The sequence below is a fragment of the Puntigrus tetrazona genome, chromosome 21 (assembly GCF_018831695.1).
Source record: "Puntigrus tetrazona isolate hp1 chromosome 21, ASM1883169v1, whole genome shotgun sequence".
NCBI classification, from domain to species: domain Eukaryota; kingdom Metazoa; phylum Chordata; class Actinopteri; order Cypriniformes; family Cyprinidae; genus Puntigrus; species Puntigrus tetrazona.
This window is the reverse complement of record NC_056719.1, coordinates 4,672,361-4,816,539: the sequence shown is the minus strand read 5'-3', so window position 1 is coordinate 4,816,539 and position 144,179 is coordinate 4,672,361. Positions and strand designations below refer to the sequence as shown.

The window sequence follows — 144,179 nt, the reverse complement described above, 5'->3', positions numbered from 1 at the left end:
ATTACTTGTGTGGTTGGGATTTCCCACGGGAGCTATAAACGGGCACCGTAACCACAGAGAGCACACATGCGCACACACACACACACTTCTGAAGAGTGCCATCCATGTGGCCAGAGCCGGCAACATGTCATTTAAATTCACACATTGCACATGTTCATGTACACCAGTGAGTCATTTTACAACTACATTTGAGCTGCAAAGCAGGAGGTAACTGAAAAAACTGATGTTCTGATAAACATGTAGTCATATAGATTATAAATCTGTGATCAGATATCATGTGAAAATGATTACATTACTAGTAAGGCTGCACGATTTATCGCTGTGTCAAAATGTTTTGTTTGCGGTGGTTGGACATTATGACCCATCACAGACATGTTTATTATGTACATGAATGTAATGACAAAACACCAACAAAAACTAGCCGTAGTGAGTAAGAATACTTCAGAGTTCAGTTCATAGTGGCCCCAAGAATGTTGCTGATGCTCAAAAAGTATTGGAAGTAACAAAGGAAAATGCATTAAGGGTAATTTTTTGTTAGAATTTACTAAATGTAATTTCTAATTAAAAGTAATAATAATAATAATTATAATAATATTTTGGCTCAGCTTGTATGCAGAAGTCTCACATAATTGATTTATTTTAAGTTTATGTTTGATAGCATTAGCAAATATTAGGGACATTTTGGCATTATCATGCCCTACTCCCTAGCATCAGTTGATTGTTTTCCATTTTGTCTCAGCAGACATGCTGAGAGCTGCTTGCAGTTATCTTGTTATTGTTCCTGATGAAAGATTTAATGTCACACCAGGCCCTGTAAGTCATAACAACAATGCAGCGCAACGCTGCCCAGCAGGCTGTGTCCATCCACGCTGGTTTTTGAGAAACGCTTGACAGAACAGACGTATTCATCTTTCTTTCTCATTAAAATCAAAACAACTTTTATAAAAGGTAAACCGACAGAAGCTGATGAACACAGGAGGATAGACAAGTTATGTACATTAACGTTCGTTCAGCAAACAAAAGCAAGGGTTTGTTTGTTTGTTATATAGTTGATAAGATTCAGCCTAAAGCATACAAAGAAAAGCAACACCTGAAATAATGAAATAACACCCGAGTCATTTATATTCACTCATGAAGAAAAACAGTCTTCAAGTATGTCACTCTGACCAAAGCTAATGGAGTTTGGCCTGGAAACACCTCATTAGACCTGCAATAATCTGTATTCTTAATTGAGCCCTATTAGATTAAACTGATCTCAAATGGAGTGAGAGATGTATAATGACCGCTGGCCTGACCCTTGTTTGATCTGCTGCCCAAGAGCTGACACGAAGATTGGAAAGACCCCTGCACTTTAGACCTTACGATTCAACCAGTAGTTGAACTCTGATCGGACAAATCCTCTCAATCAGAGCTGTCAAAGACTAATGATCCTCATTAACAATTTCCTCTGGCCATGCCAGCACCAGAGGTCTACGCGCTCGTGTTGCCGATACTGACATTTTCATCAGTGCCGTGTGATAAACACAAAACAATTGGGCAGAAGAAAGAGAAGGCAAACAAGATCAAAACAGGAAAAGAAAGATTAAACTCGGGCAGGTCCGTGTGAGAGCTTTTGCATCACAGTGAGCTTGTTGTTAGGCTCACTCAATACACAGAGGACAGCTCCGAGTTCCAGCACGGGGTGCCGTTTCCAAAAATGTCTTGGGGGAGACACAATGTGACAAAAGTGATACTGAGCTGATGGATTCTGAAAGGAAATCAAACAATATGGGTGGGATAGGATTTCAAGCTGCACATAGACAGGTCTTTTGTGGACTTGAAAACTAAAGAAGGCTGGACTTGAGAACTCAAACATGGACAAAGAGACTCTCTGACTGGGAGTTTGAATCTGGGAAATGTAACAATCTATCATACTTAGGCTCTCTGCAAATATTTTTCCACATCAAATATGCAAAACAAATATTGGCCCACTCATAAAATACGGGCTTTTGATTTACTGCAAGTGTTTATGGGGGTGTAAATGTAAATTTTGCATCAAGATGTGACATTTTATATGTGCATTTCTGGTAAGTAAGCTACATTAATGTCTCATTAAAATAAAATACGTAAATTCTTCTACTTTATGCTTTTCCACAACTATATTCTGTAACTCACCCAAAACTACTGACTTTGAGTTCATTCGACTGTTTGATTTCAACATAATGCAAATGAGCTTTTCATAAAAATTGGAAGTTAAAGATATAGTTTTAAAACTGAGTTTGACAGCTCAGATCTGTGCACAGTCTTTTCCCTCTTGATAAAATTCAGCTCTATTCAAACACAGGATCTTCAAACGCAAATATAATTGTCGACATGACGTCAGTCAATATACAATGACACGCCATGCCGTTCATGGGAATATTGCTTTTGTTAACTCGAGAGAAATATTATACCGCATAGGGACTGGTTCCTTTTAAAATGCCAGTGGCTCCAACTGGAGTAAAATCATTTGAGGATGTTTTGATGTTTCAAGTACATGATGATACATAACATAGCAAGCCACTCATTTCTGCCCTTTTTTACTGGCATTTGCGGCAACAACAATGGTCTCTGATTACAGAATAAATCAAGCAAACACGCTTGTCGTAAACGTCGCACACTAACATTTCACCGTGCCGCTGTTTTAAAGCGAGGGTTCGCAGGGAGCACTGCTGCTACCTTGTGGGCACCAGAGGCCTTTCAAATTCAATTATAGCGCCCGCAAAAAAGCGCAGGGAAAGAGGAGGGATGGCAGAGGTCCAATCTGTTTTGGAGAAATGATCCATTCACCAACAAGTGGTTCCCCTTTGCTATGCCTCCCGCAGACATTCCAGGCCATATCCACACTTTAGATATATCAGCACTGAAACAAGAAGTGAATCCCCGCTGAAACTCAGTGCATCTGGCCGGAACATTATTACCAGTATGCTTCATGCCTTACGGGTCATTGTGGGAGCTAACAAGGACAGTGCAATGTTTTACATGTGGTAAGCGAGTGGCGGGAATCTTTTAACATGTACATAGTACACTGGCATAGGGACAAGTACAAAAACATGGAATACGATGTGTATGTGTTTTAATTTACATGAATGTATCATTTAATTTAAATGTATTTAATTTATTTGTTTCCAAACAAGCACTAATAAATATAAATGTAAACATTTAACGTCTGCAACGGTGTCCAGCTTTCTGGACAAACTCTTTGATGGTAGTTAAAAGCCTTCCAGAACTCTTCAAGCCTGGTCTTGGATTTATTAAGAGCCTTTCTGTGCAGCACATTTAAAAGGCAGTTCAGCTAATTGAAATACCCACAGCCATGTCTTGCGGAGTTCCAGCACACCCTAGTCTAAAAAAGCAGAACAGCACGCACATGGGACCCATATGTCAAAGCCTTTTTTATTAGCGGCAATGTGTGTGCAACCTACTAACGAAAAAGCGCAGAGGGAGAATTGGGAGTGTGGTGGCCAGGTGCTTTGAGCTCCCTGCCGGGTGTCTGGACATGCCACGAACTGTAAAATTAAAATTCTTCTGATTATTCGTAAATGAACATGATAACAACAGAAAAAAAGAACCAACAGACATGCGCTTGAAATTAATAAAAGTAGGGCGTTTGACAAGGGAGTCACGGCAGCAGTAATAAAGATAAGTGATGGGATGTTCGGGAGTAACTTCCAACGATCTGCGCATTTTACAGAAAGGAAAGGCTCCCCTGGTAATTTCAAATTGGTTCCAGGAAACCTGCTCCGAATAAATCTACATTCTGAAACCTAAGGACCAACATTAGAGCCGACTACCTCTTTAGAGCAACGCGTGCAAAGCCCAACTCCATGCACAGCAGCTCGCGCCCACCAACATCAGGTAAGGTTTATATTATCTGCTGGATGTTTGACTGCGAAATCAAAGGAGGCAGGAAATAAGCAGTGCCATTTCTTCTATGGGACCCACATGTGAAAGGAAAGAGGGAAAAAAACGTGTGTTACTCACTGTACGGATCGTCCTTGCTTTTGGTGCCGTTGACTTTTCCGTTCTTATCGATCCTGAGAAAGAACTTCTGGTAGGAGAAGAGTTTCCTCTTGCGCACGTCCCCCGTGAGGTGGTTGTAGCTGCGCACATGCCGCCCCACCACGGCAGACGACGAGGAGTTGGCGCCCCTCGGGGCACGTACGGCCCTGTGGGTGTCATGGCAGGCCACAGGCAGAGCCGAACACAGGAGCAGGAGCAGCAGTGGCAGGGAAAGGCAGGACAGACGGAACCAGGCTGAGGCACCCTTAGTCACTTTCCATTTGCACATTGTCCTGGAGCTCGGAAGACTAGGAAGAGCCTCACAGAAAGGTACATGCTGAAGAGCTGGCCGGGAGAAAGGGTGATACCAGGAGGTGAAGCCCAGTGAAGCGGTAGCGTCTGCTTATGCTGCTCAGGCTGGATCCGGTTCTCCTCGTGTCCAGAAGGAATGTGTCAACATCCATAACTCAAAACACCTCCGCGGGGAACCGCTTCACCTCCTCCTGCTCTCTCCCACGTACAATCCAGCCAAGAACCCCTGCTCTGTTGGACGAGGGGGAAAACGAGGACAGCAAGAGGAAAGGAAAATGTTCTGGAGAATAACAGCAAAATGACCCGAATGCAACAGGCCAGCGAATCTGTTCTCGATGAAACGAGAGGAATCCACAGTAGGAAAAAAAAACTGTAATCCCTGCTGTGACCAGCTCTCTCAGTGTCCCTCTGATTAAGAGTGGGTTTCCTTTCTGCTCACCACTGAAGTGCTGAGAGGATCCTGAGGTGGAGCAGACTGAGCTCTGACACTCCTCTCACCTTATTTATTTGGTTCAGGGCCCCAGATGTAATCTCTTTAGCTAATAGGGAGACTATGAAAAGCAGTCGGCTTTGAAGATCCGCGTGTGCGCGTGCATGTTTTGCTTGCATGTGTGCGTCAGAATGAGAGGCGACGAGGGGCATTTTTCCTCGCCCCTCTCCTATCTGTCTCACTCCGTTTCTCCCAATTGCCTCACCCACTCTCAGTGTCTCCCTCTCTCACTGCCCCTCCCACCCCGATCCCTCCCATCTGGGCTGGGAGCCCCATGCGTCGGCCCGTACAGGTCTCCTCCGGCTAACTGCTGCAGCCCCCCCGTGGCATGTGAGCCTTATCAGAGACACCTGGAGCTGATTGCCGCTTTTCCCCTCATTTACCACCGTCCTCATCAGTCTTCCGTCCTACAGTAGGAACAACAAGACTCAGATATACCTGAACTGTTTGTACCTTCAATACACATTCGGAATCAGTTTATAGCAGCCTAATAAAGTCTTCTAGCCGTTAAACTACATTTAATGGGCATTTACGACGAAGAGACGTCAGTGCTGTCGTGGGACAGAGCTCACCCTGAAAACAATCTTTATCTCAAGACTGGTTAATTTCCTTTTCATATTGTCCAACAGAATCCGTATCTCCGCTTTTCTCCTCTTGTTCGACATCCCTCTGTTTTTTGGTGGAAAAACCCAGCCAAATTCAACTTCTGCCAAGTGAATATCATTCATATCATATTGGGCACATCTTCATTCCTGAATTCCACCCTGTTGTGCAGCCGAGAGCCAAGTCGGTTAGTATTTTAAACAAGGTGTGAGAAGCACATTAAAGTGAATTATGTGAGGCGTGTCCAGAAGGAAAAAGTTTATTTATTGAAATTCTCTGGTCATCTTGTGTAACAGACTGACAGACTTAGCTTACGTCAAAAGAGCTGTTGGCATCGCGAAGAAACGAGGAAGCTGATCACTGACCGGGGGAGACGTTTACTCATTACGGGTGGGGGGAAGGGCTGCAAAAAAAGAGGGAAAAGAAACATGTGTTAGCGCAACAAACTGCGCTCTCGGTGTTTAAATGCCAATATGAAACAATATGTTAATATAATGTCAAGAAGTGTAGGAAGTCTCTTAGAAGTTTTGTTAACAAACATTTCCAATGTGCTCTGAGAAACAATTAAACTTTTGCCAACTTCATTTATAGTTTACTTAGTACATCGTATTGTTTAGCACAAAGAATTGCTTGGCAAATCATTGTCATCATTTTCTATAGCCCACAAGTTCAAAGTACGATTTCTCACATTTTCATCACTGCAAAGATGTGGGATGCTGTGTCTGGGGTTAAAACAAAACTTCACTGGCACTGGTTCCCTCTAGTGAGACAAAGTTTAACAACAGGAGAAAACCCGAAACCCTAGACTAATCCTCTCAAAAGCTCACGGTTGAAGACAAATGGCTGTTTTCAATCTAAGGTGTTCTCTCCCCATAACCCTCATGAGCTCCATCTACCTAGTGCTGGTCTAACCCGGTGCCCGGGATCCTCAGAAGTGTTGGTTCAGCACTTAATCTCACGTCTCCTTGCAAACACCTTGGTCTTATCACACACTTACTCTGTCAGACATTTCCGGCCAACACTAGGGACAAGGAACCAATCAAGAGAATGAGATCTCTGGGAACTCTGATTATTACAACACACTTAATTGAATCTTAAAGAGGACCTCAGTGTTCTTATAGTTTCTAGTGAATGTCGGACCACCCTGGAACAGTTGATAGATGATGAATGTGTTTTTGCTTAAAAGTATCTTTTATATGTTTGTATATATGTTTTTAATAAAAGTATGTTTCAATATCTGCTTATCTACCTGTTAAAACATATGAATGCCTGTGAAATATATCTCAAATTATTATCAGCATTGTTTTTCGATTTTGTAATACACTATTGTCTAATAATCTTTTATTATTTTACAGTTATTGCAGCAATAACTTAATTAAATGTTGCAAATAATGTTTTAATGCTTTTTAATGTTAAATATTTTCGCATGGAAAAATACATTTAACAAAAACAAAAGCAAGAAAACATACATAACCAACACACTTTTGGATGAATCATAGATATTTCACAGCAAGGTAGAGCAACAACTGCGGGTACAGTTTGAAAGCGTTACTATAAAATCACCACGCTGTATGCATTTTTAATTGAGTCATAGATTATATTTTGATTTTACATTTTGGGGAAAAAATGTCAATAAAAATCTGCTGACCAAGTTTTCCTTTTTTGTCTTCTCAAATAATCATTATCATATTAAAGCAGAGACTCTGGGGCTACAGACTGCCATTCACGGAGATAACCTATCTATGGAGGGATTTGTGAAAGGAGCGAATATGAGACAGCCAGAGGATTTTTCCCAGCCAGCCTCTGCCACTGAATGTCCTGCAGTGTTTCTCATTGTTTGCTGCCTCATAAGAGATAGCCAAGAGAGCCTGAGAAAACTAAAAAACAGCACTATTTAACGGAATTCAATCTGTCCCAATAGATTTGAATCGCTAACTTACATGTCTGAGTGTAGATTCTATCTGGCTAATGAGGGGCCTGAATCCTTCTCTGTTACTTCAAAGGGGGTGAAATTCTACCTTTCTTGCAGTGAGGACCTTTGCCTGGTCTCTCTCTCTCTCTCTCTCTCTCTCTCTCTCTCAGGTGTGTCACTGTGCAAGCTAAAAGAGAGGGTTTCAGGCAGAAAACTTCCAAAGGACTGTTTGTTCCTAAGTTCTATGTTGAAAGCTAAATATGGGTAAATATACTGGCCAGTTTCAAAGCCTACATTTATCTTGCTCTCATTTAATCCAAGATTTTCTTAATGATTAATTTACAAGCCAACCACAATATTTAAGAGGAAACTCCAATACCGCTCCAGCATTTCTATGCAGGAATGGCATTGGGCCCCTGAGCTTGCAACCAATAAGGCAATTCGGTATCTTGCTTCTAAACAGTATGCACTACAAAAATGCTGTGCAATTCACATCTGCTACAAGCGGCGCACCGCAAAGGGAAGTGTTTAACACCTTCAATGTGAGAGAAATTTCCCTTTATTTAAAATAAAATTAAAGAGAAGAATTTTTGCTACACCACTGAATGCGCATCAACTTCATATTTGACTAAAGTAGTGATTTTATTAACACACTGCATTTGATTTGGCACTTTTCTGAATCAGTGAGCATTTAAGTTTCTGCAAGGACGGATCAAGACCCTTAATTGTCATTGTGCTTATAGGTGTGTGTGACATTGACCTCTGGGCATTTGAACCTGTGACCTGCCACAATCTCCAAGCTCATTCAATAGCACTAAGTGATCAGCACCTCCAAGACAAAGACTCCAGCTGCCTGGTGTTGAAATATGCATCAGGTAAGTGTTCACTAATGGTAAATAATGCATTGGTTAGATTAGTTCTAGTTTCAGGGAAAGCGACGCGAGATGAATTAATGATAACACAATCTATCTGAATCGCTCTAGCGGCAGCTCACGGGTGTAAGGTCCTCAGCTCTGGACAATGCAATGTTTAAGAAAATGCTATGGTGAGGGGAAAAAAGTAAAAAAAAAAACAGGGCATGGGTTGATTTGATTAAATAGGGTCATACAAAACTTTTTTTGAATAAATGTTGTACATATTGCAAATAGTACAAATGATCATCTTTCTTAAAGTAATGAGTTAAACTCTCATAAAGCCTCTCAGGGGTTTTTCATTCAGAAATGAATCTTTTGGTTGGCCTAAGGTGTCTGTAGGGCGTTTTATCAGGTGTTTTAACTGTCAGTGAAAGATATGAAGTGTATGGAAAGGAAGTGAGGAAATGAGGCCCAGGTGGTCATAAGTAGGAGAAGACTATACACCGAAATATTCCCAGGCCCTTTAGGACAAAGCAAATTCAGCTAAAACTGACAAACTGAAAAAAGTGAATTTAGATTCCTTATCTTCTTTTTAAAGTCTCACTAAAGGGTTTTTGCTTCTAAGCGTGCGTAACGAATGTATAACCAATATTTCAGAAATAGTGTTGTTGGAGGAGGGTGAGCGATCCACAGTCATCCAGAGGTCACAAAAAGTAGAGCCAAGTAATGACACGGGCGGTTAATCGACGGGATGACACCAGAAGTACCTTTGCCCTCCCCAAGCAGGAGGTGGAGGTTGAATGTCACACTTGAACTGGTGTCAGTGTGTGCAGGATCACTCTATCAATGACTGCCTCAGGTTACTGAGCATTACTACAGACAGAAACATATGTTCTTACCTTTGTACTAAACCAAACACACACACACACATACACACAAAAACTTTATGAATCAGGCATTAAAAAGGCCAATGATTAATAATAATAAAACATATAAACCAAATTTTCAATATAACAATATATACCTATAATAAAATAAAGATTGTTGTTCATAATTAAAATAATAATTGATAATATTTAATATATAACGTTGCATATGTATTGTATTAAATATTTAAAAATAATAATTGATAATATACAATATTGTATTACATTTGTAAATTGTAGATTTGTATTACATTTGTAATTATTATTTTTACTATAATTATTGATTAAATAAAAAATAAAATAAAACATGCAGCAAGAGTAAGGTTTTGAAATTAATTGTGAACAATTTATATTTGTGTAATGTAATACATATTAAATATATATTTTAGTTTTATGACATACTATTATTATAATTATTAAATCTAAAAAAAACCCAACAATAATAAAACTAAGATCGAAATGATCACAACACTAGCACCATCGGTGGAGTACATCAGTAAGCACTGCTCCACAATGACAGACTGAAGAATCTGGAGTCAATGCTATCCATATGTAGTCCCTGATAAACACTCTCATTAACAGGGACCAGAGCAGCTGCAAGAGACACTGTTGGTCAGTTTGCTTTCACGTCATGGTGTGAGTCTTCTAAGAAAATAAAGCAGTCGAAGCTTGAAAGTAATAAAGTTCACACTGCACTTCTCGTTCCTGTTCTGCTTGTTATTCTAACTATCTGTAAATGTCAAAAATATAAACAATGTATACAGAGGAGTTTAATGAGGGTGAGGGTTCCTTCTTTTCCCTAAAACAAATAATTTCCTGCAGCTTTGATTAATCCACTTCAACAAACATCATAATAAAGTTACTCGCTGTATAATAATCAAACCATCGATTTTCAACTCCTAATCACTAAATAAATGCACTGGAAATAGCAACGGGTTCCATTCCAAGGGAACAACACGTCTGGCTCGAAAACACTTTAAGTTACCAAATACATACATTTCAGTCAATGTTATTATGGAGTAATAGTTGGAACAGCCGTATGGAACACGGCTTGACCCAAAAACATTGATCGCTCTAGTGTCTAACTCCAAAACCTCCTGATGAAACCACATACGAAATATCAGACATTCCACTGTTTTCATACCAGACATGTCCAACAAACATCTCCTGTCCAGTACACATATTGATGTGCATATATATATACTCTGAGTGCCTTCCATCTGTTGCTGCAGTTTGAACTCTGAGCCCTCTCTAGTTCAACAATTACACTGCAGTGAGGCAAAGCTAGCAGACCACACGTCCCTCAATGGATTCTCTGCCCATTGAGGCAAACAGAAAGATGCTCTAGAACATTGTAATCATGCAGAGAGCACAACAGAGGGAAAACGTGTGTCCAGTTTACCCTCGGGCCGCTGTGAAACACAATACTCTGTATATTCCATTACAACGGCATTCTTTTTCAGTTACTCTTAAATGCTAAGACCAGGTGACAGTGTGCTTACACTGCTTCAGACCATGTTGCTAGTGTTGTTACTGTTAACTAAAACTGTAACAGTTATTTATTCATTAGTTAATTGGATTGGATGCACTTTATTTGTCCCCAATAGGGAAAATTGTATGTCACAGCACATATCATACAAAATATATAATATAATAATAAAAATTGAGGTGAAATAAAATTAAATATAAATATATATATTAGAAGAAAGTCAAGGGTTTTAAAATATTCATTATTACAGTTCATTATTAATACTAACATTTTAACTAAATTGTTAAATCTAAATAGAATAACAAACATACAAAAATAAAATAAAAACTTTTTATGTTAAATTGTTTTTATTTTAATTTGAAAGTTTTACCAATTTTGCTGTTTTTTTCTTTAGTTTTTTATTATTTTTATTTTTGTTTTAGTTATTAGTTATTTTAGTACATCAGATATAAATGAATAAAAATATGAAAAAGAAATGCTGAAAAAATAAATAAATCTGTTTATATATAAATATATCAAGTAACAAAAATATTTTTAGATTTAGTCAACTACAAATCTTAAAACTTGGAAATAAAATGTTTTAAGAACTGGCCACAGTTTCATGTGCTGCCATTAACGTTTTTTTGCTCAGATCTCAGACACCTACTAAAAGCATTCTTTCTTTTTTTCCCAAGGACAAAATTCTGCCATATAGAATTTTCTAGACAACATAATATTTCCACCTGTTCATCAAATCTGTGCTATACAATAAATTTGTAAGAAAATCCTCAAAACCGTGCAGCTATAACCAAGGAAGTTATAAATTGCCATCGAAACAACTGTATCCCCAGCATATAAATACGTCTTCATTTTCCCAGTCTGCTTGGACCTCAGTGATCGTGGCCTGCAGCTATATTTTGATACTGATTTAGACCATATACACATATCATCCACTAAATATATCTTCTCGTGATGAGCGAGATAAGAGGACTAAGTTCTCCATATGGCGCAAATATCCTTTGATGGTCATGCGTATGCCACATGTCACTCCTCGATGGAATGAACCCACAGATACGAGCCACGCAGGACTGAAGCTGAGAGACGCTTCCATTAAACCATAATGAGCATAAGAAGGCATCAACACATGTTAATTACTAAAGCAAGTTCCTCATCTCTAATGTGGGAAGGGGGTTGATCCTACTAAACCACCAAAAAAACAATAAGGCCAAGTCATAAAGTTGATAACTTCCTTATTAATTCTGCATTAAGCTGAAGTTCCTCGTGAGATGAATTATGAGTCAAGAACATCTGATATCATTGATAAAGATAATTGTAACAAAGCTTGAGTCAGAAGGTCCCCTGCGGCGTTCTCACCCAAAACTTCCTGTTAACCTACGAGACAAGATGCTTGACAAACACACTCACTATTCTGCTAATGAACTGTAATTAACCTGTTTGCTCATGTCTTGGTTTGGTCCGTCTTAGTCATACGTTCTCATCCAGGTACTACGGTCTCAAATGAGCCTCTACTGGTCACCAGAATCAAAGCGCGCCTGACTCTTAAAGAATGTGAACGAAGATGAAAGCAGCAGTAAAGTTTTATGATTCTCACCAAGCGCATGCACGTTTTCAACACCATGTGACACGGGGCCGCTGCTGGCCAAATGGATGCCCTTAAAGGAATAGCATAGTTACGCCCCCTTTTTATTAATAATGGAATAATAGGGTCAACGTAGAACTTTAATAAAATATATAAGTAAATACATTGTAATAAAGTTGTATCTATAAATGACAATTGTAGCTCCATGGTTATGCTTTTCTTAATAGCCTATTTTGTGGTAAAAAAAAAAAAAAAACAACAACAACAGATTTTAGTAAGGGTTTGTGATATCCACGTTTTTGTTGAAAATAATAATAATAATAATAATAATAATAATAATAGGCTGTAGCATTTCTATTGCAGGTGACCAAAATTGTATATTTCAATTAAATGTTTGGTCAATATTAAACTAAATGTTTGATAGTCCTGTAAGTGTAACAACAGCATTTTTCAGCCCTTTGCAGGTATTTGTAAATTATTTATTTTGTATTACATTGTGTATTTTAACCATCTTCAATGAAACCATAATTAAACCATAGCATATACCATATATTGTGTTGTTTTTACATAATGCATTTTAAGTCATAGGAACTGGAATATTGCGTTGTTGGTGGCGGTGAAATTATTACCGACAGTAACTCCCATTAGCCTACTAGCGTATATGTATATGTATATGTACATTTTATTATTAATATAGTAGTTGTTTTTTTCAAGCGGGATGGTGTCCCCCTGGGAGTAGGTGCCCTACGCAGAGTGAAGCAAAAGTTACAGAAATAATAAAAAAATACAGAAATAGAGAAACTGAAAGGATAACTTGAAATTCCAGATCCAAAAAGAAAATTATGTCTTCGTTAATTCAGCTGTAGTGTATTTTGTAATTCTTTTAAAAGGAAAATGTTGTCTGCTAATTGTAACTGAATGGAAAAGTGCAACCAGAAAATCAGAACGAGTGAATCGTCAATTTTGTGTGAAATGATGTGTGTAATGAATTACGCACCGGTTACAACAGTCAGCAGAAGTAAAGGAAATCATCTCAGGCATGTCTGCAGGCTTTGGTCACACTATTCGTTTCAAAATATTGTTCTGGATTCCTCTCATGCCTCTTGTATTTCTTCTACAGTGCATTCAGGAGATATGGTTTTGTCTGGAATAATGAAAACAAAACAAACTTTAATGGTCAGCAACTTTAACAATAGTTTGATTAATTTCCATTCCAGTTGCACTTTCAACACATTCTACAGTTATGAGGAATATATGCTGCAATATAGGAAAATAGTATTGTGTAATATGTCCGTCCTTCCAAAACCAAAATATTGTTTAAAAATATTTGTGAAAATAGCATCGTGGTCCTGCGAGACACAGCATTTCATTTGGCTATTTGTCCACACATGTAGCAGAAATGACAATAAAACTTGACTTGAGTTGACTTGATAAAATGTGTGAGTGTGCAGATATTTCTGACCTCAAAAATAAAGGTTATAAAATAACTATAACAATAAAATGAATATGCAAAAATTTTATATAAGTAAATAAAATGGAATTCATACCTGTGATGGAAATGCTGGATTTTCTGCATCATTACTCCAGTCTTCAGTGTCACATGGTCCTACAGAAATCATTTTAATTAGTTAATTTGGTGCGCCAAAATTAATCATTTTGATTAGTTGAAAACTAAAGTTGAAAACTTTTGAAAGTCGAAAACAGATGTAATGATTAATTTTAAGGTATAAACTGTGATCCACAGGATTCTTTTACTGGAATTTTTTTTTTGATATGCATGTTCTTAAAAATAAAGGTTCCTCATGATGCCATAGAAGAACGTTTTTGTCTGAATGAATTCATAAAGAACCTTTAACATCTGAAGCAACTTTCCTATCCACAAAATGTGATAAAAATTGATTAAAGAAAGAGATGCTACTTTAAAGAACCTTTGACTGAACCAAAAATGGTTCTTCCATGGTATCGCTGTGATGAATCTTTTGAAGCATCTTTATTTTTAACAGTTTATATACCTTTACTGTAATTTTTGCTAAATTTAACGCATCGTTTTTAAATAAAATTATTACATATATGTCTAATGTCTTCACACACTGAGCTAATAAATGAGACAGTGGCCTCTCCGGTTGAGAATAACTCATATTTTATAGACAATAAATGTTAACTCATTTGGAGTGCATGATCTAAAGCTTTGGGAAAGAACTGACGCTGAAGCAGAGAAGGTCTGATGTTATGACATACTATTACAACACACTAGTAAGACTCAGTAATCATAACCACGAGCAGAGATGCTTTCATACCTATAAATGGTGAGAGTGCCAGCTACTTTCACCTTCACAGAAACCGTAAAGCACAGACCTCTATTTCTGGAGGAAAACAGCATTCTGGCTGTTGATAGAGGGGCTGCTGGACTGTCTCAGACAGACAGGATTGTTACTCATCCAGACAGGCCTTTACTCCCCGGGCTCTGTGAACATTACTCTAGAGAGGCTCCCTCAATCTCATCCCGCCCCGGTGTTGACATTCTCTGCCTGGTACTGTCAAAGAAGAGCCTTCAGCGCATCCAGCCACTCGCACGCTTAAATATAATGAACCGCCATCTGTGAGAACTTCACGAGAGCTTCAGGAGATGGAAGCTGTAGCTAGATTTCCATCGCTCTGTGCATCTGTGACTCCCTTTCGTGACCTTCACCTCCTCGCTGTGCGTTTGTTCTGTCACTGCTGAGGGTTTATGGCTCCTGTGACCTATGCTCATCATGTCGATAAATCCACACAGATTCACTGGTGGCCGACCACACCGGTGTTATCGGTTACAAGCGTCTAATTCGTTAGCGTTGGTTATTAACTAACATGTACAGGCAATAGGCAATATATAGTTTTACAGCATGCAGTAATCTTTGTTAATAAAAATACGTTTGTTCATTGTTTGTTCACAGGACATTAATGACAATAGCTAAAATAATAAAAAAATGCTGTATAAGAATGTTTACATTAATAGTTCCATTATACGTTAATTAATGGAGTTATATAATGGTAGAAGCTGATACATGATTGGAAAGTTATAACACTGAACTAAAACACTTAAAAATGTATTTTGTTCACTTAAAGCTGAAATATAATCAACAAAGCTATATATATATATATATATATATATATATATATATATATATATATATATAATAATAATAAAAAAAGCACATAAATGTACTAAAACTTAAAATAACTAAAAAAGAAAGAAATAAAAAGCTTCAAAATATAAATAAACATTATAATATATATATATATATATATATATATATATATATATATATATATATATATATATATATATATATATATACATACATATATATATATATATATATATATATATATATATATTTTTTTTTTTTTTTTTTGCTTCTACATCAAGGTGGTTGAAATGGTTAAAATAAACTCAGTAGCAAATATTAATGGGATATTTCACCCAAAGACCTGTCATCACCATCATGATGTTCCAAAATTGACTTCCTTACTTCCTTCCGTCACGATTTTCAGTAAAAGGCTTAAATTTCAAACTGTGCCTCTGGCATAACATTATTGTAAATAAGTAATGACAGAATTGTGGGTGAACTATTTTTGGGTAAACTATTCCTAACGTTAAAATAGCAATATGATGAATCCAACCATTTGCTTTCATTTAAACTATGATTTCCCACACAACAAACATGTAACAAACTATCCCTATATAAGTGAGGTTAGAGTTTTGAGTGCTGCAAGAAACATAAACAAAAAAACTGCAAACCTCAATACCACTTAAAGTGAAGAATAAACCAAGATTATTGTAATTTAGAAATTAGTGTTTGGTTGGACGCCTGATTGTGGATTTAAACTGCGGGAAAAACTGACCAGCCGATAGTACAGCCTAACAGGATTATTACAAGCTCAGAAATGCCCAAAAGTCCAAAAGAGTGATGATCTGCCTCATTATCTTAAAAATTAATGGGCTATTCACTAAGGGAAATTGGAACAAGATGAACAAAGCATGGCATACTTACAGAGTGGAAAGACACTGAGCATCGGCATGAATATTTCAGAGCCATAAAGGTTGGATTTCATCAGTCTGGAAGTGCTGTGAGAAAACATTAACTGAGCACAGCCTCTGAGACACAACACTGCAATAAATAACAACCAATGGATCATATTATATATCATCTACACTGTCAGTCAGCTTTGTGAAGATTTGTATTTAAAAAAAAAAAAAAAAAAAAAAAAAATATATATATATATATATATATATATATATATATATATATATATATATATATATATATATATATATATATATATATATATATATTATTATTATTATTATTATTATTTTTTTTTTTTTTATGACAGCTATTGTTTCGGAAGGTATCTATTAAAGACGGAATAGAATAGAATAGAATAGAATAGAATAAAATAGAATAGAATAGAATAGAATGCTCAGCTAATAGACTGATATAATGCTAACCTAGCAGTCATAATTAAAAGAATACAAACTAATGATAAAAGCAAGGCAACATGGTGACTTGAGGTTAATTTAACCTTTTCTTGCCCTATGACTATGCCCTATAATATCTTTTAAGATATTTGCACCACTACAGTTGAATTTTGAAAAATGAATAAAATCTGCTCAATAAATAAAATATAAATATAAATAAATGAAGCTATGTGATATAATATCCTTTTCTTGTTTCACTGCTTAAAAGCTGCGTCCATGACATCTTATTGTGAGCAGACGCCACAGAAGGTTATTTATTAGGCACTGATGAGATCTTTATCTCCAGCTTTCAAATTCTCAGAAGCATTATCTTCTTCCCCCCCGGTAGTTTGGCCGTATACCCATTTACTATGACATAGTGGGCACGTGGTGCTTTGAAGTGTTCGGTGGTTTGTATTCTTCCCTCCGGCTTATCTCACCTCCCATAACCTCCGAAGAAACGTCAATGGCACCCAGTGTCATCCAAGAACAGCATACTGGGGGAAACTTCCTCAAGAATGTGTCTAAATGTTTGAAGCTCACTGCGGCTTGGTGTGAGTCGATCACGATCGTGAGACTCCAATGCTGTGGAATGGAAGAGCGTGAAATATGCAGGAAGGGTTAGGAGAGTCATCAGTATCAGTTTTCTGAGAGAGATATGTTGTCAGGTTAAGGTATAAGTCATGGATGAGCTCTGGGAAAGCTCAAACACGTTCTTGTTTTAATCAAAGTTCTCTTTGTCAACTTGTCAACATGCTAGACACCTCTAGACTTAAGCAAATAGACTCTGCGAATGAGAAAGACCTAATGGACAAACCTCACAGTGGAATTGAAGTTGTCCAATGCTGAGCTTTGTCTAAATTCTAATGGGAAAAACACACGGAGAAGCTAAAAGCATTAGGAAATGTCATTAAAACATCATCTTACATTTAGGCCTGTCTATCTTTGGTCCGTTTCTATCCAGACGCCGGTGGGAGGTCTTCACCTCCCTGACGGATCCTAAGGTGAAGCCTGACCACTTGTAGGAAACTCCACCACAGGGCTCTCAAGTGCAATAAAGGCTCAGGATGATCCGTTTACATGAGCAGCTGTGTAAATGATGTCAAGATTTTCCAGGAAACCGCTCCGGGTCGTATTTGCAAAATATTCGACCTGATTCATCATTTACTAACGAGACTTGACGTTGCTTCACTTGATTTATCTTTGCACAAAAACATCCAGGGCCCACAGATTAGTCATCTTGCTTTGACTTTTCTTCTTCTTGAGTTTCTACAACAGACATCACATCCAAGATCCATTTCTGCTTGCGGTCTCAGCTGCACAAGATCTCAGACGTTCTGGGTTGTTAGACTGTTTTTTGTGATGTCTCACATGTTCAATTATGAGCACCGTCCAATGGACCTGATAATTCCCTGTTTATTTCTCCTGTGTGGTATCATCTGCTCGTATTTAATTGCACTGGATATTTTAAACTCCTTTTTTTTTTTCTTGACCCTAAATGCATTCATCTAAAGCCTGTGAGGCTCATCTAACAGGTAATAAACAGGACTTTTTGTAAGAAATGGCATGCCAAGTAAATAAAGGTGGAACTTTTATATGAAAAAGAGGGAGTCATAAATCAGCTGTAAAACTCGCAAGAGACTGCCCATGAAATTACTAATAATAACATGCTAAATGCGAATTTGAAATATAATGTGGTGTCATAAACTACACTTTTCAAAGACATACAATAAATCCTCATTCCACCCCCCTTTTCTAAAAGAAAACACAAAAACATATTTAAATATATGCTTAATATAGATGTTGTAAACAGTTACACTGGAAAAAAGCTTCATATTTCAAGCTTCATATACCATAATATGTTTCAAAATGTATTTCAGGTAAAACATTTCCAGTGTTACAGAAGTGAGGTTTAAATGTAACACAGTATGTCTTGAAATATATGACACACACACACAAACATATATATATATATATACATATATATATATATATATATATATATATATATATATATATATATATATATATATATATATATATATATATATATATATATATATATATATATATATATATATATATATATATATATAAAAAAACTTTAAAAATACAAATACAACAGACAGACAAAAAGACACTTGCACTTGTGAGAGAATAAACAATTCCATGGAAAGTGATGAAAATGATATCTTGTATTTAAAAGTTTCCAAACTACCATCAAAAAAGTACGTTTGTGGCATTAGTAATTTGTACAGATGGTATCTGGATCACTCCAGCGAGAGATAAAAGGAATGCAAGACAAACTGCAGCTGAAAGGACTGAGATTCCTGATTCAAAATAACACATTCACGCTCATGAGAAACACATGGGTCTGGCGTGGCATGATGGATCCAGCCTTATTACTTAGATTTACAAAATAAATAAATAAATATCCTGAAATAAGACAAAATTCGCTAGTTCAAAAACATGACTTCACATTTGGCAAGACAGCAAAGGCGTATCGGTTTGGTGACGTTGCTGTTGAAATCTGAGCAAAGCAGTAAATAATTTTTTATATTAGCCATAAAAATATCATGAGTGAGATATTTGCAACGAAAAATTAATGACATGCATTGTACACATTTGTAATGTTTATATAACGTGTTATTTGGTCAGCTATTAAGTGTCAGAGCCTACAGAGAAAACTGAAACTTGCATGCTAAAAAGAACCATTCATTTTCTCTCTAATCATTGTCAGATCCCTGTCAAAGAGTCAAAAGCTGAAAGACCTCAATTAATAAAAAATAAAAGGCCTTCAGATGTTGAATAAGTAGCCAGACTTGGCCACTAGAGAAAAAGCCTACGGAGTAATAAGACTTGGCTATGATAAGGTGCTAAGTGACAATTTGTTATCAATCTCTGAAGATCTGACTGAGGAGCACGAGCAATTCTAGAGGGTTATTAATGCTCCAAGAAATTTTATAACTAAAAACAGTTTCTGCCCTTGGTTTGCTGTTTCATGGGGGAATCACCTCGTTTCTTTTAAAAAACAGTCGACAGTAACCACTTAAAATACTAAAAACAAAAAATACTATGGAAATCAATGGCTACGGTCAACTGTTATGTCATCAACATTCTTCAAAATGTATTTTTTATGCGTTCAACAGAAGAATGAAGATCATACAGATTCAGAACAGTTTGAGAGTGAGTAAATGAAGGGACATTAATATTAGGGTACTTGTTACAAATATGTTATATATTTTTGTTCGTGCAATAAAAGTCAGTGAGGTCTAAGAACATCAGGGTTCTCGGAATTAAATTTAGAATTGTCCTGTTTGGGTGAACTATCCCTTTAAGGGTTTTCTGTATTCAGTGTCCCATGATAAACCACATCTGGAGTAGTTGGAATTAATTCAGTAGAGACCATAATTTTGATATCACGGCTTAATCTAGTTTTTTTTTAGTAAAACCCCTGATACTTGTCTCTTTACTTTTATAATCCTCCAAGGGACCATTTGTAAGCCACTGAATCTACATCACCATTTTATAATACCATGAATAAACTCGCAGAGAACATCTAATCCCCGCTGCAATGGAGAACCAGCAAGGGAAGGAAGCTTGGTTGTTTGCCAGCTTCTGCAGAACAGACCTCGCAGCATTTTCTGCTGTAATAACGAAACTGTATATTACCCTGAAATCAAGAACAAACGGCTGGTAATAGCCCAAAACATTACTATTCTCTCTAGTGCATATTGTAATTATTATCCATAGATATTACACAGCAAACCATTTAATACAACTTTTCACAGTGTGGTATTCTGGATGCAACCAGGCAGGTTGCAGTTGGGAACTTCAACTAAAACACGCGATAAAAACATCTGAGAAAAAGTGAGCGAGAAAAAGCTTACAAGGTAGTCGTGTTTGCTGGTTAGCCGCATAATCGTGACTAGCGAACGTATTGAGTGATTTACAGGCAGGTCATAACCGACCCTATTGCGCCATATTAGCACGTTTGACGGAACGTAACAGCAGGGAGACAAATGTGGTTTCATGAAAAGATGGACAAGAGGACAGTCGGACATATGGTGTCTGCCGTTCCTCCGCCCCAGACGGTTTGATCCACCACATGCCGATCGAGCGGCGGACCCTCGTGAGCCATTTCCTTCACATGTTGCTAACGGTTTTCCACCGACACGACTGGGCTTTTGAAGTCCCTTTTAAGAGCACAATTACTCCCCCTTCCAGACAGTACACTCACTTCTCACCTTTTTAATAAGCCACTCATAGACAAGTGTTTGCCTCTTTCGCTCGCTCTCTTTCTTACTTATTTTCCTAGAAGGCTAAGTGCTCTCATAAATTCCCTGTCACTTGGCTGCCCCCCCTCTTCACCAGGTTGATTCTCCTGCTAGTTCTGAGTCACTAGAAGGGGCCTCCACACTTTGATTTTCAATGAGTCAGGTGTGACTGAATATAAAAGAAGCCATTAGAGGGAACGGGTCTTAAGAGCCCCGAAAGTCCCAAAGTTGCATTAAGAGAGTCGAATATAGTGAACTCACCAGCTCATGTTCTTCTATTTACAGTCTGCTCAATAAAGAGAATGACAGCAGATCTAGGAATGAAGTCATTAATATTATTATCCTGTCTGTTTTGATACGCAATCACTACATCTGGTTTCATTTAGGCATTTCAGATTTTGATGGAGCTGAAGGTTTGGAGAATGCATGCAGACTGCCGTCATGCAATTCGAGTTATTACATGTCATATTCGTCATCATTGTCATTCAGTTCACAAAATGCATTGCATTTATTACATATATAGGCCCATTGCATGGCCACTTCTGGTATTTAAGGCATTTCTAAACAAACATATCAAACGTTTCATTCCTTGTACAGCATGAAAATCACAGGATAAAATACAACCTAGTAGAATTTTATTGTTAATTCAAATAATATTAGAATTTCGTTGATTTGAAGTGCCTTCTGAAATTGTCTTCTAAGGCTTCTCAGGCTCCTGTGTTTCTGTTCAGTTATTTTACTTTAATAGCAATTAAATAAACCTATTCAGTGGCAATAGCGTGAAATTACTAAACCTACACACAGGAGCCAGATAAAAATGCTCATTTTAGAAGAAAAAGTCAAACAGCACTTAGCTTACTTTTGACTTACTTTTCTCAAGAACTTTTAAGGAATATTGGTCAACAGCACCATCTAGCTGAGACAACAGTAAGGGTCCAGATCAGAGGTAGGATGCATTATTCAAACTCATTTCTTGGGACAGGCAAAGAATAACAGTTGAAAGTCATAAACTTAATCTGCATCAAACTGAACAGTTTTTCCCCCACAGAGTTCTAAACCTATAAAACCGCTACTGGTATTTCTGCCAGGGCAGGCACTTCAGTGTTTAATGCTCTAATGTGGCGTCTATTCGGTTGAATTAGATGGTATTCTCTAGGAACAAAGTTAGAAAGTGACATTTTACAGGGGTCATCCCACAGGGTAAAGCGGTGACGTTACCCAGAATTCAGTTGGCATGACATCTAAGAGCATTCTGTTGCTGTGTGCTCAGAGTAAGGCGGACTATTGTCTCTGGATCGGCCTTCGGGCCAAAATGGCATCTAGAAACATTGACAGCAGCCTTCTTCATCAAAGTAGCAATTTTATGAAATTACTTACAGGAAATGGAACTCACATGTGGCTTGTGTTGTTTTTGTGTTTGTTTTCTCTGAGAGAACTATAAAATGGAGAAATATGTAACTCTTCAATTTGTACAGCATTACTTTTCTTCAGGAAACAGCTTCAGGAAATGTTTTCAAATAGTTTTACAAAGCACAACTTGCAACAAAAAATGATAAAAAAAAAAATCATACAGCGCTATTAAAATTTTTTATTGGTTGACACAATAATACCTCATTCATAGACATTAGTTAATGCATTAGCAAACACTACCTTTTTAATATTTGTTAATAATAATTGGTACAAATATAATAGTTTGTTTTTTCAATACTACTTACTGTAAAAATTTATTAGCAGAGTTCATGTAACTAAAGAAATTCTATTTTAAACCACAGAACTGTTAGTCATAAGGTTTAAGGGATAATTTGGATTCACGCTAAGTTTATTGATGACGCACAAGAAACTTGCGATTCAAGGTACAGTGATCCAGCAGATTATAAAATAAAATAATAATCAAAAGTCAATATAAAAATCACCATTTGCCATGAAATTGAATCCAGGGCTGAGCTCTTCCTGCCTTTGGGAAGCTGTATTCACATTTCTAGAATACAAATTATGAATCAATAGCTGGAAAGCTTTTTGTTGCACAGTATGTTCTTCCAGAAGCCTAGAGCAACCAATAATATTTCTACATTATTTAAACTAAACCAAGAACACATAACTCACTCCTAATCGCAATACAATTTAGACTTTTTTTGTGCTTCAGTGAAGACAAATAAATACCAATTCATAAGTTTATTAACTATGCAAAAAATACAACAGCCAACAGCATGTTGTCTGACTCAATAACATACAAAATACATTACGAAAAACAATTCAATTGACTATGAACCGATCATAAAATATATAACAAGAGCTCATTAACAATGTCACGGGCATTCAACAGGGCAGTTATTTTTGCATTTCAAATTTTCGATTCAGAAATTTATTGAACATTTTCTGATGCAATTCTGGCTATATGACAAATGCGTTTTGTATTTTTTGAACCCGTTTAGTAATGCAATGGCACTCAGAAAGCAACTGTAACGGATAAGAAACAAAAAGCAAACATGGCACACAATAGTGTTATTTCTATTTAATGGACACTCAATACTTGGAGCTCAGCTATATTTTCTATAAAAGCAATTACTCCTTATAAACAAGTTTATATCGAATGCGTCCCTCAAATCACATTCAAAAGCTACAAAACGGTACTAAACCAGGCAACGAGCTAGGCTTTAGTGCATGGACAAAATGACATCTACACCATGCTCTACAGGTAAATAGCATGTTTTCAAGTGCTACTATATATTTCTGAACACTTACAACTGTTTAGGTGTCAAAAATCTTTCGTATAGCCCACATTTCAGAAACTCCTAAAACGGGGAAGTGTGTTTATCACTACACTGATGTAGTACATGTACACTGAATGTTTAACAATTCCATCTCATCCTTTCCAATCCTTATTTGTTGTAAAAACCACAACTACACTGAAGTGCTAGGGCTAACTCACCCCTCACTGTGTGACTGTGTCTTTAATACTAACTACAGTAATTGTTTAACATGCATCGACTTTATCACTATTAAAGACAACATATTTAAGATGCACAACTCCAAAACTAAAATGTTTAAGTGCAGAAAACTGGTTGGACCAAGCATAATGCAAAAGAAATGTAGTGCAGCTTCATATGTTATGGCCTCCAAAATATCACCAGGGGTTTTAAAAACGAGCAGAGGCACATGGACGCAAACCATCAGGTGTCCTAGAAAGTTAATGCTGGCATCAAAGAAAGACCGACTACTGACTTTAAGAAAAGTGCATTTGCGCATGGACGTTTTGTCAAAGCACCTACCCTGAAAAAGTGGAGAATTCAACACTACTGAAAAAGTCGCAATGCCCCAGAACAAACATCGAGCCACTTCACTTTTCATAGCATGCAGTTACTTCAGGTGGCTTCACTACACTACAACTGAAAAAGACAGAACACGGTTGTAAAAGGTGCATTGCGATGGACTGCTATGCAGGCAAACGCACAATGCACTTTGTTTTTGCATTCTTCCCCAATGCAAACTGACATAATAATTATAATAGCCTTACAACAGGATCAAATACTGATTGTGTTTTATCAATGTACAAAAATAGGACAATTTATAAAACGGAAGGTCATTGACTGTAGATTGTGTTTCTTTGTCTGGCACTGCGTGAGGTGAGAGATTGTGCGCACATCAATAGTTTTCCTCTTTTCGTAAATTACTCAAGTTCGCTATACATTTCCAAAATATCAGGGGTAAACCAATGGTGATTTCGATTGCACCGCTTGACTACATGTGTCATTCTGATTGATGGATACTGGACTTTAGTTCTCAGATGAATATCCTTTGATCACTGTTTTTTGGCAGTTCATGAGCAACTGCAATACTGGCTCGTTCACTTGGCATCAGATGGCATTTTGCACATAACAAGTATCTGCTTCAAAGCCTTTTGAACATCTTCATCCATCTGGCCCTAAAAAGAACGTTTAGAGAGTTTAAAACAGCTATGAGAACAGTTTAATAAGTTGACAGTATATATGCAAGCAAACTTAAATAACTTGTTGATATGTGTACACTATAACACGAACTGATGGAAAATAAACACAAACCTGAACAGCATAAAGAAGGTGCATCCGGTAGACTGAGACAATTTCATGATGTCGTTTCTTTGACTCCTATTGTGAAAAAAAGAAAGCATCTAGTTTGAATATATTTGGGTAGCTATTTTAAATGTACGTATGGTGCCTATGGCATGCTCTTACAATACAGATTTTTATTTTCTCTGTTTATTACAAAATACTGTTAAAATATTTTGGGTCTGTAACATTCTTTTGAAAGAAATTAATACTTTTATTCAGCACAAGAAACAAAATGATCAAAGGTAACAGTGAAGACATTTATGTTTGAACTTGAGAAAGAATCCTAAAAAATGTGTCATGACTTTCATAGAAATCTGTTATAACCATTGGTTAAGAAGGAATATTACAATTACATGATATTACTAGTACTTTTACTGTAACAGATTTTTAACAGATGAGGCCTTGCTGAGCATAAGTCTTCAAAACAATTATAACAAAGCTGTAACATCCCAAAACTTTTGAACAGTTAATTTCTTATAAAGAAACAGAATATTAGATGCCTTTATAATTTAAAGCAGAACAAGGGTTGTAACATACAGCAAGTTGATATTGGAGTTGTTTGATCTGCTGTTGGAGCGAGTCCACCTGCTGGCTTTGCTGTCTCTTAGGGGTGCTAGTGGTGTATGACAGCTGTGAAAGGCTGTTCAGAGCATCCTTTAACTTCATAACTTCCTTTGAGAGCTCATCAATCTGTAAATAATTAAAAAACATGACTTATTAGTTGTTAATATTACAAATTCTCATCATTTAGACAGAAACATGAGTGGGAGAATCAGAATCACCTTTTTATTCTTCTCTCGCTCAGATATCACATGGTTTTCCACCTGCTTCTTCAGCTGGACAATGACCTCCTGAGCCTCCCTGGACTTTGCATTCAATGCACTACACTCCTGCTCCCTGCTCACTGCCAGCTCCTGTGCTGCTTCCCGCTCATTCCTGGCATCCTTCACCTCCTGCCAAGCAGCGGTCACCTCTAGAGCCATCTCATCCTGCTTCCTGAGAGCATCCTTCAGCAGGTGGTTCAGGTGACTTATCTCACCCTCCAGAGTCTCCTTCATCTGCTCATATTCAAGTCGGGGGAATGAATCATCTGGAGTTACATCCTTCTTAACTCTATTCTGCAAAGCGTCCACCTGCAAGGACCTCTGGTCAAGCTGCTCTTTTAGAACTTCAACTTCTGACTCCAGGTTCTTGATGGCGTTCCCCAAGGACGCCACAACCTGGGTGTGGTCTGCAATAGCTACAGATGATTGAGCCTGGTTTTCGGCATCTTGTTTAACCTGGGCTATTTCTTTAAGTGTTGCTTGATGCTTAGCCTCAGTGTCCTTTAATTCCTTCTGCATGTCCTTCATCTTGAACGCCAGCTCTTGAATTTTCTGCTCATGCTCCTCCTTGGTGACAGAGGCCACATCTGCTTTGTCCTTCGGCTCTGAAGCTTTGGACTGCAGCTGGTTGCGGGCGACGCTAAGCTCATTTTTGGCCTCGCTGTATGATTTCGAGAGCTCCAAAAGCCGCCGCTGCAGTCCATCAATAATCTCGCCAAGCTCAGCCTTCATCTCCTCAAAGTCTTTGGCAGCAGCCTCCACCGGCACAGTGCCTCGAAGAGCCTCCTGGAGCATCCTGATCTCCTCTTGAGACTCCTTGTATTTCTCGATCAACAGTGCCTTCTCCTGGTTGATATTCTCCACCAATGTGTTATAGGTGTTCTTCAGTTCTTGACGCCCTTCATCAGATAAATGGCCACTTTTGAGCTGAGCCTGAAGATCCCTTATCAAACAAGCATCTCGCTTTTGCTCCTCGTGCAATACGGCCAACTTTCCCCGCAGTTCTTTGACCTCCTGCTCCAGGCAGCTCTTCAAATACTGGAACTTCTGCACCACATTGTCCTCTTGTGTACTCACAGAATCTCCCCTCATCTGTAACTCTTGCAAAGCTTCCTGGCATTTTTGGGTATCTTCACCCATGCTTTTAGATGCAACCTCAATTTTCTCAAAGTCAGTGTTGAGTTTGGCCTGAAGGGTGCAGTTCTCCATTCTGGACTCTAGAAGTTTGGCCTGCAAATTCTCCAGCGCGTCCCGTAGCAATCCAATTTCTTTATCTGCACTCAGCCTTGTGTCCTCCTCACTCTCACTTTTGTTTGAGGAACCACTAATGTCCAGAACAGAAAACTCTGAAAGATCTTCATCACCAGTATGGATATGTACGTCACTGGAGTGTTCGAAATCAGCACGGGTGGAGTGGTACGAGGCATTAGACTCGATGCTGTTTGGACGGGAACTTCCCTGGCCTTCCTCTCCTTGTGGAGCTGGACGTTTCTGCTCGGTGAGAAAAGATAATGACTTGCAATACACTTATTTACAAATGCTCTTTGCTTAAAAGTGCTGTTTGCCATTTCCACCAACCAAACAAATTAGTAAAAATTTCCAAACAGGTTTGCCAGTGTTTACACAGGCCATCTTAACTCAGAACACTCACTGTTTGAATAACCTGACATAGCATTATTTTCTCCAAAAGAAGTCATCCTACAAAGATTTTATTTAACTGAAAAAATTACATAATCTCTAAGGCAATGACAAACTTTACAGTAAGTTACCTTTATTATTTGGGCAAGTTGCTGGTTTTCCAGAGAGAGAGAGGCTATCTTTGCTTGCAGTGCTGCAATCAATGTTGAATCTAAGTTCTCAGAGTGCTCCATCTGTCTCAAAACAGGATGACAACAAGATATTATTTTACAACATTCACTTTTTATTGGGCCCTGGACACCAAAAATTCTACAAATCTGATACTATGCTAGAAAAGTCATGCAGACCACTACAAAATGTCCCTAACAAAAGTAGCTGCTTTGAAGAACACAAAACACAGTGTCTTTGGGCTTCAATGCTTACTCAGGACTCTGTAAGGTCACATTAAAAAGTCCCAAAGTTTTGCGTCGCCAGTTAAAATTCAAACATTATGCGCAAACTGAAACAAAACTCATACACAAGTTTAAGTCCAAAACCGGTGGTGTGGAAGAGAGGTCTGCTTTTATGTCCCCTTAAGCAAGGTCCTTCACCTGACCAGGGCCAGTAAAAATGCAGCTGTTAAAATGGGTTCCAGAGAGCAAAAGTGGCTGAAGATCAAAGCAGCTGCCACATGAAGGAATATTAAAGGGCTGTGCGGTACTCGCCTTGGGCTCAGTCTGCTCCACAATCTGCTTCAGATCTTCAATGGTCTCGAGTAGCATGCTTTTTTCCTCATGCAATTTTTCGATCTCTTCCTTCAGTACAGCACTTTTCAGCTCCTCCTCCCCCTCAACAAACAGGAAGCAAAGAACACCCAGTTAATCATGTCATTGAATAATGAACAAAAAAATAACAGCGGCACGTATATGTATGTATTTTTACATCCCATTACAATTATTTATTAATTAATGCTTAATAAATAATAATTTTAGCTTTTTAAAATGTTTTAGCTGTTAAGCATATTTTTAGAGAAAATAATTATATTTTTATTTATAAATTTCTATTGTTATTATTTACCTTAATATATCAATCCATATTATACTTAATGATAATAATAAACATACTTAATACACTCAATATGACATTTTTTTATTTATATTTATTTTTTTAGCACATTTTTCTAATACTAATACACCTTAACACTTCCTCACTATTTTACCTTGTAATTGAATCTTTTGGATGAATCGCTTTTGCTGGACAAAGGAGTTTCAGTTGGAGTAAAATATGGTGGTGAGATGAAACCAGTTGACTAAAAAAAAAAAGGAAAGCTTCAAAGTAAGGCAAAGCTTAAGGACAGACTGGACACAGAAAAGTGGTTAATTATCAGCTGTACATTCAGAAGTCATCAAATTAATAACTGCATCTAAATCGTACAGAAAGTGCAGAGATCAGATTCAGCACTATGTGCCTTTACCTGGATTGGGCTAATGGGAGGAGGAGGTGCTTTTCTCTTTTTGGGGGTGGAGCTTCTGTCCTCATTTAACTTTTGACCATGCTGAGATTGTGTGCGTGATAAGGTGTGGCAAAAAGAGAGAGGAAGACGAAGTAAAGTGTTTAAGTGGTTAGTGAATGAACACTGTATACTTAGTTTGGAAGAAGAAAACAATTATCACTACAGCGTGAGCCAAACGTCAGTGCATATTTCTAACAGTGCTTTGCGGGAATGTTTATCAAATGTAAGAAAGGAATATTCAATCAAAAATCTTAGTTGACACTACTGTTACTAGTGAACTAAGCATTTTAGTTAAAAGGTGAATTTCAAGCATCTACGGAGAACCTTTGCAGGTTCTGTCAATCAGAAAATTAGGAAAACCATCAAGTCCGAAGGGATAAAAATAAATGAAGTGAAAATTAACTTGCTTACCTGAGGGGTTCTCCCTGAACTCTTATCTGCTCATACAAAAATACAGGAGAAAACATGGAGTGGAGGGTTATGATAAGAAAAAAACGAAAATGGTCATGTTGCCCTAATCTTTTCTTGTTTCATTCTGGAAAAATATTGATTAACTATCTGGGCATGTGTGGAAGCAAGAGATGTGTTTTTTTACTGCCATTAGATGGCAATGTTGAGCTAAAAAGCTCTGAAGGCCACAGACAACGAAACATTCAAGATGACAATCCAAAAACAAAGTAAGATCAACTGGTTTCTTTGAGTTAATACCACTGGGAGGAAAACAATGATGCTGTGAATCCCAGGCTTTGCTCAGTGTATTCCAGTGAATATTTCACAGTGAACAACAACTGGCATGTGGCTACAGCCAAAATGCAGTTGTGCAGACTTGGCAATAGTATGTGAAGAAATGTTACTGTTATTGTTCAGTTTTGAGTGCTGTGTGATTTGATTATTACAGAACAGCAACACATTATATATAATACCCATGCTACATATAACAGCAACAGCAATAACTATATGCATTATGACCAATGGTATTTTAATCATAATTTGAAATGTGAGCTTTACAACCAAACTGCGTTAACTGGCATCGCATCGGCATTCATGAGTTTACCTGACTCAGACTGCTGTCTGTGCAGGCCCGTGTTGAGAGTGGTTCGGACCTCATTGCTTCCTGACAGTTTGGCGTAATGGAGCACGTCATGGCCCAACGAGTCCACCATTTGCAGGTCAGTTCCCCTCTGCACCAGCAGCTCGATGGCGGCCGGACAGCTGCTCTCGCTGGCCAACATCACTGCAGTTCTGCACAGATAACAGCAGCTCACTTTCATTAAAAAGGTTGTTGTGAGTAATTCATATTTTCATTTGACGAAGATGCATTCCTATTATAGTATTGTTTTTCAAATCTTCCGAAAAAAACATGTGGCATGGTTTCCAAAATAAACGAATAAGCCCCAAATTAGAATGATTTCTGAAGAAGGTCAAAAATCAATTGTGATCATCAAAAATCATAATTGTCGATTATTCCCTTGAAAACGCAATTGCGATTATTAATTACGATTACCTCAATTTAAACTGAATGATGTTTATACCATTGTTACATGACATAAGCTAAAAAACATTGAAAAAACCTTTATTGCTTTTCTATAGTATTAAGTATTATTGGCTTATTCTTTAAATGAAAAAACAGCTAAAACAATGTTTCTACAACCTGTAGAAAGAAAAAAAGGCATCTTAAGCATGCAGAATAACATAACTGGACTTATATAAGTGATTACATAATTTTGGCATCTATAATTGTAAATACATTAGAAAAGTAATTGTACAGCCCTACTATGAGTATAAAGTAATGACAGCTGAAAATCCTGCTTTAGCTTCACAAAAACACATTTTGAAATAAAAAGTTTCAATTGTATTCAAAATTCTTGCTTCAATGGTAGCATGTTCTGCCTTAGGATGGATTGCGCTATTATGCCGCAGTTTAAATACATTGTTGGTATCCCAATTGAGTTCAATCCACTCACTTGACACTTGACAGCAGAAGGTAATGTTTAAACTGAGAAATCTTTCTTATCAGCAGTATCAATATTATGTCTGATGTCCAGAACCTTACCTGCCATTTTTGTCTCTTGCATTGATGTCAGCGCCCCAGTCCAATAAACTCTGGCAGACCTCTGCGTGTGCATGCCTAGCTGACAAAAGCAGGGGAGTGAAGCCATCCTAAATAAAGAAGAGCTTTGAGTCAACATCATTTTTCAACACCAAAGGCTATGTTACGATAATAGACAGCGAGACGTTCATCACCATAATGCATTACAGCTTGCATGATAGTAATGCACATAAATGATCATTTCCCATTTTCGTTTTCAAATTTCCTTCAGTAAATAATCTGAGAAAGAAAGGAAGAGCTCAACGCTCCATGCTGGTGACCCGAACGGGGTTCTTTCAATAATTCCGGAATGATAGCAACTGATATCTTGTGACCGGGATGAATCTGATCTGCAACCTGAAAACTACAACATAATTCTGTACAGCTTTGCACGAATGCATAGGTTTTCTTAGTTAAAACCACAAAAAAGAGGCTGTGCATTCAAAATGTTACGTGCTATGAGCCAATGTTTTAAATTCTGATGACGCTATGCTATTTTTGAATAATTTATATAAAATTAAAATAAAAAAGCAAGGTTTTTTTTTTTCAGGAAGAAGAGGTGCATATCCAGACTTTCAAAGCAAGCTCATAACATGGTGTGGTTTTTCCTGGGAACGTGAGAGGAAACCTGGTAATGCTAATTTATGGTACAGACACAAACCCCGTTTCATAAGCTATTTAAGCGTGTGCGTGTTTGAGGTACACCAAAAAGATTTAAAGTCCTCTTTAGTTGCTTTTCATTGAGTATCTTAACTGGCAAATGCTTAGTCATTGCAGTCCGGGGGATGGTTTGAGCTCATATGGCATTAGGAAGAGAAAATTAAATGATTTAGTACAATCCTATGTGCTGGCTGCTTTCTACCCTGGCATGTATTAAAGAGCCAGAGAGAGATTAAATTTAACAAGCTAACATTTAAGACATCTGGAAGGTCAGTGCTCAGCCCAACAGGTCAGGCAACGATGTAAATTGCAATTTAAACTAACAAGAACATTTGTGATAAAACATAAAATAATTACTTATTTTGTAGCTATTACGTGTCACATCAAGGTGCTTTTTTTAAGTTGTATTCTAAGAGCGACCTTTAAGTCAACTGATTTTTCACAAGCCCGAGCCATTTCTCTCCATATAGCAAACCACATCAGTCCCAATTAATTTGTTTATAACTGCACCAGAACTGATAAATGCAGCACAAGTCTGCTGTGGAGAAAATTTGCTTGCAACATATACCATGCCAGTTTTGTTGCCGTGCTATTGTGCTTGAAGCAAGTAAACACTAAATACTTATTCATCAAGGCATGGTATTTTAAACTGTTCAAATGAACTGACACTCCATCATTACAGCTCGTACCTCCTAAAAACATCAGTGTTGGTTCTGATTATCATGTTCATCATGCTAAAACCACGTGTTTTAAACCATATTGGTTTAAACTTGCGATGTACGGCTTTCTGTGCACACCTCTGAAGTGGCTGTCACAGTATGCGAGTACTGTTCTCATTTGCATAAAAGTTTATGTTAAAAACACGCATGTGTTACAAAAACTTTACCCTCGTTCGCCCACACAATACGCCATTTTTTCTTTATTTTGTGCGTCATTTGCTTTTCATTAAAACTGCATCGAAAGGGCCATCACATGGAAAAAAATAAAAGTAATTTTTTTTTGCAATTCAATGAGCAACGGAAAATAACAATTTTTAATTTATGGTGAATTACGCCTTTAAAATATATCCACATTTTTGCAGTGTAAATTAGAAATCTATGCGCATACTGCATGCCTTATGTTCCTGAGGGTATAAGCATCCCATATGCTGCGAGGGAAAATAAGAGGAAAAGTAGCAGGTGTGAGTTTTCTAAATTAGACCCAGTGGCTTTTGCTAACTTTTGGTGGTTCAAAGTTTTCCATCTATTTTCCAGCTCAAAGGCAGACTCCAAAATGAGTTTTAATCGGAAAAGGTGGATTTGTCTACTGCTAACAGCCTGGTTTGTGAAAATAAGGCTCGGTGTTTTAGAAGCCTCCATCAAAGTCCCGTTATTTGTGCTCGAGCCCAGAATGCTATTGCAACAGTAGTTGGTCTACGTTTAATAATTTAGCAGTGAAAGCAGGTATTTCTGCATGTTCAAAGCAATGGGCTGAGAATCATCAGAAATGTGGCAAGCTTGCCTCAGAGGATGACGATGGTGGATAATCAGTGACCGAAAGCAGAGGCAGCTTCTGATGCACATCTACTCTGACGCTCTCTATCTCTCATTCTCGTTTCTGTCTGCTGAAGCTTTTCAGTCATGCTCGTCTAAATTAGAGAGCCACAGCTTGAGGGTTCGCTGCCTCCCACACCGACCCTCTGTCTCTGAGTAATTTACAGCTTGAGAAGAGAAAAATGCTTTATTTCATTGAAGCTGCTCACATTATGACAATTGAGATGTGTGAATTAGGGAATAGGTGATAATGTAAAATCGAAGGCACAGGCTGTTAAACTGACAGACAAGCAAAGCGGTAAAAACATTATTACATGTAATACTTTGCCTGTGGGTGAGCAGAATATGAGCAATCTAAGCTGTAAATCAGTTTGTTCGTCATGGGTCTTTCAGAACACTTATCTATTGTTGCTCTTTTGTTGCATTGATTGTCTTTATTGTCCTCACTTGTAAGTCGCTTTGAATAAAAGTGTCTGCTAAATGGTTAAATGCAAATTTAATATTAATTGAACAGATTTTGAGAAATATGGCAAGGCAGCATTCGTTCATCAATGTATTCTGTACAGTGAATGCAGTAAACTTTTCACTTTAAAAGATGTTATTTATTGAAATAAATTGAGATTATTGAGATGTTTTTATCACATGTTTTGACTCTAATTCTGACGGCACCCATTCAATGCACAGGTTTTATTAATGATGTAATGCTACATTTCTTCAAATCTATTTCAATGAAGTAGCATACTATCTCAACAGGGCTTTAGATTTAGAGTAATTGTTTCTTAGGGGGAAGTAAGTGATTTTCACCATTTACAGGGGGAAGTTGGTGATTGCATCCAGGATGTCAGGTTTTTTTCTCTTACCACCCCTGTAAAAATCCCTGGCTGAATTACCTACAGTTTTTTGTTGACAAAAACCAAGGACATGTGGTAATTTAATTGCAGTTCAAATGCACATTTCTGACTTTTTGAAAAACAAAAATGAAAAAATTCTGTGTTTAAACCCTTTTTGGGAACTCCCGAACACCGCAATGTTGTTCTTCGATGTAATTTGCATACATATTTATTTCTGAAATCCTGGAAGTTATTTAAAAGAACAATATTTCATAACTGATATATATATATATATATATATATATATATATATATATATAAAATATGCATGGAATAATAAAAATATATTTTGCGTAAATATCTTAAATACATTTTAGACAATAAAAAGAATAAATTTGTAAATCGAATAAATTTTATTTATATCAAACAATCATGTGACTGACCACGTGAGCACTGAACAGAATCAAATAGGAGAGTAAAGTGATAGTAATGTGCATTAAAAGGATTAAACACTTAATTTTGTATTAAATTAACTATATTTTATTAACTACTCCCTTAAAAAGTCAAAATTCATAAAAATGCTTCTCATTCATATAAAAGAGGCTGGAAATGTTTCATGCAAAATGCAAAACAATTTCCTGTGTTTTGTTCTGCTACTTGCAAAAATGGATTAAAAGAGACTTTACTTTAAAGGAAGTTACGCTTCTGTTCTCTAGATAACAAAGTGGCTCATTATAAATCATTTACGTCTTCTTTCTCTACCATACATTTTAGTGAGGATGACTTGATGAACGTTGTTTAGCTGTTGCTGTTTCTTCCAGCAGTCCCCCCTGACAAAACATAGCTATTTGATGCATTATTAGCATGAAATATTTCTCTGGAGTTGCATCAGGGTCGTTCATCCTTCCCCGCAGTCAGCCTAATCTCTGGGAAAAAAAGCGCTGTGGGTCTAACAGAAAACACTACTTTTAAAGGATAAGTGTGAATAATTATGGATTTACTGCTCAATTAAAATACACACTGCAGGGAAAGCTTTCACCATCCAAAGAATGTTGAATAAGAATAATTTGTATACTTCTTCTCGATTCCCAGATAAGGCAGATGCATATTAATGAATTCCTGACATAGAAGGGTAAATAAGTTCAGTACAATGGACAATAGATTACAGAAACACTTGAGTTTTAGTATTGATTTTTTTACTTTTTAACAAAAAGAAACTTTTTACCAAACGCTGAGGTAGAAAAAGTCTGAATGTGTCTGACTGCCAATATTTTTCTTTTGTTTCTTCTCTTGTTTTGCAGTATTTTCATACACACACAAACACACATTAAAATAAATGGCAGAACAGTACAGCACATACATAGTCTAAAGGAACACATAAGAATGTATTTAATGTATAGCAGATATATTGTTTATATGTATACATACTATATTTTTAATTTAAAATATAATCTTAAATATTAATTGATATGCATATATTTATTTGTAAAAGAACAAAATTAAATAAAAGTTGTTTTAAAAAAAAGTTGTTACTTTCAATATACACATGATGGTATATATACATATATATACACATATATATATATACACACATATATATATACATATATATATATACGTATATATATACACATACGTATATATATATATATACATACGTATATATATATATATATATATATATACATACATATATATATATACACATATATATATACATATACATATATATATATATATATATATATATATATATATATATATATATATATATATATATATATGATTTATATCTATATTTTTATGGTAATACAAATGGTTATTTTACCAAAATATATTAACTTTTTTGTTGTTGTTGTCTGAGTTATGAAAAAAAATCCTGACTACCTGTAAAAAAAAAAAGAAAAGTTTTTTTTTGTAATAGTCAGTGCTCTTGTCCTTACCCAGACAGAAGCCATTTACAAACAGCACTGTGACACTCTCAGAGGAATAAAAGAAAACACATTGTAGAAGAAAACGAAAAGACAAGAGCAGAGCAGAAAAACAACCTTGGACAAGCAATCTCCAAGTAACAGGGACCTCAAGTGTGCCGCTGGGATTTTAATCAATGTAGCTGAACACGGATTCAAACCCACAGAGAACAGAGTCTTTGAGGAGTTGTGTTTGACAATGTACATGTTTGAGGTAGACCACAAGCAGTTCTGAGATGCAGCGAAACACATGCAGAGAAAGACGGGAAAGCCATTTTCTCAGCAGTTTGGATAGCATAAGAGTGGCACATACCGAATCCTTAAGATTGACGTGACATTTGTGCTCGCACAGAAGCTGAACTGTCACAGTGTCTCCGCTGGCAGCTACAGAAGAATAAAAGAAAGAGCACAGATAATCAGAAGCAGTTCTTTATCCCCACAGAGTCACAAACAAGAGTTTAACAGCTGGTCAACAAACTATTTACTGCAAACACTTTTAGCTTTTCCACAGAGGCCAAAACCAGACTCATGGTGTGTGACAGCACTTATTCCCTAACAATTATTAGCACCCCCTTTAAAAATGACAGGGTCCCGTTTTATTATCATATTCATGTGGAAGACGGGAATATATCCATCCTCTCAACGTCTGGAGGATTTCTCTGCTTTGTAGTCCATGTGAAAACATGTTCTTATTTTTCATTTTGGGATAAATGACATCCTGCCAGCAGACTTCTGACCTCCAGGAGGCTGAAAGCTCCTCGCTCTTCGTGGCCTATCCCACCCCAGTTCAATCCATAACAGCTGGCAAAAGGATCACTTATCAACAAACATGCTGTCAACCTCCCCAGCGCACATTTATATACAATAGAAAGTGGAATGGGCTTGCTAGGGAGCAATTTTCTGAAAAAAAGTCTTTTCATAAATAAAAATGTTTTTGTGTGCACGTCCACAATAACATTCAGTGCTTGGTAGTGGACTGGTGGCGGCGAAGTTGTAGCGTTAAATGTTTAGAAGTGCACATTTACACCACGATACCAATCCAAGCAAACAATCAATCAATCCTCAAAGAGGTCTACTAAAATTAAATGATAAAAGAGAACAAGTCATACAGAAGATAAAGCCTCTCAGTTAAAGTGAAGCTTACCTGCGTGATGGAGAGCCGTTCTCCCTGAGCTGTCCGGCGTATCCACCACACACTTAGCCTGTAAAAGGAAGCACATTCAATTATTTCATCAAATTCATCTAAAACCAACATGACATGCTCTATCCAAAAGGAACAGCTAGACACCAATTATGACCTTTCAATCAAAACAGTTACACTTTTCACCAAGTAGGGTTTTTTTTTTTTTCTCCAATGCGAGTTAATGATGTGAGTCCCTATTAAACATTTAACAGGATGTCATGCTGGTGTTCATGGATGAACGGGCACAAGGCATTTATTTGACAGGCATTATCAGAGGAGAAGTGTAATATATTAGATCTGACTGCAGCAGTGAATCAGACCTAAAATTGTGCCTAATGTGCACGTCCTATTAAATGTGATTACTGACTCACAGAAATTAACCCTCTAGTCCATACGGCCACTATTATGAAAACGAGATTCCATATGTCCCCTTACATCTCTCAAAAAAGCTTAATGTAACCAGTAAAGAGACTGTTTTGTTATCATTAGAAATGACTAGCCTTTTAATCTACCCTATGTGAAAATTAGCCAAGAATGTATTTTCATATTCATGAAACATTTCAGCTACATCTCAAGGCAATGGGGACATTAGAGCATTTGTTGCGTTTAGGAAGCCAAGTAAAGAGTTTTGGTTTATGACTGCTGGATGAAACTGAATTACTACAGTCAGCCCCTTTCATTAGCACTGCAGTTAATTCTTCTGTTTCACAGGACCTCCAGGGGAAAAGGGCTAATGAAATCAACGCCGGCTTGGCTGTGTGAAGGGGAATATTTGTCCAAGGCTTTCCTAAATAAAACGATATGATTCAAAAGAATACTGTACATTGCTATTGAAAGGTTTGAGGTCAGAGTTGTTTTGTGTGATGTCTTAGAAGAAGTCTGTGATGCTCTTTATGGCTGCATTTATTTTATCAAAAGAGTTTCCTATTTTAATATTTTTTACAAATTAATTTGGACCCTTTTTTTTTTTTTTTTTTTTAAAGTTCAATTCTGACCTTTAACAAACCATTATCTATGACTTTTGCCTCAAACGCCTAATTTGCTGCTCATTAATAGTAAGATAATAATGTTAATATAGGTATTGGATAAGATTAGGGATGTAGAATATGGTCATTGAGAATATGTGCTTTTTAAGTTATAATAAGCAGCCAATATGTTAAAGGAATATTCCACCTCAAAACGAAAATTTTGTCATCAATTACTTACCCCCATGTTATTCCAAACCTGTAAAATCTTTGTCTTTAGAACGTGTCTTTGGATAATTTGATGAAAACTTTGGCTTCCAAGTAAATTACACTGTCAACCAGTTAAGAATGAAAAACATCAGAATAGTCCACCTGCCATCAGTGGTTCAATCTGAATGTTATGAAGTGATAAGAATACTTTTTGTATGCAAAGAAAAAAAGATTTTATTCAATACTTTGTCTCCTCTGTATATCTCAGCAATCTCCAGAGCTCCATTTTGGAGAATACCCACTGAACGCACTTCGTACTGTTCTGTGTCAGCCTGGCCACAAAAATGCACTGTTTTCATTCAAATTAAAGTGTAAATACGCATAGAAAACATATCACAGATGGCAAGGAGCATACATAGTTTGTGTCCTGTGCATATTCTCCAAAGTGATGCAGTTAGACACAGAAAAGGCAAATTATTGACCTCGAAGTTGTTATTTTTATTCTCTTTGCCATATATCATATAATGCAGTTTAGTCGATGGGACAGTCAGCCTTACGGTTTTCATCTAAAATATCTTAAATTGCGTTCCGAAGATGAACAAAGCTTTTACAGGTTTGGAACGACATGGGGTAAAGTGATTAAGGACAACATTTTCAGTACCCCTTTAATAACAGGCATGGTAATAAAAAACTAGTTAATAGTGAGAATTGGACACTCAAGTTATAAATGTGAAACCAAATATTTGCTGTACAGAAGAAATAAAAAAAATACGTAAAATTCTTAAAACATATTAACTCGCTTAGATAAAAATAAGCATCTACGTAAAATAAGCATCTACGTAAAAAACAAACAAACAAAAAGAACTAAGACTAAAAGTATTTTGGATATTTCTTTTCTGGATTTTGCTGTCAAATAAAATAATATTCAAACATTATAAGTGTGTCTTGCTGTGTCCAAACACTTTTTTTGAGGGGAGATTTATGACTCCTAATGTGTGAATACAACTTCTGTTGCAGTGTTAAATTGCTAATATCGATGCCTCTTTTGATCCATACTGGCTAATTCAATACTGGCACCCATTAGTGAAAAGAGCTGACAGGCTGTGGATATTTCAGATCTGCGCAGGTCTGGTAGAATCACACAAAGCGGAGAATGAGTTGCCCACAATGATAAAAGAGAAGCTAGATAAGGTAACCGCGCTTCACCAGGCCGAGCTGAGTCTTTGAACATGCCAGCCTTCCCACACACATCCAAGCATGCAACACTCTCCAAAGCTCACAGAGGGAGGCCGAAACTGCAGAACAAAATCTGCTTCCTTTGTTTAGCTGGCACACATTGCATGGCAACAGACATGGCTGTTCTTCCCAGTTGAATTGGCTCCATCTGTGTGCGCACATCGAACTCTCAGTCTATAATTCGCCATCAATCGAAAAACATTACCTGAAGCAACTTTTTGGCACACTCAGAATGGTTGTTTTTGGCAGCAAGGTGTAAAGCGGTAAACCCTGATGTGAAAAGGAGAAAACAAGACTTACATTTGATTCATTTTGTGCTATTAATGTAACATAAAAACAATGCGAGGAAACACAACGATCTAGTTGTAACTGACCTGAAGCGTCCTGCAGAGAAACGTCAGCCCCGTGAGTCAGGATAACAGCAAGGCACTCTGCTTGACCTCGTGTGGCTGCTACATGCAGACTGAGAAAGAAAGGAGTCATAAATAATTTTAGTTGCAGATTAGCCATGCCACTCATATTTAGTCAGTTTGTACATCTTGTCTGTGACCTACATATAGTTAACAGGGGGCTTTTTGATTTCAAAGGTAGGTCAATGACATGCTCTACATATATGCTTGTCCTAAGGCGGTTGCAAAGCATTCTAGTGTGAATGAGTGACATTAGATCAATGCTTTTCAGTCTGTGTAGCAAGTCAAGCACAAAGCAGCAATTAACATTGTTGTCAAAATACATTAAGACCTCAGAATTTGAAAGAATGCTGCATTTATTTGATTAATATGATATATGAAAGATTAATTTAAAATAGCTGTATTTTTATTTTAAAATGTAATGCATTCCTGTGATGAGAAAGCTGCATTTCTAAGTCCTTAGGTATTGTTTAAAGAGTTGTGCTGCCTAATATTCATGTGTAAACCATAATACATTTATGCATTTATAAATAAATAAAATTCTTTCAGTAAACAGGGCCCCAACCTTTCAAACTATTGAATACAGTATGTTCTTAATGCATGCTTTGGAAGTTTAATTTTAAATCTTGAACTTTCCGTCCAATATTAACCTGAATTTACTAAAAATAAAACCAATAACACCCCAAAATACACATACGCTGCTGGAGACCCAGCTAATGAGGAAAAATATTCATGTGTGGGTGAATGATTCCTTTAAGTCTTTCATTAGTCATGAAATCTCTGACCTGAGGGCACAAAAAAATGGAGACGTAAAATCTCTCCTTGTGATTAAAAAGTTTAGTGTTCTCTATCACTTAATAAATAGCTTCCACTAAACCACGCTGCTGTAATATCTACCATCTCTTCATTAATTGGCTCTTTAGAGGACAAACATGAGAAAAAAAAACTAATTAATCTACATGAAATTGATTACAACCTATCTACAAGATAAGGATCAAGATGCACTGGGATCTCTCTTTTGGGCAGAAATAAAGCTAACTGCAAAAACTACACAAGATGTCCTGATAATGGCCCGATAATTATGTCACTCACGACAGCTATCTGGGTCTGACCTTTAAATAAACAAGCCAAGAACTTTAAATATTTAAATATGGCAATTTAAGTACAATATAAACCACGATAATGCTATTAAAGGTCAACCCAGGAACAACTTTACTGTTTCTCAAAGAATTAAAGCGACACATATTACTGTGAGTGACAGTGCTTTTAAACTGGCCTGAAACGCAACAATTAAAGAGATCATTTATGCAAAACATTGTTATTGAAAGAGACTTCTTTTGTGCTAAAAAGATTTGAAACAATATGTGGGCGAATAAATGATGGCATCAATCATGATGGCATGACTTTAATTCATGAGTAAACTTTAAAAAAATGATTTTAAAATGATTAATCTTAATCACGGGCATCTAATTAAAAGGTATAATCACTCATTCTTCACAAGCGATAAAGCAGATTCTTTTTTTAACCCTGTAAGGCAGAACTCATTTGCTGCAGCATTTGCCTTGTGTTTCTGTAATTAACATGATCAAGAGCTCCCTCCCAGTCCTTTTCAAGGTAAATAACATGATCACCAGAGCATGTGATTATCAAATCGCACAGGGTCTCATGTCCGACTCCTTCATTATCAGGAAATTACATCTCCATGGCGACTATGACAGTTAGGAAAAACAGCAAGGCTCTGTGTTCTGCATGTGCCTCTCTGGCTCGTGAACCCTCTGGAGCGCAAGCACTCGAGCACAATGAACTCCTCAAACAGGCAGATAAGGATTTATTGTGAGCCTATGAGAGCGCTTCGGCTCAAGCCATCGTAACGCAGGACACTGGAGACTCATTCAAGTCGGCAGTGTCTGAGTTCATTACGGAGTGAAGAGAGCAAGCTCGTCTCTCTGAATTCACTGGAGCTCGCTCATTGATTCATCTCTGCTGGGCTGCCTATAGCAATGTTTCTATTCTTTCTTTCTAACTGATATTTTGAAGGTACATGACAACAGTCCATCTAACTAACATTCATTACATGAGACGTTCTGGCAGACAAGCTTACAAAACGGGAAAATCAATCGCGCTGTGTGAATTTATGTTAAATCTAAGTCACAACATCCTAGCACTGCCCAACAACAAGATAGTACTGAGTTCAGCATGAGAAAACAGAACTTTCTTGCTGAAATATCACAATCAAATGATGTCAGACTCAAAAAAGTGGATTTAAATTTCCTGTTATTCTCGCAAACATAATAAATCTGCCCACAGCATTTCCAAACGTGTATATTTTCGCCCCAAAATGTAGACGCAAGCATGTAATTATTCAGGTTGAGACTCCAATAAAACTAAATCCTATTCATCTCTGCCAAAACAAAGAAACAAAGCATTCAAACGTCTTTGAACTGGTAGAACATATATTTAAGTGGCCTTTCTATGACTTCTAAGCAAAACGACAGAAAATTGCTGAACGGGAAAGTCAGAAAAAAACTAAACTCATTTTTGTAGGATTTCGAGTGTTTAAGTCATTGTTGGTTAAAATGCGCGTCATGCGTGATTTAAAAACTGGATGACTTGCGTAAACAAATAGAGCATTCACTTCTGAACATCTGTTTGTCTGTTACGCTAAATAGGAAAAAAATGAAGGCTGATGTAAATGCAATGAAAGAAAATGCTGGTGGTGCGAATGAAGGACTAAATTTGTTTGACTGGGGTTTAGATTATCATTTCCACAGCTAAATAAACACTATGATGAATGGAGCAAAAAAAAGCATAACTCGCATCTCTCTTTCAGCTGGAGTGTAAACACACGCATCCAAGTTCATTTTTATGCACTACTCAAATGGACTATAGAAAATTTTCTCAAAACACTGTTGAAGTCACAATTAGAGCAGTCAACGTCTGATTTAAACAAGAATGAGAGCAATGTCGGTTTCAGTACTCACGCAGACTTTCCCTCGCTATCAAGCTTGGTGGGACAGGCTCCTTTCTTTGATAGGAGGGAGGTGACTTTATCTGCTTCTCCATGCTCTACTGCACTCAGGAGACGCTCATCGTTCTTGTTCCATTCATGGGCCTAAAGAAGAAAAAGTGGGAGAAATATTTAAAAAACGGTCAGATATTGCCTTCATTAAATGAGAGGCATGCTACAAATAATGTTTAGTGACATTCTGTTCAGAAAACAGCATACACAAATTATCTTACTTGAGATTTAAACTAAAAAAAAACACACAATGTCAACCCAATTTGTATAATTTGTAGTGAGAAAAAAAATGTAATGTGAAAAAAAAGAGAGAGAAAATAAATAAAAACATCACTGGCAGCCTAAGATTTTTGCCCACACCGTGTCTAGCCTAAATGTTCAAGACATAAGCAGTAAAAATCGACAAACAATAACAAACAAAAAGGTGTGGTTTAAGTATTCCCATGAAGTGATTTCTTTAACTCAGCTGTTAAAACACCATTTCATTGTCCTCTTTAACAGACAAAGCAAATCCGGTCTTTGGCGGTTAAAAATGGTCTGTGAACTGGAAATAAACTTTGTCGTTATTTTAAAAGAGCAAATATTTTAAGTTAATGATTGATATCGGCTAACAACAGTTTTCCTCTTTAGTAAACCCTAATGGAAATCAAACCACTTTCCCCATTTGTCTTCACCAAAGACCTTTGAAAAATGTATGCATATGAGTCAGACTCCAAGAACATGAGTTACTAGCCTTTGAACAAACGAGAGATCGTGCTGATAGAGCTTTTGCACACAGGTTGAGGACAGAAAGACAAAAGAGTTCAGATCAATCACAGCCGCTCTTAGCATGACTAAAGGGGGAATAGAAGATATGCCTCCTCCAAACTTCCAGCATGAAAGACTGATTAAATGACACCAAAAGCGCTAGAGCAGTCTCTACATTTCAGTCTCTACAATAGGGGTTGACAATGCATTAAATCTAACAAGAAATGTGCAATGGAAATTATTTATAGGGGGCGCTGAAGTCTATACATATTAAGAGCTGGGAATTAACAACCTCCCAGTCATATTTGCTCATATACGTTATCATTGCATTGCGGTATGGCATAACAACCCTTTGTAAATGTGAAGACTGACCGCTATCGATACTACTGATCCATAAAAACAAACAATTTCCATCACAATCACTGAGATAAGCAAGAATGTGAAACAGGGAATGAAGTTACCTGAATTTCACCTATAATTTACAAGCATCTCAAAGGAATGAAACGCCTGTGGCATGAATCATATTATTTCCTTCCAGTTCTTTAAACCTCTCAGGCACCACAGGAACGGATGAAACCTTTTCCTAACAAGGGCTTATTCACAGCTGAGATACAAATGCAGACAAATCTAGCCTTTGTAGCTGTGCATAATAGTGAAACAATGCCCAGTGTTGAACATAGTAAATCAGAGCAACTGTTTGAAGACCTCCTTTGAAGTTGTCAATGCAGGAAATCATTTTGAGAAGTCCACAGATACTGAAAAGTTGAGTGCAGCTGCTCTAAAAGTAGTCTAGGCAGTGAGCTGAAAGCAGACCACAGAGGTCAGCGGGCGAAACGCAGAGGCCGCCGCTTAAATCTGTCACTATTTTTGAAATGCAGTGTAACGTTACACGGGCCACAGTAAACCCTGCACTATTTTCGGAGCTGTTTGACTTTGGCCTACTATCTGCAATCAGCTGAAGCTATTTAAAGTCAGCTCATGAATCAAATGAAGATCATTTGTAAAAGAAACAGACGACATTTGTAAAGAAACAAAGTCTGAATTAGGCTCCTGGCATTCTCAGGCGCTCAAACATCGTTAACAATGTACTTCAGAATACATTGACTGAGGCTACATTTCAAAACAGACATGCTGAGAAAATCAATAAGGGTCTCTAATATTCCTTCTGATGTTAGAGAAAAACCAGGATCATAAGTACATTTTGTTCTGAGGTACAAGTTCATTTTGTTTTTTCCTTGTTTTTCCTTTTTTTATTAACGGTTACAAAAAAAAAAAAAAAAAAAAAAAACGGAAGAGAAATTCCAATTTGAAAAGTGAACAAAACAACAGCAAATACTAAGCCGTTTCTGACAATGAATAAAATAAATAAACCGATGAAACTCCCTAAAGAGTTCGTATGAGTAAGAGTTTTTGGGTTACTCAATGACATATTTGTCACAATAAAAATCTAGTTTAAACTGTTTTGTTCTTTTATGCTTATGTTCTTTTATGAAATTTATGCTTTGTATTTACAGAAAAAAAGAAAAAGATTATATTTAGTGAGTAACATTTTCTTGAGTAACACATCTATACACATTTGTAAATTAAAAAAAAAATGGTTAGTTTACCCAAAAAAGAAAATTAGCCCATGTTTTACCCAACCTCAAGGCATTCTAGGTGCATATGACTAATATGATCAAACTTATATTAGAAATTGCCCTTTTTTTTAACAATCCACAAGCACATCCATCCACGATAAAATGTGCCTCACTCCAGGGAGTGAATAAAGGCCTCCTGTAGGAAATGAAGAACAATATCCATATTTAAAACATTATAAAAACTTTTCTTTCACTCCTTGTAACTGTCATACATCCAAGTTGCTCCGGATGGATGTGTCTCTTATATATGTTAGTCTCACGAGTTTGTTTACAGGAGCAAAGGAAAACCAGTTTCCTCTTGGCTTACTGTATATTGAACTCCTCTGACTAAACTAAAAAAACAATTGAGGTTTTTAAATAAATGGTCAAATTTAATTTCAGATAGAATAAAATAATAATAATAATAACAACACAAGTAAACTTAAATGAGACTCGCATTACCTTCTGTTTGCCTCTTTTTATTGTAAAGGTATTTGAAATCAAGTTAAAAATATATTAATGAAAAAACAACACATTGTTAAATGTTTCTTACTGTGATACAGAGGATACATGAATTCCATGTTTTGCATTATCCTTCACCTGTAAACAAAGCTATTTGAAAGGAGAAAAAAAAAATAAATAAATAAATAAATTATATATATATATATATATATATATATATATATATATATATATATATATATATATATATATAAAAATTCTAAATAAAACAAAATACATTTGAATAAAAATACAAGCAGGAACGTAAGACTACACGACTGTCATACAAGAATAGTGAAGGACTGTTCAGAACAAACATAACTGTCAGTCCACTGCCAAAATTGATATGATAATAAGCTTTTAATCCTCTGCTAACGCAAACACTATAATTTTAGCTATAAAAAGTTGTGAAAATCTACATAAACCTCCAAAAGAAACTTTAAACAACTAGCAACAGCCTAGAGATCTCATTTTTGTCATGGTGGGCCTTTGCAAAAACAGGAAACACTTAACATTATCTCAAAAAGGTCTGTTGGACTAAATAACCGCTGGAGAAAAGGGACATATGGTACAAACATAACCTCCACCCATTGCTCAGTGTAAGCATTTTTATCTGATAAAGGTCCTCTTCAGCCGTGCAATATTTAGAGCCAGAGGCAAGACAAGTGGCTTAGATCAAATGGTTTTCATGTTGAATTTGTGTTATCTGCTCATAAACATAAGCAGTTAACTAAGTAGGAAAGAACATGGTAATTTTGTTATTTAGACATTAAGAATCCATGAACATAAGGCACATTGCTCTAGCACATTCTCTCATGATCTCCTTGTCTTCGAGTGCTCATACACGATATGCCTCCTGTCAGTAAAATAAACAGTAGATAAATTTAGCTCCTTGCCCACTGTAAAAACAATGTAGGCGAGGCGTGTTGCCAAGTTGTGACCCATGTACTTGATGTGTCATGCTACACTAAGCCCTAGGCTAAATCAAACACAAGACATTTTTAATTCGGTAAGTGTAACAATGAGCTAAATAGGAAACTAACCTGGTGATGAATGGATTCACACTTCCTGTACCTGTACATAAGGCCATTTGGATTAAATACTCGTATACTACGTCAGGCCATGTGAACCAGTCATTGGCTTTCAAACTAATGGCTTCTCAAATTTGAAAGCGGCAGCCGAGCACCTTGAGAACAGGCTGGACTATGACCTCTTATCACACGCTTCTCTGTTCAAGCCTGGCACTAGCCGTGTTCTCTGTTTGAACGATTACACTCACACCGCTAACATTTGGACCGCTTCTCTTTCTTGGATTCCTGAGATGATAAGCTCAGAGCAGCATGGTGAATGCTTGGAAAAGCACATTCCTGTGTGAGAATGTTTAAACCTCAGAATCACCATTTCACATTACTATTATTATTATTGCTACATGATAGATAACCACATGACATAAAAAAGCTTCAATGTCCACAGTAATAAGATAAAAAGTTAAAAGTGCATGCAGAAAATTTTTTTTTCATTGCTTTCCACTTTGGCACCGTTTATTGCACTTGGTTGAACTTTTACACTTTCTCAACTAAACCCAGATAACAAAAAGATTCAATCATTCTAATGTCTGGAGTCAGTTCAAAGCTTTTAAGAAAGTAATATTTTGCTAATGCTGACCAAGGATGCTTTTTTGCAGTATTAACAGTACATTTTTATAATCGTTATTACAATATTAGTTTTCTTTTTTAATTATTTTTACATTTTACTTATCCATGAGATGACAAAGATGAATTTTTAACAGCGATTACTTAAATCTTCAGTGTCACATAATCTTTCAGAATTAATAATATACTGATTAAGTGCTCAAGAAACTCTATTATTATCATCATCAATAATGAAAACAGTTGTGCTGCATCACATTTTTGAGGAAACCATTCTGCATTTTTTGGGCAGCCTTCTTTGATTAATGTATAGAGTTATATTATTATTTCTCTAAATTTCTAGTCCAAAAAACCCCCCCCCCAAAACATTAAAGCTGCTTTCTCTGAAATCTGATGTGAATGAAATATGACGGCTTTAATATTTGTCCATTCCGCCTGCCATACCAGTTCAGGAGGGTGAAAGTACACTAAAGACATAATCTCCCTCTTAATCTCATTATTAGATTTTCAGCCATGTGGCATATTGATAAAACCCCAGTGAATAGGGAAGAGCTTGAGGGGTTGAAACGGAAGGCTCTGGATATCCATTCAGGGCTTTACCATTAGCATGGTCTGAATGCAAATCTTTACAGAGCTTCACTGTACAAAAGACATCCTTATAGAACTGCTGAGATGTCTGAGAGAAAATCCTTGGTTCAGATTCATGCAAACGGTCTGTACAGATAAACAACAGCTGTTAAAGCCACTCTTGTTATTCCCTAAAGCTTGTTTTCACACATATTGAGATGTTCTCAAAACCTGGTTTTTGAACCGTCCCCCAATCCCCAACTCACTAAAAGCATACTCTACTCGTATAACCAACCGCCTCTTCCATAAAGAGCAAAAAGTCTTTTTGTGGGAAACTTTTATTACATGGTGTGCAAATGCCTCCCTTTGTTTAACAAAGTTCAGAAGTGAACGTACCATAGAAGTTCAGAGATCTGAACTATAACTGCATCTATTTTGCCAGAAACTGTTATAAAATGAGTTCATGTGGATTTACTTCTAAATAAATCCCAGAGATGTTGTCTAGGTCCAATCTGAAGCGGACCTGGGTAATATGAGGGGCAAGTATCTGTAGCTCTGGGAAATAATTGTGATGTTATGACTTCCAGTACTGTCTAATGCCAACCATATGAACCTTTTGCAAAAAACAATGCATCTTTTCTACTAAACTACATCTGCAACTGCTTAAACAATTGCACAATGTGGGGTAGTTTACACTGGTCTGAATAGATATGAGAATTAAAAAGACAAAAACCACATGACTTGTATGAGGTTCTGCGAACAGGACTTAAAATAGACCTTCTGTACGTAACCTTGCACTTTCATTATCACATTCCACCAAACTCATCCGCTCAAAAGGAATGTGCTTTTTAATCCCTTGAACTTAAATTCCACCCCATGCCAAATCTCTTGGAGGAACTCTAGACATAATTTGCCTCTGAAAAGAGATGAAACAAAAGGTTGGAAGATGTTGTAGAAAGTAAAGTTTAGAGGGCATTACGACCGAAAGCTCAGAAAGTCTGGATTGTTAGAGATTAGAGATCAGTGAGGCTTGTGTGAGAAAGTATGAGGCCTATGAATAGATTTTCCATTTTTAAGGAACTGCCACTCAGTAAAAAGGTAACAATGTCTGGAATTTATGATAAAATGTCATTCTTTTAATTAAGAAATTAACCCCAATATGAAGATAAATCAAAAACATTACATTATCGTAAGTGACATAATTCTGAGGTCTACATATTTACTGCATGTTCGCTGTGGCTGTCAACAGTTGCTGATCCAATTATAGAACACCACCGTACAGCTTTCATCCACAGCTCATGCATTGCAGCGTTACCTTAAAATAAAATGCATACAAACACACCTCCACTCCTGACATACATCCACTGACATTCAGATGCAGTTTTTATATCATATAAAAAAGTTTTACAAGCTTCAAAACACTCCAATACTGCTGGCAAGTCAACCGCTAGAGCAACAACCAATGCTTTATAACGGTCTCTTGGCTGCCACAAATTTGAGTGAATTATTTTATACATACATAATTTCATTTCAATTGTATATCCTTTAACATTAATCCCCTACTAATGCAACCATGCTAGTAATGACAGTAATTTGGCCCGGCAAAAACATGAAGGAGGTATCTCTACTTAGACTTTTTTTTTTTACTTAATTTGTTCAGTCACCCTTTTTAATTGCATTTTATAATTAATGTGAGTGATAGTGAATCTCATTAAATTAACAACCCTAATACTTCCACCAGGTAACTACAGTCTTCTTTATTAAGACAACGTCCCCCAAAAAATGGAAGGAGCATAAGCTAAAATAAATTATATTGTTGCAAGCAATCAACACACACTCAAAGACTTATCTGGGATGGGCTTCCTGAAGCAATGATACTAACAGTTAGCAGTCCAGAACCAGACATGTTTGATTCATCCTGACGGCTAATTTCTCAACCTGGAAAGCCTGTCATTACTTCACCACCGACAACTGTTACTGAGATGAGTCATGACTAAACCAATTTAAAAGCTCACAGAATGCCTTAAGTCACGGAGAAGATACAGACAGGCCATCTTATACTATCAGGGCTGCACTTTATCAAACCACAATTATATGCAGGGAAAACAAGGCAATTGAAAACTAGAGTCTGGGATAGCCGTATTAGGCCAGAGGATGTAATATGTAGACCAGAAGGGATGTGAACGAAAAGGTCTGAGGTTAAGGGGAGGGGGTGTTGGGGCTAGATTTGCTAATCTCTAGGAGCCGGGCAGCTGGGTCTGGACAAATACAGAAACCATCTTCTTAGTGCGGATACCTGCTGTGCCCATTCTCATCCGCTTTACCGCCAGAATCACTCTGATTGGTCGTCTGTGGCTTTATCTGATTGGTCCTGAGAACTGTAAACATTTGATTGGTCAATTGAAAGCTGGAATAGAACTGGAATAGGGCAATGGAATAGAGGTCAGTTGTTTGACTACACAATGAGCAGAAGTGTGAAGATAAAGGTCACTTTCACAGATGTTATTTTTAGTAATCATTTTGATGTTTGGCTGACACGACCAAAGATATGAAATTAATACACACCTGGCACTGTCAATAGAATGTGCTATTTATAAGGCAACCTACTTTTGGAAAGGCTACGGACAGCCTAAACCGTGATGCACTCCCTTTAAGGTTTGAATTAAGCAGCGACCGACTGTGCATATGAAAGGTGTCAGAGGATAGAAAGGAATTAGAGTCTGGACAGTCTGCTACGGCCGAGCAAATACAGTCAAACGCTGAGGGGGGAGGGATACTACATGTGTGTTCACTACAAATACTTTAACAGGCCCTGTGAAATAGCATAGACTCCGATTCGACCCGCAAAATAAATATTGCACAGGAGACGGCCGTCTCTGCCATTTGAGGTTATACAATATAATGAAGGGTTGTGTGTTTTACCCTCACATGGCAGAGACCCCGTTTCTAAATCCCCTGGCAGCCATATCTAACTGATGAGGTAATTCCACAAAGCACAGCAAGCCTTATCACTAGCCAGACTACCCTGCCTCCCTCCTCAAACTCTTTAACTCGACACTGGGCACATCAGATTCTTCCCAGAATGGACGTACCGACCTAAGGTGAAAGCGAAATTCCATTATCAACATTATGATGCCATTAATCCAAGTTTTCTGTTCCCTAAAGTTTTATGGGAAGGGTAAAATAGGAGTACTTATCTTCTCTGACAGATAGGGATAGACTCATTGAAGGTTGCCATTAACGTGGAAAAGGGCTGGGGTAAAGACACTAATTAAGCGCTGTGGACATGACTGCATTCCAGATGAGATAAATCCAGTCTGCTGGGAGTCTTGTCATGACTTCCTTAATAGAAAAGGGTCGGAAGAGAAAATGAAATTAACAGCTATTTGGTTTCATAATGCGGTTGAGCTTTCCATTAACATCTCGACCTGATCGTTAGATGCAAGACTGCACCTGAAACAGGCTAAAGGTTGAGTCAACACTTGAGAATAAAACCCAATATACAGTCAACATAATTTGTAAAGCAAGATACGGATATGGAATTCATGCAACAATGAAAACAAGTTTCTTTTGCTGTTTTAAAGAATGTTGGTAAAGATACAGTTGTTTTGTTGGCTGTTGAATATTTTGCATGAAAAGAAAAAGCTATACAGATTTGGCATGACACAAGGGTGAGTAAATTATGACAGAACATTCATAACTGGGTGAGCTATCCCTTTAAGACCTTGGCAAGGGGTTGGACTTCATGGTTCAGTTTAGGTTCAGCACTGATTTCAACAACCTGATTTCTTATGCTTTCTCAATCTCATACGAATTAATATTACTTCTCATGAGACTGGCTTGGAAAATCATGCTTGAAATTTAATTTGATCTAAAGCGTAAATGACACAGCTCTGCTAAATAAGGATCATCTAGCCCATTTCCCTTTTATTCGTTTTATTCCACTTCCTTTGAAAAACAGAAGTACAAATCAGGACAACTAGATGCATCAGTTTTCCAGTAAATAGATAAACGCATATAACTTTTTTAAGCAGTAAACAGTGCTTTCAGACAACAATGTGCAATTAAATCTTACCCAACAATTCATGGTACAATATTACTATTGCATCGTCTAAATTAATATAACATCTAAATGAGATCAAATAAGAAAATGAGCGACCATATTAATTACATTAAATAATACTGTTCATTTATTACAAAGCTTGTCAAGACACAAGCTAGTAAACAAAGAACCTGGACTATAACATCAGCAGCCTGCAAAACATCAGCTAACATCTAGTCTCTTACATGGTAAAAGAATCCTAAGCAGGAGTGGAGGTTTTCCAAATGTTTCCTCAATGACTTAAGCAGACCCTGTTTGACTCCACAAGCAGATAAAAGACAGCTCTTGTCAGGTCAACATAGTAAAACGTGTCTGCCACTGATTTGTGTACACAAGTGAATGACAGAAGTCAAGTCGAGCTGCTGGCTACTGAGCTACAATAAACCTGGTCTACACCAAGCTGTTTTTAATGTCTTGTAACTTACACATAAGGACTGGAATTTCATGCCACCCCAAGCAAGAAGTGTGAAGCTATTTTTTTATGTTTATAGCACCATCTCTCTCTTTTTGTTATGCAATATGTTAGGGGTAAATCAGGACTGTTCAAGTGGGGCTACGAACACAAGAAGTGCTGCTCGAGTAGCATCACATATATTACACGAACTTGGCCATCAGCTGCTATTATAAAAGTATTTATCCTGGCAGTTCTAATCTCCTGTTTTGCTCAAGAATGAAAGCTTGGCCTTACACAAAAATTCCTGTATGGTTCTGGACTGACACACAAAACCCAAAATAGAACCAGGAGGATATTTTGTTTCTCTTGTTCATGATTTACTTCTTTTTCTAGAAAACACCCTGTATGGCAAAAAACTGAAACAAGACTTTTGACTGGTGAGTGTACAACTGATACTAAAAGCAGAAGTGGTGATAAAACACAACTGAATGTAAAACCAGAAGCAAAACATAGAGGTAGTGTCTTTTTTCTTTTTTACTTTTCATAAATTAATGAAATGGACATACACAAATATACTCACACACACACACACACACACACAAATGTGTCTACAATATTCAATTACCGTGATTTGAAAAACAAAGGATAAATAAACTCTGTCCATAAAGCAAAGTGTTAAGTAACAGTCTCCAGTGTTATTGTATATAAATGTTATTGTGTTTATGCAAATCCAGTCATTTGTTGCTTTTTAAATATAAAATGTCAAATTATTTGTTTACTTCTTTTATTATCATAGTTACATTTTAACAGTACTATGATAATACTAATAATGGTGACATTTTTCCTTACCATAATTGCAACAGGAAATTTTCATACAGTTATGTATACACATTATGAAATGAGTGAGTGGATGGATTTTTTTAATAAAAAATGTCCATGTTTTGTTCCTAGGCAACCAAACTGTTGTGCAAGCAAACACCCACCATTTAGTAAAGACAAAAACAGTAAAGCATGTCTTCTCCACCAAACAAGGAGAAAATTGATATTATGAGCTGTGAATGTGGCTACGGCAGGCTTGGTCTTAACAACATTCCGTGTGAATGTTCAAAATGCCACTGTGACCATGTGCTGGCAGAAAGTATATTAAAACTCAGCTTAGTTCTGTGGTTTGATGATCACATAGAATTTCACAGTAATCTCTATCCGCTGACTCAGCCCAAGTGGCAATGATTTGGCAAGCCAAAACATGCAATTATAAGCAATAACGTTTCATTCGAGTACATTCCAATACTTCAGCCTGAGACTGATGAAGTTCTATTACAGGCTTAGAAATGATTGCTGAATCACATCTGGTGGCAGGAAGCTCCTCTGAGGATTGGGTTTTGGTTTTTTTTTTGCTTTTTTGGGGAGTGCAGAAACTCTCAGCCTTAAAATTACACTCCCAGTTATGACTAAGTCATGTTAATAAAGTCGCAGACATGTCTGATTCTGAGTCATTCATCCCAGTCTAGAACATTCACGTAAGCCGACTATGAAACTGCACCTCAGATTCCGAATGAATGAAAATATCTGAATTATAAATGTTGTCTCACTTCACAGAGGGACTCTTCGTACAAGTCTTGATTTAAGTGTATAAAACCAATACGACCACCATCCAGTTCCCAAACCAGCTGAAAGCACGCTAGGTCATACTCACATCACTTTTCCTAAACTTTGCCTTCAGGCTCTTCATATTAGTCCATGCAGATTGCAACAGATTCCAGGACACCTGAATAAAATCAAACTTTAGTTAGACATACACGCATACTCCAAAGCAAACTGTCGCTTAATACAGCGGAAACTAAGGATCAAGTCAGCACTGTTATTAATGGCAAAACTAGGACCAAGCTCTTGGGAGGCAAAAAAAAAAAAAAAGGTGGATCAAGTTACAGTGGCCCCAGTGGCAGCAGCACTGAATCTAATGTGTGGTCACTGTGCAAAGTTTACAGTGTCAGGGCATTTTGTGTTCACTTCAAAGCTGTACCAAAAAAAACATGTCAAGAGTCCAGACACTCCGCGAGCTCCATAAATACACATAAACCGGGGTCACTGATATTCTTGGATCTTCCTGAGGAGTCTCCACGGGAAAGTGAAAAGTTTGGATGGAGTGCTCAGAAAGACTCCAACAAGATAAGAAAAGCAAACAGGGCTGACCGCGCGCTTCACTGAGGAACAATGGCAACATTGTGTTCAACTATAGCTGACAGGAATGATGATTGTAAACAACACTGGCATGTAAATGTAACACTGAATCGAAATTACAGCTATTTGTTTCGGTAGCGTTAAGTCTGAAGCGCTCGCTTCTAAAAAGTTGAGCGGAGTTCTAATGGAAACAGCTTGAACTGGAAGGCAAAAATATACGGGAAAAGAGTGTTTAGATTTCTGCACTTACCCACTTTGCAAAAGTTAAGCCGCACACACAGACCTCGGGGGTTTGTCGCTAACACACTTTTCCGAGCGGCGTTAAGTGCTTCATATACCATTTAGTGCTATTTGTACTCGCAGATTTTAGAAGAAAAAAGGCAGAGAATGCGAGCTGTGGGCAAAAGGGGAGAGACCGGGAGCAAAGTTATTCACCGACAACAATCCATTCAAGTGGCGCTCGCGCTGCCTCTGATTGTTCCCCGGGCAGATCGAGTGACGTCACCACCCATGTGTCCTCGTGACCGAGCTCGACTGTATACACTTACAGCGCGCGAGACTCGTTACAGCGCGCGAGACCCCCCCCACGCCCCCACGACGTTTTACTATGGCGAGGAACGCTGTTCACCAAACATCTGCGCGAGTCGCGAGACTTCAGTACGTGTAGGGTTATTTTAAAGGAAAATATTTCTCGGCCAGACTTGTTGAACTGTCCATGTCAATAATAAATGTAAAAAAAAAAAGTCAACCATCAGCACAAATTATACGACGCATTAAATTAGCACAGTTCTAGTCATCTGGTGAATGTTTGTTTATTCGAGAGTTTCAAGCCAACTTATTTTTATAAGCAAACTGATTGTCAGTTAATTTATTGTTGGAGAAAAAAGCTCCACTAAAATACAAAGGTCAGCGCGGTTACGTCGCACGTCATATATCGCCGGCTTTTATGAGTTTAAAACTATAACGACTAATGAGGCATAATAAATATACACTGGCTATGTTAAACTGTACGTATAGTTAATTCCGTCGCTACTTTTTAAAACGTATTTAAAATGTATTTTCAAGTATTTTGAATTAGCGTGGTATTTTATTAGTGTGACAAACTATTCAAGAGAGCCGCAGTGTTGTTTTGTCTGAGGAATACCGGCGCCATGATCACTCGAGAGCGGATATCTTTATGCTTTTGCATAAAGGCAGTAAATAAAAGTTGTGAGCGATGTGCAATAGTTTACTTGACACCGGGACCATAAAAGTGTCCTCGGTGTCTGAAGCCAAACGTGCGGACTCGACGCTGACCCACTATCCGGTGCAGCAGTGCTGGGGAAGGGCGCCGCGAGGTGGACACGTCCAGCGACTTTAAACCCTGATTTGGCAACCGACATAACCATACACTCATTCCGAACACGTTTATAGTTTCGATAATATAATACAACACATACGGCATCAAATAGAACCGTGTGGCCCACCGACTCACACTGGGGAAGAAAAACAGCTGCTTTCCATATAAACCACTAGGGACAAATAAAGGCTTATATTAGAATCGCTGCTGTAACATCAAGCACATTCATGCTTCATTATGTAATTTTGGCTTTCACTGTACAATAAAATGCGCTGACAGTAGGACTAATAGACTGACATGCAGCCCTCCCTTGTAATTTTCTCAGAGCTGCAACACATCTGCGGTCAAGCAGCAGCACCAGAGCAAAAAATAACACCAATACCACGCTTGTCTTTTGGGTTAGTGTGGTGGGTCTGTGCCTTGGTGGTCCATTGCCACAAGCGATAGAATAATCAACACAACAATAGGTTCAAACCACAGGTAACCTTATTTAGGTCAGGCCTACCTATCAAAAACAGTGTTATGAGGAGAATATGAAAAGAGCGTACTAAAAGCAACACAGCCCCAGGCTTCAAAAGCAAGTGGCAAAACAACTGATTCTTTTTATTTTTTTGGAAAAACTAAAATAGATAGAGTAATATATTTGAATGTAAAAGGCTACATTAAAAAAGGGTGCATTTAATAAAGTTTTAAATAAATGCTGCCACATTTATCAAATAAAAATTTCCACAAAAAAAAAAATAAGTAGCACAACGGTCCACCATTGATTAAAAATGTACACTGAAGACTGGCTGCTGAAAACTTTTATTTTTTGCCATCAACAAAATAAATTAAATTTGAAAATGTATATAAAAATAATTATTTTTATTGCAATAATATTTTACAGTAGGCTATTGCTGTTTTACTGTATTCTTGATCAAATAAATACAGCCTTTTTGAGCAAAATAGTCTTCTTTTAAAAATTACAAATCTTATCAAACCCAAACCTTTGAAAGTCTGAGCATATATTAAACACACTTACAAAAATGTAAAAAAAAAAAAAAAAACAAGAACACATTTTGGTTTTAGGTTTTAGGATAAGTTTGATGAAAGGTTTTAATCCACTTCATATACCATTGTTCTGGGCAAACAAAATAACATAATTAATACATTTGATAAAAAAACTGTATATGAAAATGTGACACTTGACTTACAAACTATAATATAGAGGGTTATAAGTACATATTTATTCAAAACAATTATAGACTGTAGCCTTTCCTGTATACTTTGCTCCGTTGTAACTTGCAATCAAAGATGATTACATTTCTACTGTCTCACCCAGAATGATACCAAATGGTCTACACAGTACAGAATAATTAGAGCCTTTACCAAAGCCATGTGTTTCTGCATATTCATGGCAGAGGGTTGTTTATTCTGCTTCCCCCACACTCATCCTCATGGCCAATGGTTTATCCCCTCATACAGTGGCTAAATAAAGGTTTGTATTGGAGAGAGGCTTAGAGTTGACACGGACCCTCACCTCACTTCAATAAGATTCTACTGAGCTTCCAATGTACCGGAACAGCTATATGTCACAAACCAAGTACAACGAGGCTCAGCTTTTCATCATCAAATTTCCCAGTCTTGAAATATGAAAGGTCCCAACAGGGCTTCAATGGGCTCTTGGTTTCCACCAGGTGTAGACAACGTATTTTCAGTTAACGGTAATAAATATTTCAGTAATAATGAATATTCATCTTCAGAAAACAGCTTTCCCCCCATCATAAAAGATATAATGCAGACATACATGAAAACCAGCATTTTAATAAGCATGTCAGAATATGCAAGCACCAGGTCTGCATCACTCCTACGCTGACCGGTTAATAGGAATAAACCTAAATAAAAATGAAACAAGATTTTACATTTTAAAGATTTCACAACAACCCTAAAGGCAAATGACACACTTGGCTTGGGTTACGTTTAGAGGGTTGTTCCTGGAGAAATAAAAATGTAAAGAAATAGTAGGCGTCTCACTACCTATAAATAAACACCTAATCTCTCAGAGGAATCTTCTGTGAAATGAGTTAAAGCTTCAAGCTAATTGAAGTTTTCTGTCCAGGAGGGGGTAGTACTGTTCTGTTCTAACTACCAGTCAGTTTCACTCTCTCTCCTCTCGTCCTTCTGCGAAGAGCAGATTTGGAGAGGGCCTTGCATCATACGCTTTAGACGGAAGACCTTTGAATGTTATCCACTTTGAGCTCTAGCTTGGCAGAAAGCGTATTCCGCATAAGCACACAAAATATTCTTTTTATATTGACCGGCAACTTGTATCTCCACTTACGTTGATTAAAGTCCCTTCAACGCAACATCAACAGCGAAACGATTTCAGCGATTTCCATGACTCAAGGAGTTTGCTGATACCGTGTCCTTTTACATGATCTTTAATGGTATAACATAAAAAACAGCAGTTGTAGTTGCCAAAATGTAAATATATATATATATATATATATATATATATATATATATATATATATATATATATATATATATATAAGTAACAACTTATTGATCAGTGGTCATTCACACAAATACAAAACACACCCGTAACACACGCATAATGCAGTAAACATTCATTTAATATATAACATAAAATAATGTCCATAACTGATAAGACAGTTATTTGAATGAAACTGTCAAATGTGTGCTCTCTTATTATCCTGGTTTTATTATAATAGTTAAAGTGTAGTAGGCTAACAGTGTTTTTGTTGTTGTTGTTTTGGCACGTCGTTTTTTCATTCGTTTAACCACAGTTTACACCATGGTTAGTCTATGGTCAGTGTAGCAACACCATGGTTATACTGTATATATCATGATTTAACCATATTAACCATGTTTTGTTTTGATTTTTTGTGTGGTTGTAGTAAGGGTTCATTTTTGTAAGGGAGCTGTCACACATGGAATGCAAATTTATGTTTATTAATTTCAGAATGACATGGAATGTACCTTTAATTGTACATTTTACAGTAATGTTACATAAAATGTTATTATACATGTATTATATAGGCCTATTACTCATTGAATCCCATTTTCCCATCATGTTTATCCCCAAAAACAAACAGTTTGTCCTGTATTTACAACACTAAGCTAATCATCTATAGATCATCTCCGTTGCACATATTTTCAGATGCACTTTTGAGCCCAGTCTGCTGTTCTGTCCTCTGTATGGGGTTTGATTAATGTTCTCACCAGGAGGTCTCTGCTTGTTTTTTTTCTACACTTAATTTTTTCAAGGAAGTGTTTGATTGTGTTTGCATACAAAGAATATTATAAAAGCCAGTAGGAGTTTACCTGATGTGATTTCGTGTTAATGTATAATGTGCTCAATGTAACGGAAGACAAACAAAGAAAGCATTACTAATTAAATAACCAATTCACTCATCCACTTTTTTTTTCCATCAACATAGTTTTGAAAATGTTCCCCAGTCAATGCAGGTCATCTTCCAGTCTTTGGTTATCCAAAGTATGAGTGTGTCCATCAAAAATAAAGCATACTGGAAAAGTGTTCTTAACTGAATTTGTATGAATACAATATTGAATCAATTGAATAAATTGCTCAATTTTACTTGTTTAAAAATAATAAGTATTTGGTTGTAAATATAAGGTTTTTTTGGTTTTTTTTTAGTTACATCAATCTGAACCAATCAACAGTCTACATGCAGGAAATGTTTAGCTTCTTAAAAGGATGTGCTGTTGAATTGCTTTTTCAGAATGCTGTTGATCCAGCGGATGTGTCTTTCGGAGAGAAAGGTGTACACAGTTGGTTTCCTGGGATTACCACATTCTTTCGACCCCGATACCACTCCAACTATGCTTTTCTTACATTCCAGAGGTCCACCGGAATCTCCCTGAAAAAAGAACACAAGGTGCTTCTTCCTTCAGACGGGCAAAAGGATGATTTCAAAGAGCCCAACCAGCAACAAATCAAAAACCAAAATATATCATACCCAACAGGTGCCTGTCTTTTCTTGCTTGCCTCCTGCGCACAGCATGTCTTTGGTGATCACAGGATTTCCCTTGTAGTAGAGGTTGCACCGGTCTCTGTGCATCACTGACACCTCTAACATTTGCAGTTTATCAGAAGGTTCCTGGCTGTTAGAATCAGTAGTTCCCCATCCCGTCACAACACAAGTTGTTCCGGTTGGAACATCTTTTACCTTTTAAGGGAGTTTTTTGGGTTTTGCTTTCACTTTTTTGTTTAGCTACAGAACAAAAGGCAACGCACAAAAGCATACCGTGAGAAGAGTCATACACTCACCGTGTCTGAACAACAAGCGCACCCAGTTCATCCTTACCTTAATAAGCATGATATCATCTTGTTTAGTTCTTGCATTGTATGTATTGGGGTACTTGTAACCGAGGATGCCAACACGCTGAGTGCCTTTACTCAGAGACAGAGATCCTGTGAGAACTGTCACAGATTTCTCGGGTTTTCTGAAATTGAAAACTGAATTAAGTGTGCTTAGGTGCTGATACTTTATAGTGAGCAACTTCAGCTAATGAACTGAGAGCTTAGCATTACAAAGTGGGGGGAGGAGGGGTGTCTCAGCCAAGTTAAATTGCAAACAAATAAATAAAATATTAATTAAAATAATCCCAAAACAAAAAAATCTATTTAAATATTATTTTTTTCCCTAAATGATTACATTATGCTGCTCATAGGTTTTAAGCAAATAAATACATAAATATAAAGTACAAAGAATTAAATATATAAATATAAACAAATCAATAAAGATTAATTACAAATGTAAATAAATAAATTAAATATCTGCAATTAAATAACAATTGTATTTAAATTTGTATTTATTTTAGTGAAAGAATACCATTATTTCAATAGAAATACACAATATCAGCTCTTGCTATGGGAAAAAAGCATAAAAAGACTAATATTAGTACAAAACATATGAATGATCTTATTTGTAGATTTACATCTCCTTTTTTAAAGATTCTGGTAACATTTTATTTTGATAGTCCATTGCAATTACATGTCAACCAGCAGTCATCTGCTTAATACCTTTAATATTTTAATTCGATGGGCCCACAACAGACAACAAACTGTCTATCTGAATGGTATATCTTTGCGAGTATATATCAAGTTCATATGTATTCAACTAAGCACAATCCTACCTTAACAGTCTACTCTGAGAGTAAGTAAAAATTTAGTAGCATATTAATGAAAATTAGTTGACATGTAGTTACAAAGATACTTAAAGTTACTAGAATCTCTAAAGTGAACTATCAAAGTGTAAATGATTATATTGTACTTCACAAGTTCATTAATATGCTTAAGTGGTTGCCTTACTCTTGACAATATGCTGCGGTTAAAACCCACTGGTCTTTAATCAGGATTCCTCCACACACATGCTTCTGGTCCTTCTGAATGGACACCATCCATGGTTGAAGTTTTTTCACAGCTTTCCCTCCAATAATGGACACCTCAGAACAGGCTGGAACGGAGATTTAAAAGGCGGTTATAGATTTAACAAAACAAACCGATGTGAACTTTTTAATCAAACTCTATGAAAGGAAAATAACAATTACCTGCCACTTTGAAAAAGGTGAACGCCAAGAAGTAATACGCGATCAAATATCCGCAGACATCCATCATGCTGTCTGTTTTCTCAGTGTGTTGCCTTAGACATCCAACAACGTCAAATATAAGAGCGCTGAGGAAATCACCGCTTTTTAATGCAAGTTTTGTGGTCAGAGCAACATCAAAAGGTGTGTGTGTGTGTGTGTGTGTGGGAGTGTTTGCACGCATTGTGATGCATCTGTTCCTGCACATTTAAAAAAGTTCACGTGTAGTTTCATTCCTCTATATGAAGAATATAAACCAACAGACAAATGCAATTATTTTACAATAAAAATAAAAAAGTGCATTCTGTGGCAGTCTATCAATTAATAATGCAAAAACATTTCACCCATAGCTCAACTTACATGAACAGAAAGGCACTAACACAATTCTATTGGACAATCAATGGACAGCTTATCTCTAAAGACTTCCTTAATAAGGGATTGTATTTTACTGTAGGACAAGCTTTTCTGCAGTAATTGATGCTGCTTTACATCAAATAACAAACAGAGCACACTGCAGCATCATTAGATTCTTTCTAAATGTTTTCCTGCTCTAAGTCTAAGAGGGGATCTCTGTGACAAGAGTTCAGACATGTGTCTTTAAACAGAAGTCTTGTCGGGGGACGTGTAGCCCTCACCGAGAGATTGATGTGAAGCTAAAGTGACTAACAGTTTTTCACACCTTCAGAAGCAAAGCAGGAGCTTCAAAGCAACATGCACGATTGCAGTCTCCTGCTGCGCCAACCATACAAATGTGTGAATCACAGCTGGAGAGTCAAATGAAGAGGTTTTTATTGAGCTTCATGCCAAGACAGAAGGCAAAAGATCTATAGAGCAGAAAAAAAAACGCATTTATAAAAATGATTTATTTGAAAATGAGAATATTTTACTTTCTTTGACATTTACAAACATAAAGCGCTTTAACAAGCTCCTAGAGCAGGAAATATGTTTTTTAAAGAGTGAGCATAACAAGTCAAAAAAAAAAAAAAGGAAAACGATCAAATATTTAATATAATATAGTCCAATTATTTTAAATATTGGCATCGTGCATCATTGCTCTTACTAATTAATTTCCACAGATCAAAGAAGAACCTTTTTAATCCAATACAGAGTGAAGAAGTGCACAGTTCCTCTCAGCACACTAACACAGTGTTGGATGTGGGATTAATTCCCCAAAACTGACAGGAGATCCTCGGGGGCTGTCAATGTTATTCGGGCCCCATTTTCTGTCTGTCATAACATAACCGCTGGCAACAGTTATTGCCTCCATTACAAAGGCATCATCGGATTGGATGGATTTCAAAATCGGCTAAAAGTTTCATCAGGGATGAGAGGTTATTAGAGCCAAGTAATGGGACTTTAATCTCAAGTAAACAGAATTGATCTTAATTAGCACCCGCAACACACACGATTCGCTATCACACAGAAATCTCTTTAAAGAGATTCTTGAGATTGATGTTCCAGGATTTCCCACATGGTTTTGTTGTTGACAGATCTAACAATCGATGAATGCCTTTCAAAACTTTGTTGCGCAGATTTCTAAAGTGCGCCGCACAGACGCTACCGTTAAAGTGAGGAACATGCTTCAAGTAATTTCTGTTGCTCTATTTAGGTTTGAATTCCTCACGAACTGAAATAATAACGTAAAGTCTCAACCAATTAGCCAACTATGTAACTATTGATCCAGACTGAGGGATGTTCTCCATTCATAAACTCTCAATGATTCTTGTAAAGCCATTAAAAGATCTATGAGAGTAGAAGATTGTTTTTTTCGCGCATTTCCTGGTTTCATAGCTGCGTCAGTGGACACATATTTAGCGCATTACAACTCATAAGGCCATAGTTTGTGCATTTCAGCTTGTTAAACTGTCTGTGCTCATGCCTTGGCAGAGTACGTCTGAATAAACAGGCAGCTTCAAATAAATGCCCTTGATGTAAACCATGCGATGTCTTTTTCATTAAGGAATTCTTGTGCTTGAAGGCATAATTACAGAGCTCAAGCACCTACAGAGTATTTATTCATGAATGTGGAAATCCAAGGGGCTTTATCTAATTCATGCCTTTCACATGACATCCATTACTTATGAACCCGAGATCTTTAAAAAATCACCAGGGTATTTATTTATATGTTTGTATATTTATTTATTGAACCTAAAGTGTTTTCCTTTCCTTCCTAAAGGACGTTTGTAAATGGTTTGTAGAGAGTCAGTTATCCAGCTCACGGGTCTTCTCACAGAACGTTTCATTTCATGCCTCAGGGGACTTGTAGTCCATCCAAAAATGAAAATTTAGTTCATTTACTCATCCTCGTGTTGTTCCAAACCTCTCTGACTTTCTTCCTTCTGTGGAACACAAAAGAAAATATCTGAATGAATGTTTTATCCCTCTTTGTCCACACAAAGAAAGTCAAAGGCGCCCAGTATTGGACTTTAAATGGACTTTAAACGTCTGGTATTTATAACTATAATGAATGCATAAAATCCTGTGTAAAATATTTTGTTTTGAATGTATTTTGTTTTACACGGATTTAATAAAACAGAACATAGCGAAAGAATAAGAGCAAATTAGTTGCTCTGTGTTCAGTCAATGAAAGACATATCTGCTATATAGACAGTATGTCACAATGGCTTTAAGCAAATCTTTACTTTTCATAGTTATTTTTGCCATGTAATTAGCGATATCATATTTCATAAAGTTCTATCTAGCCTGTCATGGTTTTCAAATGTGATGACACATCCAAGTGAGTCTGCGTTTCAGTAAATAAGATTTACTCACTTGTTAAACAAATACAGTTAGAGATCAAGTGCTAATGTGTAGCCCAGAAAGGCCCTTGTTTGCTTCATTTAGAAATTGGTTTCCTTTGGGAAATACAGTGACAGAATGGTTTATCAATCGACTAAATATAAAAAGTACGGATGTGGCACAGAGCAGCTAGCTACCTGTGACAAGTCTGTGACTCATCCATCAGTCAGCCTGAAGCAAACAACAAAGTCAATTACACCTTAAGCATCAAATCAAACCTAACTGAAAACTGCAGAGCATTCTTTGCACTTTTTGGTTGAATGGGGAATATTCAGATGACTGAAAAAGCAACCCCATCTCACCCCATCTTTTACTGGATGGATACAAATTCATATCACCTCACTTGTACAAATTCATAAAAATGTTTACGAGTTGCAAATTCATTTGAATTGTACGAATAACCTGCACCTAACCCCCGACCCTAGACCCGGCTGTCTCTGGTCTTTTGACAAAGCATACAAAACTGTACGAAAGAAGTCGTACGAATTCATACGGATGAGCCACCTCATAAAATATAGTGAGAATGGGATTGAAAAACTCGGTATGACAAAAACATGTGAATATTTGAACGTGCATGTACAACGAAAGTGCAGTGTCACTTCAAATTTGTATGACATTTGCTTTCCTTTTGATTTATTTATTTTTACTTTTTTTTGGTTTGCTCATGCTTTATCTTGCCAAGGGCACCAAGAGGACCGCGACTGGCGCCCCCATATAAACAATAGTTGCATGACTCCCTGGGAAAGACCTGCTTTTCCAGTTCCAGAACTTTCCTGAAACCAGCTGGTCTCGCATATGGTCTGAAATCCTATGCATAAATTGAAATAATTTATGCATTAAAAAATGCTTGGTTGGTTATTTATGATTACCTCAGCTTTTCCTGCAAATAAACTCTGCTCAATAAAAAAACAAACAAACAAACAACCAAAAAAAAAAAAAAAAAAACAAGTGAACATGTTGCATTTGAATGTTGAGCACAACAAAAGGTCACATTAATGCACAACATACTTTTCCATTTAGTTTCCTTCTTACTCCATTTGAGCTTGTCATGTTTAATGAAACATTCAGCAACAGATATTTATTTTGGTCTTTCTTGTATATAGTGACATTGGGAAATCTTCCCAGTCACACCTGAACTGTCTGACATAGGTTTGAACTCACAACATAACAAACACACACACACACACACACACACACACACACACACACACTCAAGCTTGTGCTCAGCTTTGAAAACATGAAATGATGCAGTGAATGACAACAGAATCATTCAATAGGACAGAGGAAATGCTCTGGGGAAACAAGAACGCCACGCTGCACCCTGAGCTATTCATGTCCCCTTGTTTATACCATAAGGAGATCTGACAAATTATTCCTATGAGCACAAATACAAGCTGCTGTGGAGACTGATTAATGACTGATCGTTGGATTTCAACATTCTAGATATGCACTCAGATTAATATAAGTCTTGGCAAGAGTATTGTTTGACAACGGCTTAAGTCAATAATTTCCTAATATGAAAAAAAATATTTTAGACTTTCAGAATTGTATTACTTTTTTTTTTCTTTCCAGATTCACGAAAGGAAAGGAAACGTTTCAGCTGTCCTTGCCTGAAAGCTAAAGAACTATGCTTAAACCTCTAGCACAAGCTATTTAATAGTAAAGCATAAATGCGAAATTGGTTATCTTTGCTGTTAAATACAGCACCTGCTTGAGAAATATGAATTTCCAGAACTACTGTATAGTTTTTATGGGTGCCATAAACGGGTTGCCGTTTATGAGTGCCCTGTACCCAAATACGTGCGTCCAAATACTAATTGAAAAACTTATATCATAAAATGCTTGTAGCTAAATAAATAAAAAGTATTTTGGGCCACATTCCAATTTCATTTCCTTTATCCAAATCCTGGACTTGCACCTCCAAAATGAAAAGCCAAGCTGCGCCACTGGCACAGAAGCGAAAAATTGAGCCTGTTCTATGTTATGAAGAGTCTGATTCAAACTGACCTTTGAAGTTGTCACAATACCTGACGTAATATGGTTGCCAAGAAACTATTTTGCTAGGCAGGCTGCTAGTCTCATTATTTAAGAATGGACAAGAGTGGAACGTCTTAGTTCAGCGTTTACTAGACTTTCATATCTCTGCTGTTTCAAATGCATAATTTAACTTGAGCTATGGAACAGCTGACTCTCAGTCTTATGGCGTAAAAATGTTGATGTAGAATTTTAGGATTTTACAGTAAACATGTTTTTCAAAATCAAACAAGTTTACTGCGTGTTAACCAGATCCAATCATAAATCCCACAGGCACCGCAAAGCTTCATTAAACAGGTTCTGTACACCATCGCAAGCTGATGACAAGGATTTGTTGAGGGGCAGAGATCACTTAAATCTGAGCAGCTTATGTTCAAAACAACCTTCAAAATTAGTTTTATTTGTTGTTGTTTTTTTATTAACAAAGGCAACATGAAAAAAAACATGCCTTTTGAAGGTGCCTGGTGCTAATAAACATAAACCTCAAGCCAAGGGGGTATGATTTTACCAGTCTGGTCTCGTATCTGTCAGTGTATTTTGATCATTATGAGATCATTTCTTTAAAGTGAGATAAATGACACTAAACTGAGTAAGAACAGAGGAAAACGTTCAGCATGTCAATTAAGAAATAGCTGACCTCTGTCATACTGAAGATGAATCATTTCACAAATTAAAGCACTTTATGTGCAAATATGCATCTTAAATATGCAAGTACTTCAATTTCGGTATGCTATGTATATAAAACATGAGACAACCTTTATGAAACAGCACGAATTTATGACAAATTATAATTATATAATTTGCCTAATTATATCCTAAATGCTACCCTCATTACACTCCCCTCTTTGCGGTTTTAAGTAATTGTGTTCACTTGATTAGCACAAGCTATTAAGAAGAATAAAATGGACCTTTGTTATTTTAAACTCAATTAGAAACATCTCACATAGCTACTCCTATAATTTGGCCAACTGAATTCAAAACCTATAATAGCCATTAAGAAAATTCTGTCCTTGACAATTAACCCCGTCTCCTCTATCTGCTCAAGTAATGCTTCAAAACTCAAAACGGTGCAAGTCTTTTAGATGTTAATTGTAGAATTTATCCACTTCTTCACTCTATTCAACTATTCGGAGCACCGCATTACAGGGAGCACCGCTGTCCGTGCTGCGTAAAAGCGCAAGCCATCCAATCCATTAACACTTGGCTCTATAAAAACACAGCGAGCTGTCAGTGCGCGTGAAGCTACGCACGGGAAACAGATTTGTGCGATGAATATTGCTAAAATGCCGCTAATAGCCTCCATTAGTGCGATGTATTTAAATGGATTAAAAAGATAGCACCGCTCCAATGAGCGCGCAAAGATGATTTTGTTCGCGGAAACCTAAAATGGCATTGACGGACAAGTGGAGACGAGAGAAGTTGGAATGATAAGATTCAGGACTGAGTAACACGACCAGCATGGGGAAAATACTTTAAAAAACGAGCGATGCAGAAGACTTCCGAGATGCAAGACGAGCGCACCGACTACGCGTCTGGAAGTCTCCCGTTAAGTGAATACAACGCGAGCTTCGCGGCGAACAGGACTAACATCTCGTGGGGCGACTTTCAAGACCTCGCCGATCTGGATAAGCCTGATTTCATGGGAGACGGATCCGCGGTCCTTAGAATAATCATCTCCATCATTTACTCGGTCGTGTGCGCGCTGGGTTTAATCGGCAACATCCTCGTCCTGTATCTCATGAAGTCCAAACAAGCATGGAAGAAGTCTTCCATCAACTTCTTCGTGACCAGTTTGGCGGTCACGGACTTTCAGTTTGTTTTGACGCTTCCGTTTTGGGCTGTGGAGAACGCTATGGATTTCACCTGGCTGTTTGGGAAGGCGATGTGTAAGATAGTTTCTTATGTCACGGCCACGAACATGTACGCCAGCGTGTTTTTCCTTACGGCTATGAGCGTGGCGAGATACTGCTCCGTGGCTTCGGCGTTAAAAAGCAGGAGGCGCCGGGTGCGTTTCCCCGCGCAGTGGATGACTATAGTCATTTGGATCGCAGCGGTTGGCGCCGCTCTGCCCAACGCGATATTTTCAACGACCGCCACGGTATCCAACGAGGAACTGTGCCTGGTGAAATTTCCAGACCGGAGTGGGGACGCGCAATTTTGGCTGGGTTTATACCACGCGCAAAAAGTACTTCTGGGATTCCTCATTCCGTTCGGAATAATCACCGTCTGTTACCTGCTTCTCCTGCGCTTCATAACTAACAAAAACGTGAACACCACCAGCGCCAAGAGGCGATCTAAAGTGACTAAATCGGTGACTATCGTCGTTTTGTCTTTTTTCCTGTGCTGGCTGCCGAACCAGGCGTTGACAGCGTGGGGAATCCTAATAAAACTCAACGTAGTGCACTTCAGTTACGAGTATTACACCACGCAGGTGTATATTTTTCCTGTCACGGTATGTTTGGCGCATTCAAACAGTTGTCTCAATCCCATTCTTTATTGTTTGATGAGAAGGGAATTCAGAAAAGCGTTGAAAAAGCTGTTTTGGCAAATCACTTCGCCTTCTGTGACGAACATGAGACCGTTTACCGCCTCCACGAAGCCCGAACAAGACGAGCACGGTCCCGCGTTGATTCCACTCGGTCCCGCTGAGCCCGCGCTTATTTTTTATCCTCCCGGGGCTGTCATGTACAACGGCAGAAACGACCTTCTGCCTAACAGCACATAACGACTTCTCGCTGGCGGTGTTTCTCAAGACAAAGTGGCTAATAACTAATTATTGGTTTGTAGTAGCCTGTACGGTTTTTTTGCTCCGCTAACAGAAATACTTCTGAGAAACAAATGCGTGGAGTACAAAAATGTTTTGATTAAACCGGAGAACCCTGCACAGACAGCAAGGTCCAAAGACAAGGTCAGGGCTAAGATAAAACAGTCCATGTGACATCAGTGGCTCAACTTTAAAGCTACGAGAATACTTTTTTTTAAGTAAAAAAGGACTTTATCAAATCTCCGCAGTTTTGGAGCACACCACGACTCACGCGTGCTTTCCAGTGTAAACAAAACTGATCGCTTTGATTATGTTGGGGAAAGCGCGCATGCGTCGTGGTACTCCCCAAAATGGCGGAAGGCGGTTAATGAGTAAATTTAGAAGAATTGTTAAATGATTTTTGTTGTCTTTGCACATAAAAAGCATTCTTGTTTTGCATAATTGAAATCGAGCCACAGGTGTCACGGGAATGTGTTTACTACATTTTTGGGTGTGGGAATATTTGGGTTGCCTTGCTGTCTGTGGGGTCAGAGAGCTCTCAGATTTGACCAAAAAATATCTTAATTTGATGAACGTAGGTCTTATGGGTTTGTTACTGCATAAGGGTGACTAATTAATAACAGAAATGTCACTTTTCACCTTTTCACTAGTAAGAAAGTCTTTACAAGCGGGAGGAAAGAGCTCCAGGCGAAATGACACAAACGTTGCTCCCTTTTTAACTTCAACTCTGTACTACTAATAATCTAATCTGGGACTGAAAGAAAAGCTTTGTACAAACGAGTATCCAGTATTAAATTTGACAGACTATATTTACAGAGCATAATGTGGATTAAAGACTGAGTCACTTTGTAATGTAGCAGTTGTAATCATATAATTTAGTAATGTAGCCTATCAGTTGGTTTATAAATAAATTGTATTTTATTTATTTAATTTCATTATTATTGTTTTTTTAATAAATGAAAGCATTAACAACACCAGATATTAATCTATTAATTCACAGTAAGGCACGAGTATGTATTTTTGATCAACTATTGCCCAAACAAGCCATTACAATGCTAATAAACATCATCTTACAGCTACTTACATCAGCCAGTGATAGGTAGCAGGTTTTTTTTTTTTTTTTACGTACTATGAAAAAAATCAGCCAATATACTAGCCTGACAAGATCTGATGGCTAAGACCAGCAAAACCCTTTTCTTAAGTGATCATTAGAAAGGTGTGTTATTATTATAGGCATATATGTGAACTGTGACTTTGTACACTTGGTCAGTTATTTATGTTTGACTTAATGGATTTGTCAGACTTCATCATTTGTCCTTCTAATTAAACCTAATATATATATATATATATATATATATATATATATATACTATATATATATATATATATATATATATATATATATATATATATATGAACATGTTATATACTATATATGAAATAATTATTAAGCCAAAACATTTCACATCTAAGGCACAGCTCTATGCCAACAGTTCACTGATTATCACTGAAATAAATCTGATATGTCTGAATCAAGTCATTGTTTCGTTTAAAGTGAGTTTGGTAGACATAATATGCATTCCCTCAAAAACAATTCACCTTAAAAGAGAAATAACCATTGCATAAAGAAAACATCCAAACCTTCCAATTTTCTCAACTCTTCTTTGACTACATATAATCTTTCTTTCAACCTTCACTGATGATGAAGGTTATTATTTTAGTGAATTGGAGTGCACAGAGAAAGATTTCAATCAAACAATCAACCAGAACAATACCCACAGAATGTGTTTTTTCCTTTCTGATTTCTGCTCTGTGAATAGAGGAGATGAACCATATGAAATAGAGAAAGTGTATTTATTTGAGGCTTAATATGTACATCACATAAAGAGAGCAATAAAGAGGCAGCCAAGTAGGGATACTGTTGAGGCAGAGAGGACCACAACGATCACACTGCCTGCTAGATTGACCAGGGCTCCAAGACCAGCTCCCACTATGACCTGAGCCAGCTGCACCATGCAGGTAAGAGCTGCGCAGTCCATGCCAGTGCCACGGCCCTCCAGAGCTGGTTCATCGCTGCGCAATTTCCTCTGCTCCTGTGTTAAAAGAGACACTTTGCATGAAAAAAGCCATAATCCTAAAAAGGACATAAAACGTCAAAAAACATCTATACAGCACTGCAAAAAGAAAATCACTAGAGATTTGAAGTATCTCATAATGAACTGTGGATTCTAGGAAGCCTCGAAAAGAGCATTGTATGCTCTTTGATAGTTCTAAGAAAGCATGTTTATAAATGTCCAAGCTAATTTAAATTTCTTTGAACCAAAGATTTAAAATGCAAGTAACATGCATAGCAATTTCAGGGAAGGATTTAGATTTACAATTGCATTTTCTGTTTCCTTGCAACTTCATTAATGCCTCAGACGTCTCAGACTCTACAAAGCAATACAATGATCTATATCAGAGTTTTATGTATTTACTTATTTGGTAAGTGGAATTTAGAACATTTTGCATTAGATGAAATGACTAAATTTAGTCAAAACTAATTTACTTTTTTAAAAAGATACAACTGCAATCAAGCTTGGTTTAAGCACTCCATTTCACAGCGTTGTTGCTGTATAAATGTATTAATTTCTTTCGAAAAAGTATATCTTCTTGTTTAAAACTGTATACAACTTTCAATATACCATTTAAAGAGGTCAAGCAATTTCATAGATTTATTGATGTATAAAACTGAGATAATTGTGGTATAAAAACATTTTGTAAGTTTCAGATCTCAAACTTTCTCGTTAGTCTTATAACAGATTATATTAAGGCCAGTCTGCCTTAACAGCTTGTGGGACGTGTCTCTTTATGACATAATTCTAAAAACCGCCTGCTTCATACTAAACATCATTGCCTGCTTCTGCACCCCCCACCGAATCACACACATAGCAGTTAAATGACATACATGATATTTAATATTTGAAAATATACTTTATTTTTAATAAGTCATTAAAAACTTGGTCCTTTGTTCAAGCCATTTTACTGCAAATGTGTAAAAAAAAAAAAAGGCACAGTTCGGAAGTGCACTTCTACAATCTACATCTACAATCCTCCATGGCTATTCAGATCAAGAGTATTACTTCTAAATCATGTTTTGTGAGACAATATTTTATTCACAATAGAACATAGATAATATAACAAATGTTTAATCTGAATAATTTTACACTCATCTACTAAATTAGCTCATTTCAAATGTAATGCTTGCTACAGGTCTCACAATAGTTGGCACGGGGAAACAAAGGGCTGAAAAAGGCAAAATATTTTGAAAAGACTCATCTGGGAGAACATCTAGCAACTAATTAAGTTAATTGACATCAGGTCTGTAACATAAAAGGAGTGTCTTGGAGAGGAAGAGTCTTTAATCTGTGAATCTGTGAAATCTGTGAAAGAGTGCATAAAAAACATGTGGGCCAAGGCTAATTTAAAATGTTATCAGTGTTTAGTTCAAAAGCAAGCATCTCTGATGGTACAGGAGTGCGTAAGTGCATACTGTATGGGCAGTTTGCATGCTTTGTAAGGCATTATGAAAGCTGAAAGGTATAGAAGGCAACATATGCTCCCCTCCAGATGACATCTATTTCAGGGAAAGCCTTGTGTACTTCAGCAGGATAATGCAAAACCACATACAGCAGCTATTACAAAAGCATGGCTTCATAGTAGAAAAGTTTGAGTGCTGAATTGGCCTGACTGCTGTCCAAATCTTTCACCTACAGCGAACATTTGGTCCATCAATAAAACAGATATGCCAAAGACAACCACAAGCTCTTCAAAAGCTGGAAACCTATATCAGGCAAGAACGGGACTCATAACCTTAATACCCAGACGTCTTCAAACTGTTTTGAAAAGAAGAGGAGATGCTACTCTAAGGTAAACATTTGATACCTATTTGGTAAACATTTTAAGACCTGTTCCCCTATTTTGAGACCTCTAACAGTAAATAATGGTTCAAATGAGGTAATTATGTGCAGAAAATTTTTATATTTTATTAGTTTTAATTTTCTTAAAATTTAAAACATGTTCCAACATTTCAGGAATGTGGGTTGGAAAAATCTTGAAAACATTATGAGTAGACCTCAGAGAATAGTACAAAACTGCAGTTCATGACCCCTTTAAAAATGTCCTGTTGTATTACTGACCTCTTCAGCCTTGTGGTACTCCGAGATGAGGTTAAATGGGATGGTGTAGAGAGTGCTAGACATAACTCCAAACACAGTACAGAGTGTCAGCGTGGCCACAATGTTTGGAAACAGGCCGATCAGACCGGTTCCCAAACCAAACATAAAGTAGCCGAGGAAGTACAGTCCCTTTAGGCCAATATATGGCAGGAGAAGCCTCTGCACATCTGGAAGGACACATATGGAAATCATTTAAGCAGATTGCAATGATAGCCTTCAATACAGAACAAAAAGCAAATCGGATGAATAGCAAACACAGATTAGCTGATCAGAAGCATTAATTTCACTGATAAAACTTCTTCCCTGATAAAACCCCCTGAAAACCCCTTTTCAGTGACACATTAGAATGACAGGATGTTGAATAGGACTGTGAGTTTCTCCTCAAAACAGGCTAATAACTCTGAAAAAGTGTATTATCCAATTTTAACCCTGAACTAACTTGGTAGGGCCATGTATTATCAAACTATAATTGAACAGTCTTCTTTTGTCTGGTTAAATAAAGTCAAGAAGAATGAACAGCGGCATAGTTCAATATTACTCACATGAATAGAGTGCAGAGGATACAGCGTTGATGCACAGGCCCCAGCAGCCTATTTCAACCCCTCTCTCATATGTCGCATATGAGGTGGAATTGTGTTCTGCATAGGGGTTCCCCTTATATACAATCTAGAGATGAAAGCACAGATCCCAGGGATGTTACATAAGATAACACATGTGACAAGATGATCTTTTGGTCAAATGGGGTAAAACATCAAGTACAGAGCCAAATAACCTCTTCAAGGGTGTCTCTGCTTGCATTATGCTACTCAGTGAAGTACAAGAACCACAAGGCTTTTTCCATTCAGATGCCACATAAAAATTCAAAGGGACACCTGGGACACAGTGGGTTGGTTTTAAAACCAGTGAGAATTTTATAAGTCTTACCTCAAATTAGCCTTTGATAAGGTTCACATGCACACGTGAGTCATACTTTTTATTCAAAACCTCAGGTCATAAGGTTTATACAATTCCTTTATTGACCCTCAGCTTTCAAAGATTTCTTCAAGCTTTTGTTACTGCTATCATAGTGAAGATTGAATCATATTCTCATGCAGCATGTCTATTCACTGCATTAGTGGTGAAATGGCCAATCATTACCCTGAACATTTTTCAACATTGTTGATGTCAACTTTACACAGACCGCCTACAAGTAGACTCACTCATTTATCTCAATTCAACACTAACCAAACTAGTTGTGTGAGGGAAAATAAGATAAAGAAACTGCTATCATTTAAACACAGCTCAAAGCATCTATTGATCTCCTTTAAGGTTCATATCTTTGTGGAGTACTACAATGAAATTGAATAGCTTGGTAAATTAATAAAGATGAATGAGTTATTAGATATGACAACTTTTCAGAATATAAGAAAATACGTTAAGCTATACTTTTGGCAGTCTGGTTTCTTTCACATAAATATGTTTGTCTGCATATTGCAATGAGGAGTCAGAAGCAGATGGATCCATTTGCAGTGTTACTACTTGCAGAGTAGTAGAGAAGCTGGGGTCAATTGGCAGCTGAGTACAGCACAGAGAATCAGCAATCAGGTTAAACAGGATCAAAATCAGCAAACACAATCAGAAGGCCAAGAGACAGAGAATCATAAGAGGTCATACAGTCCAGGATCATACAAGGCAGGATGAAACAGTAGGTAAACCCTCAGAAATGTCAGACAAGGCTAAACAAGACTTTGTGAATACTGAGTCCGGGTACAGCTTATAAAGGGAAAGAAATGAGACACACCTGGCAGTGATTAGTCCTAGGTACGGGGGCTGGCAAATGTAGTCCGAATGATGGTTAGTACTCGGGTGATGGTGCCCTCTGTTGGTGATTAGAGAGAGCCACAAATGTCTGACTTGTGACACAACCCCCTCCTGTCCCTTCAGTGGCTACTGAAGTGAGAACGATCTGGACGCCAAGGACTTTCTACGTGGTCTTGGTGCTGGTGTGTTAGGGTGGTATAGATGAAAATCAGTCATTAGTGTGGGATCAAGGATGTCCTGGGAGTTAACACAGAATCTCTTCTAAGGACCATACCCCTCCCAGTAAATGAGGTATTGAATCACCCTGCCTCAGCAATATGAATCTAGGATCTCTCGCACTTGAAAGGCCTCTTCGCCATCAGTGACAATGGGAGGGGGGTTTCCTTCATGGCCTCCACCTGGTACCTCTCTCCTCTCAGACCAGCAGTGGGCATAAGCAAAGAGATATGAAAAGTGGGTGAGATACAATAATTAGAGGGTAAAGCCAAATGGGAGAACACATTGGAAAGGGGTTAGACCAGTTGCTGGTTTCCAGCGTGAATTTTAACATATTTGGCCCATATCAGGATAGCAGCTTCAGTCTGACTGGTTGTTGTGGTAGTATGAGTAGAGGAAGCATGTCAGTTCTTGGTTCACACTCTCTACCTGGCCGTTGGATTCAGGATGGTATCCTGAGGTGAGGCTGACATTGTTCAGTTTTAAGCAGAAAGCTTTGCAGACATTAGAGATTAACTGAGGTTCCAGGTCTATGTCCAAAGTCTATGGCAATGTGCATCCATGGTCATTGAGGAGTGGGTAGAGGCTGTAAAAGACCTGCTGGTTGGTGATAGGATGACTTGGAGATGTTACATGTGTTGCCATTCTGGATGAATTAAGTTACGTCAGACTGTAATGATGCCTAACAGAAATGATTGGTGACTAGTTGGATGGTTGTTTTAATACCTGGATGCCCGGCACTAGGAGAATCATGGACCCACTGCACCACTCTCAAGCAAAGATTTGAAGGTATGCACGTTCAATCTGCGGGGCATTCGAGAGGAGCTGGTAGGGCTCAGTTGAGTGCAGAAAGGGCTCAGTAGTTGTTGGTGTAGGAAGATGGTCGAACTGTCGAGAGAGAGCATGGGCTTTGCCATTCTTGGATCCTGGTCATTAAGTTATCTTCAAGTCAAAGCGTGAGAAGAAAAGGGACCATCTAGCTTGTCTGGAGATATATGATATATTTGAAATTGCAATGATCTGTTAAAACAACAAATGGCAGTTTTGTCCCCTCAACCAGTGCCACCTCTCCTCAAACATGGATTTCATGGCTCATGGGAATAATTTAGGTGGATAGCCGTGATGCTGAGAGAGCACAGCTCTGATACCTGTGGCAGAAGCATCTACTTCTACCGTGAATTCCAAATCTGGATCAGGATAGTGCAGAATAGAGGCTGATGTGAAACATTCCTTTAACTGCTGGAAGGATTGTTTACTGGCTGTTGTCTAGTTCAGACGCTGTCTACCACTTTGACGAAGTTAGTGGTGTGGAGACAATAGTGAAGTTGCGTATCAGACATCTGTAGAAGTTTGCAAAGCCTATGGAGGAATTTTAGCTCTTTAACAGTGGTGGCCAGTTGAGCACAGATTGCACTTTCTTATCATCCATAGTAACCCCTTCCAAACTGATAATGTAGCCTAGGAATGAAATCTGCATTTGATGGAACTCCCATTTCTGAATTTTGGCGTAGAGCTGATGATCACTTATCTGCTGGAGAACTGCCCTGATGTGTTGTACATGGGACTTGAGGGAATCTGAATAAATCAATATTTCGTCGATGTAGACAATGACCCATTGATTCAGCATGTCTTGGTAGACGTCATTGATGAAAGCCAATGCAATTGGCATAACCCGATATTGTTGAAAAAGCGGTCTTCCACTCTCGGGTATAAATGAGGTTGTAGGTGCTATGCAAATACAGTTTGGAGAAGTATTTGGCGGTGCATAACTGTTCAAGGGTGGCTGGCACCAGGAGCAATGGCTAACAAAACGTAATAGTTATGTTGTTGAGGGAACGATAACCAGTACAGAGTCAGATACCTCCATCCTTTTCCTTTCCATTTTGATGGTACAATGAAGTTCTTAGTTAACTCCTTCTCAGTGTATGCCTTCACAGCTTTAGACTACTTCTCCAGCCAGGGAAAGCCAAGAATGACAGGATTCTGGGATGATTAGATGGCAAAAATCCTAATGAGTTTGATGTGCAAAAAGCCGGTCTGAAGTGGTATTTCGGGAAGAAAATACTTGATCTTTCCTGTACCCAGAGGTTGCCCATCTAGTGCTGCCACTGCCACCCGGGATTCACATGTAATGAGCATTCGCAAAGGAGAAATAAATAAAATTCTCTACCACATCAGAGTCTATCACAGCAACCATGTCAATCCTCCTCTCCTCATTACTCAGAATGACAGGAATTCCAAAGGAATTAGAATAACAGAATTCCGAACTCACTGCAGTGGAGTTCTGCATGTGGAACAATTGGGACAGGAAGCTCTCAGATGCTCAGCTTGACTGCAGTATAGGCACAGGTGACTGCAGATCTATTTCTCCTTAATGTAAAGTGAGTGACACCAATCTGCATTGGTTCAGGTTCATGTTGAATCGGGGTGGCAGAATTAGATGAGGGGAGATGACGAATACGTCAAGAACGCATCAGGTTATTGATACAGATAGTCAGCTCCATAGTTGTCGGTTAATGAAGAGGTAACATTGTAACAGGAAACCCTGACATTTCTCATATTTGTCAGAGAGCGATAACCGTGTGTTGGAGTGAGCGTCACAATCAGGATAAACAGGGTCAGAATCAACAAACACAATCAGAAGGACAGGCGGCAGAGAATCACAAGAAGTCAGACATTCCTGGATCATACACGGCAGAATCAAACAGTAGGTAAACGATCAAATATATCAGAAGGGGCTAAGCAAGACTTTATGAATACTTAGTGAGTCCAGGCACAACTTATAAAGGTAAAGAAATGAGGCACACCTGGCAGTGATTAATCCTAGGTATGAGATGTTTGGGAAATGTAGTCCAAACTCTGGTGCTGGTGACCTCCAGTGGCAATCAAAAGAGCCACAGAGGCCTGACTTGTGACACAGTTTTATTTCACAAGGACAGTAAATTACCAAAAAGTCAGTGAAGACATCAAAAACCTAAATTATCATGGTTTTCACAAAAATATATTTTCCCAAAAAAATTACCACAAGAATTGCTTCTTCTGCACCAATTGAGCATATTAGAAAGATTCCAAAAATTATCTGAGAACTGGAATAGTGTCTGCTGTGTCAGCTTCGTCTTCACAGAAGTAAATATTTCAGCAGTTCTTTTAAATTGTAATAATATTTCACAATATTACTATGTTTTTGATCAAATACATGAGCATTATTGAGCATAAGAGCCTGCTTTTTAAAAAACATTACAAAATCTTACCAGCTCCAAACTTTTGGACCATACTCTTTAAAATGTAGTAATGACTAATAAAGACTAAACATTATGATTTTACACCCAAGAATATATCAAATGGTTGCCTAGTAGTTTTACAGTCAGACGATAGGTCAGGGATTTCAATGGAAGGCATTAGAGTGTGATGCTCTAACATTATAGGTGTCAGCATGTGTATTTAACAGCAGTTTTAGGCCCTCTCTTTAAATGATAGAGATGTGCAAACGAAGCACAACTAGAAAAATCTAATTCTTTCACATTCCTTTTTCACCCACCTGCCCCATGAAGTCAGTGAAGAAGAGCATGTTGCACAGGAAGGCCGTCCAGCCTAGCAGATGACACACACACAGACAGCGGTAATGGCTGGGCATACTAATCATAGCTGACAGTAGAGATTTCAGGGTCATTCTCTTCTGCACCTGAAACACAGTTATGCACACAGGCTAATAATATCTACTGAAAGGTTCAAAAGCTTAAAGCCATTACCAAAGAATACTGAAAGTAGATGGTGCATTTACCAAACCAAGGATTATTCAGATTTACATTTTGATTACATTTTTGATTTCTACAAAATCTTATGAACATATGGCAACTTGTAAAATATGTACGATTTAGCAAAACATAAAATATGTATGAATAGCAGTGATATCAGGCAGAAAATTACATATAACCTTAAGATATTAGAATAATATATGCATGGAGCACATTTATTATTACTACTGTTTTACTGTTTTATTTATTAGTGTTTTCAAACGATTTATCGCATGTTAAAAAAAAGTTTATTTGCCTTGTGCATATAATGTATTTATAAATACACGTACAGTATCTATTATAAATTTATATATTCATATTTTTATATTTTATATAAAAAATAGTCTGTTGTACTGATTTAGTGTTTAAACAATCTCATGCATGAAATGCAACTGATGTTTTCCATAATTTGAATACAAATTCCCTCAGGTATATACACACTACTCCCTGTGTTTCATTGGAGACCTTTATCAGCCTAATTAAGCCAGTGTTTATCCTTCAGCCTGTGAAACATGGCTCCCATCACTATATTTACAAGAACTAAATGTTCTGAACATTTTGTCCAAGAACAGAGTTTAGTGGAGTAGAACTCTTTCTCAGGGACAGGTGGCAGATTATGAGAGGTTTGTCACAGGTTAATGATTGCAAGACACAGGATTACTGTGATTTACTGTTCCTTTTTCCTCAGCGGCATTAACAATTCAATATGAACATTAAGTAAAAAGTATAGTTTGATCAAAGTTTGTTCAAAGTGGCTGCTGTTATGTGTATAAAACTATTTTTTAAACCTTTATTTTGATTACATACAGACTTATATCATTAGTATCCATAATATCGGTTGTTAATATTTGCCGTTAAGCTGACATGATCAAATGCTATGATTAAACTGATATAAGGCAGCACAATGCAGACCAAAAAAACGCAACTCTGAACAGAACAGGGAAAGCATTTTACAGATCTAAAAACGAGCTGCATTGAAGCATTATTGCTAAATTCATATTAAGTAGACTAGCATGACAAATTGCAATCTGGGTTAAGGACCACAGAAGAGGTTTAAAAAAGCATGCCTTATTTTTATGACTTAAAAAAGGCGTTTAGAAATCTTGTGTTGTTCCAAACACATAAGGCCTGTGTTTATCTTCGGAACACAAATTAATATATTTTTGATGAAATCAGAAACCATCTGATCCTCCGTAGACAGCAATAGAAATGAAAGGATGATCCGAAGATTAACAAGGTTTTATGGGTTTGTGACATCAGATATTTCATGAGTAATTATATGACAAAAAACATTTGTGGGGGTAAACTAACCCTTTAAATGTTCAAAGGATTATTATTATTTATTATTTGTGCAATTAATGATAAATAATGTTAATTTTATTTAATTATTTAATTTAAGAATTTAATAGTAATATTTATTACTAACACATAATTTCTTTATTTTATTTTATTTTATTTATTTTTTTCCTCCTCTCTCTCTCTCTCTCTCTCAGTCTCAAATACAACTGTAAAACCGCAGCACTTTTTTTTTTCAAATAAATAAAATAATATGTGAACTGTGTACATTTCTCACACTTCATAATTAAGTCACACACAATAGCCATAATAAGTAATTATAACATCAGCACTTCACCACAAGTTGCATTATTTGTTGCATTTCTAACAAACGGAAAAAGCATGCGCTCATTTTCATTATCAACCAAACGAGGAATTGTTTCTGTGAAAGGCATCAGTATCCAGCCTAATTAAAGCTCACAAAGGCTGATGCTCCGAGGTTTGAAACAGGTCATTAAAATGTGAGGGGGAAACTGGGTGCAGACTGAAGCCAAGAATAAAATCCACATGAAAGGGATTCAAGGTAACACAAATGACCAACCTCGCTGCTAGGCTGCTTGGCACTGGGCGTGACTGCATTGGCTTCACTCAGGGCAGAGAATGAGCGCTGTCTCATTTCAGGCAGAGGAGGTGGCTCTTTGTGTACTGCTCCATAGAGGTTATGATGCGGCTCTTCCAGGAGCAGCGAGGTAGATGGACAAGAGTCTGAACTGTGATCTTTCATCAGTGATTTCTCCGGGATGCTGAAAAGGTGCGTGGTGAGAAAAATGCCCCAGGTCAATGATGAGAAAAAATAGATAACTTGGTATTCTGAACCCAGTACGACACCAAGCGCAGAGTGACCCCAGTCCATGGCTCCAATCAAGTATCCACAGGCTCCACCTAGACCTGCAAGGAAGCACAGCGGATTGCTTTGAAAAATCTGACTCGGAAAATCAAAAACAATTGAAAGTATCACTGGGATGTGCTCTGTTTGTAAAAACCAAAATGCTTCTTCAAAAGTAAGAAGCAGCGCTAAAAGAACTCCAACATGTGTTCTTGTTTTAGGAGGGAAGTGTATTAGATCTAGTATCACATCTAACTTCTCTTTACAACAGAAACAAAACAGGTTATGGCAGTTTATTTACCAAGAACAAACTTTTGTTAAAACACTTGTGATAAAGCTATTGACAGAAAAAAGTAACACTTTGTTTTGTGCAAAAAAAAAATCTGAAGTATACCCAAATATAGATGAAACATGTGACTATTGCAGTGCATTAAAGAAATATTTTTGTGGATCATGTACTAAATTGAGACAATTCTGGTCTTCAATATTTGAAATTTTACACATTGCATTTAATTTAAGAATTCAACCTAACCCAATTATGGCTTTTGTTACAGGTAACGACATTCACATAACCAAAGGGGAAGAAAAGGCCTTGACATCTTGCAACAGTAACAGCTAAAAGAATTATTTTAGAGTGGAAATCACCAGTGCCACCTAAACTATGGCTTAGTGATATAATGTTTTTTTCTAAAAACTGAAAAAATAAAATATTTTCTCAGAGGATCAACCAGAACATTTTACAAAGCATGAAATTCTTTAATAATCCATATTGAGACGAACATACTCCTCCAACCCACTCACTCCCTTTATTCCCTCTCTTTTTTGTTTGTATGTCTTGTTTTGTTTTGCTGTTTTTATTTCTTTTTTGTTGTGGGTAGAAAAATACTTTAGAAAAGGTACTTTCAATGTACCTTGTTCTGATAAAATTACTGGCTTGTTTCATGTTGGCGTCAAAAAATGACTAATTTTAATGAGTGCACTCTTTCTTTTGAGGGATAATAACTTTATATACATATGCATTATGCATTTTCAGATTAAAAACTTTGCAAGATGTTTACACTCACTTACACACTGCATGAATGAATTAAGGTTGTGCTTTTTATTTTCTTTTTTTTTTTACCTAAACCTCACTTCAGCTTACAACCCTCACAATGATGATCGACCTTGTACTAAGCAATGGTTTCATTAATATATGACAATACTGACAAAAAGCTATTGTTAGATATTACGCAATACTATTTTTTAAATATGATTTTTTTAAATCACCTAAATCACCTTTTTTTAATGCACTACGTTTGAAAAGTGTTGGGTCTGTGCTCACAAGGCTGCATTCATATAAATAACGTATGTAAAATATTATTATAATTTAAAGTTAATGCTAAACTTAATACTCAGCATCCATTATTCTGGTCTTCGGTGTCACACAAAGCATCAAGAAACATTTTATATTATCATTGTTAAAAATGATTTTGCTAATTCAGTAATTTCCAAGCTACAGTCTGAGGACAGGAGGCCTTTGAGGGTGAGCAATTAGTGATTAATTATAAAATGGATATTCGCTCTTGTCATTATATATTACATTTCAGGGCATGTTTTGCCTTATTCTGTCCGTAAAAGTAGACCAAAATCAAAACAAACAAACAAAAACAAATTCTGTGTGGAAAGGTATGCACGATTACACACAAACACACTCGCACACCCACCTCTGAGCCACAGTTGTGATCCAGTCATGTGGCTCTGAAGCTCTCAGCTCCAACCCATGATCGCACCACATGACTGGGCCTGTTTGGATTAGGATGCCCTGAGCGCACACAGACCCCTCGGTGCCTGAGCACCACGAGCAGACCGGCACAAAAGTTTTACTCTCAAGACGTTCTTACAAGTTTTTGTGGTGCTATTTTTCTTAGATGGCAACAGAATGATTTATATAGGCAGGATCTGGAATATAAAACATCTAAATATATTCACTTCATTTGATTCATTAATTGCAGTAATGTACAATGTATTTGAAAGCCTTTCTGCATTTGTGGAAGTCTGCATTTGTTTTCACACGAGACTCAAAGAACACGTGTCTCTAGTAGCCTGACTAACATGCTGTTTTCACTCTTTCTTTCTGAAGAGATTAAGACTGCGATATCTTAGGATGGCTTTTTTCCTTTTCAGGTCATGGAAGTTCATGCGTGACATTGATGAAACACACGGGGGGGGAGGAAATCCTCCAAAGATATCAAGAATTTGACCAATAAACTACTCAGAATGTAGGAGAGTATAAAACACACATGAAAGCAGGTGTTTTCTGATGTCTTGTTAACGCAACCAAATCCTCAAAAGGCATTACCGCTTCCATACAGACAAGCAGGATCTTTGGTTTCATCACCAGAGCACCCTACCGACCGGTGTTACAGCCGGTGAAAAAGAAAACGAGCCGTTGCCATAGTGTCAACCAATTTCACACAAGTACTCGGAAGCTTTCAAAAATGCTTCTACGACAAACAGTATAAACTAAATGCTGCCAGATTCACTGCAGAATGATGTGTAATGTACCGGTTCCTGTAGCGGTAATTGCAGAGAAGCATGTGCATCTTAAAAATGACACGTCAAGAAAATAACGGGGCTTCCTAAAGAACTGACAGCAAAATAGCAAAAATAAAAATACATATCAGAAATGCAGCACCCATAAAAGTACCTGAAAACATATCCACACACCTAATGTATGGAATTCAATGATGCTTTGATTTAATAAGTGCAAAAAGCAATCATTTCTATGAATTATATTGCCAAGGAAATACATAAATCCAATAACCGCTGAAGTCTACACCAGTACAAAATGGTTAATAGTGTTACAGGCACATTTACTGGCTCACTCATTGTTGCTTCTTACCTGTGAGTAAGGCATGATAATGAAGCCCTCTCTCCTTATCCCGATGAGAACACACATCAAACAAATAGGCTTTAATGGGCCCATCAATGAAGTCCGCCGCAAAGTCAAACAACACCACTCCAAACATGACCACTACGATCGCCCATGTCCTTTTAACATTTCTGTCCTCTAGTATAGCTGGAGGAGAGAAACAATGCTTGTTTTAATCCAAATGCAACAGTTTAATTAAACTAAATCATGCTTAGTTTCATCAAAACCACACGCTAATAAATACTATTGAATATAACTTTTGAAATGTCAGGTCTTTGCTCAGAAGACAAAAGTGCAAAAACGCATTAATAAAAAAATGAAGATTAGTTTTTTCTTCCAGTTATGTTCATACATTCTTTTGTAGCCTATTGTACTGCACATCTAAAAAACAAACAAACTAATAACTAACTAAAAAAAGTGTGATATTCCCCAAAACATCTAATTGCAGTATTAAAATCAAGTTTTCTTTAGTATTTTAAATGTGCATGCTTTGTAAATTTACCAGTACTCTTTATTGCAAATGTCTACAATTCTAGAACTTTAATAGTAGTATTTAATAGGGAATATACTAGGAATAGATTCCTATAATGCTGCAAAAGAAAATCCATGCGTTGTCCAGCTGTGCTATATTTCACATGACTCATATCTCCCTTGGTCATTTAAAAAGCTATTTGATCAAATGCAGAAAAACACAGTAGGAGAGAAAACCAATTGTAACCTATTTTTGTAGAAATTCCTATATCAGCTTAGCATTCTTTCCAGGCTCATTATTTCCTAACAGGCTTTTTAATAGTCAAGACCGAGCAAATACAACTGGTTAACTCTTTTTATAACTGCATTGCCAAACTGCAGACCTTTAACTGACAGCCTTCATGACCTGGACAGATCCGTAATTTTCTTAAACTGTACCTACCTGATGTGACCGCATCTCCATTTAAAAATAAAGTCAGGCCAACTAACATCATAATCCCGAGCAAGAGTATGTACGGTCGCCTTCGGCCCCATGGGGACCTACAGTAGTCGCTTGACGAGCCGATGACAGGCTGTAGGATAAAACCCAAAACAGGGCTGATAAGCCACACCAGGCTGTACAGGCGCCTGGGGAGTCCAACGCTCAGCAACACTGGCGTGACAAATGCTGCCTCGACGGCATAGCAGAATTCCCTTCCAAACATGACCATGCCATGCATGATAAGCCTTCCTCTGGTGCGCTTCGGAGGCTCCACCGCTCCAAACACAGCTGGTTCCATGCAATCCAAATAGTCCTCTTTTGGTCCCGAGTCCACCGGGTAGTGCTCCATGGATGCGAGCGGGCTGTCCGGTGCGGAAAACCTGCAAGGCTGGTCCTCGGTTAGGAGAGTCATGGTTGTCAGTCTTGAAACTCTTAATACCTACTGCATAGCGGAGCGATAAAGCTCAAAACTAGTATTTACAATGTCAGCTGAGCCGAGAAGAAAAGGAGGTGGTGGTCTGGTCGGGATCAAGGAAGTAAGGCTCGCTTTTTTTTTTTCTTGTTTTTGTTGCCAAAGGCCACTGGTGGAGTCAGTTGTAAGCACGTGATGAAGATTATGAGCTGTGAATGTTCTCCCTCCAACTGGTTTAGAGCAGGATAGAAGTTCAGAACCAAACATTTCTTGTTAAGTTCTTGCTATTGCATTAAAAGATAAAGAGAACAGTAGAGTGTTTGGGGAAACACAGATATTAGAAAAAAAATATGTAGATCTAACAAGTATCCTTTTGTGGTCTTGAATGGCAGAATGGCCCATTAGGTAAATCAAGTGACGTACCATGTGATTCCTCGGTAGACAGCTTCAAGGGGGTTGGAAAGAAAAGAAGGCAATGCATTTGGTGTCGTCAAAGCACACAACACCATGCAATCCCTCTCCATTTACACAACCATCTCCCGCTGCTTTTGTTTACTCAAATCTGTCATGAGACTTTTACTCTTCAAAAGTCATGTGAGCTTCTCACAGAACATCATCCACTCTCTCTCAGACTTAATCTGCAGAGGTCGAGCTGTGGATCACAGGAAACTGGTCAGATGGTACCACATGGATTAAAATGCCACATTCCACACATATCTTCTACGTGAATGAGAATTGATTATAAGCTAGAGTAGTTATGAAAAATCTTTATGCAACTCATTCTTTGGGATTACTAGTACATGATTTAGAATTGTAATAATTTAATAAAAAAAATAATAATAATGCTAAAGATTTATATGTCATATTAATTAGTTCTTTGAAATTTTAATCGGTTCTTTTGAAAATATGTAACAGTTTCAACAAAAATATTAAAGCAGAAAAACGTTATTAATAGTAATAAGTTTTTATTGAGCAGCAGATCAACATATAAAAATGATTTTGGAGGAATACAAATTCTAATTACAGTTAAAAATTAATCTTTGAACTATTTTTTTAATTGTTCTCTGAGGTCCACTTATAATGTCATCAAGAATTTTACATCCATAATTTAAAAGTAATAGACTATTTTCAAGCACCCTCATCAGAACGCTTTGTTTGAACAGGTGTGACAGACTGTAGACTTGGAAGTAAATGCCCACTGCTGTGATTGTTTAATAGTTATGCTTAAAAATCCTGTGACAAATTATAAACAAATCAGTGGTAAAATGAAATGAACCAAGAACAGCATTTTGTTGTCTTACTCACATGATCTAGCACTTCATTATAAAATATAATATAATGTTGGGAGATTACAGTTCATTTAAATTACACTAATGTTTTTAATATAGATCTGAGGAGCATATAACACGCAATTTACACAGAACCAACAGAAGCAGAGCCAATGCTGACGGTCACCAGATTACATTACAACTTCTCAGACATTCCAAGACCTGAAATACACAAATATAATATTTTCGGTCCAATCTAGTCCAAAGAGATGTAGACAGGGGTAGCACACTGATCCAACAAAACCCAACAAATTTGTCTGTTGCTGTTGGTCTGCATCTTTTGGTATAATATGAATTGGACTTAAAGGCATAGTAATGTAAAAAGTAATGTAAAATGTAAATTCTGTCATTAATTACTTTATATATACATATTTTGATGAATTCCAAGAGCTTTTTGATCCTCCCTCCCTTCTGTATCAAAATAAAGACTACTACCAAGTTCATCAAGTGTTACATTATACTAGTGATACCATGACAGAAAACTTCATCTTAAAATAAATCATTGACTGGTTTTATCCTAATACCATTATCTTAGCTCATCAGCGCTCCCCAATAATTAGGCAAAGGCAAATATTTCACTTAGTTAATCAGTCTATGACTCACATTCATCCATTCCTCTCAAGGCAATTACTATTCACAACCAGATGTGGTACACTTTAATCAACTACAAATAAAATTCCCTCAACAATACTATTATTAATTTATAACAGTATTAAAAAAAAGTTGAGTTAAATATCCTTTTTTTTAAACTGATGATGTTAAGGACGTTAAGATACAGAATATTTGCAATATAGGCTTTAATTAAATCCCACTTTGCCTTCTGTGCAGCAATTACAAATGAGAGTTGAATTTTTTGGACATTTTGTTATATAAGCCTAAGATAATTTCATCCACTTCCACTGCAGCACCCGGTGATTCCCAAGAGAGAGTCATTTTGTTCTGAAATGCCTCCTCACACTCAATGAGACACAGGAGTTCGAGTTCTCAGATTCCAGTCCTGCATCACTGGCCACGAAGTTTAATGATTCTTCAATCAGAGTCTTTGATTTATAGACGAGCTTTAGCTTTGTTACACTCCACAATACCGGCAGATAGGAGCTGGTCTATATGTGCTTGCTCAAACCCGTACTCCTCCAGCACGGAGCGAGTGTGCTCTCCGATGAAGGGGTCCCGGGAGTGACAGGGCTCCGCAGGGGATCGGGACAGGACGGGTGCAGGACGAGGGCTTATTTCCCCCTGAGAGTCCTTAAAGAATGACCCCCGCGCCCGGTTGTGGGGGTGAGAGAGTACCTCATCCAGTGACAGCACAGGGGTGACACAGGCATCTGTCCCATCGAAGATCTGACTCCACTCCTCCTGCGTCTTGCTGGCAAACACCAGGGTGAATGTTTGCCTGAGCTGTGGCCAATCCGATACACTCATTTGTGCAGGCAGGTCAGCATCATCCAAGCCCAAACCTGTGGTGAGAGAGAATTAGATGAGGGAGATAAAAAAAGAGGGAAAAAATCAATAAAGGAGTTTAGAGGACAATGATCAAAGAGATCACGAAGGACTATGAATCCAGAAGCTATTAGTGCATTACACTGGCCACAGCAGGTGACTTATAAGAAGATATTCTTTTATTGAGGGTCAAACCTGAATAGCAATAGAGTTATTATGGTTTCAAAGCAAGATTAAGCACTTGGGTCATCAGGACGTAGGTTGAATCCCTATGCACATACTAATGCAGCATCCTGTGGCTTCTCCCTAACCTTTGCATGCCTGTGCAAAATCAACAACCATGTAGACCGGACAATGTGACCCTGGGAATTTTGTGGTTAATTGTACTCAGATGTCATTCAATTTTATTTTAGGTGAATTAAAAGGAGCTTGATGTATAGATGTACATTGTGTACTGTGTTCAAAATAAAAAACTAAGAAAATTCAATAATGAGAACACGAACACACACACACACACTCACACAGTAGTCAACATCTGAAGCGGATCGAAACTTTCATTAAAGTTGTCCTAAAACCAAAATGTGTTCTTGTCTTAGGACAACTTTGATTAACTTTTTTGATCCGCTTATATTCTTATCCACAGAGAAAGATCATAAAATTCAAAATAAGAGAATATATAATTAAAAAGAATACAAAAATTCAATGAATACATTAAAAGAACAAAACGCTAAAATTAGAAAAATAATACATTTTTAGATTTAATTTTAATATTTACATAATTTGTCCTCAAAAAACTTTTTTTTTTCCATATCAAGACCAACTTGTGATCTTTAAAATTAAGACCAACAATAAAGATTTTCAAAGATTAAGAAAAAAAAATCTATGGTGACTGATAATATCTTTAAGGATGAAGGGTGTTTTGCCGCTGCCTGCAACAAAATACATACTATTCTGTATTAGGCAGTAAGCATTCATATTGCAGTTCACACTATGAGAACATCCGTTATATTCAGAAGTTGACAATACAGGACCATACTACTAAAAAAAACAAACAAACAATGCACTGACCTTGAATAAGCTGTTGATAGAACTGAGGCTCAATTGCCCCCACTGCCATGTACTTTCCATCAGATGTACGGTACGTGTCATAGAACGGAGCGCCACTATCCAGCAAGTTTTCTCCACGTGGACGATTCCACAGGCCAAGGTTACGGGATTTCCACATGAAGGAGCCGACATATGCTGCACCTTCAACCTACACATACATAAAAACATCACTTTTTAACCCAATATTTGCCACAATTCTATCTTGCAGAATTTTGAGCATAAAGCAAACAGGGTGCTTGCCAATAAGCAGGGCACCATCCTCATTAGAGAGCTGGAGTTATACATATTCATCAGGTCGCATAAATCATCTTACAATACATTTATATACAGGAAACAGTGCATATAATCACATACATTTCCATACATGAATGCACCGAACAAGACAGGAATGTGGTACGACAGGGGAGGATTTAATCAAGTTTGTGATACGAGCACACCACAGCCTGCAGAGGTTAGTTTGATTTCCACATCATGGCACAGCACGACTCTAAAGCAGCCATATCATGAGTAATCAAAATGTCTTTGATCTCTTATGCACAATAAAGCTTGATGTCCTATGAAAACATAATGTAACCTTCGGATAAAAAGAGCGTTTATCTAAACTAAACATCAAAAACAGAGTTAATTTTGCAGCGATGTACCGCATTCATCAAATAAATGTCTGTCCATGCTCTGTCCATTTGTTTTTAACAAGGCTCCTAACCTTTAAGTCTGATTTAAAGAGTTTGTTTGGCATATTTTAGCACTTTTTATGATTTAGACAAAACTGTAAAACTGTACGGTCTTCACAAAGGCTGCTATTAAAAGGATGGGCAAGGCAAAAACTATGTTCGCGGTTAATAATTTCACATGCAATGGGGACATTTCTCAAAGGGGAAGCAGTTTAAAAAAAAAAAGGGTGAAACTGGCAAAGAAAAACTAGAATATGACGGTGTCTTGCTTAAATAAACCCACTAGCATAAGAAGACTTATGTTAAATATGTATGACATGACCTCTTTAAATAATTACACTCAGTTCTGAATAACAAATTTGGCATCAAGGCTGAGGTTAAAGGGTCAGTAGCAAGTGTTTCAGAAACATTTTCACAGATGAAAAGAAGGGTTTGTAGGTCAAATCCTCTACGCATAAAAATAAATATGCATAAAAATAAATACACATGCATTTCAAAGACTGCGATCTTGCGAAAGGAACTTTAATGTGGATATGCTTTATATATTTCCCAATGAAACCTGCCTTCAAAGAGACATTGATGATCTGGGTTTCTATTTGCGCATTTGATTGGCCTGACCATCAAGATGTCGCTCTCCCACAAGACGCCTTTTACTTGGCCTAATACTGAATGTGCGATCACGCCATGCCTCAAGAAAGCTATTTCATCAGACTTACACCTTTCCATATTGGTCAAAGAAAAACACATTATCGACGTGGAACACTTAACAATAGTTCTATAATTATAATGAGTAATGTAATGTTTAATACGACTTGTTCGTTTGGATGTCAATGTGGTCAAACAATATTTAGGATTTCATCCGACAGTTTACATAGCCCCAAAACAAATGTTGCATAACAATTTTTTAAATGCTAATGAAACACCCAGACCAGCTTTTAAATAAGTATTATAAAAAAAAAAAACTTTGAAAGCATAAAGTTTGCAGAGTATAATACAAATTGGCATGCAAGTGAAAAACTATTTGCCTGCCTTGCGGGTTAATAACACTGACATCGCTAAAAGCTGCTGCCTGTATCAAACAACAGGTTTTATCAGAAAGCGACAAGGTGACTCTCACGGGAACGTGCTTCAGATATCTTTACTGCCTAACAGGCAAACATCTAATCATCATTACCACAGCTCCTGCCCACACTGACATTAGCTTGCGCACACACACGGCTATCAAGGCAAACTCTCCACTGGCAGCGCAGCTCTGCTCCAGGTCTGAATTGCTAATGTGAGAGGTGCTTCAGTATTGGATTGTCACATATTAAGCTTTATATTTACTGCTGTTTATTTCCTTACGGGCTTAGAGGGGCAGAGATCAAACTGCATTAGAGTAAATGACATAACCTCAGTCGAATTAGAGCTCAATTGTGTGGATGAGGTTTTCTAATACATAAAAACGATATGTAATATTTAATTACCAAGCAGCACAGCAAATTGCTACTCGTCTTTTTAATTTCCAAGCAGAGAAAAGCCTGCGTGTGTGAACAAAGCAGAGCACTTGAACTGACCAATGTGCCAGCTTTGCTTTTTGGCCCCAAATTTCTCAACAAAGACCCGCAGAGTTAACACAGATTAGCCTAAAAAATAAATTACTTACTAGTAATTAACAGTATGAAAAGAAAATTCTCACCATTATTATTTATAATTATACACCTCAAATGTCATATGCAGTGTCTTGTGAAAGTATTCATACATTAGTTTTTTTTTTCCTCAAGGTTTTGTTATTTTGTTAAATGACTTTTTCCACATCAATCTACATTTCATAGACCACAATGACAAAGTTGATTCCATTGCATGAGTGTTCATAACCTTTTCTTGAACACTTTTAGCTCAGGAGCATTTATATTGCTTGTAGGTTTTATTACACTTTCGAATGGCGTTAACCAACGCAATGAGTATAAATTAGAAAGGCACACACACATCTCAATAAAAGGTCTAACTGGGGACAAAAGAACTACTTGAAGAGCTCGGAAACAGGAATGCATTAAAGCAACACATCTGGGGAAGAGTTCAGAATTGCATTGTAGGAGCTGTAAGATGACATTATTTGACCAAATATTTCATAGTTTCAACCACAGGTCCAGACTTAAATGTTTAATATATATGAATGAACAGCTAAACAGTTATGTTACTTGTTTTCTTTTCAAAGTGAATTATAGTACATTGATTTGGAGGAGTATTTGGGCTCTGAAGGACCCGATGCGCTAGACCACGATATTTGCAATTCCTTACTAACTGGGTGATCCTTAACTTGGAAAATAACCACTCTAACAGTACTCACACGTAGCAGTGTTAATGAAAATAGATAGTGCCAATATAAGGAACTCGAAAGAAAAACCATGCAATTATTGGATTGTAGAAAACTATCGACAAGCTGTTCAAAACATGGGGTGATCATATTGAGATAAACAAGGCTTGTAATTGCCTCATTCTATGCAGTGGCTGGTCAAAACAAGTAGAGGAAAATTATTTTTAGCAAGGTGGGGGGAAAAACAGCTCATGACACTCTCACTATGATATCAATTTGATTGTATGGAATGAAAGCAAGCCGGCACAATTGCTTCTTTTTCCCAGTCACTCGTTACCTTCAGCTTACCAGCCCAGTAAACAATCACATTCATAAGAGTCTAGAAAAACTATTCTAATAGTATTTCTAAAGAGAAGTTATTTTGTCAGTCAGAACCCATTTTAAGATGAGGTGCTGTATCTCACCATGCTGGCATCAATGATCTGGCCTTGTCCTGACCTGCTTCTTTCCAGGAGAGCCAACACAATCCCAAAAGCACACATGAGACCTCCTCCAGCAAAGTCTGCCACCAAATTCAATGGAGCATAGGGCTTCTCTGAGCGTCGGCCAAGCATGGACAGCAACCCTTTTACAGACAGAAAGGAACAGGGACATCCTAAGAACTGAAGGGTAGCTCAACAATCACTTTAACGGTTATTTTTAAATCATAGTTAAAGGTCAGCTAAAAATATAACCAGTTAAGCCACTCGCATTTGTTTCCATCCTCTGTGCTTTCAAACTGGTTTAATAGTATTGCTTTTTAAGAGGTGTTAAGAAAAGTGTAGAAAATGGAGGGAAAAAAAGAACAATGGACATTATTACAAGCAAAGCCATTTAATAATTTGGATTTAATACACACAGACGTATAGCGAAGACCAGTGTCATCACAGATAATTACTTTACAAGTGTGTATTGTTCTGTTAGCACATAAATGTCACAGTAAATAACGAAAAAGAGGGCTTCAAAGATGAAAAACTTTCCCATTTAGTGAGCCAGTCCAGTCCGTAACTAGATCACCCAAAATTGAAAATTCGGTCTTCATTTACTCACCCTAACCTGCATGAATTTCTTTGTTCTGCTAAACACAAATGAGCAATTTACTAATACTGGTCTTTACCTGACATGGCCAGGTAGTTGATATCATGCCCAGCAGCCTTGGCGTAGGACCCGCTCTGACCGTAGCCGGTGAGTCGTGCGTAAATCAGGCGTGGGTTCTCTTTTAGTAAATCTTCAGGACCTAATCCCATCTTTTCCATAACACCTTAATTATATCAGAGAGATAAGACAATGAAGCATGAAAAGGTAAAAGGCCCTGGAGGTAAATACATTTTAATTCAGAGGAGCAGATGTTATACTGTAGCAACTTATTCTTGTTTAGATTTAAAATCTACCCTCTAAAGTCAAGAGCAGCCCCCAACCCCCCACTTAATTAACAAGACTTTCATTAAAACAATGAAAAGATAATAATAATAATAATAATTTAGACATAATACACAATATGGACAGAGTTGTGGTTTAAAAAAAATGTAAAATAACATTTAATTTACTAACAAAAACTACTAATTGTGACAGAACACGCTGTGCCATCTTGCATTAAAATAAAAATCACTGATTTATTGCATAATTACTTGTTTATCTGCATTGCCATAACAATTAACATTAGCAGAGGCAACATTATTTACAATTAGAACTAGACAAAAGGCAAAATAAAAACAAATATTATATATATATATATATATATATATATATATATATATATATATATATATATATATATATATATGTGTGTTATTAGGAAAACAGGAAGACTACATTTGAGCAATAAAAGGATTACCTGGATAAAGCTTTGTCCTCACGTGTAAAATATTATGAGATTTAAGCATGTGAATGTGCTTCTTTTAATGACACTGACCTTTACGATAGGGCTCCAGAACCACATCTGACTGAACACACAGTCTTTTCAAAACAGCAACACCTTTGGGATTCTTCAAATTCAAGGCCACTGATTGTTTGCCTCTGGCTTGAGTATCTACAGTCATTTCCACCTTTGTCCGATCTACCCGGATCACTCTTGCACCGAAGTCCGCTAGTATCATCCCACAGAAGGGCGCAGGGGCCAATCCTGCAAGCTCTATTACACGCACTCCTGCCAGAGCCATAATGAAACCTGTTCAACAAAATAAAAGTTAAATATTACACATGAAAGAAAATTATCCAAAGTTAACACTTTATTTCAATAGTCCACTTTAGCCATTTTACTAAGAGTAAGGCCGATGATACACTCTGCAACTTTTTTTGAGTAATGTTGCTTGAAAGAATGGATAATTTAGATCAGTCTTGGGCCCTGTGTCTCACCTGGTTGATCATTTATGGCAACATTTTCTTAAAGTTGAACAAAAAGTTGTATAGTGTATCATCCGTTTAAGCAACTTTGCACCTACATATCAACTAGCAGTCATTTGAGTATGTATGTGCTTAAAGTCCACTATGGGTCCACAACATACAACATACCTGTTAACTTCGCAAGTATATGTCAACTTATTCTACTAACTCTGAAACTACCCTAACAGTCTACTCTGTCAGTAGACATGTAGTTGCAAATGAATGAGAATAAGAGATGTAGTAAACATGTAGTTACAAAGTACAGTTATAAAGTATAGCGAAATGCTAAGTTACATATGTGCGACGCCCAGAAAAAAAGATATTAATGAATCACTATGCACAAACAAATGACATTTGTTATTTGGGTCACGGTTCACTCCAGCTGTCCATTTCAAACTTATTACTAAACCGATAGCGTTAAACGATCAGTATCACTAAATAACAACAGCTCGTTATTTGTTTTCTGTCCAAAACACCTCTGAGCAAACAACGTATGATAAAACTGTAGGAGTCATGACTTTGCAACAAAATAAACACTACATACCTTTTAAATTTTGCACTTCGAAACAAACGGCACGGCGCGTGTTTATGACGTATGCGCACAGGATTGTGGATGTTGTAGTTTTAATGATATACCAATTCACTAGCGTTTCCATTTCATTTGATAACAATGGGTCATCTGAAGTGTGAATGTACCTTTTTGTAGGCTTCAGAAAAGAATGATTTATGGGCACTCCATTTCTCAGTCTGTCTCATTGGGTAATGCATTTACAAATTCAGTATGTGCACATGACATGGTGCAATAAATTATATGGCTTTCTATTTTATCATTTATTTTATTTAATCTTTCTTTTTCACTTTGTATTTCATATTCGCCTCTAAGATGAAGGATTGATCCTTCAAAAGTATGTCATGCCTTAATAGTTTCCAAATATTCTAGTCTGTCAGAGACAAATAATTCAAAATACACTAAATAAGTGACAAATGCAAAAAAAAAAAAAAAAAAATAAAAAGCCACACTCAATATTCCATAAATGATACACGTAAGCCAAACTTGAACTGACAGAAAAATGTTTGGAGAGACGCTGTAAATTCATTTCCCAACACTGTACTACATTCATGCATGACTTGACACCATGGGCTTCTCACAGTAGCAGTCTTGCACAATATATCCATTCATTAATCAAATCAGTAGCGAAAAAGACACACAGCTCATAATATTGAATATACCCTATAAGTCTCAGGGATTACGATTGTAAAGGTATTTTGAATCATTTATGTATTTTGAGTAAACACTCAGCAGCAAGGTCTGTCTCACTGACCTTGACTCAAGGAAACACACTTTTTAACATTCAATTACATTACCTTGGGTTTTATACAAATCCCAGTGACTTAGAACTGCATTCACTTTATGTTCTCCTGTTACATCAAATATATATATATATATATATATATATATATATATATATATATATATATATATATATATATATATATATATATATATATTAAAAACACACTCTCCAGGGTACAGTCCAAGGTGAAAGGAAGTGGGGCAGTTGGGGAAACGTTGGGAGAACGACATCAAACAATGGGTAATAATAATGGCCAAACAAACTGACCTGGGTGGGTATTTAACATTTGTGGATCATTGTTATGTTTTTATCATCTATTTGGCCTCAGACGCCACCTGTTACTGCAGAGGATCCATTTGTGAGCAAGTGACTCTTTCATATTGTTCTTCTGCAATTAATCCAGTATATCAAGCAGGGTTGCTGTTTGAATTAGCACTTTCTGTCTGAAGTATTTCATTTAACTACATCAAAATTATTCAGAAACTGTTGTCACAATTAACACCTCCGATCTTAGGGGGAAAGTTTCAAATCAACACCGCCAAAGCAACATGACAGCAACTTTGCAGAGTCATTTTGAATTCATTGTCAGATTTCCAACAGTGACGAGGCAATTAAAATCAACCTTATTCTTACTGAGAAGGCCTAGCTTTGCTTATAATTTCTTGTCGGTTCATGAAAGAAATTTGATTGAGCTCCAGATGAAAGGAGCTGACAGGACTTGTCCCTGCCTAATGAACTGATGAAAGCGAGAAGTGCCCTTCTTTGAGGACAGAAGAGTCTCCAGCAGTCATTTAACTAATGTAATTCTAGTTTGAGTCGGTAAATGCAGCTCAGCACAAAAGCATTGTGTTGTGACATCTCTGACATTCACAGACAGAATGAACTGCTTTACAACAATCTTATTCATTTGCTGCGTGTCATTTCGATCACATTTCTCATAATGAAATCAGATGTCGGAAAACAGACAAGCTCTCTTAATTTTCATTTTATATGAGTTTGGAAACTCCGAAATATAATCAGTGCAACAAAGCGTTTCTTTGTAAGTGAGCAGAACAATTGCTCTGATAAGAAACTAAAGGTTTTTTGACATTAGGTCTTCTGAAATCTAATGAGCTGATTTGAAACGCTCTACATAGGCAGCAGTTTACACAAACAGCAGCTTGTTATTCATATTCCAAATAAGCATAAAACATATATATTTGCTAGTTTATCAACTATAAATATTTGTTCAGCTGATTTTTTTGTCACAGATTGTCAAGGACAATGTGATGAAGCCTAAAATGCTAAGGGAACATAAGGCAAGTTGCTAACTTTATGGAATAAGCTTCAAATCAACTATGATGCCCAGAAACTTTTTTTTTTTTTTTTTAACATAATAACATAATACTTGTTATGGTTGCTTGGAAACAATGTATGGTTCAGTAGCACAGCAAAAAAATAATAATAATAAAGAAGAAAAGGAACAAAGCTTTTTTGATTTTCACAATAAGGATTGACATTTTAGACATAATCCCCAAGGGTCCCACAATACTGCATTGCCATCTTCTGATTATGAAGTATGACATTTAAATCTATAGGTGTGTTTGTTCTGAAGCTAAATAAAAATCAAAGGATATGACTGTGTACATATCAAAAGAATTATGTGATCAATGGAAAATGCACTTCAGAATCATTGATGGAAAAAAAAATTCTTATAATTTCTCATACAGAGAATCATCATGGAATTGTTTGGATGCCTTTTCAGGCTTCAATACTGGGAATTGGATTCGTTTTAAATGGCCAAGCAGAGAACAAGGAATCAACTGTTTCATATTCTTCCCAGCAACACTACTCTGCACGTGCCAATTATGTGCAAGCAGGAACATTGCAAGGACACACAGAATAGCTGGTTTTCACAGAGGCCGCTTAACTCACTTGAGTGTCTTGCCTGGCTGTTTTCTTTTTTCAGTTTTTTGAATTGTAAATACAACCCTAATTACGGAAAGTTTGGTGCACTTTTTTACATCGCATGAGTCAATATTTTATTCCCACCAGAACATAGATAACAAATGATTAAACTGATACATTTTACAATTTTATGAACAAAACTAGCTCATTTGAAATTTGATGCTTGTTACAGGTCTCAGAATAGTTGGGATGTGGGGCGTGTTTACTTTAGTGCAGCATCTCCTCTTTTTTTCAAAACAGTTTGAAGACGTCTGGGCATCGAGTGATACGTTTCTGGAATTGGAGTGTTGGAATTTGGTTCCATTCTTACCTGAAAGGTTTCCAGCTGCTCAGTTTGTGGTCATCTTTGATGTTTTTTCGTATAATGATGCTGGAATTTGAACTGAATGCTGATAACATGCTGGAAGGTTTACCTCCTCTTTAGTTCAGAGGACACACGCATCCGTGATTTCTAACAAGAAAGTCAAATTTGGACCCGTCTGACCATAGAACACTTTTCCACTTTCAGCCTCTGCCCATCTCTACTTCTGAGAGACTCTGCCTCTCTAAAACATCCCTTTTACAGCTAATCATGTCACAGACCTGATGTCAATTAACTTGATTAGTTGCTAGATGTTCTCCCAGCTGAATATTTTCAAGATTTCTTGGTTTTTTTTAATTAAAAGAAAAAAATATGTTCATATAGTATGGGTAATGCAGATTTATGAGAGCTGCATGCTAAACACAAATTAAAGATAAATTCATTTGCAAATTTGAAAACTTTGGAATCATCTGGAGATGGGCATTATGGACAAGTAATTCAGAAGAGTGTGTGGTTGACATTTACACATTCAGCCGGGGTTGTCTTGACATTCATGCGGAAGCAGAGGCTCCAGAAAGACCTAGCAATGGTTTCGAGGAGGAGAATACTGTCATAAGATGTAAACATTCCCAGTTAAGCAATACAGGTTTTTGCATTGATCTGTTTCCTCCCAAAATCTTTATTTTACCTTGAGGCTTTATGTTCATTTTATCCTCACAGATCTTGCTCACATAACCTAGAGCTAGCTTTTAGCTGAAAATACACTGCATAATCAAACATTCCCCAGCAGTGGTAGAATTTCAGCAAGTCTGCTCTATAAATGTCCTCAGCTATTCATATGTATCTTTTATTAAAAAAAAACTGCACAGCTCCTTCGAATGATATAAATGTCTCAGAAGAGATCTTACTTTGTGTTTTTATGAAGAACCTTTCTGTGCATCTCAACTGCAGGAGAGACACTTACATAAGAGGCTTAAGAGAAAATGCCACTGAATATAAAAATTTAGGCTTCGATTAAGCAATTCACTGAAGTATTGCATTTCATATTTGAAACTGATTGTAAGTAGGCTACTATCAACAACAAAATCCACCTGCTATATTAAAATGGAAAATTTTAACGTGTGAATAAAATGCTAATTATTGAACGAGAATGTGCATCTACATACACTAATATACAAATATGGGGAAAATATATTATTTATATAATTTTTCTATATCATATTAATTCATGATAAAATGCCAAATTATTTTAAACGACATTAATATTCTTTATCAATGTAAAAGATTTGCTTGAATTTTGATCCTGCATAAGGATGGTTGACTTGTGACATTCAGCTGCATACTAATATATTTGCTATTATGAAGACAGGATAGCCATTAAAGCAGACTGGTATATCAATAGTTCAATAACATGAACATTCTCTCTTCCTTAACCAGATCTTTCATCAGTCGTGTTTGACTAAGTTATGATGACTATATATCAAAGAATTGATTCCTGATTATTCATGCTGTCCACTGTTCAGAAATCGCGCACTTGTGTTTAATATTCTTGAAGATCTCCTCTGTACACAGTTAATTCATCATTATGCAGGGATCAAAGATTGTGCCAGTTGACAGTCCCGCTATTTCCATTCTTTTATGAAGTTTTGCAGATATTATTTTACTGTTATCAAGCTTCTTTGGGTATAAAATTAAGATTCCTGCTCTTTTCATTCCATGAAATATCTCACATGTCTTTTTCATTGTTAGTATCTTACAAAGAACCACTGAATTAAAATGAAATAAATGAATAAACCAATGACATTTTTGGCAGAGAAATATTAAGTCCTTTTTGACACTGCTGCAACGAACGCCAAAAAAAGATGTAAACCAGAAAGAACAGTGTGTCAGTGTTATAGAACACTAAAGGTTTTTTAATCTGCACCTGGCTACTTGAAATGCTTCTCACATTACTTTAAAGAAATAAAAAAAAAATGCAATATGATCATTTTACATGCACCTGTATGTTTAAAATTCAGCTCACATTGCCTCTGTCTCACCGACCACCTTTTGTCTTTAGTGATTACTGCCGAATAATGTTCTTTGTGTTTCCATCTGTGCATCGATGGGAGTTAGCAATGGTATGCCTCACATAAAAGCAACGTGAACCGCATAATCACATGAAAGCAACGGTGGACGCTGTGCAGTATTTATTTATTTAATGTATAATTTCATGCGTTTCTCTGTGTTGGGTTCAATGTTGTGATGATGTTTGTTGTTGGAGGAGATGAAAAATGAGTAGAAGCTTGTTAGAAATGAAAGGCAGCCATTAAGAATAACTATTAAAAGTCTTCAAAATGATTTTAGAGCAGGTCTGCCTGGTTCAGAAAGGGAACCTCTTTCCTACTGTTCTTAACATCCAGGTTCAGCAGGAGACGGGGTGGTGGATAACACACTGCCTTTGATCCCTAGGAAAGATTACATCACCCTTTCTGTAAGGAACAAGGGCAACAAATGCGTGTGAAGCAGGTTGTAATGAAGAAAAGAGAAAAGATTCTCCTCCCTACTGTAGCGACGCACAATGCAACACCCCCACACATCTATGATAGAAAGAGAGAGGTTGGAATGTCTGGTTCTGCTAAAAGATCCTCCTTCGATTAGTATCTGTGCACTTTCAGAGCTGAGATCAAAGCAGATGTGGAGATGCAGGAGAAAATGTTCAGATGCTGGTATTACATGTTGTAGTGACTTGTAGTTGTAGCGGGGCTTTGACTGAGTGTGTGTGTGTGTGTGTGTTTGTTTACTAGTTTTTGCCTATTGATAGTATTCTGTTAAACAGCCGACCAGCTGTTGCTGATTTGTAAGCACAGACACAGCTCACTCAGTCTAAACCTTGTTGATATTAGCATGGTCTGCCACTTTAAATTCTCGAGCTTGTGGCTTCTGATTGGCTGTCCAGAATTATATTATCTTTATCGTTATCTTTATAATGGTGGCCGTGGTTTTGCCAAGTAAGTCATGATCCTAGATCAACATTACTGTTTAAAAATATAGACTCATCCCAATCACTACCCCTAAACCTAACCCTTCCCAAAATTTATCCTAAAATCAGCTGATTAACAAAGGTTGGAGAAGTACCTAACGCCGATAAGCCTAAAATAGATGTTTCCTGAAAAAATTATCCCTCGAATCTGATCTGTTGATTGGAATGTTGATCTAGGAGCATTTTTTTACTTCAGTTCCAGAACAATATTTTTTTTTCCAGCTGACGAATCTCACGAGCTCGAGAATTTAAAGTGAATTTTTCGCTGGTGTGGACGCTAATATCGTTAATCTTAATCTATAAGCCTATATAATGTTAGGTATGTGTGAACAGAGCTTAAAAGGCAAGACAGGGTTAAAACAACAAAAAAGAAATAATAGTTATCACTTTGAGTATGTAGTTGCACACTGAGAATTGCAAATATTTTTGTATTTTCTAAAATATTAAGTTTAAACATGCAAATAAGGCATTATTTAATGAAATATGTGCTAAATTGCATACATTTGTAAATCAGAAATCTAAACACTGGATGAAGCCAGTTTAAAAACAAATTTTTCTTTTGATACCTAATTTTTCGCTTTATAATTTCGAAAATACTAAGAATAGATACAAATCAATGTTTTTTTGTATTGGCAGTTTTTGTGGGAAATTTTGTATATTATTAATCAAATTATAGGCTAAACCCCTCTGTAAAAACCCAAGATATAGACAGGAATAAAAATTCTCACTTTGAGAGAACGGCCTTTAAAAATATGTATTGTAATATAAATCTATTGATACAAATAGAGGAAGTGCTTTCAAACAAACACTTACCAATGTCTTTTGGATGTTTTCTTTCCACTAGTCTGAAAAAAACCCCAAAAAGCCTCAAAAAGGTGCATGGAAAAACAGGGTTTTTTTGCCTGGAGTGCCTACCCCCCTAAAAACCTGAAAGTAATTGACAAATGTTAGTTGTGTTTACAAATGGATTTCAGTAAAAAACCTAAAAATGCACTTATTTATGTTATTAAACAACACTGGGATAAGATTCAGTAGGGTATAGCTTATCATTTCCCCTTTTTCTGCTTGCATCACTCTAGTGATGCGAGTTTTTGTCTTCATTGATTCCTTCACAAACAAAACAACTGAAATGCCCAATCTCAAATAGCACCCTGAATCCTTGTGGTCCTCCTCATGACGCAATATCGCTTTGACTGTGGGCTCAATAGAAGAGGACATTGAGAAAACTGGCACAGAACAGACACTTCAGACACTCCTGGGATCTCCAAAGCCAGAGAGATCAACCGCTCTGTAAATTTCAGCTCCATTCCCAATGAAACCATGATCCATATAATCAAGGTCTTCAGGGCAGGATCTTTAAAGCTTTCCTTCAACCGCTTCAAAATACACAAAAGATTTAGTGATTTGATCATTAAGAAAAAGATAACTTACTTTGTTCCTGAATGAAGCAGTATTTATTCAACCAATTAATTCACAAACACTGTTTTGTTCGAAAACAAATGTTTTTATGAGTACATTTTTTTCAATACGTGAAAAAACATCCAGAAGTTATTCATGAACAAAAGCGCGACACCGTACAAGTACACTAAAAACATAAGCACAAGAAAACACTGATTCGACTGATCAAAATGCTAATTCATTTCCATTAATCACCGATTCCAAAGATCACAATCCAGTCCACAGACAGTAAAAGCATGTTCTTGTATAAAAGTACTGGTGAACGATAGTTGATACTCAGCCAAACACTCCAGCAGTCTCATGTTGAATTGCGCCTCAAGCTTATCAACCTTGTGATCATACTTATTTCAGGATACAACATTTACACACAGAGAACAAAACCATGATTTAAAACTATGTGATGGCGTACATGGATGCCTCATGACATATAAACCTAAGGGCGCTAATAAATTTGCACGTCTTCATACAGGCCAACTGTGCCATTTTGGAAATCTCACTCAGATGTCAAATCAGTTGCTCGTCATTACACTGTCAGCGTGATTTCTTCCAATTAGGAATAACAAGTAACACCTATGCGAGTATATCACCACACGATGCCTGTGTCAACATGGGCAACACAAAAATTACATAAGCATACCGTTTCCTCAAAAAATGCTGCTTTATTTGAAGAGTCAGTGTTTTGGCACAGCAGATCCTGAAATTGTGATTTTCTACTCGTCCACATGCTCCGTTCACCATTCACCAGCACCAAGGTGAAGTAGACTTTGGTATTTACAAAATTGTGTAAGCTGTAAAACGTCTAGGTGAATTTCAGACAAAAGAAAGCAGACAAAAGAGAGAGATTCATTGTCAGTCTGTGCTTTCAGCAAACTAAAGCCATCTTTAGAAGCACTTCATCAAACCGGACAATGAAACGTACCTTGGCTGAAATAAGTACAGCTTGAATTGTGAATGCATATGGGTCTACAAACTGTCACTGTGGTTTAAATGACCAGTTCCTGTTTGAATATGACGGCTATAAAGGCTTTTATAAGAAGCAAAGTAAATACGTCCCCAGCTGCTCAGACACAAAGTCAACTCTGCAGCTGACATCCTCGTAATTAAGTGATAGCATGACGGATGCATTTAAAAATGCTCTCTGATGGATCACATCACAAAACATATTCCCCTTGTTCCCCGTGCTAAGCAATTTTCAGAATAAATGACTATTCTGCTAGTGATTACTGTTCTTTGACAAGTCAAACAAAAAAAGATCTATACTCTTACAAAATATTTTTTTCTTTTAGTGATTGCTAATGATTTATCATGCACGCCTTTGTATAAATAATACTATTTTTTTATTGTATGCAGCAACCCAAATATACCATGTATAATATACCAAATATACCTGACCATGTTTTTTATTCATCAAAGATACTTTCAAAGCACTCGTAAATTTTCTCATTTTCAAAAAAGTTGGTTTTCTATTAGATTTTATAAAAAAAAAAAAAATTAATAAATTAAAATGAATGTAGACACTCTGTTAAAGTACTTAAGTTTTATTAATATAACCAGAAGTCTCAAAATCTTTAAGTAATTGTAATTTAAGCAATGTCAGTGTCATTGTTCTGTGTCAACACCTGTTATTTTTCTTGAAAAACGTGTCTTTGTAAAGTTGAAAACAGCTTTTGATGTTTAGCTAATCATTTTAATATGTAAATAATTCAATAATTAATTCACCTCGTGGCCCTCGGAAGTTCATGAAGGGTTGAGAAGCATTGATTGAGTTTTTCCCCATTTCTGTTTTTTTATATGTATTTCAAATGTTTATACCCAGCCCTTTTTTAAAATGTGGTATTTTTTTTATCAAGACATCACCTCCATTGTGCCTTTATTGGTAGATTAATATTAAATCATAAAACACAGTCCATTTAAAACAGTCACACACAGTCACCGACTAAAAATAACACAGCAATTTCAAATCACCTTGACATTGACTTCAATTTAACCCACAATTTCTGTATTGATCTTTTGTTGTTGTCGGGGAATTGCTCCTGCAGGTCTCTTCTTTGTCCTTATACAACGTGCGGTGAGACACGCTGGCATACTGTTACACGCTAAAGCATGAGAAGAAATGAAACATCATTCACCTTTAAGACCACGTCAAGATCAGTTCGAAAGACCTTGAGAATAACATCACCACACATTTTAGAGTCTGCCAAATGGACCGGATCCCAATCTGCTGGGTCACAGCATGGTCAATCACTCAAAGCCACCTGCTACAAGTGTGACGCTGGGTTCTGGTCAAGCTTTCCACAGCTCTCTGATAAACAGCAGATGAACTTCCAGCTGTTCCGTGATTGTGGAAGCGTTAATGAGATGGGCAAAATGATAGCTTTCTCAACGAGAGCGGTTGTAATGCCAAGTGCAACAGATATGAGACATTTGATTGTGGTTTCTGGCCCTCAAGGTAACATGAATTGCATGTGACCGGAGATAAAAAGGGTGATTTTTCCCTTGTGATGACCAAAATGCTGTTTACTCGGCAATTGATTCACAAAAACGCTTTGTGTTGTCCTGTAGGTGGCAGTGTATGCTCTTTAGAAATGACAAAAAGCGTTGACGTTTAGAGGAAGAGCTCATCCCTGAATGCCGTTCCATACCTGTATGACTATTTCGTCCTTGGAACACAACGTGAATTTCCTGCATCTTTTTCAATAGAATGCTGAAAGTTGACATATTTTAGAAGACAAGCCTCTCTGGTTTGTGTGACAAAAAAAAAAACACTTGCGCTGCAATGTTATTAAGATTATTTTTGCAGCTTCATAAAATTACGGTTGAACCACTGATGCCACGGACTATTTTGTCATAGAATAAAACATGAAAATATATTGATTTTGTGTTAACTACAGAAATGTAGGCATTTAAATGAAACTCGCTTGACAATTGAACACTGTTAAAATGCTTGCAGGTTTTGGCATACAAAATGATACGATTCTGGAGACAGTCCTACGATATTGAATCTGGGTATGGGCTGTCAAGTTCCACAAAGACAAAAATGTAATAAAAGCTGTCTATATGACTCATAAGCAGCATTTCAAGTCTTCCCAAGCATATAAACAGCTTAATTCAAATCGTTATTCACTGTAGCCTTCAAAGTTATTTTTGAGTCTTTTCACAAAAACTAAATGACTCACAAATCGGACCAGTTCTCGAGTTCACTGATGGAGAGATCATATGGCTTCAGAAGACCTGGAGGAAATGGTGAGATCAGAGTGACACCCTTATCTCCTGCTGAAAGCATGTTGTATCGGTTACCCATTTCATTTTCTTCGAGACACACCTTGAGCTTTCGTTTCCTGCTGCTCAAGTTCAAGGGAAATCAGCTGAAGAACACATTCGTCACAAGTCTTTGCTATGACGGATGGAACGGAACCTCAGATCTTCACATGAAACCAATCATTTTAAAATCTCTAGGTTTTGCAGATAGGCTTGCATACGGTTGACTAGTCAAATGATATTCTGACGAAACATTTGACACGGCTTTGATAAATATCATGGAAAAACGTCTGCCCCACAAGATCCCACCAACTGAGGTGCTGGATTCCTGTCATTCTCCAGCCCCTGACATCAGGCAAAGGCGAGCTATTTATGGCTGTTCTTGAAACACGAGGTCCGGCAATGCTGGTCACACCAGCCAGTTTCTATTGGCTTCAGCCCACACGGAGGATTCAAACATTTATGAGTAATAAAAGTTCTAAGACAAGACGGCTCCTCAAAGCTTTATCTATAATGATAAAGGTTAAATAATCCCACAGACTGGGTTTTTGAGGGCAGCTGTAACTAGGGTGAAAAACAAACAATAAAGCAGATGGAACATTTCTTGGGAACAGATCGGTGGACAGTTTATTCTAGCTAAGCACCTTTGCACAATCCATGGACATTTTCCATCTTGGTGTGAAGAAATTATCGGTTTATGTGCCACAGTCACCTTGATTACAGAACACAATGCAAAGTATTTACAGTACCACAAATGCATTTTTTTAAACCACGTTCTTGTGTAACATTACAGTAATACAAATACTGACAAACCATGTTTAAAAAGCCATTTTTATAGTGAAAATCTCATATTTTAGTGCTTACAATCAAAAAAGGAGGAAAAGTATGTTCAACTTTATCATTAAAAATTCCAAACTTCACCTCACAAAAATACATAAAAAAAAAAAAAAAAAAAAAACATTGTTGTTCAATTACAAATATTTTAACCAAATACGTGATTTCAAAACATTTTATTTATTATGGCTAATACTTATCTCTCTCTCTCAAAAAAAAAAAAAAAAACACACATTAATGGTAATTTCAGAATTTAAAATATACTCTTAACACCAAACAAAACAACACATTTTCTATATACATGTTAATAAATAAATCCAAGTTAAGAGAACATTTTGGTCCGTTAAATGTAGGGAGAACTGTTTCCAGACACCACTGAAACGGTGAATATAATATTTAACTTAATTGAACCATCTATCGAATGTAATATATGGTAACCTTTTTTTAATATTCTGTGCATCATATGCAATATAAATAGGCTTAAAATTAAACCAAGATAAATCTGCTTTGTTTGCATTCAGCATATTGCATATCCCCTCTTAAATTATGATACACGTTCTCATTACAGCCATTCTGAAGGCATACACGTTCAGTTCATTTCCAACTTTTCTTCTGAAAAGCGTGAAAATGAGTTGTGGCATGAAGAATGAGGTAAACAGTAGCACAGAGAATGGCAAAGGTTACCTTTCACACCATATCTCCAAAGTTCATTTAAAGTCCACTCAGGATTACCGTAAAGCACCGTTTTCATCACTCAGCAGGACGAGTCCTCGTTTCCTCACTACAATCATGCCATTAGCAACCTTGGCAGGATCACTTCATTGTCACTGAAAGAAAAAGATCAACATTTAGCTCAAATATATGGGTCTAATGATCTAACTGCCTGCCAACCTACGTCTGAGCAGTGTCACAATGGTCACACGTTTTGATTGTTTCCATACTTTCCCTTATAGAGCCTGCTGTCTGTGTACTTTTACAACGCCGACAGGTCAATGTCCTTGTACGGTGTGGAAAAACTGCCATTCAGTTTTACAGAGCTTGAATGCGGATCACTTTCCAATTCACAATTGGATTAGAGCAAATATTTAATTTGATAATATATAAGATGGATAATATTCTTATTAAAAAAGGATGCGATGATGGGTAAAAAATAAATAAATAAATAAAAAAAGAACAGCTATTTTGAAGAACCACCCCTTTTTGTTTCCATAAAAATAAAAAATAAAAAATAAACATTTCTTAGCCTATCATCTTCCGCAAAAGACGGAGATAGCAGTATTTTTATTTTTGGATGTACTATCCCTTTAATAGAGGCTGGCCAATTTCGTCAGATGCCAGTGTTCGTAAACAACCTCAAAAACCACGCAGAAAACAAGGCAAGATAACAGAAAATATGACTCACACTTAATTAAATACAGCTTCGGTTATTACAAACATAAACATGGTTTGTAGGGAACACAACGTAATTTATATATATTTTGCATATGATAAACAACATGGTAGTGCTTTGGTTTCCTGAACCATTTGAGAGCTGCTGGTTTACATGATTTGAACAGTAAGTGACCCTAATGAACTGCATGGTAAATATAAACCGAACGATGAAAGAGAAGAAATAAACACACTCACTTCATACAGCATTTGTGTCAGATGTATCGAGCGGAGCAGTTACAGCTTCATGCGCGTTTAGTGAACTCAGCTTTTCATCTTCATCGCTCGTTTCCTTTTTTCTCTTCTTTTTTCGACATGGTTTATATCGTTTGCTGTGGAACAAGAGAGAAGACGGGCAAAAGAAAGAAGACTTTTAAAGTTAAAAAAAAATTATCCAAGACTCTTCTAGACTAGTATATATCAAAATACATCACGTTACTCACTGTGTACAGACGCATATGAATACGATGAGCAGAATCAGAAAGACCAAACCTGCCACCACACATGCAATCACTATTTTCTTTCGTTCTTCTACGAGTTGATCGAGATCATGATATTCACACCGAGTGCCGATATATCCCTTTTCACATCTGTACAGAAACAAACTAATTATTTAGCATTTTCTTGAGAGCCGATTGGTTGCGTGACGGACAGGTCAAAGTCTCACCTGCACGAAGGAGTGTTCTGAGCTTTTACAAAACGGCAAACACCATGGATACAGTAATGCTTGTATTCTCTTGGACATTTAGAGAAGTGTCCGCTCCAGATGTGGTCGTCAGCTGAATCTGATCAGATTTAAACCAGGGTTACATATCAACATTAAACACAAAGAGCACCATTTACAAGTTTAGGGTGTGAAAGATATTTAAATGTTTCTGAACGTCTCCTATACTCATCAAGATGGCATTTACTTCACTAACTGCACTGTTGTGAAATATTATTGCAATTCAAAATAACGGTTTTCTATTTTAAAATATATAAAAATGAATGTTCATTTTCAGCAGTCTTTAAACTCACATGATCATAAAAAATGCATCATAAAAAATACCAAATTACTATTTGGGCAGGCTGATTTTAATCGGTTTTATTTTGAATTAATAAATTAAAAATGAGCACCAACAATTTAAAAGCTAGAAGTGTATTTATTCATTACAATACAATAACATACAGATTTGTTAAAGATTACATTTAACACCAGGATTAAACCGTTTGCGTTTTAAAAGACACTTTAAATTATTTATTTTAAATGTCGGTTTACTCATTTACAATATTATGCGTGTCATTACACAAGCCAAGTGTAAAGGCCGAACTCAGTTCAAAGGACTGAGAAAGAAAAGACCGGTCTACAAACACTGAAATTGGAGCTTTGACTTCAGAATGAACTAAAAGTTGAATGGAGAGGGATCTAATTCCCACCTCTGGCCACATGTAACATGAGCCGATTTCAGTCAGAGAGGATTACCTGCTATACAGAGATGCTAAACTTGAGCTTGGGAGCGTTATCGCTTCCTAAATAAAATTACAAGGCTTAAAAAGGGACTAAGAAGCAGGGTTATCATTGTAACAGGCCAATTTAGAATATCCTTCACGTTAAGCAAACGTATTTGGCACAGTTTTGCGGCGCTCAAATAACACCAATGAAATTTTTTTCACGGCATTAAAGATCTTTTAATTTAATATCCTATTTATCTCTTCAGCAGGTGGTCGGGCTATCAAGACTTTCATGTCATGCCCCGGGGGAAGGCCCTTTTTTTTTTTTCAACACGACGGGGGCAGAGGACATCTCGCGTCTTTAAAGGCAGTGGTAGTCCAGCTTCAAAATACGCTTTCTGCACGAGGTGAGGGTGAATCATATGGAAAATACTGGTTTGCTCATTTCACTAGGGGTGCCATTGGTCTTTACCTGTGCAGTTGTCATGGTGATCGCAGGACACAGTCCTGTTCTCTGGTGTCTTTGTGGTATTCCATTCAGCTTGGGAGTATTTGCATAGGACCACAGCTGAGGGCAGACAACAAACAAATCACAGGTGGCACCATGCATGTTTCCACAACCCTGGCATCAGACTGCAAATGCTATACTGGATTGTACAGGCCTTTTGGTTGCGGTTGCCCTTTGAAATCCCTCCCTTCATGTTTAACCAATAGAACAGAGTCTTCTAATGTGCTAAACTGGCTTCCAGTGCTAAAAATAGTACTATAAAAGAAGACGGGCGCCCAACTAATGTAAAGACGCACCCGCGAACACATTCACAAATGCAGAGTGAATAAGTCTACCATTCAGAGAAGGAAAAGTCGGCAAACGGGTAATTCTACAATCTGCACTGCCGTGAAATACGCTATCGCCCTCGCAACCGAACAAACCCCAGCGAAAGGCGTTGAATAAACCAACAATGGTAAACAGTACCTGATATTATTCCCAGAATGAACCTGCGCGTCTTGTCCATTTGTACTTCGAGTTGCGCTTCAAAGCGAAGACTTCATTTCCCGGGCTGCTTCGGATGTCATGGCCTTCATTTTACAGCGAGTGCTTTATTAAACGACTACATTGAGTCGCCAGAAACTTTTTAGCCGTCTTCTCAAAGTTTACCTTGGGGTTTCATCAAGTGAAGAGGGGAGTGACGGACTGGCTGGAGGTTATTGAGCTCTGTGTGGGAGGCGCTAAGGATTTTTCTCCGCCTTTTTGTGTGGACGAATATTTTTCGTGGGCTTTTGCTTTAATTTAGACCAGCAAAGATGTTTAACTTTATGTTTAGCAGGCAGTGCATTCATGTTGTATATTGCTTAAGATACAACGTGTCCTATAATGGCACATTGGTTAACACATAATGTTTGCTTCTTTTGTGCATTTTTACCTCATAACAAACCAACAAACACACAAAAAAAAAAAAATAGCTTGAGATAGACTAACCATAACCGGCGATCCTTCTTTAGACCGCTTGCTAAAAAACCCAGGACTCCAAAACTTATAGCCGTAGGCGAAGAATGGCAGCAAGCTTTAGAGAGGCTAAAACGCGTTCAATAAAATACTAAAATTTTATTGAGTGCTGAAAAATCAATGGCCTAGCATCACACAATACCATCTTGAAGTGGAGGAGCACCAACTCTGACATCTTGTTGAAAAAAGAAATGCAATCTTGGAAGAAAAGTAAAAAAGGAAGAAAAAAAAAAAGCCAGTCAAAGTTTTCAGATTATTGAACCCTCAAGGGGGTCAACAAACAATTCAAGAGAGAGAGAAAGTATTTACAGCTGCCAAAGTTCACGTAGGCTGTTATACTAAGTGTGTTTATGATTTATTAACGCATTTAGAGATTGTTTTTGTTTTATTATTTTAAGGTTTCTTTTTTAAAATCATGCTTTTGAAGACTAAAATGAATTAATTTCTAATTTATTACATTGTCAGACTTTTTAGTAGTAATAAAATCAATTTGTAAGAGTAAGGTGTAATAGAGTGACTATACATTTTAAAAAATGCAGGAGAAAATGAACACGTCGTATATGTCACATGGCATCAAAACGTCCGAAACCCCCTGGTTCACTGAGTCATTGGTAAAGAAATACTTGAGTCAAGGGTTGCCCAAAGGGGTAACCTAAATCTCTGACGCTGCCTAAATCCCCCGCATGTTTCCAGACGGCGCCTCTTAATGAAGCTGAGAGGGCTCTGTGGCCACAGCACACTGCTGGAGTGAGGGCTTGTGTTCATTGGTCGTGGGATCTCTCAGGGGAGCTGGAGAAGATGTGTGACTGGCAGAGGTTGCCAGACTCTGCTCTGCTCGTCGCACACAAGCCACGTATTATCAAGGGCCACTGCAAACAACGACCCCTTCAGCGTCTGCCACGCTCAACTTAGCACAGACACCGCAGGGCTTACTGCGCTCGTTCATGAGAGAGCCATCCAAACCGTGATCTTCAGCAAAACGTGCTTAGAAAGTAGTACAGACTGATTGCATGTTATTTATTTAAAACGTATGAAATAAAAAGGGGAAGTTAATTTTTTTAACAGCCAGTTTGTACATCAAGTTGAATGTTTGATAAATGTGGAATTATCAGACAGCAAGTCATAATTATAAAAAGACAAAGTTAGGAGGTTAAAAAAAAAATCATAATCATGGCATAAAAAACCTAATTATGATAACAGTCAAAATTCGGTTATAGAAAATGATTTGAGAAACTATGAGAGTCGTATCACGGACAAAAATTAGGAGAGAATACAAATATGACTCGAGTAAAAATTCTAAATTAGGACACAGGCACAATTTTATTGAACTGAACTAACTACAATAATATTGAAATTATGAATCAAATTTATAACAGAAAGTCCAAATGAAGAATTATGGGCTTGTTTATGTAGATATGTTGTATTTTGTAATGAAACTCTTCAAATTTTTGGGCAACAGGATACACCAATTAAAAGGTGAAGAAGTATTCATCCAAATCTCAAACCTCACAATGCTGAACTTCAACCACAATGAATAAAGCTTGTGGTCTTAAAGGTCTGTGGTCTAGTTATGTAACGTGGCTTCAAAGTCATTCCAGGCTAATTCAGCCCTAAAACAGTGGCAAACATCGCCACCCGGTGGGGCAAACCCTGCTTAATTTTTTCGGGCTTTTGTCCAAGACAAAAAATTAAGCATAGAGTATACACAATGTTCAACAATGTGCTATTATTAACAGGTGGCTGGTAAAATAAAACCGCAGTCATTACTTTACAAAAACAAGAAATTATAATGCCCTTTCCATGCATTTTTCGGTTAGCATAAATGTTAACGTTAAATGATTACATAAAACCTGCCGTGCCGCATCAATACATTAAAATAAGTCAAACTTTTTCCAGATTACTCAAGAAATATTTATCTGTATTTATACCATCCATGTCATCACTTAAGATATCCCAGATGTTTCATTTTTCTCTAATATAGACTAACAAGTGCAACGAGACGTCTTATGCCTGCTATTTGAGTGGATTCTTAAATGTCTCGTTCTTTTTATGATACATCTCTAAATTTAGCTAAACACACACACACAGATGCGAATCACACAGACAGAAAATTGCTAAGAATCAAAAGGCTTGATTGCCGCAAGCGCAGAGGGCCTCACGCCTGCATGGAAAATAATAGATCACTTCAACTTGTCAAATAAGATGTCCTGACAAATGAGCACTTTGATAAAAAAAAAATCGGTTTATTTCAAAAGATGCAAAACAGATTCAATCCAGAATAAATATGAACTTTCGTAAATAAAAAATGTTGATTATATATTACCAGACTGAATCATTTCGTTCAAGTTTGAAGTTCCCTCACATAAAACAGTGTCACAGCTAAATATTTTGTCATCATCCCTGATTCTCCAGTGAAAGCTGTCTTTTACGAGAGCTCATTTGCATACCGGGGCTTGTGCTTCGCTCAGAACGTAGAATGCAAATGAGAAGCCGGGCAGCTTGATGCGTTCTCCAGGCGGCAGATCACGTCCCTTCAGCGGAGGAAGTGTTTGGTCGTCCACCATCTTTAGCACTTGTCCATTCAATTTGACCGACCTAGAAAACGAACAAAAAGTTGGATTCAACAGCCTCAAGGTTGCTACTGCAATAGATGGTCTAATGGCTTCCATTTAAGGTTAAAATGATTGAAAAGTTGAATATATTGAGCAGCGTTTCTAATAACACGAGTTAATAAGTGTAGTGTAACATGATTTCGTCGTACAGTACAAACACTGTGAGATATTACCTGGAATAAAGACTCTGTTCGCCAGTCTCAGCTGATTGTAGCACAAATGCTTGAATTGTGCTGTTGGTTGTACGCGCAGGCAGACTAATCGTAACTTCATTTTTGTTTAGGTTTAAGGCAAATAAGGTCACAGCGCCTGGTCTATAATGTGTGCTGAAGAAGAAAAAGAAACCGTATGTTACCGTATATATATATCAGCTCTTCAAAAGTTAAGTTAGCCATCTTTAGAAAAAAAAATCATTGCGAATGAGAATGCAAGTACCTTTTTCTGTTAGTGCAGTGAAGGTAAACCCGTATTGGTTTCTTTGATCCGAAATTTGTAAGAACTTGTGCTTTTAAGACCTCTGGACCAACAAGTCTTTTGTATAACAATGATAGCCAGTAATCCTGCCATAATACAATATTTAATGTAAAGAAAGAAAAAAAAGAAAGATAATTGGCTCGTTCACAATCCTGGATTGATATAGTTATGCAACAAAGACATAAAAAAGACTTACTGGAAGAGGATCCAGGTTATCATCCACTAAATGGTACGTGCCAGAACCAATTAACACCTGTCTGATGACGACATCTAAACCAAGCTTGGCAGCGAGCCCCAGTTTGTCCAGCCACCTTCAATAAACAAGACATATCTATATATATCTATATCTATATCTATCTCTCTCTCTCTATATATATATACGTATATATACATATACACACACATACACATTTTTATTTTACTTACATGAAACCAGCTACAAATGTGTCAGAGAGTCCCACAGCCCCTCCACCATATGCCGAGCTCGTCTCTCCAAGCCACACCTTCTTCCCCGAGAGACAGATTCAACAATCTGAAGGCAGAATGTATATCAGTTCATGTCAGTTATCATCAAGTCCCTGGTGAATGCGAGAAATTTGAATGCCATAAATGATTTCCTGTTTCGATACATAATGTTCAGGATTACTCTTACCTCGAGGACCTCGTTAATTTTCGTTGCGAGAGTATCAAGCACTTCAGGGTCAAGGAAATCCTCTAAAGACGTGTCTCGGCCATTCACATAATAGCTGTTAAGAAGAAAAAAGGAGAACAAGTTCAACACAAAGACTCATAAAAAGCAAATCTAATATATTTCTGATTTTAGAAAAAGGGAAGTAAATAATCACTTACTGATGCCAGGTGCATGCAGTAATGGCCTTTGCACCAGTCTCCAAAAACCTATAAAAGTCAATGATCAACCATGTCCCGCTTCTTTCAATAGCCAAATGCATTAATATTACTGATGGTGCATGTCTAAAAATTCATTCAAAACTATTACTATTTTTCTCTGAACACTTACCCAGTTAACAAATCTTTGCGGTGATCTCGTGGCTGACTAACATCCGGTCCATATAGTCCTGTCGAGTGGTAGAGCGCCGATTCCCGTAGGATTTGATGCAAGCGGACAAAATCCTGACCGAGCTGGTACCCATCCACTCTGATCCCTGCCTTTTTCTCATAGCTGTTGGGTTCTTAAACAAGAGATTTAACGCCGAGGCATTAACTTAATAATAGACAATCGTATTAGAATTGTCAGGGAATTCAAAACAGGAACATGTGCATATACACAAACAAGTTCACGTGAAAGGTCCCAAACCATACCATTCCCCAGCTCCCAGGACATCACATACTGCCTGGACTCACAGTACTTCAACAGCAGTTCTGCATTTGTGCTGTTCCATGTGTTTTTGCTGGTTCGGAGCAAAGCATTCAAACCGAAGATGAGGTCCAAACCAGAGCAGTCTGCAAAAGCGTATAGCAGATCGACTGCATATTCTGCAAGAAACACAAACGCTTGACTTTTATGTTTTATGATCACTGAAAATCTGAATACATTACTGGATTCAGTAATAATAATGATAGTTATATATCTACCATATGGCTAGTTGATATAGTTAATAGCTGCCATACAGCCTTTTTGTAAAGACTTTTGGTTAAAAATACAACCACATATTCTGACTGGGTCAGCAAAATTTACATTTTTGCAAGAGAACACCATTTTGTGGAAATGACTCATAATAAATTCCCTGTTAGGTAAATACTTAAAAGAAGTGAAATTATACATACCAGAAAATTTTGTCTTTTTGTATTTTCCCTCTAGTTCCTCCTGACGTAAAGTCTTTGACTGTAGGACCCATTCTTGCTTCAACCTATTTTCCAGAAACGGAGGCAATTCAAGTCTCTCACATAATTTCCCTGTAGAAAAATAATAGATTAAATAGGTTGATTAAATAAATCCAATAGTAATAATAATAATAATAATGTAAAAAAATATTTTTACAACTCTCTATATGTATATATGGTTATGTATGTTTGTGTGTGCGTGAATGAGAGAAACCTAATAAGTATTTATGTCAGTTTCAGTTCTGTCAAATGTGGAACATAGTTATGCGATGAATTAAAGCTTCCAGTAAAAAAAATCACAGGCGGTAAAATTTCACTCAAGGTGTAAGTGTCGAAATAAATTTAATGCAAAATGCTGTTGTAGGTGTTTTGTATGTTCGGGATGTTTGTGTGAATCGGTTCACTGTTCGCTCATTAAAGTCATGCTGTTAAAGTCAGATGACGGCACGCACCACAGTCAGCTTTCTCAGCTAGAGGATGTGGTTTACTTGAGTTCTAAGCCATGTATTGATGCGAAGTGAAAGATGTTACCTAGAACAGCGCTGCTGCTGTTGTCTCTCGCTTGAAAATATCTTCCGCGTGGGCTGAATTTTATAAAATCTTGTTTGGTACCTCCAAATCGCAGAAAAGCCGGGATCAAGGCTTTGGCAAGGGTTCTTAACTTCTGTGAACTGCATAAACACCGTATCGCCGAGTTTAAAGTTAAATCACAACTTTATTCATTTGATGCATCTTGTTATGAGAGAAGTTACTTACTTCAGTAGGTTCATGAACTTCTCCTCTGCGATTAAACTGGCATCTATGGCAACCGAGAGAAACCTTTCGTCCACCCGTTGGGAGACATGGGACAGATCCAAATCGACGCGTATTGACTGAGCATCATCAACAGATATTACTGTTTTGGCCTCAACGTACAATGCGCCAAAGAAAGCAAGAGCTACTATTGTGGAAACCGCCGTGGCCGTAGACTTCATCGGTTCAGTCCGCCGGTGTCGTCCTTATTCGGGCTTTGCTGGCATCGTTCGTCAAAAAGATGCGGACGAAATGTCGTTTGTTGTTTTTTTGGCACCGTCAAAACTACTTCCTTCTTTCTCGTTAAACCAGTTCATGACAATTTTTTCTTTAAAAACATACCTCTCACGCTAGCGACTTCTGGGCGTGGCTTCGGGCTGATTCATTTATCTGCACGCCTCGTTTGATTGGCTGGCACCCACAACAAGAGAGGCAGCGCTGGAACTTTTATCATGCGGTTTGTAATTGTTTCCCCGTTGTCTAAAACTGGTTGTAAAGTCTTTATGACACAAAATAACACATGACCTCGGTAATGAGTAACAGAGGTGCTACAAAAAATGAGGTTACATCCTTTTTTATTTTCAGCCAGACGTGTAGGCACAAAATAGTTCACATAATTGCAAGGTAGATTAAATAATATCCGTACTATTTACAACATATACATAAAAATAAACAAAAGGAATTTACAATGATGGGATATCAGATGGCAGCATAAGCAACTCGTCCACCTCCTCCTGCAAGGCCTCTGCTTTCTCTTTTATTAACATCTGAAAATGAACATTGAGGAAGGTAACATTAATAATAATAAAAAGGTGTGTTTCTTATATGTACATCAGTGTAGTTCACAAAAAAATCAAACTAAAAAAAAAAAAATTCTTAATTTCTGAAGAAAGGAAGTTATGAAGGTTTGCCTTGATGACAAATAAATGACAACTTTTTTTTTTTTTTTTTTTTTTGGATTAATTTACAAAGAATATCTCAGCTGAAAATATAATGTTGCTCGATATTGCAATATTGTACTTACTTTGGCCGATGCAATAATTTGATTTGCTTGTTTTTTGAAAAGGTTTTCAATAATTTGGACCAGCATTTGTGGATCTGCGCTGGCGAGATGTGCCAGTGTTTTGTAACCAGCGTTATACAGCTGCTTAGCCCGATGCTAAAGTGAAAGAGAACGAAAGAAAATCACAGCTCTCGAGTAAATGTTCTGCTCATAGTTATTTTAGAGAGAATAGATGAGCAGCAACAACACACACCTCCATGACTCCAGCAACCTCCATTAGTGGAATGAGCTCGGCCTGCACACAGTAAGTCAATCTACGGGTCAGCTCTGAGAGGAGAGCCTTGTAGGCCCAAAACTCCTCCAGTTCCTGAAATGGACAGACAAACTTCATAGTACTCTAAGCCATTAATGACTCTACAAGAGGAACAGATGTAGACTTGACAGCCAATGTGACTTAAATGATGCCCGGATGTGCTCTAACCTCAGTGAAGTGCAGCACGGAGGAGCCAAAGGCAGAAGCTGAGCTGAGAAGAGTCTGTACGAAGCCTCTGGTCAGCTGAAATCTATCGGACACGTTCCAAAGGTTTGTCTCCTTCAGTAGGGAGTACAGAACCAGAGCCAGATATAACCTATTCACTACCACGATGTCCACAGACTGAGAGACAGGAACAAAAACCATCATTGTGAAATCCAGGTTTGATGACATTTCGCTTTAAATCACAGCAAATATTTTTTCTACCACAGAAACTTAAGAAGGGTTAAATGCAGATTTAGAATTAGCACCCTGCAAATCCTTTAAGAGGATCAGGATTAAAGTAAGACTATATTCAAGACACGTTTAATTTTTTAAAACATTGTCAGTGTTTGATATCCGTTTACAGCAGTTTCGGGCTTATTATACCTGGGCTGTTTAATTCAGAAGACAAATGTTTGTGAATCGCTAGTATTGTATTCTGAAGAATGAGAAGAATGCTGTTTTGCCAACCTTCCTTACGCTCTGTCCCGCTGCCTTTCTAGCCACAAAACTTTCAGGCACTCCGACCGCAGTGGCCATCTTCTGCTCAGCAGTCGACAAATTCGTAAACTGGTACAATGAAACATTTGTATTAAAGTATGAATACACGACTGAAACTAAATAAAAGTACATTAATACAAATATAAAAACTGTTGCACCCTATATAGCCTTAAAAGGTGGTGATATACTGTATTGTTCCAAGTTTGAGGTCAGTAAATTTGTGTCATAGATTAGATAGAGGATTCTTTTAAAAACGTTTAAAAAATCTTAGAGAACGTGAACCTTTAAATGGCAGTGTGCAACTAAACAAAAAGCATCCCACCTGCCTGAAGTAGATCATCCAATCTGGTTTGCATTGATTCACCATGTCATATGGAGTAACCAGATACACTAAGTGAAGAAAACTATTGAGGAGTAAACCCTCCAGGCCTTTTGATAAGTCTCGGTAGAGCAGGTCACAGTAGCTTAGGTCTATTGAACCTGAAACAAGAAGTAAGAATTTAAATGGAAAACGTAAAAATGGAGACTCTGAAATAACCAAGCCAGAAATGTTTCCTCTGCTAATGCATCATTTTTAAACTGGGTTGCATTGCCACCATGTGGTAAATGAGTAAATCATTTCCTAAAACATTTTCTTACTCATCAAAACATGACATTATTCTCATACCATGGTTAATAGTTTTACCTTTGAATGTTGCTCTCCCAAGCCTGGTGATTTGTAGAATGGTTTGATTATTTACATCAACAGAGACTTCAATGAGGCTCTTCTCCTTCAGGGTCTCTATAGACTCCACTGTAAGGTCCCACAAACTCCTCTCTGGACTGACCTGAGCCTCCTGCACACTAAGCAGTGTGCCTTTCATGAAATCCCTCACTTGTTCTACAGTTGTAGTTATCTGAAACAAAAGAAAACGCATTAGCATTTGTACTTCTACACTAGAAATAATTTTCAGTAATTACTACGTCAAATCATTTCACAAACCTTCAGCCCAATGAGTGACAGGACAAGACTGAGCAGGCCCCTCCTTCCATCATAAAGAATATTACTGTAACACTTCTCCATTGGTGCACACAGCAGTTTTTTGGCCTGAAGACACATATCCATCCATATAATACAATGTAATGTAATGTAATATATGCATTAAAAAAAAAAAAATTTTTTACCATATTTATATCTTTGTCCTGCAGGATCAGGATGCTCTCACCCATGGCATCAATACCTGCTCGTCCTGCTCTGCCTACCATCTGTTTGTACTGACTTCTCTTTAAAAACTCTGTAGCTACGTATGGTGACCGCAAAATAACCCTAAAAAGGAGCACATGTACATGATTAAGAAACACATATCAATACATGCATGCATTTGACGTCACATCAGCTGACATGACTGCAGTTTTCCCCCATAAGTAAGTGCCAAAAAGACTGAATGGCAGCATTAGTTTTCAGTGTGAGTGCTGAGACAGAACACACACAACACTTCTAAAACCAGAAAGAGCTTTGCGATTGACTGTACAAATAGATTGGACAAAAAATCTTAGGAATATTTTTAGACTGCCGAAAAGCTACAGAACAGAGAAGTGTGGATCCCTGCACTTCAAAGAATTCTTATCATTTTATGTTAATATACTGAAATATGTAGTAAAATCGTACCTTATATATTGTACTGTTATGTTATATTGACAACTGACAACATCAATTAAATACTTAACATCTTATATTATGCATAATTGGGTGTTTGTAAAGATAGCAATGAAAAAAAACCTATATAAATTTTTGGCCTGAATGATATAACAATATGAGAAACACCAGATTTAGTCCATCCTATTTTATATTTATATAAAGCATTAACAGGCAAACTTACTACTTTATTTCATCGGCAACAACTCCTGGTTTAAAATCCAACAACCTTTAGTTAGTTTTGCGTCTTCACAGCTTCCCTATTAAATCCAGTCATGCAACAGGCTCTTTTGCCACTCAGTTCAGCTTAGGGGCATGTTCCGCGGGAAAGTGACGTTAATACATACACTCATATAGAGGCTTTTAGATGCATAGGCCTACACGAACCTGCGTGCTGGAAGGTTGATGCCAGCAGCGAGAGTAGAGGTGCAGGTGAGGAGGCAGAGCACCCCCGAGGAATAGGCGTCTTCTACCAGCTTCCTCTCATCACTGGTCAGGCCGCTGTGGTGGTAGGCCAGGCCAAAGGGCACGGTCTTCTGCAGCACAGGACACAATGATCCATTCCCACTGCTCTTTAGCTCACCGAGAAGAGTGGCTTTCTCTACCTCCCTGTGTTTCACAAACTCCCTGAAAAAAAAAGTTTTATTTCATTAAACAATGACACACACACAAAAGGGACAGTCTCAAGTCACAAAGGAGGATCATCCTTTTAAGGACTCTAAAGGTCTACTCACTTATTTAAATACTTGCAGATCATTCCAGCTAGATTCTCGCAGTTCTTCTTGGTGGCACAGAAAATTAGGCAGGACTGCTGAGGGATGACTTCAGTAGCCAGAGCTATGATGTGGTCAGGGTCCATTTTCTGCATTCCACTGGAGTACTGAGAATATCCATTGCACAAAGGCTCAATCAGCTTAGCAGATCGATATCTTATTGATAAAACTTAAATGTGTGGAGCTTTGGCTACAAATGATCATCAATACCTTAAAATCCAGAAGTCGTGAGAATCTGAAGCATGTCTCTTCCCTTGGGTCGACTTCATATATGCTGTCCTTTATTTTTACATACTCTTTTAGCTCAACCTACAGAATCACCAGTCAGTTATTTGAATTGGGTTGATCAAATTTAAAGCCTTATTAAATCATAATCACCGTCTTACAGGTCTGAAGTTGTTGGTGTAGTTTTCAGCTTTCAGAAAGGTCTGAAGATCTCCCACGTTGCCTAGTGTTGCACTCATACCAATAATTTGGGCGGATTCTGTGAAGAAATGACATACAGAGTTACCACGTGGAGAATCTGTAAAGAGTTACTATTCCACAAATAGAGTACTGCATGTGAGTCTTTAGATACTCACTGCTCATGTATAGGATCTTTGACAAAGTCATTTCAAGAATTGCCCCCTGCTTCCATCACCAACCATATGTAGCTTAAAAAAAACAAATTCATAGTCAGTGTATGAAAACAAAAACACTACACAACAAAAAATATACTTTAGCGATAATACTAGTTTGTGATACATACCTCGTCTACAACAACCAGACCAATATTGTCCAGACGGTTGTTTTCAATCAATGAATTGACAAGACTGTGTCCCTTCTCAATAGTTGTGATGTACAGAGAGTTTTTATTTCTTCTCTTAACCGGAGGAAACCTCCCTTTACTGCCAGCATATTCCTCGACCATGAAGTCTAACTCGATTCCAAAGCTTGATAACCCTCGAACCTAACATAAATGTATCAACAACAAAGTAATAATGATCTTAAATGGCTTGATTTACAACTGTCCCACTGTTTAGATGATACATAAATCATGTAGAAATGTGTAAATGTATACCTTTTCCTGAACCAAAGATATGTATGGCAAAATAAGAAGTGCATCTTTCTTTCTACACAAGAGCTCTTTAAATATGAGAATTTCTGCCACTAGAGTCTTTCCTCCACTTGTTGGTAAAGAATAAATTAGATTTCTCCTTTGGTGCACCGAATCCAGGCTCAAACACGTCTTCTGCCACTCTGTCAAATCAAAACAAAATAGAGAGGAAAAAACAAACAAACAAGAGCATTAAAACTTATTTACTAAATGCCGATAACGATGAAACTGGAATAGAAAATATGCAAAATACTTGCCATACAAGTCCTTGATTCTCTTTAATCTCAAAATAAGGTCTTTAACTTTGGATGGGAGACCAAAAAAAGGGCCGAGGTCCTGCTCAGTTGATATGGACTCCATCGCCTGCACGGCAAAACTTATTTCTTCAGTCATCACAGCCTCCTTTTGTTGTACCGTCTTGGAAACAGCACTGGATGTTGCTGCATTGTCTATCAGCACTTTCTTAAGGTGATCTTTCATGCTTCTTCTGGCCTTTGAGGCTGGCTTGTTGACAGTGAGATCTGCATGATTGACAGCTAGCCTGGGATTCATCAAATCGGGGGTAGAGGTGTTATGTGCACCCCTGGAAGGGCTTTTGCGAGGAGATGTGACAGCTTTTTGAAATTCAAGTTGAGAGCTCGGCAAAGCTCTAGGTGGTGAATCTCTGAAATCCTCAGCTAAGACGGAGTCTGAAAGATCATCCTCGTAGGCATTTGGAGTCTGCTGGTCGTGACACTGCCTCATCTGGAGCTCCACATCTTCAAGCTTAGCCAGAAACGAGCTGTCACCTACAATGCTGTCATAACCCTCAAACAAGTCCTCGTTGTCACTGCAGCACTGGATAAGAAAAGAAACACCGTTGGCATGCTTGAAGCAAAGTACGTTTTTCAGTAAAAGTAAGAAGGGACTGCTTACCAGCTCTGTGTCTTTATTCTCACTCATGTCTTTAGTATGATTGTGTCCTTCGGCAGTAGAGCATGTTTCTGATGTGAAACTTGACCGCTTCTTGGCTGGAGTGATGTGACTTCTCATGCCATCCCTTGATCTCTTTTTTGAGGACGAAGTGTTGCGCTTTACCACAATCTCGGGCATGTGGTTGTCAGTATACATTCCTAGTGTAAAGTTACTGGAAACTGATATTACAGCATTACGTGATAATACTGACGTACTGTAGGGTCAGTAGGTTAACGGACAACGACCACAAAGCGAAACTGTTTATTCATTTATAGTCATGTCTGTACGACAGTTAAGTAACGGACCTTGGTCGCTAAATTAAAACCATAACAAAACAATTAAATATCTATTATTGCACAAAATAACATCTGAACAGTGAGGAGCGACACATTAGCTAATGTTTACCAGAAGCGAGGACTTTCGAAAAGACGAGTGCTTGAGTTAACCAATAGGAGTTCGCCTTTGGTCCACGTGACTATTAAAGATTCAAGAGGAGAAAAGTCAGAACAAAAGTCCCTACAACCCTTCAGAAAATGCAAAACAAAACAATAAAACATCAAAATCCTTTAACATAAATGTCATGAATTTAATTTATCATTGTTTTTTTTATTATTAAAACCACTTTTCAAATGGCATGCAAAATACACTTGCAAAACTAAAAACTACAAAAGCATTTTACGTAATTGTTCTAATATTTATTTTTTAATACTTACCAAAAATTCTTCGCCAAAAATTTTCTGTTAATCGGGCATACAAAGTATACAAAAAGACTAAAATGTAATGTTTTACATTTTTATTTTATCATAAATTATTCTTCAACAGTGAATTATTATATCATATTAATGTTATCAATTGTTATATATCAATGGCTAAAAATTTCAACAACTGAAAACGTTGTTTTAACCCGCCTTTTTCCAATACTTCGCTGACTGCAAATCTTGCAAAGAAGCAAAATGTATAAAAAAAAAATACTGACGTAAAGCTTTTTTTACAAACCTTTTTACTTTTATTTATTATTGATCTTATTTGCCTATCATAATTTCTTTTGTATATTAAAAAGCCCATATTTATTTTAAGGATATCTTTTTTTAAAAAAAGTGCAGTTCGATCTCCGATCTTGTAGGTGGCGGTAGATCACAGTCAAAGTAATCGTAACCACTCCGCAGAAGAAGCGTCCGCAAGCAGAAGCTGTCATGGTGGCCTCCTGAACACATCAAGGAATGTTTGCCCTTTCTCTTAGTCGCCTGTTATTACAGGCTTTTCCCAAGCAACCGGTCGCACCTAGGGCTACAGGTATCTCTGATACGTTATTTTCTCAATCTTTTATTATTCGAAATGTTTTTCAGTACGTCTAGCTATTCTCTTAAGCTGTAATTATCTAGTGCATTTTCGTAAGCATGCTTTTGAGAAGCACACAACTTCTTTGATTTGACTAGATGTTACAGGACGATATAAGGCTGATGATGATCATTTGTTAGTCTCTCAGTCTATTCAATCTCTTTTCAGCACAATGCATCAGAAGTCTGACAACAGCTCAGCAAGAACCTCTAAAGAAAGATGATACGGTACGTTTCTCATTTACACTTTAATTGTTAAAGTAACCATTAGATTACTTATTTGCAACATGGTATCCTATCCAGCCTATGAAAATGGAAAACCCATACAAGCCCCCTCCGAAAACTTGCGTCCTGTGCAATGTTACCATAGACTTCAAAAACATTCAGGTTGGTAAAGTTAATAAATTGCTTATAAATATTTTTATTGACAAAATTAATCAAAAGGCTCTTTTTCTCCAGCTGTTATCCCAGTTTATTTCGCCACACACCGGCAGAATATACGGCAGACACGTAACAGGTGAGAGGATTTAAGTGTTCACATTAATATTTACATATTTAACGTTTTAGTAATTTGGGAACACCGTAACTCTTGCTCACAGGCTTGTGTGGTCGAAAACAGAAAGCGATAACGAAGGCAATAAAGAAAGCTCGTTCAATGGGTAAAGAATTTATGGCTATTTTTTTCTATATATATATTTTGTGCTTTCGGTAAAATGTTCATGGATATATGGTAAAATCAGAGTATTTGACTAACAAAGGTCTTTGTAATGTTCGCAGGTTTTATGTCAGTCACCCTGAAGGATCCACAGTTTATTAAAGACCCCGATATTTGTCGTGTCAAGCATTTTGAATAGGTTCTGTATGAAGACCGCCACTTCTTTAAACGTGCAAAATTTCAGAAATCCATGTGGAAAACGAATAAAAATTAATTGAAATAAAAACACCACGTGTGAATTCAGTATTTAATGTTCAAGGAATTTATAAACACTAACAAATAAACAACAAAAAAGATATTAAACAATTAACGCATGTTAAGATAAAGGTAGCCTCGGGTATAAAATTTGAAATGCTTTTCAGTCGTGACCAGATTGCTGTACCAATAAAACCACGCCCGGCTTCGTTCTTTAAAAGGTCGGAGAGACGCTTCTGTTCTGTCCGTTCATCTCAATCTCTGTGTCTGACCCGCTGTCCGAGGCCGACTCGCTGGTGTCTTTAGCTTTCCTCTTCCTGTTAAGTCTTTGAGGATAACAAGCGACGAGGCATTTTTTCCTGAGTCGTGGGGCTGTGTCCTTCTTTCTGGTGTGTTGGTTCTCCAGAATCAGAGGCAGCTTGGTGGCGATATCAGTGTTATGGTCGGTGCCGCAGCACAGTTCTAATACAGGGAGACCCTGAACAGTGAGGGTTTGTGTCCGTAATGAAGGCGCATCGGGGAAGAGCGTTCTGAGAGCTGAGCACAGAAGCACATTCTCTTTGGGGTCCTCTGGAGAGGGATGTTTCTGGGCTGAAATACAAAGTTAGTCGTAGTGTTACTACTGCGACATTACAAGATTTGTTTTTAGTTTTCGTTAAAGATAAAAAGAAAAGCTATCTGAGCCAAAAATGTGGCTAATATTATTCTAATACGATGAGAACAGGAATATAATATCAACTAAATAGGGTTACAACTGATAACAATATGCATCACTACAAGCCTTTTGTTTGAAATCTGCCACAGTTTGTAGTGAGTAACTGGTCTCAGAGGCACCCATATAAACAGCACTTCACAGAATAGATCGTACTTTTATTTTTCTCTGAGTTTTTCTTGATCTCCTCCTTCAGCTGTTTGATCTCTTCTTGAAGCGTCTCTACTGCCCTTTCACTCTTCTCTACTTTGTCACACACTTCCTGTATAACAAAAGAAGCATATGATTTTCATGTACTCGCCACACCGCATGCAAATTCTGCAACTAATAAGAAGTGTAGTTTACTAACCTGCATTTCTCCCAATAGGGCATCATTCATGCTGCTGATATTTTTCACCTCTTTTAAATCATCACCTGAGCAGAAGAATTTTGTCCTGAGAGACAAGAAAAAAATTATTTGTATATTTTGCGGAAAAAAAAATCTTATGCCGTTGTTTTACTGCAGTACTATGTGGTTTCAAGGGTGGCTGTTAATGTCATGATCCTCCTGACATCTTTGAAAGTCCGATCTCTAGATTGGGCTCCGACCCCTTCCTTAAATGTAAGTCTATGGTATGTTTATACATTTCAAAACCAAGAAGACTTACCATAGATGATCATTCACCCAAAAACAAAAAATGTACTCATCCTCGTGTCAGTCAAGACATATGAGTATTTATTGATAATAACGAATTTGGAAAATTTTTAGAATTGCATCATTTGCTTACCAATAGATGCTTTGCAGTGAATGGGTGCCGTCAGAATGAGAGTTCAAACAGCTGATAGAAACATCACAATAAACCGCAAGTAATCCACTCCTGTCCTTTATGTAATATGGTGTAAAGTAAAAAAACAAATTCACTATTAAGATGTTTTCGCTTCTAGCTAAAATCATCCATTCATATTATTGCTTTTACCAATAATAAAAAAACCTTCATCTGGTCAGAATCAGAAAATAAATAGAGAACAGTTCTAAGCAAACATGTCTGTATTTTAATGTGAAAGACATCAGGGGAAGGGACTTTTTTTAATTGGAGGAAGCATTATGAACTATAGTCTCATATTTTGTCTAGAAGTGAAACCGATTAAAAACACCTAACTAAGGGAACTGCACGACGAAAAGCTGCATGTCTGCAACAAACAAGACGTTTCTAACTCCCATCCTGACGTCACCCAGTTGTCAGCAAGTGATGTAACGCTAAATCTCCCCAAATCTGTTCCAATGAAGAAACTAATTCACCTAAACGATTACTGCCACTACATTTACAATTTCCAGCGATTTTTCATTTTCGATGCAACTATTCCTTTCCTATTCCCTGCAAATAAGATTCTGAGCGTATACCGGTGTTGATTGACAGCTCGACTCTCTCCTAAAGACGGACACGTGCCCGACACTCCCCAGTAGTCCTGTTGTTCCAGGTTTCCCAGGTTGCTCACAAAGATGGGGATGTTGATGTACTGTCTGCATGGAGAAAATAAATAGTTTCGGAAGTGTTTGCGTGGGAGCGTTGAGTGTAAAATCCTCACATCTCACCTGCTGTGCTGTATGAAAGCAGAGAACTCGAGTCGATGGGTGGAGCCCGACGCTGTGGCCTGAGACGGTGTGAGCAGCATGAAAACAAGCTCCTGATTGGACAGGATCTTTCTCATATTCTGATGAACCACTTTTTCCATAAAAGTCATTCGCTGTCTGGTGTTTCTTCTTTGTCTGTACCAACCAATCACATTCTCCTTGACACAGGTAAACACAACGCGTTAACGTGAATCACATTTTGGATATATTCAGTGGTAGAAAATGACCAAATTATTAAAAAAAATGTAGGAAGTACCTCTCGGTAATCAGACAAAATTTGTCTTATTTTCTCCTCGCTGACGCCACCGACATTACTATAGAAGCTTTTGAGAAAATTGAGGCAATAGTAAATAAAATTTCAACGCTTTTATATCAATGGTTCAGTGAGTTGTGGTCTAACAAATGGGTTACTTTGGAAAAAAACCATTAATACATACAAATGCTAAATGTGAATAGCATAATTTTTGTTTTCGTAATAATCAATTTTTAGCACATATTCGATCATTTCCACTTTTGTGTCCAAATGTAAAACCCAGGCCAGTTAAGAACCACTGCTTAATATAAAAAGGTTTTAATTGACCTACCTATGGAGTTTATGACAAGGGATGTGTTTCTGTATATCTGAAAAAGAGATAATATCATGCCACTGCTGTTTTTGGGTTCCGCGTTGTAACTATTATATGAAAATATTAAATAATTAGAGTCGATTTACTTAAAGTGTGCTCAAACTGTATGTGATCAATCTGTGAGTCTGTGATCCTGCAGTTCTCCTCTCCCACACTCTCTCCAAGAATAAGACCTTCCTTCAAACATAACATAAACACAAGCAGAGGTTACGGGACTGAGGGAATGCTTAGGAGATTTAATTCATAACCAATGATCATACGGTCACACTGGGATCCTTCGTCACTTACCACATCCGCATCACTGTTCAAATGATGAAACATCAGTGAACTCAACGCGAAACCCGATATGCGAACGGTCGTGTTGAATTCCTCCATGCTTTTGGGCTAAACCGCGAGTTAACTACCTCAACTTCATAGTTTTAAGTTACCAGGCTACATGTGTAAACTTTCTGCGCTTGAAGGTTTCGTTTAGTTATTCTCTGCGTTAAAGACGGCGGTTTAAAGCTGAACTCTAACGTATGCTGCCACCACGTGGCGCGGAGTGATATGCTTTAGGAACCCTCTACATTAATATGATTACTTGTGGTTTTAAAGTTTTTTATTTTATTTTAAAGTGAATTCTGGACAAACATTGTATCGCTGGCATTTCACGTTTGCAATTTTTTATTGTATGTTTTACTTTTTTTTTTTTTAATAATAGGCTACTTCCCAGTAAACAAAAAGACTTCGGAGAAACACTGTGCGAGTAATAATGTAAATATGTTTTATCTGTTTTAATATATGTTATGCGTTACAGATCAACGTATCGTTTAGCGACACATTTTTTTTTACCAGATATATCGTTTATAATGTTTGTAAACACGATTTCTGAGGAGACGCGGGGTGGCGCCAGTGCATCACTTATAAACATATGTGTCCGAACTTTAACCAGTCGCACGAAAACTTCGGACGTAGTTTCTAGATTTTGGATATACCGTACATGCAACATCATCTTCAGACGTCTGGGATGAGGAAATGAATGCAATCGAGGTATCGTGATGGCGTTGTGTTGAAACGTAAACCTTTTTAGGTGGCCGTTGTTTTCTCGCTCATGTGATCCTGTTGTTAAACTCTTATGGCACAGCGGTTTCTGATAACGGAAAGGAGACGGACGACTTAAGCCCTAAAGCTTTTCCATAATTATTTTTTTATAGGCTATTACAGTTTGTTAAATGATCTAGCAGAATCGTATTTAGATATTATGCATTTCTGATGAGGTTTTAGGAAGAGTCTCTTCTGCTTACGAGGGTTTACGAAGACCTTACAGTTTCCGCCGAAATAAGCTGTTATAAACAGCTATTAGCCCCAAATATCATACTACATAATAAAATACCATAATAATTACTACAGCTAGCCACAAATGCCATATGAAATAAATACAATATAAATCCCACAGTGAATACGCCTATTAGCCACAAATATCGTTAGTTAGTACAGAGATTACAGAGAAATATCATATAAATAAAATAAAATAGACACACCGTAGTTACTACAACTAGGCACACATGTTATAAAATAAAATTAAACTACCATTAGTATAGGGATTCAGCTAATCTACTAATAGAATAATAAACTTAGATCTATTAGACATTACTATAAGAACAGACATAAATATCATAAAAAGAAATAAAGTAGACATACCATAGTTACTACAACTAGGCACAAGTGTTATAAAATAAAATAAAATAAAAATGTAAATACCATTACTACAGTGATTTAGCTATTCTATGGAATAATAAACTTTTAGCTGTTACTATTAGCTGTTACTATAATAAAACATTTTAAAATCATAATAACAATTCGCCTTAAGTTTTTAACATTTTTATTTTAATGTTAACAATTTTTTTTGCAGACTTATTTGTTTAAGGTGAAATCAGCTGTAAGCAGATCAGATGCTCTGCAGTAATATATAAACAGGCCACCAACCACATAAAAAAAATTCCCCAGAGGCAGTACTAACACTCTGATTACGACATTTTAAACACACACCACCTCTGTTTTGGCTTTTACCTTCACCCGCTTGAGCAGATGACCCGAGCCCAGAGCCCCGTCCCATAGACTGACAGGAAGGAGAGCGGAGAGATGGAAGGTGCTTGGGATATTGCATTCGTGCTCTTCCAGGTGTGGATGTCCATAGTAGTGGGGCTCATCGTGTTACCTGCCATGTTCGGTGTGTCCCTGGGGTTCACAGATATCTACATCAAGGTGCTGGTTAAGACACTGGAGGTAAAAATGCCAAACATATGACTATTAATCGCTTTCCGTATCTAATCACATATAAATGAATTGTTGATGCAAACGCAGAAAGCTTTTTTCCCTTACCTAGACCTGACAGAGATTGAAAACGCAAAGACAAACTTGCAAAAGAGGGTCAAAAGGCATAAAACTAAAATAAATTTCATCATCAAGAGTTGCGTTTTTTTTAGAACAGGACATATTGAGCTTTTATTTGTACATGACAGTTAAGCGATCCCTGAGTATAAGAAGTACTGTGTTAAAGGTTACCTGAAAATAAACTTGTGTTCTGTGGCAGTGGGCGACTCTCAGGATCCAAAGAGGACAGAAGGAACGGCCAACGCTGCCATCACAGTTAGCCAACGGTGAGTGAAAAAAAGATGTCTGCCAGTGCAAAAATATCATGTGCATGAAACACAAGTGTTCGATCTCAAGATAGTGTCATGTGAAGCCACAGTTTCCTCTTTGGAATTATTTAAGCTGCATATTAGGCAATCATGAAAAAGCCTGCTTTAGTTTGCTGCCTTTGTTGATTTATTTATGCATTCTTTTCGAGCATTTACGCAGTCAGTTCATATAACAAATGTCACAAGCTTTCCGTTTACGTACAGTAGGAAATTAATATGTGAAATGCTTCTATTATTGGCCCGAAGCCAGAAGCTGTAATTGTTATTGCAGCAAGTGGCAGATTTCATCATTTCAAGTCGATCTTATTTATGAACTTTACCCGGCTTCAGACAAAGGCTTGTATCCGGAGCTCAGGACACACACGAAATCACGCTTACGTTATTATATCCAGACAAAAAAAAAAGTCAATCGATGAAAATGGAAGCACTGAGTGGTGCTCCACAAGCTCCTCTGCTTCTCTGTCTGGTCTCATTTCAAATTTATACCTCGTTTTCAGGGATCATTGAAAAAGATGACGGCTCCATGGAGGAGGAGATCGGAGAGCTGCGACGATCCCATCCCAAAAATCTGGCAGGGGGAGACTTTACACTGTGTGATGCCTTCTATTTCTGTAAGAAAGGCATCGAGAACATTGTTGAGGATCAGGTGACACAGCGCTTCACGTCGGAGGAACTGGCTTCTTGGAACCTCCTCACGCGGACCAACAACAACTTTCGTTACATCAGCGTGCGGCTCACCATCATGTGGGGCCTGGGAGTTTTTATACGTTACTGTATCTTGTTGCCTCTCAGGTGAGACCGACTTCATTAATCAGCTGACACTTAAACCGCATTAAATTGATAAGTGACGATTTTTAAATAGCTTATTACACCACAAATGCCGTTCTTTAAATCTTTTAATCGTCATAAAAAGCTGAAAATAATGTATCGCGGTTTCCACAAAATATAAAGCAGCATAATTATTTTCAATATAACAATAAAAAAATGACTAGAACACCAAATCAGAATATTAGTATGACTTCTAAAGGATCATGTGACACTGCAGACAGGAGTAAATGATGCAGCAAATTCAGCTTTGTCATTACTGGAATAAATAAAAATTTAAAATATATTAAAATGAGAAACATTAATTCTACATTGTAATAATAGCTCAGCATTTAAACGCATTAAAGCATTATTTTGACTCCCAGTTTTTAATTATTCTGACCTGTAACCGCGACCCGGATGTTTTGTTTGTGATTCACCTATATACTCATATATTTAATCATGTTATTGCTCTTTGTCAAAGGATCACGTTGGCTGTTATCGGATTGAGTTGGCTGGTGATAGGAACTACTCTTGTTGGATTGCTTCCTAGCAGCAAGTAATTAATAAATACTGCATGGCATAATTAATTATATCATATCCTCTTGTATTTCATTTGTGGACTATTTGAATAAGAAATATTTTAAACCAAATCAACTAAGTTTGTTAAATATGTATTGAATCCTGATGTTTAATTTCATATTAAAGTTTAAAGAAGCATTTCCTAACGGGTAGAGTCTTTTTCAGTGCCAAGAACTGGCTCAGTGATTTGGTTCATATTACATGCTACAGAATATGTGCCAGAGGCCTGTCTGCTACCATCCGCTATCATAACAAGTGAGTCACTGCTTCTTTTTTGATCCCGTTCTTTACACTTTAATCTCACTGTATTCTGTAAATTTTTATATTTGTTCAAAACATGCCTGGAAAAGTTATGTGGAATGTTTTGCAATTTAATTAAAGCATAAAATACAATGATAATTTAATGAACAAAAGAAGCTGGAGAATGAAAAATAATAATAATTTTATATGGGACGCATAACAGAGAGAATCGGCCGAAAAAAGGAGGCATCTGTGTTGCCAACCACACCTCCCCAATTGACATTGTCATTCTGGCGAATGATGGATGTTATGCCATGGTGAGTCACACCGACTGTATCAGCTGTGTGACATTGTGTGTCTTTAGAGGGTCTCAGGTGTCTTTAACGCAATTTCATTGTCCTCAGGTAGGTCAAGTTCATGGAGGCCTCATGGGGGTCATCCAGAGGTCAATGGTGCGCTCCTGTCCCCATGTGTGGTTTGAGAGATCCGAGATGAAAGATCGCCATGCGGTTGCCAAAAGGTGACAAAGTGTGTGTTCATCAGTCTTGTGGAGTACAACACGTCCTCACTCAATTTTGCTGTTTTCGCAGGTTGAAAGACCATATTGCTGATAAAACTAAGCTGCCAATCCTTATCTTCCCAGAGGGTAAAAGTTATATTGATGCAATTGTGTCCATATGCAGTAATCATGGAGTATCAGTCAAAAATGTAAATACTGAAGCTTGTTTCTACCATAGAATAATATTTGAAAAAAAGACAAAAAATATGATGCAAGATATAAATTTAGAAATTGTGAGTTGTAAAATTGTAATTCTGAAAGAAACAATTATTTTTATTATTTTGATTATTTATTTCAGTGGTGGAAACAAGCTTCCATATATAAGTATCAATCAAAATATACATTTTAATTTTCATAACGCACATTTATTATCTGTCATTTGTAATCCTATTCCTTTTGGTCTGTCCTTGTGTCTGTTGTAGGAACTTGCATTAATAATACATCAGTCATGATGTTCAAGAAGGGAAGCTTTGAAATCGGTGGAACGATATACCCAGTAGCGATCAAGGTATCGAGTGGCACTGGGTGTGTTTTCCTCCAGCGGCGGTACGGTTACCCTCTAAAAGGGACACACCTCATGTACTCCTCTCTTTCAGTATGACCCTCAGTTTGGAGATGCCTTCTGGAACAGTGCCAAGTACAACATGGTGAGCTACCTCCTCAGGATGATGTCAAGCTGGGCCATCGTGTGCAACGTGTGGTACCTCCCACCTATGACTCGACAGGTAAGCAGTCCATCTGTCTATCTCCAAACCGCTTGTCCTCTGTAAGGTCACAGCGATGCTGGAGCCTAAGAAGAGACGTGAACATAAACATATTTATTTAAACCATTAAAACTATAATCAAACCTGCTTAAAAGCACAATGTTACTACGGACTACTTTAAAGACGCTTACATGTAATTTCTGTGATTTGTTCGACGCTTCCATTTCTGTTGTTACTTACAATTGTTGAGGATTTTTGACTGCATTCATCGCTTCCTATCTTATGTTGCAGGATGGAGAGGATGCTGTTCAATTTGCTAACAGGGTGAAATCAGCCATAGCACATCAGGGAGGACTGGTGGATTTGTCCTGGTAAGAATACAAACAACCCTGCACAAAAAGCTGAAATATACAGTCATGGCCAAAAATATCGGTAAATCTATTCAAAGGCGGCTGTGAAAATGAATCTGCATTGTTAATCCTTTTGATCTTTCATTTAAAATGTTAGATAATAAGAATTAAATATGGGGGGAATATCATGATGAAATAAATGTTTTTCTTTAATACACATTAGAGAAACTGTAAACAAGCATTAATCTTTTACATGTCTGTTGGTTGTCTGTGTATATTGTGAATGTATTTTGAACCGTGAATTCATGTATCATGAATTCTCTGGATTATTTTTTAAGGTGTTCTGACTATTTTCTGCCATTCTCCTGCTGTAGTGCTTGAAGAGTCCGTTTTATGTTGATTCAAAAATTCCTAATTATTGTCCTGATGGTGGACTTTCAGCGCTCTAACTCTTTTCTTAAAGCCACTTCACTAATTTGTGAAGCTCAATTACCTTTTGCTGCACATCAGAAATATATTCTTTGTTTTTCCTCATTGTGAAGGATGATCAAGGGAATTTGGGCTTTGTTTTCCCTTCTATTTATATTTCTGTGAAGCAGGAAGCCATGGCCGGATAATTTCATGTTCACAATCACCCTGGAGTGCTCAAAATTGTGAATATGAATGGAAATGTATATTTTACTCATAACTCATAAGACTTTATTGGTGTGCCAATAATTGTGTCCAACGTGTATTTGAGAAAAACATTTATTTCATAATGATTTAACCCATTTTAAATAAATAAAATGTTCATAAATAAAATAATTAGGAGACATAATTAATGCAGATTAATTTTCACAGCCGCCTTTGTTCATATTTACCAAGATTTTTGTCCATGACTATATATATATTTTTCTTTCTTTTATTATTTTATATCATTTTATTATAACTGCAATTTTCTACTCTGAAGAAAACATTTTGATAAAATGTGGACCATAAACAAGCATACATTTTTTCAATTTCTGTTGGTTGTCTGTGTATATCGTGAATGTATATTGACTAGTGGATGACAAATATGATGGCCAATATAATCTTGACATAACCAGATACTAACCTAGGTAAAAATTTTTAAATCAAATTTTTGATATTCACAAAGTGAATCATTGTGTTGCAGGGATGGAGGGCTGAAGAGGGAAAAGGTGAAAGAGTCATTTAAAGAGGAGCAACAGAAGATGTACAGCAGCATGATTGTAGGCTCAGACGTTCACGAGGCATCTGTTGGTCCTGCGTAAATTTCATCTCACACTATTTATGAACTTGATCTGAAAGTCTGAAACACTTCTAGCGCAGCGGCCGAACACAATCATTCAGCATCCATCGGCGTTGCCGCTTATGATTCAGCCATATTTTTTTAAACTGGAAAATGAACTTGTTTTTTTAAATATGTACAGAAATCTTAAAATTGTGGCGATATACAGTTCCACTCACTTTGTTCTCAATCGTTGCTGGGAGTTAGCTGTTGTCTAGATTCACTCACAGTACACTGTAAACACTTGCATGTTAAAATATCCACTTTGTGCATATTCATATTGTATTTCTCATGTCCGGTGGGCTGTTCCTGTGCGGACACTAGAGGTCACTGTTACCAAACGAAAAACACATCGGACAGCTCACTATCGTGATTGCCTTTCCTAATAAAATAGCGAAATTAAACATTCATCTCTCCGAGCATCGATCGTTTAATTTCACGTGATGTTTAGCAGTCCTGTAACAGAACCGCTCCTGTCCTTAAAGTACGCAAAAGCAGCGCATAATGTAAACACAACAATTATATTAAGCCTTTTCAGCCCTCCGCGAAAAGGCAAATCTGTCTCCCTTGTGTCAATTAGTGATGGGTGATGCACAAAGCACCATTGAGCTCTTGATTGGAGGAGCACCAGCTCATTTTACTTAGAGCTCCATTGAAACGTCCGCCATTATAAAGTCATTAGGCGCTAAAAATTTCGCCGCGGAAAGTGGACAGAAAGTTTCCCGGCACGGGGTGGGGAAGTCACGGTAAATTCAAAGAGGAGACGGTGAGCAATATGTGCTTGCTGCGATGGCAGTTTAATAAAGAAAGCATAGAGTGTGAAATAGAACATAGTTATTCTCTGGCACAGAGGGCTGGAGCGGGCTTAGCTTTCTCTCTTTCTCTCCGTCTCATCCCCAGACGATCCTCCAGCCCCCGCGAAAGGCAGCGGCGGGCTTTAATAACAGTCCTGCAACTTAAATTGCTTGAACAGAAATGTTTGTTCTCCCCTAACAGGATTGTAAATTATTAATCGGATCTGAAGCCGATTTTATAACCTGATTGTTGAGGTGGGATTCTCCACGAGCAGTGCTCTGGCACACCATTTACTGTGATGTATGTGTCTGCACATCTTTATATCCAATTTAATGTGATTCGGATAGATTTCAAAGCGACATCATAAAAAGCATGGAAGTGACCCCGGCAGAGCCTCGAATGTAGACTCCGAGCGGCAGGCGGCCACGTCTCTGTATTTTGATTCGATTTTCCCGATTTCTGTTTTTACCCAGATGTGATCTATACAAATGTAATGCCAGTACACTCAGTAAATATGAATAAATCACTAAATTAGATCATTTTCCTGGAGAATGTAGTTCAAGCTGGACATCATTTTAAATCACAGTTTGCCTGGAACTGACTGGCTTACCTAATCAGAAGGGTAAATGACCTCGCTTCTGCCGAGGCCCTGCCATTAGTTAGTGCCCAATGTTTTTTAAATACATTGTTCCACCATCTTTTCTGCGACTCGCGCGGACCTCCTGCACTAATGCACGAGATCTTGAGGTACAATACGTCTCTGAGGGAAAAAAAATCAATAGAGGAATACTGGAAGAAGACTCTCGAAAAGCTCGCCACCTCACGAGGAGTTTTAGCGTTTTAGAATATGCTCAAATACAACACGGATTAAAACGCTGGGCATGATTGGAAAGCCTGTGCTCGTTCTTTGCATTTGAATTCAATCTAATTACCTCAAATTGCGGTTTTAATGATGTTTACCTGTCGTGTTTTGTTTATGTGAGCAGTGCACTGCACAACTGATGCTTCTTCGCTTGTTTCCTGCAAGACCTGACTGAAAAAAATGGATTACCGAAAACATACACGGTCCAAATCAAAGAGCCCGCGGGGTGTCTGAGGAGAGGAAAAATAATACAATGAAAGAAGTGTGCTTGGCTTTTGTCGTGGCCTTAGACATGTCCTCTCCCGGACCGTAGCTGGAACCAAAGGATGTGCATGACGCTTTAACATGGTACACTGTGAATCCAGCTTTCAAAACATGTCTCGTCCTCAAACTAAACAGACGTGTTCAAACACAGCAAAAAGCAGCATCTAATATATATGTATAGATAATGGGAAAATGATACAGATAATAATACAGAAATATATAGATTTCATTAACTTTAAAATCAAGGTAACACTTTCTTCAACAGGTGGGTTAATTATGCGGTTGATCAGTCCACTAGATGTCAATACGCTGGTAATGTTTCATCAACACTGACTACTGTATATTGGCAGGATACAAGAAGAGAAATCATAAGCCCAGCTCATTTGCAATTCTGATTAACATACCTTAATGAAATGGGCTATAATTGGAGCACATTGATTTTTTTCCCCTTTTTGATTGAGCTAAAATGGAGTCTGAACTTCTTTGAGTCTGAGGGCTGATTGATCTGCGGCGGGATTCGAGACTATTCAGTTTGAAAAATGATTATGTTCTTATAATCGGCTGAGATTTTGATACGGAATCATTGCTTAAGATGAATATTTTAATTCAGGTCTATAGGTTACTACGTGGGGGTTATTATAGCTAAACTGAAACAAAAACGAAAGACATAAAATATTACTTCAAATAAAATAAATAACTCAAACTGATGCCAATTAAACAACATTTCTTGAAGCAAATAGACTAAAATAAAATTTGATTTAAAATACAAATATAAACTATAATAGTATTTAAATGATACTAAATGAAAACTATTTAAACCATGCTTAAATTGGTTAAAAATAGATGCATGCAAAACATGCTAAAAGACTGATTAGTATTATTTTAGATACCGATGTAAATTAATTGCACATATTTTTACATTTTAAGTTTAGTTCAGTTACAGTTTCACTGTTTGTGTCAGTGTTGCAAAATAACTTTTATGCTTTCAACAGAAGCAGACGGTTTGAAATGATTCAGCTCAAGTAACAAGATCATAAATTGTTGCTTTCTGTGCGTATGCATGTTTCTGTTTTTATGGAGAGGGAGGCAGAATTTCACCTTGAATGCGAGAGCTGTCGCGGTTCACCGTTCCAGGCGTTTTACCCTTTACTGTGATTGCTTTTGTTTTTCGGGTCAGCTCTCATCTGTGCCTGCAACTTTTCCAATTTATCAGGACTTGTTATATGAAGACAAAAGCTACAGTGAGGCGGCAGCGCAGGCAGATTGTACACAGAGCCATTTACGAAACGGCAACAAAGATGTGGAGTGGCACACATTCATGCGTGGTGAGCAGTGCTTATAATCACACCTCCGTGAAACACACTGTGCAAGTTCATCAAATGAATAATGAAATAATGGTTGTGGTCCATTAATAGAAAATTATCCTGCCTCATGATTAATTGCATTAAACTTATGAAAGTGTGTTTTTGTACAAATCAAAGAGAGGAAATGATGGATGATGAGGAGGCGTGATGAATGAAGAAAGGCTGTGAACTAAATTGAAAGTGTACTCATCCGTTCTCCGCTCAAAACTAATGATGAATTGACCATGTCACTTCGAACAATACACATTGAGCTTTAAACATAAACCCGGTTTGAAAGCAGACACGGCCTGTACAGCAGGTACAGATCCTGAATCACAGTTCTGCTGGAGAGCGTACAAAATTAATGATTTTTTGTCTGGTTATTGATGCTATACTCTTTAATTTCCACTTTGAAGCCAACAGGGTAGGACTGATGTTAAGCATTTTAATACGAATGATATATATAACTTCTACAGATTATCGAGTGATTATATTTCTGAAAGCGTTCAAAAAATAATTCGGGGCCCAAATACTAAAACTGAAATCACTTACACCGTGAGCAGCCATTAATGAACACAAAACAGCTTAATAACCATCAATAATAAAATATGCGAAATTTGCGTTTAAAGGTTAGATTGGGCATTACCGTGTGTATAATTTAAAAGTCAATTAAAATTGAAGGTTGGAAGACGTTGAGGGTAGTTGATGAGGCCATGTTACAGTAGTTGGCGATTAGGTTATAGTTAGGTGTCTGACATTTCTTAAACTCCGACCATTATATTAATAACCTCTACTTTTAAGATTACGCTTTTATCTGCTTTGATCACCTCGTTGCTTAAATCTGACTCTTTGTATCGGTTTACAAAAGGAAGTTTGGACAAGCAAAAGAAAATTGAAAATGAACAGATTGGGTTTTTTTTATTCATATTGCAAAAAAATGACTAATTGACAAACTGCCAAAGTTACAGATGATCAAATCCATATTAAGACAGCATCTGGCCGGGCTCCAAGCAACATTGTGTATTGTAAATAATATTGCCATCTGTGAGGTGCCGACAGTTGGGGATTAAGAAATTACATGAGTGTAATTAATGTTGAGAAGATAAAAGATGTAGAGCGTGCGGAAAAGTTCCTCTTCTTGTTTGGCTGATTACCCTCCCATCATGTGACCGATCATGAGTGATTCTCAAACTTTAAACAACTCTTCAATATGGAACTAAAAGCTTGGCATTAACAGTGTTAACCCATCATCTGCACTATTGTTCGAAATAATATATATATCCATTTAATTTTCAATAAAAACTACCATTCAAAAGTTTGGGGTTGGGAAAAATTTTCAGTGCTTCTAAAACAAGACTCTTATTCTCACTACATTAAATATAGAGCAAATCAGTAATGTAATCCAAAATGATAGTTTTGTTTCGAAATACATATTTTACATGTGATTTAAAAGTAAATTACTCCAGTCTCAGTGTCACATAACCCTTCAGAAATTATTGTAATATGTGACCCTGGACCACAAAAAAAAAAAAAAAAAAAAAAAAAAATATATATATATATATATATATATATATATATATATATATATATATATATATATATATATTTTTTTTTTTAAATTGAGATTTATACATAAACAGGATAAATAAGCTTTCCACTGGTGTGTGGTTTATTAAATAAGACAATATCTGACCGTTCTGAATTTAAAAATCTAATCTAACCTGAGAAAATCTGAAAATCATTATTCAAAAATTATGTTTTGATAATTTAACGGTAGGAACATTACTAAATATCTTCATGTAACATTATGTTTATTTATTATACTAATGATTTTTGGCTTAAAAGAAAAATGTATCATTTTTACCATGTCTTGTTGGATATTGGTACAAACACCCATACTGATTTGACACTCAAGGAACATTGTTCTTATTATCAGCGCTTAAAACAGTGGTGTTGCTTAACATTCATGTCAAAACCTTAATATATTTTTCAGGATTCTGTAATCAGCAGATATGTCAAAACATTTTTTAGTGACATTTTAAAAATTCTTTTTCATCAATTTAGTGTGTACTTTCTAATTATAATTTTTATTATTTCTTACAAACCTTTGACCCCAGAATCTTACTACAATACTTTTATTTATATTTAGGGATAACTATGAGAAACATTTGATTTAAAAATATATTCACGCCGCAATAATGTGTCTTTTCCCCACATCACAGCCGAACACAAAGGCTCTTGTTAGGTCACAGAGAGACAATGATGGCAGTCACACTATGTACTTCCTGCACCAGACCCAACCGCCGGAGCTCTGCTGATATTGAAATGCACTGCTTCAATTTCATCTTCTCCAAAGAGAGAAAAAAATGAAAACAGAGGCAGAAAATATCAGCTCAGTGAAGCCGCACACTGCAAGTTCACACAGAAATGAATATTCTCTTTAATTTGTCGGGCTGCGACGGGTTTGGAGCCCCCAAGACAATGTTGATGGATGATGTTTTAATGCTGCTGAATGTTATTTTTACCGAACAGGGAAAACGATGAATTTTTACTTCATTGGCAATGATCGTGCCCTACGCATAAAAGTGTGGCAGGCGCGCGTCGCCCATGAATAAGCGCCTCTCGCAGCAGATGTTACTTCGCTGAAAGCAATTCTTCAGATAAGATTTGCAGAAGATTAATTGTGTACAGCTGTTTCATGGCCCGGTGCAATCTTAATACATTTATGATAAGTTTAAAAGCTCACTAGACGCAGCAGACGCTCCCAAGTGAGACTGCACCGAGAAAGGCGAGCTTTATTCCCACATCTGGATTCATATCCTCCATCATATTCATTATTGCCTTTGTGCCAGCCGCCGACGGCAGCGCGGCTTATTATTGTGCAAAGTGCAACAGCGCTCGAGTCCTCTACCCGATTCCTTTATCGCCTCTTTTCTTTCTCCTCGCCCCATATTTTCTTTTTTTTTTTTTTTTTGAGGGGGCAAATTATTCAAATCTGTGCAAATGAGTTGTTTCCATTTCTCGCCCCTCTGGGTGGAAATTGAAAGTGACCCGGGTTGACCCTCCTCCATTAATCGTGGCAAATTGCAGCAAGTGCACAATCCGGATCATAGTAATGGTACAGGGTCCCCCAATGACTCATTAATGAGGGAGATATGACCCAGCTGGATTCTCTCACTCGCACTAGTTAAGAACAATCACGGTGTTACGACCCAAACCGGGGGTCTTATGAAGTAGCTTTTCATTTTTCTGAGGCTGAACAATCGGCGCGCTCGGCCTGGTCATGTGCCAAATGTTCCACGTATATGGAGCCAGTTATTCAAACGAGGCTTTTGAGGTTCCTGAGTCAAAAGAACAGCGGTGAGAGGATGTGATCTGGCAAATGTTTAACCTGGAAAGATGGCAGATCCCCCGAGGATTGTGGGGATTTTATTTCACCTTGCATAATAAAGGCTGGAAAAACTAACTCAAATATATCATAATAATGGCATTTTCTGTCTGTCTTCAAACAAAACGTAAGCCAAAGCAAACCGCTAGAAAGTGAAACTGGATTCTATGTAAGACTGCCACATAAAAAAATGATTATTTTGCAATAAGGGTGAAATGATTCATTTAATGGGACATATATTCATGACATTTTCATTGTGTAACGGGACTTTATGTATTGCACGTAATACACACAAGCAGGGTAGTTATAGATCACAATCTAAACGTAATAAACTTAAAATGAAATAAAAGTAAAACAAACTAAAAACGACCTAAAATTAAAATAATTGTATTTTAGGGTCTCTTAACTAGTTGCTTATTAGCATGCATATCCTACATCCTACCCAAAACTATAACTTAACAACTACCTAACTAACTATTAGTTAATAAACAGCAAATTAGGAATTTATTGAGGGAAAGGTCATAGTTAATAGTGAATAAGTGTTCCCTATTCTAAAGTGTGACCAAATTAATAAATGACACAGATATAAAATAAATTGAGTCTATCATTACAGTAATAAAATGAAATGCGAAAGTAAATAAATGAAATGAAATTAAAAAATTGTTTAATGACCCTGGGTTCTTCGAGACCCCCAACAAACCATGAGGGTTAAAAACGTATGTTGTGTTCTGCGCATCACTAACACTGATCAGTCTCAGATATCATTGGTCCTGCCCTGCTGTCCAACACATCTGTGCCATCATCACTCTCATAACCGCGCTTCACATTATTACTTCCTTGCACATTAAAGTGCAATAAAAGCCAGTTGAGTATTAACTGACAGATATGTCATAAATAACACGGACTAACCTTGAGTAATGTCTCACTTCACAGCCACCTTGTGCATCGAACATGACTTAATATGGTGCAATAAAATGAAACCTTCACTTCATAAATTTGCATGATTTATATGGGAGGTATTAAATTAATTTAACGCTATGAATATGCAACAACATGAAACCGATGTAGCCGCATAATGTTCATTTTTTCCCGATACTTAATTAGCGATCGGTTGCCATTTCCTTCTCCTGTTTTGCTCAGGAGGAAAAAAATAATTAACTTAATGAACTTAATTACTCGCCTCCACCAATGCAGTTTGCATCTCATT

At 37.2% G+C, this 144,179-nt stretch overlaps 12 protein-coding genes across 16 annotated transcripts in view; 3 read left to right on the top strand and 9 right to left on the bottom strand.

Moving 5' to 3' along the window:
* The window catches only part of fgf10a (fibroblast growth factor 10a), a 15,267-nt gene extending 10,225 nt beyond the window's left edge, over positions 1 to 5,042 (bottom strand). Inside the window, exon 1 of one of the 2 annotated variants that reach the window (XM_043220875.1) lies at positions 4,003 to 5,042. In XM_043220875.1, coding sequence (XP_043076810.1) covers positions 4,003 to 4,309 — 307 coding nt within the window. In that variant the 5' untranslated portion in view covers positions 4,310 to 5,042. The remainder of the gene's footprint in view (positions 1 to 4,002) is intronic. The other variant, XM_043220874.1, reaches the window with a different exon arrangement.
* An 18,078-nt stretch (positions 5,043 to 23,120) lies between these two features.
* Positions 23,121 to 55,375, bottom strand: rai14 (retinoic acid induced 14). 4 transcript variants are annotated; one of them, XM_043221607.1, is made up of 18 exons: positions 55,117 to 55,375; positions 54,382 to 54,453; positions 43,072 to 43,202; positions 40,055 to 40,143; positions 39,886 to 39,950; positions 37,231 to 37,288; positions 36,400 to 36,470; positions 31,059 to 31,165; positions 30,060 to 30,247; positions 29,417 to 29,442; positions 28,967 to 29,047; positions 28,712 to 28,801; positions 28,218 to 28,340; positions 27,645 to 27,746; positions 25,834 to 27,366; positions 25,589 to 25,741; positions 25,022 to 25,087; positions 23,121 to 24,885 (listed from the first exon to the last, which is right to left on the bottom strand). In XM_043221607.1, exons 2-18 carry the CDS (start codon positions 54,415 to 54,417, stop codon positions 24,808 to 24,810), a joined length of 2,997 nt encoding a protein of 998 aa, XP_043077542.1. In that variant the 5' UTR covers positions 54,418 to 54,453; positions 55,117 to 55,375; the 3' UTR covers positions 23,121 to 24,807. The 4 variants fall into 4 exon arrangements, with proteins under 4 accessions (XP_043077542.1, XP_043077539.1, XP_043077540.1 ...); XM_043221604.1 differs by having other exon boundaries at positions 55,121 to 55,375; XM_043221605.1 differs by lacking the exon at positions 28,967 to 29,047 and having other exon boundaries at positions 55,121 to 55,375.
* A 3,764-nt stretch (positions 55,376 to 59,139) lies between these two features.
* Positions 59,140 to 61,914, bottom strand: LOC122326163 (granzyme K-like). The gene is given in 5 exon segments (XM_043220879.1): positions 59,140 to 60,089; positions 60,189 to 60,443; positions 60,537 to 60,675; positions 61,544 to 61,688; positions 61,783 to 61,914. Coding segments are annotated over 5 exon segments (777 nt in total). The 5' UTR covers positions 61,850 to 61,914; the 3' UTR covers positions 59,140 to 59,918.
* Positions 61,915 to 66,477: 4,563 nt separating this feature from the next.
* On the top strand, positions 66,478 to 70,747 carry rxfp3 (relaxin family peptide receptor 3). The gene has a single exon (XM_043220892.1). It carries the CDS (start codon positions 68,138 to 68,140, stop codon positions 69,374 to 69,376), a length of 1,239 nt encoding a protein of 412 aa, XP_043076827.1. The 5' UTR covers positions 66,478 to 68,137; the 3' UTR covers positions 69,377 to 70,747.
* Positions 70,748 to 71,273: 526 nt separating this feature from the next.
* slc45a2 (solute carrier family 45 member 2) lies at positions 71,274 to 85,931 on the bottom strand. Its single transcript, XM_043221907.1, has 7 exons — positions 85,428 to 85,931; positions 84,485 to 84,661; positions 81,319 to 81,665; positions 79,187 to 79,330; positions 74,175 to 74,298; positions 73,594 to 73,799; positions 71,274 to 71,508 (listed from the first exon to the last, which is right to left on the bottom strand). Exons 1-7 carry the CDS (start codon positions 85,876 to 85,878, stop codon positions 71,293 to 71,295), a joined length of 1,665 nt encoding a protein of 554 aa, XP_043077842.1. The 5' UTR covers positions 85,879 to 85,931; the 3' UTR covers positions 71,274 to 71,292.
* A 1,248-nt stretch (positions 85,932 to 87,179) lies between these two features.
* On the bottom strand, positions 87,180 to 95,784 carry amacr (alpha-methylacyl-CoA racemase). The gene is made up of 6 exons (XM_043220714.1): positions 95,686 to 95,784; positions 94,672 to 94,926; positions 93,877 to 94,020; positions 93,185 to 93,345; positions 89,715 to 89,901; positions 87,180 to 88,663 (listed from the first exon to the last, which is right to left on the bottom strand). The coding sequence occupies exons 2-6, from the start codon at positions 94,916 to 94,918 to the stop codon at positions 88,254 to 88,256; spliced, it is 1,149 nt and encodes a 382-aa protein (XP_043076649.1). The 5' UTR covers positions 94,919 to 94,926; positions 95,686 to 95,784; the 3' UTR covers positions 87,180 to 88,253.
* An 11,721-nt stretch (positions 95,785 to 107,505) lies between these two features.
* On the bottom strand, positions 107,506 to 111,383 carry btc (betacellulin, epidermal growth factor family member). The gene is made up of 6 exons (XM_043221443.1): positions 111,149 to 111,383; positions 110,648 to 110,743; positions 109,412 to 109,529; positions 109,188 to 109,334; positions 108,943 to 109,076; positions 107,506 to 108,143 (listed from the first exon to the last, which is right to left on the bottom strand). The coding sequence occupies exons 1-5, from the start codon at positions 111,186 to 111,188 to the stop codon at positions 108,944 to 108,946; spliced, it is 534 nt and encodes a 177-aa protein (XP_043077378.1). The 5' UTR covers positions 111,189 to 111,383; the 3' UTR covers positions 107,506 to 108,143; position 108,943.
* A 380-nt stretch (positions 111,384 to 111,763) lies between these two features.
* Positions 111,764 to 117,814, bottom strand: hpse (heparanase). The gene is given in 13 exon segments (XM_043221442.1): positions 111,764 to 114,274; positions 114,465 to 114,617; positions 114,727 to 114,851; positions 114,962 to 115,076; positions 115,192 to 115,282; positions 115,285 to 115,297; positions 115,418 to 115,511; positions 115,615 to 115,662; positions 115,784 to 115,955; positions 116,086 to 116,259; positions 116,551 to 116,679; positions 117,139 to 117,278; positions 117,364 to 117,814. Coding segments are annotated over 13 exon segments (1,632 nt in total). The 5' UTR covers positions 117,582 to 117,814; the 3' UTR covers positions 111,764 to 114,114.
* Positions 117,815 to 117,957: 143 nt separating this feature from the next.
* On the bottom strand, positions 117,958 to 124,348 carry helq (helicase, POLQ like). The gene is given in 19 exon segments (XM_043221441.1): positions 117,958 to 118,166; positions 118,424 to 118,558; positions 118,656 to 118,769; positions 118,884 to 119,057; positions 119,388 to 119,486; positions 119,740 to 119,897; positions 120,103 to 120,313; positions 120,400 to 120,504; positions 120,582 to 120,723; positions 121,480 to 121,719; positions 121,827 to 121,972; positions 122,076 to 122,174; positions 122,252 to 122,349; positions 122,447 to 122,488; positions 122,491 to 122,518; positions 122,614 to 122,814; positions 122,926 to 123,104; positions 123,219 to 123,798; positions 123,877 to 124,348. Coding segments are annotated over 19 exon segments (3,030 nt in total). The 5' UTR covers positions 124,072 to 124,348; the 3' UTR covers positions 117,958 to 118,082.
* A 702-nt stretch (positions 124,349 to 125,050) lies between these two features.
* mrps18c (mitochondrial ribosomal protein S18C) lies at positions 125,051 to 126,130 on the top strand. The gene is made up of 6 exons (XM_043221552.1): positions 125,051 to 125,208; positions 125,422 to 125,480; positions 125,556 to 125,639; positions 125,712 to 125,769; positions 125,852 to 125,911; positions 126,030 to 126,130. The coding sequence occupies exons 1-6, from the start codon at positions 125,136 to 125,138 to the stop codon at positions 126,104 to 126,106; spliced, it is 411 nt and encodes a 136-aa protein (XP_043077487.1). The 5' UTR covers positions 125,051 to 125,135; the 3' UTR covers positions 126,107 to 126,130.
* Positions 126,131 to 126,200: 70 nt separating this feature from the next.
* On the bottom strand, positions 126,201 to 129,624 carry abraxas1 (abraxas 1, BRCA1 A complex subunit). Its single transcript, XM_043221551.1, has 9 exons — positions 129,401 to 129,624; positions 129,199 to 129,289; positions 129,071 to 129,107; positions 128,743 to 128,809; positions 128,448 to 128,644; positions 128,256 to 128,375; positions 127,224 to 127,308; positions 127,031 to 127,136; positions 126,201 to 126,753 (listed from the first exon to the last, which is right to left on the bottom strand). The coding sequence occupies exons 1-9, from the start codon at positions 129,485 to 129,487 to the stop codon at positions 126,377 to 126,379; spliced, it is 1,167 nt and encodes a 388-aa protein (XP_043077486.1). The 5' UTR covers positions 129,488 to 129,624; the 3' UTR covers positions 126,201 to 126,376.
* Positions 129,625 to 129,989: 365 nt separating this feature from the next.
* gpat3 (glycerol-3-phosphate acyltransferase 3) lies at positions 129,990 to 136,730 on the top strand. Its single transcript, XM_043221549.1, has 13 exons — positions 129,990 to 130,141; positions 131,180 to 131,377; positions 131,685 to 131,751; positions 132,291 to 132,585; positions 133,082 to 133,156; positions 133,345 to 133,434; positions 133,643 to 133,736; positions 133,824 to 133,939; positions 134,010 to 134,065; positions 134,401 to 134,486; positions 134,575 to 134,703; positions 134,974 to 135,053; positions 136,186 to 136,730. The coding sequence occupies exons 2-13, from the start codon at positions 131,234 to 131,236 to the stop codon at positions 136,301 to 136,303; spliced, it is 1,350 nt and encodes a 449-aa protein (XP_043077484.1). The 5' UTR covers positions 129,990 to 130,141; positions 131,180 to 131,233; the 3' UTR covers positions 136,304 to 136,730.
* Positions 136,731 to 144,179: the final 7,449 nt, after the last annotated feature.

What these genes read in the sequence shown, in the direction of transcription:
- rai14 (XM_043221604.1), bottom strand. Translation starts at nt 55,207, where the DNA reads ATGGTATATGAAGCACTTAACGCCGCTCGGAAAAGTGTGTTAGCGACA. An exon ending in TGCGGCTTAACTTTTGCAAA is followed by an intron (nt 54,454 to 55,120) that starts GTGGGTAAGTGC and finishes GATTTTATTCAG; the next exon opens with GTGTCCTGGAATCTGTTGCA. An exon ending in GATAGCGAGGGAAAGTCTGC is followed by an intron (nt 40,144 to 43,071) that starts GTGAGTACTGAA and finishes TTTCTTTCTCAG; the next exon opens with TCTGCATGTAGCAGCCACAC.
- rxfp3 (XM_043220892.1), top strand. Translation starts at nt 68,138, where the DNA reads ATGCAGAAGACTTCCGAGATGCAAGACGAGCGCACCGACTACGCGTCT.
- slc45a2 (XM_043221907.1), bottom strand. Translation starts at nt 85,878, where the DNA reads ATGACTCTCCTAACCGAGGACCAGCCTTGCAGGTTTTCCGCACCGGAC. An exon ending in TGGAGATGCGGTCACATCAG is followed by an intron (nt 84,662 to 85,427) that starts GTAGGTACAGTT and finishes TCTCTCCTCCAG; the next exon opens with CTATACTAGAGGACAGAAAT. An exon ending in CCAAGCAGCCTAGCAGCGAG is followed by an intron (nt 79,331 to 81,318) that starts GTTGGTCATTTG and finishes ACTGTGTTTCAG; the next exon opens with GTGCAGAAGAGAATGACCCT.
- amacr (XM_043220714.1), bottom strand. Translation starts at nt 94,918, where the DNA reads ATGGCTCTGGCAGGAGTGCGTGTAATAGAGCTTGCAGGATTGGCCCCT. An exon ending in TCTGGAGCCCTATCGTAAAG is followed by an intron (nt 94,021 to 94,671) that starts GTCAGTGTCATT and finishes GATATAATTAAG; the next exon opens with GTGTTATGGAAAAGATGGGA. An exon ending in AGATCATTGATGCCAGCATG is followed by an intron (nt 89,902 to 93,184) that starts GTGAGATACAGC and finishes ATGTATGTGTAG; the next exon opens with GTTGAAGGTGCAGCATATGT.
- btc (XM_043221443.1), bottom strand. Translation starts at nt 111,188, where the DNA reads ATGGACAAGACGCGCAGGTTCATTCTGGGAATAATATCAG. An exon ending in TCACCATGACAACTGCACAG is followed by an intron (nt 109,530 to 110,647) that starts GTAAAGACCAAT and finishes AAATCTGATCAG; the next exon opens with ATTCAGCTGACGACCACATC. An exon ending in TTCATATGCGTCTGTACACA is followed by an intron (nt 109,077 to 109,187) that starts GTGAGTAACGTG and finishes CTTGTTCCACAG; the next exon opens with CAAACGATATAAACCATGTC.
- mrps18c (XM_043221552.1), top strand. Translation starts at nt 125,136, where the DNA reads ATGTTTGCCCTTTCTCTTAGTCGCCTGTTATTACAGGCTTTTCCCAAG. An exon ending in TAGACTTCAAAAACATTCAG is followed by an intron (nt 125,640 to 125,711) that starts GTTGGTAAAGTT and finishes CTTTTTCTCCAG; the next exon opens with CTGTTATCCCAGTTTATTTC. An exon ending in AAAGAAAGCTCGTTCAATGG is followed by an intron (nt 125,912 to 126,029) that starts GTAAAGAATTTA and finishes TAATGTTCGCAG; the next exon opens with GTTTTATGTCAGTCACCCTG.
- abraxas1 (XM_043221551.1), bottom strand. Translation starts at nt 129,487, where the DNA reads ATGGAGGAATTCAACACGACCGTTCGCATATCGGGTTTCGCGTTGAGT. An exon ending in TGAACAGTGATGCGGATGTG is followed by an intron (nt 129,290 to 129,400) that starts GTAAGTGACGAA and finishes TTATGTTTGAAG; the next exon opens with GAAGGTCTTATTCTTGGAGA. An exon ending in ACAGTTTGAGCACACTTTAA is followed by an intron (nt 129,108 to 129,198) that starts GTAAATCGACTC and finishes TCTCTTTTTCAG; the next exon opens with ATATACAGAAACACATCCCT.
- gpat3 (XM_043221549.1), top strand. Translation starts at nt 131,234, where the DNA reads ATGGAAGGTGCTTGGGATATTGCATTCGTGCTCTTCCAGGTGTGGATG. An exon ending in GCCATCACAGTTAGCCAACG is followed by an intron (nt 131,752 to 132,290) that starts GTGAGTGAAAAA and finishes CCTCGTTTTCAG; the next exon opens with GGATCATTGAAAAAGATGAC. An exon ending in GGACTGGTGGATTTGTCCTG is followed by an intron (nt 135,054 to 136,185) that starts GTAAGAATACAA and finishes ATTGTGTTGCAG; the next exon opens with GGATGGAGGGCTGAAGAGGG.